Genomic DNA, 144179 nt, shown 5'->3' on the forward strand with positions numbered 1-144179 from the left:
CGACTTCCCAGCCTATGGCATGTTATCTGGTTGGAGCACGCATGGTCGATTAGCTTGCCCACATTGCATGGAGCATACAAAGTCATCCAATTGAGTTATGGTCAGAAAAGTAGTTAGTTTGACTGCCTTCGACGGTTCTAGGCCATTGATCACCCCTTTAGAAGAAACAAAAAGGCATTTCGCAAAGGGCAAGTTGAAATGGATATGCCCCACCGAAGTTGACTGGATCACACGTTTGGAGAAAAGTGAAAGACTTGCCAAAAGTCACTGAATATGGTCAGAATAGGATAGAAGGGTTTTGGGAAGTGGCATAATTGGACTAAAAGAAGCATATTTTGGGATCTTCTCTATTGGAAAGACAACTTGCTAAGACATAACCTCGATGTTATGCACATAGAAAAAAATTTCTTTGACAATGTCTTCAACATAGTTATTGGGAAGACAAAAAGATAATGACAAAGCAAGAAAAGATTTCCCTTTGTATTGTGGGCGAAAAGACTTAGAGTTGAAGGCGCAAGCTAACGGACTATTGTTCAAACCAAAAACAAATTACATCATGTCAAAAGACGAGGCAAGAATAGTTTGTGGATGGATCAATGAGCTTAGAATGCCAGATGGATATTCTTCTAACTTGTCCAGATGTGCCAATGTTCGGAACGTTACTATTCAAGGGTTGAAGAGTCATGATTGTCATGTATTCATGGAAACTTTTTTGCCAATGCACGTCTTAAATCCACTGATAGAAATCAGTAACTTCTTTAAAGATTTGTGCTGCAGGAAACTATAGGAAAATTCCCTAAGAAAGATGGAAGAAAATATTCCAATTATTCTCTGCAAATTAGAAAGAATATTCCCTCATGCATTATTTGATTCAATGGAGAATCTTCCAATTCATCTTGCATATGAAGCTTGGCTTGGGGGACCGGTGTAATACAAGTGGATGTATCCCTTTGAAAGGTTTATGGGAGAATCCAAATGTTTGGTTAAAAATAAAGCTAGAGTAGAAGGATCAATTTGTTCAGCTTACTTGCACAGAGAGACAATGTATTTTTGTTCACATTATTTCAAAAATTTCATGTTGTCCCCGACTAATGTCAGAAATGAAATGCAATGGCAAGCTGAACCATGTCAAGGTATATTGTCAATTTTTCGACAATCAGGCCGTCATGCAGGGAAAGAATTTACTCATTGGTTAATGTTAAGACTTCGGCAAGTATACCGAATCGTATCAAGTAATATAAAATGGTAAGACCAAGTATCGTATCCCAAAGGACTCACGGCCTAAACAGTTATGTGATTTCTAGATTAAATAAGACTTGAAAACAAACTATTTTGGGTTTAGAATGCAAATATTGAAAAGTAAATATGAATGCAATTTGATCAATTGGACAAAAGTGCAAAGATGAATGGATTCAATATTATGGAATGATTATGTTGTTGGGGTTAGATTTCACCTAGTTTACTCTCATGTATATACGAATTCTACTTCTTCATTAATGTCAACGTCACTCTCTAAAACACTTAAAACCCGATTCCGTGGTGAAGAAAGCATATCCTTAACTATTAATTCAGACGATTTCTAGCATTCCTAATAGTTAATACTGAACAACATAAGCTTAAGACAACCAGAACTCATACACCCATTCCTGAGCAATACTGCTTCTGGGAATAATTCTCTAGGTAATTCTCTAGAACATGATTTGTAAGATACCTTCTAGTACTCATGCAAATCATACATCATGCTAAAGAATGAGTTAAATGAAGCAAGCATTACAAAAAGAAAAATTACCCTAACAATTAATGAAAGAAGCATATATAATCAAGAATCAATTCAATACATGAGAGTTTACAAAGGTTACATCATCCCCAACAACAAATAGAGTTTACCATTGACATGGTGAAACTAGATGAACAATGGAAAAAGAATAAAAGATAAAACCCTATAATTTGAAGATAGGAGCTTCCGCATCCAAATCCGCCTTCAAGGGAGCAAGGAGTGTGTTTTTGAGCCTATTCCGTCCAAAGATACAAACCCTAGGGCATCTAAGTCCTTAAACAGAACATCAAAATAACAAAAAATGGGTCTAAGCCCATGAGATTGGCGCTCAAAGCCCCACTTATGGCACTCAGCGGTGTTCGGGTTAAAAGTTACGCTCAAGGTCAGCTCAAAGGGCAAGCAAGCGTGGTGCGACTCAACAAAGTTGTGCTTATTACCCTTGAAAAGGGCGCAAGCCAAAAGCATCCTACGTTGAGGGCTCTAAAAAAGGGCAGTCAAGCGTGAGATAGTGTACTTTGGCGCTGAGGGCCCCTAAAGTGGCGCTCAGCGTTGCTGCGATTTCCTTTCTTGATGCTTTTTCATCCCTTCTTGAGTTCCAACTCCTTACTACTTCAACTTTTCTTCCAAGTCTTCTCAATTCCTATTGAAAAACACTGAAATCTAGCACAAAGTCATTAAATTCACCTTCAACTCTCTTATTCATCAAAATTATGATTCCAAGCTAGTTTCTAAGTCAAAAAGGGTCTTTTTAGTACCAAAATTAAGTATCAAATAACGGTAAATTCAACCATTATAACTGATGCTGAATTCAACTCTGCTCATGTCCATGTCTTAATCAATTGTAGTGAAGTTAAGCCATACCTTGAGTATGTCATCATCCAACTCTTACCTTTGCAATGCTTAAATTGTTATACATTAATTCATTTCATTCGTACCAACTCATTTCTTGTGGTTGAGAAAGTCGTAGAAGGAAGTGCTTTTGCTAGAATACACTCAGAGTTTCCTCAATGGTTCAGAAATCAGGTCCGTACTTTTGCCTATGTTTTGAGCAAGGTTAATTTGACTCTTGCTTTAAAATTTTATTGGTATCTTTGTAGGTTTTTAATCAAGCATTAACTCCCACAAATGAAGAGTTAAGACATCTCTCCAATTGGCCAAGGAGATGTGTGAAAGAATGACACACTTACTTCACCAATGGTTACAAATTCCATACACATGAATGGTCTAAAGGAAAGAAAACAACAAATTGTGGTATGTACGTCAATGGCCTTATAGAGGGTTCTTATGATGATTTCTACGGCATCATTCATAAAATATATGAGCTAGAGTACAACAACACTACTTCTCCAAACAGAGTCGTACTTTTTTATTGTGAATGGTTTGATCCTTCTAGAGCTCGTACTAGAGTGGATCCTAGGTTTAACATTGTTGAACTCCACCTGAGATTAAGATATCGACCGTTTGATCCTTTCATTCTACCAACTAATGTCAAACTGGTTTATTATGTGCCATATCCACCATTCACCAATATTGACAAGCGTGGTTGGGCTGTTGCAACATAAACCAAGCCTAGAGGTCGCATTGACTCAAATGAGGTTGAGGAATATGTCGCCTACCAACTTAACCAAATGTCACAAGCACAAGAAAATATTGAAGTTGACCGTAAAACTACATTGCACGACCCTGATGGTGATGGAGATGAATTCGAAGCACCAATACAAGGAGGACAAGAAGAAGAAGAAGATGATGATGATGAAGAAGAAAATGATGATGATGATGAAGACGAAGAAGAAAATGATGATGATGATAATGAAGAAGAAGAAGAAGATGATGATGAAGATAATGATGATAATGTTTGAATGGTGGACATCTATTGTAGCAAATTTAAGTAGCAATTCAAAAACATTCAAAAGTTGTTTGCAATTATTTTACAATCACTTTATTTTCTACTGATCCTTCCTTATTCTTTTGTATTGTTTCACTTTATTTGTAACCATTTCAATGCAGTAATGACAGGACAAGGTTCAGAACATCCTGATAAAGGAAAGGGGGTAGCGAGGCCTAAAAAAAGGCAACGGTAGGCACCAAAGTATGTACTGCTACACTACCTACCACTACTGCCCCCAGTCCATCATCTGTGGGGCCTCCTCCTACCCCTACAGTACACCCTTCTCCTACCCCTGCAGTACACGCTCCTCCTACCCCTACAACAGACCTTGTTCCTCCTCCTATGATTATAACCCTCACTCCTCCCCCTGTGCTTATTACCCCCACTCCTCCCCCTGACCCTACTTTTATACCTTCCTCATCTTGTATACCGCCTTCAGAGACTGTCATACCATCTGTTGATCTAGATTCAGCTAGTGATGGTAAAGGTGTTGACCCGCCCCTGCATGATCGACCATGGATTGAGTCATTTTTAATCCCTTTTTTAACCATTTTGATGTTTAAAGATTGTCTTAATTCACATGACTTTTATTTCTTTATATGCAGGTTTATTCCATCTAGGGTTGCTTCCCAAGCCATCACACGATCAATTAAGCAACAATTTTTGTTATGTAGATTATTAGTTTTATTTTGTTATTGAACATAGTTGTTATAGAAACATTTGGATATTAGAACGTTTAGATGTTAGATCATTTGTATGTTAGATCAATTGGATGATTTGGATGTTAGAACATTATGTTAGATTGTTTTATGTTTCATTTATAAATACATGTTCTATTGATGATTGGATGATTCAGATGTTATATTGTTTTTCTGATCAATGATTGGATGATTGAGATGCACATTATGCAGGTCTGTATGTGGTTGAAAAATGTTATGCAGGTCTGTTTGTGCTGTCAACAATTTATGCAGGTTTGTTTGGTTGGATAAGAAATACGAATGTGTTTGAGATTTGTCTGGATCTTACCGAAGGCTTTACTAAAGGCTACTACCCTTCGGTAATTACTAAGGGCCTATGTCCTTCGGTAATTACCAAAGGCTTCTGGCCTTCGGTAATTACCGGCGGCCTCTTCTCCTTCGGTAATTACTGAAGGATTTTGGCTTTTTCCGAAGGATTATGGCCTTCGGTAATGCCCTATTTTTTTGTAGATCACTTCCTTTTGAGACATAAATGGATGAACAACATATCCTAGCCTCAACAAATGTGCACACCTACTTAGACACACTTAGTGGAAGCACTTCTTTCTACCAACACTAGGATTTACAAGATTAGAATTTAAAGCACAAAGGGTTTCTCCACAAAAGCACTAAACTTCTCAAAAAGAATAAGTAATTAAAAAATGTTCAAAGCAAAGGTATTTATAGGCTCAAGAGTACATCAAAAGCTGAAGAGTCTTTTCGTAACTGCCACTGATATTAATAGGCCTTTTCAAAAATTATTTTTCTTTAAGATAATCGATTATCCCAAGTGATAATTGATTATCAACGGGCCTTTTCCAAAATTATTTTTCCTACGATAATCGATTATCCAAGTGATAATCGATTATCAGCCAGCCTCATTGCTAATTTTAAATTTGATTGGGATAATCGATTATTCCAAGTGATAATCGATTATTCCAGTGCGTTTTTGAAACAATGCTTCTCTTTGATAGTCTCTCTAACCTGTTATGCATCTTTTTATGTAAGTCTAATATACAACTACAAAATTACTTATTACAAAAACTTTAATTTAATCAACAATTATTACAAAAACTTTAATTTAATCAACAAATTGAACAACAGATTCTTTTAATTCTTCAAACACAATGTTAGCTTAATCATCAAAACTTCCTTGACCTTAATTCTTACTTTTTTCCATTTATGTCGATGTTGGAGAACAATTGAGATACGAAAACATCTTAGTAATAACATTTAATTTATTTACATAAAATTTATTTATATTAAAGTGGTATTTATGGTAGTAATAACAATAAAAAAATAAAATTCCATATGTCTACCTGTTTGATTCTAATGAAAAAGAACATATCAAATGTGATATTTAATTAATTAAAGAAATTGTATACATGAACATATAATATAACATGTTTCAATCTTTCAGTGCATTATAAACTACTAACAATTAAATAAAAATTAAAGCATAATGCGGATCACAAATGTTATTATTATCTCATCTCACATGCAAATCTTATTATTATCTCAAGGCTTTAAAAAAAATTTAATTTAATGATTTATTCCATCATGCCTTCCCTTTGGTTTGATGGACTTGAAGCAATGTATCAAACAAGTTATACCAAAAAGAGAATAACTCTTTTAGCTTTTAAATCATTATAATAATCATAATTATAATATGATATATATATATATATATATATATATATATATATATATATATATATATATATATATATATATATATGTACCAAGTTGGTTATTACGAAAGCCAATACATGTCATAATAAAGAATTACTTTCTCAAGAATCCCTTATGGTGCCACGAAAGTTGAAATGTGTTAACCCACCCATCTCAATGACTTCTTCTCTATATGCATATATGCATCTTCATTACAACTCAATTTTCTTAAATATAATTCATTACCAATAACAAATTCGTTAAACAACAAATTACTTTTAGTAAAACTTATCAAAAACATGCTTTTAGAAAAGTATTTTTTTCTTATTTTTAATTCATGTCTAATGAGTGTAATGAGTTCAAATATAATCACTTCCAAAATCATATTAAAAAAAACTTAAACTAAATAACATAAGACCATAATTAAAATTGAAAAAAAAAGCCAAAGTGTTTAACATCAACAACTTACACAATGGAAAGAAAATTATAATCTTTAAGTTGCTACTCCACACTGATCTCACTCTCCATTCGTCTATTTTTACTATTCATTCATACATGTTTCATCAACTAGTCTTAAGCAACATACATAATTGTTTCATGTGAAAACTACAATCACAAACGAAAGGGTAAGCTAATATAACAAAAATTATAATCAAAGAATTATCAATATCATAAATATCACACCACATTATTTGGTAAATTATGGAACTTTGACTCTAGCTCTACTCACCTCAAAACATCATCTTAGACCTCTAGGACTACTCATGAATACATGTTCACACTCGTCTTGAAACATTCATGGAGAGATGTTCATTCACCTAATAGCATTCATGGAAACATTTCCAGACTCCTAGGAACAATCATAAAAACATACTCACACTTGTTACGCATTCACGAAGACATACTTAGATGTCTAAGAACACTCATGGAGATTTAGGAGTCAAGCTTAGACTAGACTAGCATGTGGAAGATCTAAGAGAAGAAGGGTTGTAGGGCAATGGAGGGAGGAGACAAGCATTGGGATTTTCGAAGAAGGACATGGTAGATGGAAGGGTGGGAGAGGTAAGGTATTATTACAAAGAGAGGCTTATTTGCGGGATCTGGTCTCGGCAGTGAAGAGCATGAATGGATGCAAAAGACATAGATATTGTTAAGGAAAGGGACAAAGGAAAGAATAACAAGGAGGAGGTGGGAGTTAGTAGAGAGGAATGTGTCATAAAACTACTGACAAAGGAGGTTGGAGTGGGAGCCAAAAAGGAACGTTGAAATAGTACCAGAGGAGTAGAGAAGCAAGAGGGTAATCAAATAGAATCAACAAGAGAGAAAAGATATCATGATAGGAGGAGGGAAGAATTGGAATGAACCTTAAACACTAACTCTCACTAAAAACTGACATATGGTCATTTTCCAAACAATATCAACACTAATATAACTAAAAGAATCAAGTAAAATCTTTTTAAACAAAGTAGAGATTGAATTGAAGACTAAAAAAAAGTAAAATACTAAATAAACCCACATATATTGGAAATAAAATACTAAATAAGCTAAATCTAATATATTGAAATTAGATTGGATCAAGTTAAATCATCAAACTAGATAATTAAGTCACAAATATTCTTACAAAAATATGCTTAAAAAAACAGACAGAAAAGTTAAATATACTTGAAGCTTGTAGTTTCTTTAATAATATTAAAATTTTCATCTCTAATATAAAAATAATATATAATAGTTATAATATTATATCATTGTTTTATATACAACTCAAGTGTCAGACTTCATTTAAAACGCACCCAAAACTCTCTGATTGGACGCTAGGTGTCAAGCAAAGAGGATTCAGAAAATCAGATAGTGGAATGTAGGTGTTGGCAGATGAGCGGACGTTCGTTTGAATTGGAAAGCAAAACTGAGTTTTGGAAAGTTTACGTCACACTCTCTGCATGCATCTTCTTCTCCAAAACTCTGAAATTCTCATTTCTCCTTCTTCTCTCTAAAAGCTCTCCCTTCTCTCTACCAAAACTCACCCTTTCTCTTCTCCGATCACCATTCAGGCACTGTAGAAGCACTTCCGACGTCCAGAGCTTCAGTTTGAACCGAACAATTTTGGATTCAAAACTAGTAAGTTTTTCTTCTTGTTATACGTTCGTTTTCTAGCACATGCAAACCAAGTTTTGGTTTCATGATTTCATCTTGTTTGAACCACTGTTGGTTATTTGGTTTGGTTTTTGAAGAATTGTTGAACGTAAGGGTAGAAGGAGTTGTAGTTAGGCGAACATCAATTCTGTTTCTAGGAATGTTCGTTCACTCTATAATGTAAGGGAAGCTTATTTAATTTAATTTGTATGTTTACTGTGCTGTATGAACGTTCGTTGGATTGACTGAATGAATATGATGTATGATGGATGATATGCTTGGATGGTATGAAGTATGAAAATTGATTATGATATGAATGTATAAAGTTGTGAAACTATATGTTAAGAAATGAGTTGGAATATAAATGATTCTAGTATTAAATTTCCCCTATGAAAAGGTACGTTCTTCACTGAACGGTCATTGACCGTTCGATATTTCTAGTAAACTTGGTTATAATTGGATTCTTTCATTTGGGAAGAATCCTAGTTGAGGACGAGCATCTTCGTTTCGAAATACTGTGCATGAGCGTTCGGCCAAGCATAGTGGATTATTGGCGATTGGTTATAAACTTAAGTATATATATATATATATATATATATATAATATATATATATATATATATATATATATATATATATGTATTTGTATATTTTAGTTATTCTTAAATACTACTCCCATAGTATCTAAGTATATGTATCAAACCTCTTCTCTATAAGTTTAGTAGCACTTGGTCTTATACTAAGCGCTCGTACTAAGCAAGTGTTTGGTCTTACATCAGACACTCGTTCTAGCTCCTTAAGCTAAACTTCATAATAAGAGCGGTCGTTCAAACTCAATAGGGTTCGCTCACTATAGTGTACAGTCTTTGACTGACATTCAGATGGTTATTGGTGTTTAGTTACTTCCAAGGCTAAGTACATTTATTAACGTTCGGTTTCATCATGTAAATTCTTATAAGTATTATTCTTTGAAGTGTCTATATTCATTGGTTTCGGCCTAGAGTTTTAGAAATTGACATCATCTTTGAAGTGTTCATTTTGATCTTCCAAGAGTCAGTTTATTTAATTGACTCACTTGTAAGTAACGCTCGTTCTAGTAGTTCTTGTCATATATGATCTTACTCGGTTTCTTTCTCAACCCGATGGTAACCCTCTTTGATCTTAATCCGTTCTGGAACTGGAGACCTCTCGGTCTCGCTCCAAGTGTTGGTCTCGTTCTGAGTTTAGCGGTTGAACGTTCGCTTTTTAGTACCCTTAGTGATCCTTGTACAACTGGTTAACTTGAGATGATTGATAATGAAAGATGAAGAGAATGTGATATGGATCAAATGTGTTGATTTATGGACGGGCGTTCCGGGGAGGAATGACTCATGAATGAATATTGGAATTGGTAAAGTATGAATGTGGGCATGCTAAGCTGGCGGTTCATCCTGATGCTCCGTGAGTACTCGTCCTCACGTAGAGGAGGGTAGGTCATGTGTTGGAACGACAGGAGGTCCTAGTCCTTAGGGTTACTTTGGACAGATAGGACTAACCTCGGGTGGCAGCTGTTGAGGGTATCCTAGTTACTACATCACCCGGGTGCACGAACGTCGTAGCTACACAGATTTCATACAGTCCGGACAGTCAGTCTAGTATTAGGCTTTGTATTAACTTATGATGATTTATCTTGTTTCTTTGATTTGTGTGAAATGTATGTTTGGACATGAATTAAATTACATAAGCTTACCCTGTGTTTCCTGTCTTGTCTTGTTTTCTACGTTCGTCTTTGTCATTGCAATGATCATCGGTGTGGATGTGAGTAGAAGGGGATGAGCTGCTGGAAGAGGCGCTAGAGGAAGAAAACCTAGTTGAGGTTGAAGTTAAGACCGAACAGTAGGACGTTCGGTCAGTAGTTTAGTTTTATAGTGAGGTAGTCGTTCGAGCACCTCCCCTTTTTGTTTGTGTGATCGTTCGGTAGTTTCTTTTGTAAACCGTTCGGTTAGAAGTGTACTTTTGTACAACTTTAGTTTCTCGTTTTTCTTTGTAAGGTCGTTCGGCCATAAGCGTACGTACACTTTAGTGTAAGACTGATCTGAATTATTATTAAATGTTAATATTCTATTATATAGTTTTAGACTGTATTTTTGGGATGTTACATTAAGTAATTTTTGCATATTTAGTACTTAGCCAATGTATTAAATTCTGATTTAATACTATAACTACTTTTGAAAATGACTTCAAAATATTATACCAGCTAGCTTATATTTTTAATTAAAATAATTAATTTAAATGATGATATAAATTTGTCAATAATTGCTATTATTGCTTTAAAATTGTCTTTATTAATTATCAATTTATCTTTTTTATTCAAATTTAATTATGCTTCTCTTTATGTTTAAAATATAAAAATAGACGAGTGTGACCCTTTTCCATAGAAACATAATAAAAAATGATGTCACTCTTCAATTCTTGTCTATATATTGTAGTGCCACTTTGGAGTTTTCCCTTCCTATGTTAAACAATGAACCCCTACTGCAGCAAAATGAGAACCAGTTCTTTTGTTCAGAAGAAAGAAAAACTGGGAAATAATGAAACACTAGTCTTCGATTTTGAGGGCACTCTGTTACAATCAACTTCCTTGTTCCCTTACTTCATGTTAGCTGCTTTTGAAGCTGGTGGGATACTAAGATCTGTTATCCTTTTTCTTTCATACCCCTTGGTCTGGCTGCTGGGTGAAGACCAACTTGGCTTAAACATCATGGTTTTCTTGTGCTTTTTTGGCATCAGAAAGGACACATTCAGAACAGGATCAGCTGTTCTGCCAAAGTTCTTCTTAGAAGACATTAGAGGGGAAGGCTTTGAAGCTCTAATGTGTTATGAGAGAAAAGTGGCAACTACTCAGTTGCCTAGGATCATGGTCGAAAATTTCCTGAAAGACTATTTCGGTGTTGAGGCAGTCATGGCAAAAGAGTTGAAGTCCTTGAGGGGTTTCTTTATGGGAGTGTATGAGAAGAAAAATCCAAATAAAGTCCCTTCATGTATAGTTAATGGAGGGACAACAGGGACAAACATCAACAACAGTGCTGGTATGGTAGACAGAAACCATGTTGAGTTTATTGACCAGGGGCAACTTAACCAAGAATCCAAGGTTTGTTATTTTTTAAACATATAAAACAGTCAAATCATTCATGTTATGTCTCTTTTTGAGGTAAATAAAACCGTTTGAAGTAAATGAAGACATGTGTAGTTTTTGTTTAATCAAATTGACTCATTTTTAACTATATTTATTTTCTGAACTTGTAATATATTTACAATCAAGATCACTTAATAATTCTTCATTATAAAAAAGTGTTCTCAATGGATTATATAGGAAAAAGAATTGTAATAATTTCTGATTTCTTATTCAGGAGGATTGCCTTGCTGATGAGAAGAGAAACTGTCATGTTCTTTCGAGAGAAAAGTATCCGAAGCCATTGATCTTCCATGATGGAAGATTGGCTTTCATGCCTACCCTTGCATCTTCTCTGGTGTTGTTCATTTGGTTACCCTTCGGACTATTTCTTTGCCTAGTCAGATTTACAATAGGCATAGCATTGCCCCTGAATTTGTCAGCTCCAATATTGGCCTTCACAGGAACAAGAACCACGTTTTCAAGACCCCAAAGCACAGGGTCTTTGGTCCACAGTGAAGAAAAGGAAAAGGGTATGCTCTATGTGTGCAATCACAGAACCCTGCTTGACCCACTTTACGTTTCAATTGTTCTAGGTAAACCACTTTCTACAGTCACATATAGCCTAAGTAGATTAAGTGAAACAGTATCTCCTATCAAAACTATAAGGCTAACAAGAGACAGAGAGAAAGACAGAGAAAAAATGGAAAAATTGCTGAGCCTAGGAAACCTTGTGGTGTGTCCTGAGGGAACAACTTGCAGGGAACCTTATCTGTTAAGGTTTAGCCCTTTGTTTGCTGAGATTACAGCTAACATCATTCCTGTGGCTATTGATGTTAAGGTTAGCATGTTTTATGGAACAACAGCAAGCGGGTATAAATGTTTAGACCCCTTTTTCCACTTCTTGAATCCAAGTCCTACATATACCATAAAATTTCTGGGGTTATTACCACAATCACAAACATGTCAAGGTGGTGGAAAATCAAAGATTGAAGTGGCCAATTTTGTGCAAAAGGAGATATGCAAAGCTTTGGGGTTTGCATGCACCAACCTGACCAGGAAAGACAAGTATTTGGTCTTGGCAGGTAACGAAGGCAATAGCGCACGCAATAATTGCCACCGCTAGCAAGATTCTAAATTTCAAATTCTTTATTGAGTTTTGAGTGCTGTTCATTTGCTCTATCTTTAAAATATATTAATTTTTTATATTAATAAAAGTTTAAATATGTTTTAAAATCTTAAAATCGGTATATTTTTGACGACACAAAAAAATTCAACTGAGAATTCCAATTCAAGATTATATCGTCTAAGAATAAAGATTCTCGTTCCTTTTCGGGAAGTCGTGTGCTGAGGAATTTTGAATGATAAATTTGTCTTTAAAAGCCAAATTTGTTACATTATGGTATGCAGCTTTCATTTGTACAATATTTTCGTTCGACTAATGAATAAACAATTTGTGTATAGCAATAATATAACTCATTATGTTATTGTCGATTGAAAATTCTGGCAATTAGTTTGAAAGTGTATTACGTAGAATTATTGTTTAATTTGGTTTGCTTCAATTTTTTTCGTTAATTAAAACGAAACTTTAAACATCGCTAATTTTATATAAAAAAACAAGTTTAGAAATATAAAAGTGAAAAAATTTAAAAGTTTAGGATAAATAATCAATTTAGTATAATAAGTATTGATGTATTTTTTATATAAACACATGTTAGACATTACTATCTATCGTGACATCTCAATTAAGATGAAAAATATAAATAAAAAAGAAAATAAGTATAAAAGAGATGGGAAGACCAAATGAAACTCATGTCCTTAAAAACAAAGGAAAAATTCCTATCAAAGAACTAAACAACTCTATGAGAAGTTGAAACCTATTAAGAAAGAAATCTAAAGTTGTCTTTGAATGCATAATATCGTACCATTTATACTAAATATTATTTTCTAATTCAAGGGAAACCAACTTAACCTCACAATTATTACCTTATTTGAAAATATGAGAATACTTAAACTAATTTCATTCAAAAATCTCCGTACATTTTCTTCATCTTCCTCTAAATCACCAATGGGCAATGTGTACAAAAGAAAAAGTTTTACATAATAGTATGAAATTATTTTCCAACCAATTATGTGTATATCCAACTAGTCGAGAATGTTCAATAGATAGAATAACACCCATGATTTCTGCATATAACGAATTATGAGCGTTAAAAAGGTACAGAAGTTCTCAATATATTCACCCCTGCTACCCTTAAACAAACCAGCACATGCATCTCCCACTTCTACTTACTACCAAAGCATTCGTAAAAATTGAAGCTCAGCGGTGCAAATCCGTTCGCTCAATGTCCTTGAACATCCATTTATCTTATCTTTGTCGTCAATGGACGTTGGTTTCACCCATGATTGACGTCTTCTATATCAGCTTTCCACTCTGACGTTAATTTGACATCTTCAACTAAAACGTCAAAGTTTGGAATGACTTTAAGGACCGAAAATAACAAACATCAAAACTCATTTTTTTAGTAGTGTTAATTCCCAACTATGTAAAGTTGAACCTAGTCAAACTCATTTTGTCACTATTTAATGCAAGTGGAGAAGGGTCTTTTAGGTCACAAGAAAGAGGTTTATTTTTGCAGTCCTTAGAAGAGAGAAAATTTGTTGTTGGCATATTCATCGAGCCATTTCATTACATGTGATTTTCACTACATTCATCGTTGGATCGAGATGAAATTTTGATAGAAGTTTACAACTTAAGATTCTTCATCTTGACTGTTGGGATTATCACTAATATAGCGAAGGGAAATGACAACGGTTGTTTTTGACAATAAGCTTCAGTTTTTGAATCGAGGTATATACGGGCAAGGTAAAAAGGTTGGGGACTTTTGGCCTCGGTTACAACCGAGGTAATATGTCGAAGGCTACTGCCTCAATTCTTGAGCAACCGAGGTAATAAGTTGGACCTATGGCAATGGTTCTAGCTTGAACCGCTGCCAAAGCGCTATTTTTATTTTTTTGAAAATAAATTATTGTGCACCCTATGGCATCGGTTGTTGTTGAACTATTATATAATGTATTTTAAATAGTTTATATTAACTATGAACTATTATATAATCTAACTAAATGTTTTGCAAATGCCTTCCTCAAGTATGTAAGTGGCTTCTCAAGAAGTGGAGAAGGAGTCCTCTGTATAAGACAATTGATATTAATTAGTGTATATGAATTCCAAATGTTGGAGAAAATCAAAATTCATTAAATTTAAATATTATCGTTTTCCAGCCTCTTGTGATATGGGCACGAATAATGTGGGACATCCAATACATTACATAGTATTTGCACTCATATGACCCACTCTATCCATTACACTACAATATATCATGACAGTTGTAAATAGTTAGTTATGACTTTAGCATATGTCAAACCTTGAGAGCAACCCATGCAAGCTTTCTACCACTAGCAGTTGATCTCCCAACCAACATCATACGTGCTACAATAGAATTATATAAAAAAGAGTTTTAGCATTCATTTATATGACACAGAAATTCCAAACATTGAGGTTCTTACCAATCAACTACTTGTCTGAGATGTTTGGGAAGAGACTTGTGCAATGAGCAGAACCACAAAGCATAGCTCTCCGGTACGGAAATAACAAGTAGCTGCCAATTGTGCCTGAAATTGATAACAACTTAATTGTTATATATTAAAATCACATATGGATCTTTATGAAGTTAACAAACTTCACTTACCCATATATATAAGGAATAAAATATATTTCCTTCCTACTTCCAAATCTACTAATGAGATATGTTGTGATGTCATCAAAATCATTTACTTCGTGAATGACTTGGGGATCAATGAACCCATAAACATCATTGTACCCCAAGTTGTTACTAACACCAAACATATACCTAAAATCAAAAATTACCTTTGATATAAGTATACTTGATATATAAATCAGTTTTATATAAATAATTGCTCATAGACTTACATCATCCATAGCTAAATTAATGTAATATTCAACTCTTCTCTTCTCGACGCAAGCTCCTTAACATCTTGGCTATGTAGGTATATTGGGACCTCAGAGTCTATCCCAAGTACATTAGCATCATATTCAACCTTCATAGGCTCATCTCTAATGATGTCACAAAGTTGTTGCAATGCACCAATAGGATCGTCCTCAGATAAACGAATCTTCTCTTGTCCATGCGTCTGTTGTTACATGGAAAAATAGGATAAGTTTTGACATCAATAACATGTAAAATTTAAAATTGACAAGTGTAAAGTAGAGGTCCATACCGGGGCGTCAGAAACCGAACCAACCAAGTGTTTAAGCCAAGCAATAAAAGACTAGAATGTGTGTGCCATAGTGAAAATCTCATCTGTGGGTAGAGGAACTTAGGCATCTGGTATGATAATGTCTTCTACTGAGACCTTCACCTCATCCTTTAATAGCTCCATACCATGAACAACAGTCACTGCCTTAAACACTATTCCACGAGCTACCCAGCAACATATTTCCTGCCCTTCATCATCGGCTGCTTGTGACGGCACCCAAAGAACCTTTGAGACCACGTCTTTGGCTATCAAAGGCAGAAGGACACAAAGGGAGAAGATGGAAATTGGGAATCAATTGCATAAATTGGGGTTTGAATTTGGGGATTTTGGATTTTGGATGTGCGAGGGTATCGTAGGTTAAATCGTGATGGTGACACGATTTGGGATTCTAGGGTTTTTGTTGGTCTTGATTTGGTTTTCTGCAGATTGAATTGCGAATAGAAGATGAGGACATACGGTAGCTTTGAGAATTGGTCTTGCGATTTGAGAGATTTTTAATGAAGGAGGAAATGGCTCTGAAGGATTCATAAGGTACTAATAGCCATGGGATCCTAAAACGAAATGACTTACTCCTTTGTGACATGGATGGTTGATAATATCTGATTCAACAGAAGGAAAATGGGTGATGTTCTTGAGGTGCTCTAACTTAGTGCAATGTTGCATGTTGCAATCATAGGATTCTTATATATACACAATTCAAGTGTTTATATACCTTGGACGTGTAATGGGGCTTTCGTTTGACTGATCTAGCAAATTCTTATTTCTTCGTACAGAGCATTTCATATTGATTCCCTTTAGAAGTTCTCCTTTGTAAAATTATATTAACTTTTCCTAATTTTTTTAATTTTAAAAAACAAATTTGATAGTGGGTGTTTGTGATTCGTGCTAACAGAGTTGGTGATTTATTATTTTTACTGGTTCTATTAGGTTGTAGAGGGAATAAAATTTTACTAGTTTCAGAAAACAAACAATGACACCTACATAAGGAAAAGGTCTCAGTAACCTGTTTGAACTCTTTACAAATACTTTTCCTTAGTTTTAATATGCACATAGATGAGTTCTTTCAATAATAGGCCTATTCACATTAATTTTACTAATAAACTTTACATAAGTCTTTGAAAATTTAATTTGTCAATTTATACATCAATCTAAAGTTAAAAAAAAGTGTGTTTGAATATAAAGCCAGGAACTAAAATATTTAATAACAGATAATTAGTTTAATTTAGAGAATTAAATCAAATAACTAAAGTTTTTAAAGATGTGTTTATGATGATGATGGTCTCGTCGATGAAGAAAATATTTTAGTCTTTTACAGTGGTTTGAGCAAGAAAAGAATTAATGAAAACCCTGGGCAATCAAGTTTAAGAATGTTTATGCATGATTGCTTTCACAACTTTTGATTTTGTATATCCTCTAAAGTTACTTTATACCTTTCTTTATCATCATATTTGGATCACACGTCTTATATTATGTTTCACGATCCAGGTCTTATATCATCATGATATTAGTCGAATGAGTTTATTTATTGTACCACCACAATTATAGATTGCATCTATAGACATTCATTTAATCTGAAATAGTTTGTCAACAACTGATGCACTAACAACGTGGTCCTATATCACCACTGTGGCAGCAACAACACATTGTGGTTATACAGTGTTCATCATGACTCCCTCAAAAATATGATCCTAATCTTCCATATTCATTGTTCTGGGAAATGCTAGTATTCCAAACACATTACTGAAAATTTAACTGTGAGATTATACAAAATATTATCCTCGTCTAAATACCGGATTACAACATTTAAATATAAGAGTTTCTCATTTATCATGTTCAAAAGCTTGCAGCAACATTTAATCAATTAAAAGACAATTAGACACAATTTTTGCAGAGGTTATAATGCAACATATAAAAGATCAAAGGGTAAAGAAATAAATGTTTTGTAAACAATGGCATGCAATAGAACAAGACCAGAACTCCTTCAAACCACCCGAATCCTCAAGCACCGATTCCAAAAGTAAGAAAGAAAGAAAGGTGTAGGGTAATTTGTGTAGTTCAACCACCACTCTCATCCCTCAATTTTCTTAACTTTGATTAAACTTTTTCTCCATCATAACTACGATTCAGTTCAAACTCATTTCAATTTCTGTTTCTCCAACAAAACCTTCTACTTCTTCGTCGTCTTTATTGTCATCTTCTCCCTTTGTCTCCTCCCGCCTTTGACAGTTAATGGCGTCGTGTCGACGGTTCTCTGGGTGTCGTCGTCCTAGGTCGTCGATGATGAAGGACAGGAAATATGTTGTTGGGTAGTGTCATCAATCTCCAATTTCTGAAATTGATTTCCAATTTGTATGAACCTACAAGAAGCAGAACAAAATTTTCTCAAACCCTAATTCAAACAAGTTGAATTCCAAGTTCATTCTCGATGTTTAATTCATTTTTCTGAATTTGTTTTTTTGAAAAATAAAATAAAATAGACACATCAAAATACACTAAAGAAGTCCACATCATTTAAAAACCAATGTCAATATGCCACATCAACTTAACACTAACGCGGTTAGACCTAATTTAACGGTAAGGGTCTAATTGTTGCAATTTTCACAAAATAAGAACTCAATTGAGACACCGAAAAAGAAGGGGACTTGATTAAGATTCTGGATTAAAATAGGGACCTACAAAGACATTAAACCTAAATAATAATGGTGCTCTTTTATGTTATAGGACTCCTTGGTTGAGTAGAGCTCCCAAGGTCAATTCACTCCATAGGGTCGCCAGGATATTCTTACCACTTCAATTGGACGACCTGAGCACCCTGGACGTGTGCGCACCGTTGGTATTGGAGTAGGCATTCGAGATTATTTTAGGAGTTCTTTGTATCAAGTAATATTAAATGGTAAGACCAAGTATCATTTTCCAAAGGACTCACGACCTAAACAGTTATGTGATTTGTTGATTAAATTAGACTTATGAACGAATTCTTTTAGATTTAGATGCAAATACTAAAAAGTAAATATGAATGCATGTATTGGTCAATTGAACAAAAGAAGCAAAGCGTGATTGAAATTTAATGGAATGATGAAGTTGTTAAGGGTTTTTAATTCATCCTATCTGATGTGGCTGTCGCGGCCCATCAAATTTGATGTGCATTAAAAATGCAGTATAGTGCTAGGAAGTGACTCCTAGGTCGTCCCTCAAGGACCAAATGTGGTTCAGGTAATAGGTCGAACATGTAGGGGGGGTTTTGAAAGTGTTTTTGTGATTGCAAATGAACTAAATTAAAACTGGAAATTAATTACAACCAAATATAATTGAAAACTTTTAAATAAATGAACAAAGCATGAAGACCGAACGGTCCTACAGATGACCGAACGGTTCTACGTTGAGACCGAACGGTCTCTAAAGCAAATGGGAAAATTGGAAATGCAGGAAGATAAAGAAGTCGAATAGAATAGACATCATTAAAGTGAATGGAAACAATAAACCAAACATAATAGACAACATAGTGAATGAAAACAGTAAATTGAACTGTCCTTAATCAAGATGTGTGAACTAATTAAAATACAGCAGATAATAAAGAAACACTTAGCATGTTATTCAATTGGAACACTTAAACTAAAGAAATGAAATGCTATTCATAACGAAAAACCTAAAAAAAACGCATGAACAGTATAATAAACTAAATGAAACTAAATGAGTAAGCTACTTTAACCTCAAATGCATTCCAATATATAATATAAAAGATTTTCGGTGCAAGACAAAGTAAGCAAAACTGAGATCCCTTTCCCTGGACGTAACATTGCTGGAATCAAAAACATTTAAAGATCTCTAAAAGCCAAATTAAAACAGTTTAAAAGGGTGGTTGGCAGTGTGTGCTCTTTCTTCCTGCAAAGATGAATGGCCGAACACTTCTTCCAGGATGTCCAGCGTGACTCCATGTGCACCGTTCCACTAAATGAATCACCGTATGTTCTCATTCTCCCATTATCGTGCACACACCTTTCTTATCCAATGCAAAAGAGTTAATTTTCTTCTTCCAAAATAAAGATCACCGTGCACCACTTTTCTCCAAGAAAGGAAAAAGTAATCAATCATCGCTTGAATCAAATCATGTGTTTCCTTCTTCCAACTCCACTCTCCCGTAATAGCATGCTACTCCTACCAAAAGTGAATGAATCCTCCACTCCTCCCACCTCTCGGTGGTGGCTACTACCTACTGAAATCAACATCCTCCTCTGGACTAGAAAACCCGAGAGCCCCCCGGTGGCTTGCTGTTGTGTGCTTCCTAATATCCAACAAAACCAGCCCCTAGATCCAGCCAAAAACCCTTTTTTTTTCTCTTTGATGCTACCCTCCGTTGCTGCTGGACTTTGTTGGACGCGTGTGCTTCCCTTAATCAACCAGCCCCTTGCGCGTGCTACTGTTGGGTGCATGAAGATAGCTGGATGTCACCTCAAGTTGCTGTTGCACCTCCTTGCTGCCAGCGTGTCCAGTAAAGGCTGGATGAAGAAATGAAGGCCTCTTTTCTGGACCGTGCCCGTGAAGCCTCCCCTTTGCTGGAAGATACTCTTTTTATTCCATTAAACATCTTCTCCTTTCTTGGACCGTGATGCTCTTGCTGCTGTCTTCCGTGTGCACCTCTTTCTCTCCAAGCACACACCTTAAGCCCATTATACTCTCCTCAACGTGGCTGTTGCTGGACATTGCCAAGTTTGCTGCCAATTGCTGAATGGGAGTTGCTGGACCGTGAAGGCTGCTGGACGCCATTTCACTTCTTGCTGGACACACCCCTGTTGGACCATTGTTGAAGCTAGAGCGTGACGTGCAGTCGTGGGCTTCACTTTCACTTGTGCACCTCCCTCTTTACTGAATGAAATCAGCCCTTTTCTCATTTCAGCCCATGAGTAAATTCAATTTCCACCTCCTCACCGTGCAACCTCTTCCAAGCACCTCCTAATTAATTGCCTCCCATTCACATGCTAGACCAGCTACACTCCAATTTAAATGCAGCCCGTGAGTGCTCGTGGACCATGATGCCTCCCATTGCTTTTCTTCCAACGTGCACACCCTTTAATTTGCTGAATGTCACTCCTTCTTTTGCACACTTCTTTGTGGAGAGTCTTGAATTAAGTGACTGTCCTCCAAATGTCCCAAAATATTATCCAATAATTTTCCTACAATTAGTACTGCAAATAATTAGGCTCAGATAATTCAAATTAATTAAAATAAGATTTTCTAATCAAATTAAGCACAATTAGCAAAAATGGGAAAATATTGGACATTTAAGAACAATTCCCTGATTAAATCTAGCAAAATAAGCTAAGTGAAGTCAAGAAAATATCGACTCATCACTATCCACTCTCATGTATTCAAGAATTCATCTTCTTCATTAATGTTAATGCCACTTTCTAATTTACCTTAAACCCAATGTCTTGGTGAAGAAAGCCTACTCCTAATCACTAGTTTACAATGTCTTGTCTCCCTTGCAATTATTCATGCATTACATTCACACAGAAGCTTAAGGGCAATCAATCCTCATATCCCTACGTTTAGGCAATATTACTATTGGGAGAATTTCTTCATGTCTAGATTTATCTATATGTGTCCATACAAATAAAATCAATGATCATGCAATTGAATGAATTAAACAAAGCATGCATAGAGTATAGAAGAAAAACCCTAACAATTAATGAAAGAAAGCATATGAGTTAAACACTACCAAAAAAAAGGGCATTACCGAAGGCCAAAATCCCTCGGAAACAGCCAAAAGCCGTCGGAAAACGACATTTACAGACGGCTTACCGACGACCAACAAGCCGTCGGTAAATCCCTTGTCGCAAACATTTACCGACGGCTTTTGCCCTTCGGTAATTACCGAGGGCCAGAAGCCTTCGGTAATTACCGAGGGCTACAAGCCTTCGGTAATTACCGAAGGGCAGTAGCCGTCGGTAATGACAGGAGATGGGTATTTACCGAGGGGCAGAAGCCTTCGGTAAGTGGCAGGAAAAAGTCACGACTTAGTCTATTTGTTATCAAACCAACCACACGTAAACAGACCTGCATAACAGTTTCAAGCACAAACAGACCTGGATAACAGTTTTCAATTATATACAGATCTGCATAATGTACATCTCAAATATGCAATCACTAATCAATATATCCATAGAACATCCATTAAGAAATAGAACATGCATTAATCCATATAACATGTAATTTATAGTTAAAACATAAAACAATGTAACATATTGATGTTCTAACATCCAAAGTCATCTAGTTGATCTAACATCGAAATGATCTAAATTCCAAATGTTTGTAATATCTAAATGTTTCTATAACAATTAAAAAGAAAATCAAACTAATAATGTACATAGTCTTCATCAGAATGATGTTCATCATCCTGCTCTTCTATTGATGGCTGGACTGGTATGGGTTGGACTGATGAGGGTTGGACTGATGTGGGCTGCTGAGGGGCAACGGGTGATGACGAGGAGGGTCGTGGCTGGGTCGGAGGGATATTTTGTACGTCCTGTGAGGTTTCAGGCAACACTCTCATGACCAGGGCCTTAAAGTTTGTAAACTCTGCTCGGAGATCAGTGAGCTCCTGGTCACGGTGCTCGAGTGCCTGCGTGAGGCGGATAACAACCTCGTCAGGAGCAGTGGTGGAAGAAGAAGGTTGGTGCTTCAGAGTACCTCCTCTCGATGCTGTGTAGTTTTGCAGCAAGTTGTCCTGCACCGTACAAGCGACCCTTTTTCTTGCCACCGACGATGTCGACCCAGCACTGCGTCCTACGGATGTCGTCTTCTGCATTACTCGCATAATCCGGTGTAGGAGCTGACTCATGTTCAGATCTAACCTGTGAAAGTCTCGTAGAAAATTCTTCCTATTCAAACATTAAAAGCAATGTTAGGGAATGTGATGGACAAATTTATGAACACCAAATTATGATGTCACAAACTTGTTTTCAATCGGCAAGTATGACCGAATCGTTCAAGTAATAAAACTTGGTAAGACCAAGTATCGTTCTTCCCAAAGGACTCACGGCCTAGTTTAGTTATGTGATTTCTTGATTAACTAAGACTTACAAACGAATTAATTGGGGTTTAAAATGCAAGACAGAAAATAAACATGTATGCATGAATTGTGATCAATGGCAAAAAGCAAAAGATAAACACTTTCAATGAAATTTATGTATGGATATGTTGTTGGGGTTCAATTTCATCTTATCCACTCTCATATATTTTAGGAATTCAACAATCAAATCATCATTGTTAATGCCACTCTCTAATGTACCTTTCCAGAAGGCTTCTCCCTAATCACGAGTTCATACAATTCCTAGCATTCCTAATGATCAGTTCATAAGTGCAGGAGCTTAACGACAACCAATATAAAATTGGGAGAAATTCCCCGGATCTAGACTTCCCCGTACGTGCCCGTATCGACAAAACCAATAATCATGCATCGAATGAGTTAAACCATGCAAGCATTAAGCAAAGAGGAAAAACCCTAACTAATGATGAAAGAAAGCATAAGTCTTAATTAAAAGATGTAAAAACAGATTCCATATATGAGAGTTTCACAAGATTACATTGATTCCCCAACAAACATAAAGAGTTTAGTTCACCATATTCATGGTGAACCTAGATGAATTACAATGAAAGAATGAAAGAATAAACCCTAAAAAGGTGAAGAGGAAGCCTCAGCATCCAAGATCCTCCTTCAAAGGGGTGGTAGAGAGAGTGTTTGCCTCGTTCCAGCCAGAGATACCTAACCCTAGGAAACCCTAAAGCTTATGTATCATTCGTAAATTACAAAAAGTCAAGTCCAAGCCCATTAAAATGCCGCTCAGCGGTAAACTACCGCTCAGCGGTGAGTGCGTGACTTGTTTTCTCCCCTCAGCGGCCATTTTGCCCCTCAGCGGATCTCCCGTGACTTCCAGAGTGCCGCTCAGCGGTAAACTACCGCTCAGCGGTGAGTGCGTGACTTGTTTGCTCCCCTCAGCGGCCATTTTGCCCCTCAGCGGACCTCCCGCAACTCCTGAGTGCCGCTCAGCGGTAAACTGCCGCTGAGCGGTGACTTCGGCTTCTCCTTTTGCACTTTTTATTGTCTTTTCTGATTTCATCTCTCTCCTTCTTCACTTCTTTCACCAAATTCACCTTAAAACCTGCACAAAAACACTGAAATCAAGCATAAACCTGTCCAGCTCTCTTATTTCTAAAAACATGAGGAAAAACATGATTTCAAGCTAGTTTCTAAGTGTAAAGGTTGCTTTTAGTGTCAATTTTAATCATGAAAATAACAGTTTTTCAACTGTTATCACAACCCCAAACTTAAAACTTTGCTTGTCCTAAAGCAAATAATATGTAACTCCATCTTTAAACCAGTTCATATGATGGTTCACTTCATTCAAAAATCTTCTTTTCAAGATAAGCAAAAACTTCACTCAAACTTATGACCAAGAGTTCAATCAAGATGTGCACATGCTTTAGTGTTCACAAAGTCATTTAAATTCCAACAAATGCTATTTTCATGAATGATCAATCAATTAAGCATAGATGTTCATGTGTTAATGGAATATCTCCTCACTAGGTAAAGTGTTTCACTCACACACAAGTGTATAAGAGGTAATCACTCATTCACTCTACTATTACAATGTCACATGAATTAACTTTGCCTTTCATTTTACCACAATCAAAAACATTCACAAGCATGCATCATCATAAGGACTTTTCAATGGCTTATAATGTGGCTGGGCTAACAAGAAAATTGGTTTTTCTGGATCACAAAATCCTTGAGTTAATAGAATCATAACAACACAATCATCTTATTCATTCCCAACTTTCTTTTGCCTTTGCATTGAGCTTTACTTCTTTTTCTTTTCTTTTTCTTTTTCTTTGCATATTCTTACTTTTTAGCTCTTAGCTCAATACTTTTCATGTTTTCCCAACAACCCCAAACTTGAACATTAAACAATACCACACAAGATCTTCTACTTAACTCAAGGTAAAGATTTTCAATCAAGGGTTTTCAGTGTATATTCAAGGCTAAGGGTTCAAAGGATAGAACACAAAGTGTTCTCTTTTAGTGGGCTAATTTTATGAATTTGGCCAACAAAAAGGTTTACAACAAATGGCCTTGATCACATGATGCAAAACAAGCAATTGATTCAATCATAGAAAACCTGGGCAAAATCATTCATGCTTTCAAAGTAATAGCATTCAACAATAACAACTCTGGAGCTCAAAACCTCACATATAAGCTCATTCACATTTGACATACACATCCTGCTTAATTTCACAATCACAATCATGATATCATGCATTTGTTCACAAAGCTTGTGAATCACCTGTATAAGCATTTTAATGTGCACATCATCTCAACATCAATCAATCATAAGCATCATTCAGAATTACTTATCACAACATCACAATTAATAGCAAACCATCACAAGAAACCAGATTTCAAATAGAGTACATCAAACCCTAATCTAAAAACAAAAACAAATAAGTTCAGAAAACTTAAACCACAAAGCATAAGCACATGATAGCATTCATCAGTAAATGCTATCTCAGCTCCTCATCAATCTGAGCTGTCCTCTGTATCTTTCTCTTCCTCCTCATCTTCATCATCTTCAAATGCATCATCCTCATCAGCTTCATCTTCTTCCATATCTCTAGCCGAAGCTTCAGCTGCTCCAGCTCCTCCTCCATGCACTGGTTCCTCTGGCCACGCTACCACATTATGGAATTCATCCATAGTCCACCTGTGGGCTGGAGGTGTATCATACATCCCCACAATCATCTCAGCAGTGGCCACCTGCCCTCTGTGAATGGACTGCAACTGAGCCCCTATAAGAGACATATACATGTCCCTCATCTGGAATGGCTCTGCTTCATGTGTCTCAGCAGATGTCTGGCTCTGTGCTGGCCCTTTCTCTCTACGAGCACAGCGTGGTGGAACTGGCTGAGCTTCATCATCACCTCCACAGTACTGTCTATAGTAGGCCTCATCAATAGCTTTTCTTGGCCTCTCAAAAGGTGGAGCAGAAGTGTCCACCCCAGCTATCTTGCAAAGGTGCGTGATCAAAGAAGGATGTCCTAGTGGTGCTTTGTTATTTGAAGTATTGGCGCACACACTAATCTCATCAGCTATCACCTGCCCAATATTAACATTCAAGTTTCTGATAGCACAGTAGATGAAAAATGCCCTGCTGAGAGTAATATCTGACACATGTGAACATGGCTGAATGTTGACATAAGAAAACGCCATCCAATACTTTGCAAGAGGGGTCAAGTGAAAGTGATTTTGGGGTATATAGACCCCAAAAGACCAAACTACTCTTCTAATGGGCTTGTCCTACAAAATGGCCTAAAATTGGGCCCAAAACTACACTCTAACACTGACGTGGCCACCCTTTTGAAGTCCTAGAATGTGCTTCCAACACTACTGTTGAGTTCCTCTGGTCACCTCATCTGACCAATCGGTCATGAAAGGCTCACACCGCTCGGTCAACAAAGCTCAACAGGCTCAGGAACTGGTGTGGTACACTCTTCACAAGGATAGTGATTTCTCTTGACACACTCTTTTGACTACTCTTGAAACCAAGTTTCATGGGTTTGATAACATAAAGGAATAGTATCAAGATGATAGTGATTTCTCTTCTTTATTTGAACAATGTAGTCATGGACCACACAAGGATTTTTTTTCCTTTCAAATGGCTTTCTTTTCAAGAATAAATGCCTTTGTGTGCCCCAGAGTTCATTGCGTCTTCTCTTAATTAAAGAAGCACATGAGGGAGGATTGATGGGGCATTTTGGGATTGCAAAAACATTAACTATTGTTTATGAGCATTTCTATTGGCCTTATATGCATAAACATGTAGCTAAGTTTTGTAACCAATGCATTCCATGTAAGCATGCTAAATCCACCACCCACCCTCATGGCTTATACACTCCTTTACCTGTGCCTAGTAGTCCTTGGGTTGACATCTCTATGGATTTTGTTTTGGGTTTACCTAGGACACAACGAGGGATGGCTTCTATAGTTGTGGTAGTGGACCATTTTTCAAAGATGGCACACTTTATTCCCTGCCACAAAGTAGATGCTTGTGTCCATATTGCTAATTTATTCTTTAGAGAGTTGATGCGTTTGCATGGTTTACCTAAGATAATAGTTTCTGATAGAGATTCCAAGTTCCTTAGTCATTTATGGCGATCTTTGTGGAACAAGTTGGGTACTAAACTTCTTTTCTCTACCACTTGTCATCCACAAACTGATGGTTAGACTAAGGTGACTAATAAAACTTTGGGTCAATTGTTGAGATGTTGTCTTGAGGGCAATCCACGCCAGTGGGAAGAGTTGCTACCCCATATTGAGTTCGCATATAATAAGGTTGTCAACTCTACCTCCACTCATTCTTCTTTTCACATTGTTTATGGTTTCAACCCCCTCACTCCATTGGATCTTCTTCCCCTTCTTGATTTTGAGTCCATGTGTTTAGATGGTGTGTCCAAAGCGCAGTTGATTAAGGATTTGCATAATAGAGTCAAGACGCACATTGAACACACCAATCAAAAGCATGCATCTAGTGTCAATAAGCATAGGAAAAAGGTCACTTTCTCTCCTAGTGATTGGGTTTGGATTCATTTGCGAAAGGATAGATTTCCTTCACAAAGGAAATCCAAACTCGATCCTAGAGGCGATGGTCCTTTTCAAGTCCTACGCAAAATAAATGATAATGCATGAGATTGATTTGCTTAACACTTATAATGTACATCCTACTTCTGTAATTAGCCAAGGATATATCCTTCGGTAAGGCCGTCAGTATATTCGTAGCAGTTTGCAGTATACATGTTCTTTATTAAACAACTCAAAACAGTAACCCAGATATTCCAACAACAACCAAACATTTACAAATAACTCAAAATACAATCCAACATTCATCCAACAGGGTCAACTCCAATCAATGCAACTCAAAACAATATAAAAAAAATCCAACCAAGCATATATATATATATATATATATATATATATATACATATATATAAGACTAGATATAAGACTTGTAATTGACTAAAGAAAACAAAACTTGTAATTGACTAAGCAAACCTAAGTTATATAAGACTAGATATAAAATTGTTCTAGGAAGGTGTAGAAGTAATAATAATGTAAGTAATGTTCATAGTCATAAAATCTAATAATCCATATAGTGATCATCTTCATGATTGTCTTCCTGTTCATTGTTTTGAGGCTCTGAAGTTGGCTGGACAGATGGGGGTTGGACTGATGGGGTCTGGACTGGTATGGACTGGACATGTGTGGGTTGAACTTCTCTAGGTTGGGCTGGTGTGGGCTGCGAATGAGAGGCCTGAGGCACTACAGACTCGGGAAGCAATCTCATGACCAGTTCTTTGAAAGTGGTAAGCTCTTGTCTCAATTCATTATATTCTCGGTCACGTGTTTCAAGCCGCTATGTCAGGACAACAACGGTCTCATCAGGACGCTGGGAGGAAGAAGGTTGGTGCTTTAGACCACCACGTCCTACACTGTAATTTGCAGTCAATTGCCCTGCCCCATAAATTCTTCCTCTTTTCTTGCCACCAACAACATCAATCCAACACTGTGACCTAATAAGGTCATCGTCATGATCTGGTTGTTGGGTTGACTGAGGACATGATAAATGTGAGGATCTAACCCGTGAAAAAAATGATGTTTAGCCACACAAAAGTGAGTTCACATTCATGTACAAAGTGTACTCTCCAATCAAATATCTTGCTGAATTGGTCAATCCTATTCAATAATGAAGGACTAAATTATTCTCTATTAATAATAGAGTGCAAAATTTGTTACCCATTGAACAGAGGAAACTCTTTCTACATTTCAGATTCATATAATATGGATCTGTTATACCTATAATCAAGTGTCAAACAACTATAACAGGTAAGGTATATAAAACTCATGGTTGAGTCATTTATGTTTGCCTTCAAACATAACTGGGTATTCTCTTAGATGATTTAAGCAACAACATGTTCACGCAGGTAATTTAAATAATAAACATGTTATATAAAGCAACAACATTATTGGACTATGAAATATAAAGCAACCAATATCAAATGAAGTAGAAGTTTGCATATGAATTTAGCATTAAACAAAAAATTTATAGATGTAGATATTCATTTGAACCTGAAATAGTTTCAGAGTATCATCCAACAGAGTATTTGAAAATATATTTTGAAATGGATAATTTGAGATGTAACTTATAAAAAGTAGAATTTATATTTTGTATTGTGTGGTTTTTAATTTGGAGCTATCTTTTTCAATACATAATTAAAAATATATTTTAAAAGATATATTCTGGAAAAGATATTTAGATTTATTAAATTTTTTTAAAGAAATAAAATAGAATTTATAGATTTTATGAGAGTGCAGGAAGAAAAAAAAAAACAAGAAGAGGTACAATAAGCAATTGCATAAGTGTTGTAACATGAGTTATGAAGCCTTTTGAGCCCAAGTACATTATCCAATTCATCTTTCAGAAAAACTTTTTATATATTAAATAACGTATATTTTTATGTAAAAAATATTTAAATTTTTTTTACAATCCCCTCTTGATTATTCCTCCATATCCCTTGTTAAATCAGTCCTACTAGATTTGTTCTTTAGAATGATGTTGTAATTTTCTTAGTTGGGCTCTTTGTCTTCTTTATAATCAATAAAAAAAATATAATTTCATGCTTCTAAAGTTACATTCAATGAGAATATCAATTCATAGTTTGTTGGACAAGAAATGTCCCTCAAACAAATCAATAAAATTTTGTAATGAAATTACGATCCCTTCATCTGACTCATTTATAAAAATAATTTTAGTTATATTCAAATTTAAATATAAGGCAGTTTAAACTTCTAAAGCTTTTTAGAAAAATTAAGGTGTATGAGCTGCTAATTCAAAAAAAGGCAAATCTGACAAGCATAATTAAGGTGTATGAGTTGCTAAATGGCAAGTGTTATGTTAATTAGCCTTGATATCAGAATGTTATCCCTTAGACTTCTTAATTAACATATGTTTTCATGAAAGAAAAAAACTCAACCATTCATGTGCAGAAAACTAATTTTGCTAATCAGTATATGAATTTAATCATCAATCAATGAAACGATCATATGTAGTAGTCAAAGAGATTAAGGCAATTTAAGAAATTAGCTTCTCATCCTCTTTTTGTACAAGATACTATTCATTCCACATGGTAAGTAGAATTTGCTATCAAAATGTGTATTATGTAAGAGTGTATATACCTCTCTTTCTAGTTCCTGTCTCTTTTGTCGCCCAGTAATTTTCTTTTTCTTCTACAAACAAGAACAAAACCGGGAAAACTGTTTTAGAACAACGTAGGCATATTTTTCTTACATGAAATTCTGAATGCAAACAAGTGCATTGCTTTATACAAAAGAATCATAACCAAAGTAGAGAGAGAGAAATACACATAAAACAAACCAATCACATATGTCTTCATCTTCAACACTTAGAGTCCATTCAATTTATGGATTCTTTGAATACATTTCTAACCTACTATTTTCCTAATAATCTCGAGGTTTCTCGTGTTCTGACATGGTAAGATATGACACTGACAACATTAGAGACCAAACATCTAATTGATCAACATGTAAATGGTAATCCAAGTAAAAACTTCTTAAAAGATACAATTGTGAGGCATCAATCAAATAACCATCCTCCACAAAATAGGATAAGACTTCATAATAGAGGTGGTTGGTGTAGTAGATCCATGCAAAAGCAAATCAATACATGAACAATTATCCTATGAGAAATGGGAATGATTATGTTTTTGAATTGGAAAGTATACATGCTCTAATGAACATTACTAAACCAGACAAAACAAACACACCCCAATTCATCTCTATTTCATATAGGACTTATTACTTACACTTGCACGCCAGCATACCATCTCATCCAATATACTTCACCAACGACCTCTACTAGCATCTGTGTTCTTTTGTTTTAATAAACAAAAAAAAATGCAAAAGCAGGATAACATGAAAGGAAACAAAACAACTTTGAACATAAAACATGTAATGCATGTCAATCTATATGTACATCTAACAAAGACACTCCCTAAGAAGACCATTAGAAAAACACCACAAAGAAGCCAAGTGAACTAGTTAGTCACAAAGGAACTCAAGAGAATATAAAAAAAAATGTGTAAAAATGTCTAGAATTTCTTTTTGACTATATACACCAAATAACCGCAATTTGATAACAATGCTAAAGCCTTAGAAAATCTCTATTGGTTTTGAGTCATCTAAAATTAACAGAGGTGCTTTCATGATCCAGGAGAAAACCCATCAACACCAAACAAGTTATTCCAGAGAAGGGAAACTGTTGACCAGTGCAAAAACAAATGAAAACCATTTTCAGACGCAATCACTAGGAGGCAACTTGAGAGGTTTTCTAAATTTGAAATATATCACTGATATTAATGATGTTTATAATAGCAATGCAAGGAAAAGATTTGACCTTGGAGGGAGCAACTGACTCCCAAATTGGCTTTACCCAAAAAGCCAGAATCAACATACACAGATTATGTGAAAAACTGAAAAGATTGGAAGATAATAAATAAGAGGCACAAAAAAATCAATAATAAAAAGCTTCTAACCTATTCATGCAACTGGAGAACACACAGACAGAGTATGGATGATGATCACATAATGCTCCTATGTTGAATGTCACATAATGCTACTTTTTTCTTGAGGTTTGAGACAGTAATCATAAATTCCACTCAGTTTATTCCAGAAATGGGGGAAAAAGACGAAGAAGGATGGGAACACTTACCACTAGCCGCAAACGAAGACCGACAAGGATGGGACTCTGATAACTCACATTCATTGAATGAAGAAGGGTTCTAAACGGTTGTAATTGCTTCCAAGGGTATAGGTTCTTTCACTCGAGGAGGGAATGTTTAATTTAATTTCTGACCCCTTTACCAGCGGCCCAAATCCTTCGATAATGACCGCTAACCATATCATTGCCTTTACTGACAGTCATAATCCTTCGCTAATGTTACAGCCAACGCTCCACCGGAAGATCCTTCGGTAAAACAACATTACCGGCGGAACAAAGTCCTTCGGTAAATATCCATCGAAAATTTCATTCTTTCTTGTAGTGTCTCTTAATCTTTAGATTGCTGCATTTTTTTCTATGCCCAGTTTATTGCTTTCTAGGTTCTGTTTTTCACTATTTGTCTTACGGTTTTCTTTCATTTTTTGGCTTCTAAAGTGTGTGCTGTCTTGGTTTGGTTCCTTTATTGTGTTGAGGTTGGATTGTACATTTTTCCACTTGCTTTAGCCTTGAATCAGTGCTCCAAAATTGTGACATGGGAGATACATTACTATTTTTGAAAGAAGGGTGTATGTGAGGGAGTGATCTTGCCTTGATTCCATACACACCCATGAGTTTTGAGACAATTTTTGCTGCAGTTTTGAGGGGACCATTACTGTTGTATTAACGTTCATTTTGCTGTTGTTCTAGCAATTTTTTTTTGAGTTTTACTGTTGTTTAATTTTTAAAAAAATGTCTACACGTTCAAGACATTCTTTTTCCAATGGGAGTAGTCACCAAGGAAGTGCTTCTAGTAAATTTGACTTAGTGAAGGCTTTTCAACAAATGCAACATCAACTTGACTTCATTAGCAAGCGCTTGAACCAGGATGCGAAAGCAAAAGGGAAGTGTTAGATGTTAAGTTGTGTGTTTATGTTAATTGGGCTGAGGCCATTCTGTATTTAGGGTTTAACCCTTATCTTACATTATAAATAAACTACCCTATGTGTATGCTAAACACATAAGGGAGATTTCTCCTAATCTTCTCTACTATTTCATATGGTATCTAGAGCTTAGGTTTTGTTCCAGCCAGTTCCACAGTCTCCGATACCCATCGCCGCCGCAGTCGTCGTCGTCGCCACCACCGAAGTTTGAGAATCGACCGATGACCATACCATCCGGATCTTCTCGGTCGGGCGACCACCGTGGTGCAAAGATCGCGGTGAACGAACCATCCACGCGCCACTGCAAAAGTCACCAGATCCGCCGCTTCCCGCCGCACGTGCTGACGCGTCGCCGACGAGATCCACCGCTGACCAGGACCGTCGTGATCGTCTCCTCGTCCTCTTTCTAGATCTGTTGTCGTTGCATCAATCGAAGCACTTTGGATTTTTAGATTTTCTTCCTCTCCATGGCTGCCCAACATGATGATCAGAGTCGGTCTTGCCAGCCAGGTAAAGGACGTCCAAAATGTGACCACTGTGGTAAGATAGGCCATAAAATTGATAGATGTTATGCGCTTCATGGACGTCCTCCTCGACCTATAGCAATGGCTAATTCTGATCCACCTCCCCGATCACCGTCTGCAGACTATCCTACTTCATCAAATACCATAAACAACCCTGCACTCTTTCAAGAATTTCTCAGATGGTATGAGAACAGGTAACAAGTCCTCCACTACATCTACTTTTGTTATACGCACAGGTACTCCTTTTGTTGGTCTAACTCACTCTCTCGGATCTTGGGTCCTTGACTCAGGCACCACCGATCATATCACTGTTAACAACTCCTTGTTTTCTTCCTTGTCATGTCTGAATGATTTACCCTCGGTAACAATGGCTGATGGGTCTAGAGTCTCATCTCATGGTATTGGTACTGTTCATATTTTTCCGTCCATATCCATTGATAATGTACTTTATGTCCCTGGGTCTCCTTTTAACTTATTTTCCGTAAGTCATCTAACTCGTTCCCTTAATTGTGTTATTTCATTTACCAAAGATTCTGTTTGGTTGCAGGACCAGAGTTCGAAACACATGATTGGCACAGGATGTGAGTCTGACCTGCCTATTGCCCTCCGTAAAGGTATACGCTCTACCCGTAACCCTTCCCCCCATTATACTGTTCTTAGTTACCACAAATTATCTCCATCCTTTTACACTTGTCTCTCATCCATTTCTTCTGTGTCAATTCCCAAGTCTGTGGGTGATGCCTTAACCCATCCTGGCTGGCGTCAAGCTATGCTGGATGAATTAAGTGCTTTACAGAAAAGTGGAACTTGGGAGCTTGTCCAATTACCATCTGGAAAGTCTGTTGTTGGTTGCAGGTGGGTGTATGCTATCAAGGTTGGCCCTGATGGCACAATTGATCGTCTGAAAGCTCGACTGGTTGCCAAAGGCTACACACATATTTTTGGTTTGAATTATGGTGATACTTTTTCTCCAGTGGCAAAAATGACCTCTGTTCGCCTATTCATTGCCATGGCCGCTCTTCGACAATGGCCTCTTTACCAACTTGATGTCAAAAATGTTTTCCTTAATGGTGATTTGCATGAAGAAATTTATATGGGGAAACCGCTTGGCTTTGTTGCTCATGGGGAGTCATCTAGATTGGTATGTCATCTTCACAAATCCTTATATGGCCTAAAACAGTCTCCTCGGGCCTGGTTTGGTAAATTCAGCTGTGTTGTTCAACAATTTGGTATGTCTCGTAGTGAAGCGGATTATTCAGTGTTCTATCGCCACTCAAGTGCTGGATGTATCTAGTTAATAGTGTATGTCGATGACATTGTTCTCACAGGAAGCGACTATCTTGGCATTTCTCAGATGAAACAACACCTTTGTCATCATTTTCAAACCAAAGATCTTGGCAAACTCCAGTACTTTTTGGGTATTGAAGTAGCACAATCCAATGCTGGTATTGTCATATCTTAGAGGAAGTATGCGTTAGACATCTTGGAGGAAACAGGGTTAATGAACTGTAAATCTGTTGAGACACCTATGGACCCTAACATCAAACTCCTACCAAATCAGGGGGAGCCTTTCTCAGATGCTGAACGGTACAGAAGATTAGGTGGTAAATTAAACAATCTTACTGTTACGCGTCCTGACATTTCCTTCGCAGTTAGTGTGGTGAGTCAATTTCTAAACTCCCCATGTGAAGACCATTGGGATGCAGTTGTTCACATATTGAAGTATATTAAAGGATCACTTGGAAAAGGTTTGTTATATGGTCCTAACAATGATACAAAAATCGTTTGCTATTCAGATGCTGATTGGGCTGGTTCCCTTCTGATAGGAGGTCTACTTCTGGATATTGTGTCTCTATTGGTGGCAACCTGATATCTTGGAAAAGTAAGAAGCAAAGTGTTATGGCAAGGTCCAGCGCAGATGCCGCAGAAGCAGAATATAGAGCTATGGCATCTGCTACTTGCGAGCTTGTGTGGCTTAAACAATTACTTAGTGAATTGAAATTTGGAGATGTCACTAACATGACACTTATATGTGATAATCAAGTTGCTCTTCATATTAACTCTAACTCTATCTTCCATGAGAGAACCAAGCACATTGAAGTTGATTGTCATTTTATTAGAGAAAAAATCATATCCGGAGATATCAAGACTGAGTTCGTTAACTCAAGCAACCAGTTGGCAGACATATTCACCAAGTCCTTACGAGGACCTAGAATTGACTATCTTTGTAACAAGCTTGGAACATATGATTTATATGCTCCAGCTTGCAGTGGAATGTTAGATGTTAAGTTGTGTGTTTATGTTAATTGGGCTCAGCGCATTCTGTATTTAGGGTTTAATCATTATCTTACATTATAAATAAACTACCCTATGTGTATGCTAAACACATAAGGGAGATTTCTCCTAATCTTCTCTACTATTTCATAAGAAGCAACCTCATGGTCATGATCATGGTTTCCACAAGAAGAAGCAAGAAGATCAAGCTATGGACCAAAGCCTTGCAATGCCAAAGATGAACTTGCCTACTTTCAAAGGAGAAGTCGAGCCTACTATTTTTTTAGATTGGATAGCTAAACTAGATCAGTTTTTTAATTTGTATAGTGTAGATGGACCTTTGCGTGTAAAGTTAGCTACTTTAGCATTAGAGGGATACGCCATGTAGTGGCTAATTAGGATGGACATTAACACTAGGGGCTCACACGCGAGCTCTTGTGGACATTTCTGGGACATGTTGTACCAACGCTTCGTACCTCCATACTACCATAGGGACCTCCTAATTAAGCTCCAACGGCTTACTCAGGGTAGACGAAGTGTGGAGGAGTATGCGCGCGAGCTCGAAGGCTCCTATATCATACTAACACGAATGACACTGACTACACAAAAATAGCACGATTTATTAGCGGTCTCAATAGAAGCATCGAAGATGTTGTGGAGCTCCATGATGATGAGAAATTGGATGTTGTGGTACATAGGGCTATGAATGTCGAAAGACAAATTTTAAGAAAAGAGTCCTATCGCAACAAGTTTTCAAGCTCTTCAAAGGAAAATTCTTACCAGAGCTCATCATCAAAGGACAAAGAAAAGGATGTTTATAGGGAAGTCACTCATAAATCTCGGCCATCATCTACTAACCCCACGCCTTCTTCTAAACCTAAGTCACCTTCGCATTCTAGTAAGATAAAATGTTTTAAGTGCTTAGGACATGGTCACATTGCATCTGCATGCCCAAACAAGCGGGCAATGTGCATTCGAGGAGAAGAGGTTGTCACTGATGACTCTCCTCCTTCTTCACCTTCACACACTTCTCACTCTTCTTCTTCCTCTAGTGAAGATGAATACAAGGTTCCATTTGATGGAGACCTACTAGTTATAACACGTCTATTGGGACAAGTCCACAAAGACTTTGACACAACTCAAAGAGAAAACATTTTTCATACTAGATGTCTTATAGCTAGCAAGGTTTGTTCCACTATCATAGATGGGGGAAATTGTACTAATGTGGCTAGCACTTGTGTAGTGGACAAACTCAAGTTGCCCACTATTGCGCATGCCAAGCCCTACAAGCTTCAATAATTAAGTGAGGAGGGTGAAATCTTGGTCAATAAACAAGTCCATATTTCCTTTTCCATTGGCAAATACCAAGATGAGGTTCTTTGTGATGTTATACCCATGGAACGAACTCACATTCTACTAGGAAGACCATGGCAATTTGATAGAAATGTTCAACATGATGGTCTTGTTAATAGAATGTATTTTACTTACCAAGGGCGCAAGGTCATCTTAAAACCTCTATCTCCAAAGGAAATACATGAGGACCACCTCATCATGAAGTCCAAGAGAGGCGAAGAAAAAGAGAAGGTCAAACATAATTGCCTCATCTCTCATAAAGAGGTATTTAAAGTTATTGAAAATAAAGAGCCTATCTTTTGTGTTTTTCCTTCCTAGTGTCTCACATCCACTCCTGTCCTTAGGTCTTCTAAGTTAGATAGTTTGCTAGAGGGGTTCCAAGATGTGTTTCAAGATCCTCCAAAAGGCTTACCACCTCTTAGAGGAATTGAACACCAAATTGATTTTATACCAGGAGCTTCTCTTCCAAACCGTCCCACTTATTGAACAAATCCCATGGCAACCCAAGAAATTCAAAGGCAAGTAGAGGGTTTGTTGTCTAAAGGGGGGTTAGAGATAGCATGAGTCTGTGTGCTATGCCAGTGCTCCTTGTTCCAAAGAAAGATTGTTCATGGCGTATGTGCACCGACTATAGGGCCATCAATAACATCACCATTAAGTATAGGCATCCCATTCCTAGGTTAGATGATTTATTAGATGAGCTTCATGGATCCACCATATTCTCCAAAATTGATCTTAAGAGCGGTTATAATCAAATTCGAATCAAAGAAGGGGATGGATGGGAAACTGCCTTTAAGACCAAATTTGGACTATATGAGTGGCTTGTCATGCCTTTTGGCTTGACTAATGCTCCTAGAGCTTTCATGCGTCTCATGCATCATGTTTTAAGAACTTTCATAGGCAAATATGTAGTGGTCTATTTTGATGACATTCTCATTTATAGTGTGTCTCTAGATGATCATTGCATGCATGTTAGGAGTGTTCTTCAAGCTTTAAGGGAGGCATCATTGTTTGCTAATTTAGAGAAGTGCATCTTTGGCATGGAGCAAGTAGTTTTTTAAGGCTTTGTTATTAGCTCCCAAGGAGTTAAAGTCGACTCCTCCAAAATTGATGCTATTAGGGAATGGCCTATTCCTCAAAACATCAAGGATGTGAGGAGTTTTCATGGCCTAGCTAGTTTTTACCGTCGCTTTGTGCCTAATTTCTCTTCTCTCGCCGCTCCTTTAAGTGACATAGTAAAGAAGGATGTTGGTTTTAAGTGGGGGGATGAACAACAAAAGAGTTTTCAAGTCCTTAAAGACAAGTTAACTCATGCTCCCATTTTAGCCTTACCCGACTTTCCAAAGAGTTTGTGATACATAGTGATCATGAAACTCTAAAACATTTGAAAAGCCAAGGCAAGCTCAATAAGAGACATGCTAAGTGGGTGGAATTCTTAGAACAATTTCCTTATGTAATCAAACACAAGAAGGGTTCTTCTAATGTAGTTGCGGACGCACTATCAAGAAGACATACTCTTTTGACTACTCTTGAAACCAAGTTTCTTGGGTTTGATCACATAAAGGAATTGTATCAAGATGATAGTGATTTCTCTTCTTTGTTTAACCAATGCACTCATGGACCACACAAGGATTTTTTCATTAGCAAATGGTTTTCTTTTCAAAAATAAATGCCTTTGTGTGCCCAAGAGCTCATTGCGACTTCTTTTAATTAAGGAAGCACACGAGGGAGGTTTGATGGGGCACTTTGGGATTGCAAAAACTTTAGCTATTCTTCATGAGCATTTCTATTGGCCACATATGCATAAACATGTCACTAAGTTTTGTAGTCAATGCATTCCATGTAAGCATGCTAAATCCACCACCCACCCTCATGGCTTGTATACTCCTTTACCCTGTGCCTAGTAGTCCTTGGGTTGACATTTCTATGGATTTTGTTTTGGGTTTACTTGGGACACAGCGAGGGATGGATTCTATCTTTGTGGTAGTGGACCGTTTTTCAAAGATGACACACTTTATTCCCTGCCACAAAGTAGATGATGTTGTCCATTGATAACGGTTGAAAAACTGTTATTTTTATACTTAATTTTGACATTGAAAACAACCTTTATAACTTAGAAACTAGCTTGAAATCATGTTTTTGCTTAAGATGAATTAGATGAAAGAAGTTGAAGTAGTAAGGAGTTGGACTCAGGAAACGAAGTAAAAGTGCACAAAAGAAGAGTCGCATTCACTGCTCAATGCCACTTTTACCGCTGAACGGCGTTCTGAAGTACCGCAGTCACCGCTAAGGGCTAAAACTACAGCTGAGTGCCATTTAGAAGAACCGCACTTACTGCTGACCGCCAAAAGTGCCACTGATCACCTTTTAATTTGGCTTCGGCCTATTTTTTATAATTCTTAATAAAGTATATAAGGGTTTAGTTGACCTAGGGTTAGTATCTTTGGACAGAAAGAGGCGAAATCACACTTTCTTCACCCCTTGGAGGCGGATTTTGGATGCGGAAGCTCCTTCCATCAAATTCTTGGGTTCTATCTTTCATTCTTTCATTGTTTTTCATCTAGTTTCATCATGTCTATGGTGAGCTAAACCTTCATTGTTGTTGGGGAACCGATGTAATCCTTTAAAACTCTCACTATTGAATTGGTTATATATTTTATTTGCTTTGCTTCATTAATTGTTAGGGTTTTTCTTCTATATTTTATGCATGCTTTGTTTAACTCACTCAATTGCAAGATCATTGCTGTTATCTATATGGACACATATAGGTAAATCTAGAACTAAAGAAATTCTCCCAAGAGCAATATTACCTAGACATAGGGATAGGAGGGTTGGTTGCCTTTAAGCTTCTGTGCGAATGTAATGCATGAATAATTGCTAGGGAGACAAAACATTGTAAACTAGTGATTAGGAGTAGGCTTTCTCCACCAAGACATCGGGTTTAAGGTAAATTAGAAAGTGGCATTAACATTAATGAAGAAAGATGAATTCTTGAATACATGAGAGTGGATAGGATAAATCGGAAACCCCAACAACATCATCATTCCATATTTTACATCAATCTCTTTTGCTTTTTTCAATTCAATTGATCAAACACTTGCATTCATGTTTATTTTCTACAATTCAAACAAAATGATTTTGTTTACAAGTCTAATTTAATCAACAAATGACATAACTGTCTAGGCCGTGAGTCCTTTGGAAAATGATACTTGGGCTTACCATTTTTATTATTACTTGATACGATTCGGTACACTTACCGAGTGATAACAAGTTTTTGGCACCGTTGTCGGGGACTCGTGGTTTAACTATTCTATTTGTGTGATTATTGATTAGCTTTGACTTGTTTTTTTTATCTTTTTATCTTTTTATATTTTTATCTTGTTATCCTTTTGTTTTTATCTTTTTATCTTTCTATCTTTTTGTTTTTATCTTTTTATCTTGTTATCCTTTTAGTTTATCTTTTCTATCTTTTTGTGCTAACAATTGTTTCTAGGGTTTTGTGTTCTTGTGTATGTAGGATACAATTCGGACTAGGAGCAAGAAAATTTCGGAACCTCTTCTTGAAGGATTGGATGAAAGTAGAAGGAGGAGGAGAGTTCAAACATCTAGAGAATTATTTCCTTCTCCAGAGACACTTCTACAACCGTCACCACAAAGATCTAACCAGAGCACTGAAGATATGGCTGGAGAGAACAATGGTAGACGTACTCTGGTGGATTACACCACTGTTGTTGGCCCTCATCATTTTAATAGCATTGCTAGGCCGAGGGTCAATGCTCCAAGCATGGAGGTGAAACCGGCGTTGATACAATTGGTGAAGAGCAACCAATTTAATGGGCTACCACATGAAATTCCATATGTGCATCTAACCACATTCAACGAGATTTGCAACACTGTGAAGATTAATAGTGTCCCGGATGATGCAATAAAGCCTAGTTTGTTTCCTTTCTCATTGTGAGGCAATGCTAAGTTATGGTTGAATTCTTTCCCGGAGGATAGCTTTACTGAATGGGATGGTTTCAAAGCAGTGGGAAGAGTTTCTACCCCATATTGAGTTCGCTTATAATAGGGTTGTCAACTCTACCCCCACTCATTCTTCTTTTCACATTGTTTATGGTTTCAACCCCCTCACTCCATTGGTTCTTCTTCCCCTTCATGATTTTGAGTCCATGTGTTTAGATGGTGTGTCCAAAGCGTAATTCATTAAGGATTTGCATAATAGAGTCAAGACGCGCATTGAGCACATCAATCAAAAACATGCATCTAGTGTCAATAAGCGTAGGAAAAATGTCACTTTCTCTCCTGGTGATTGGGTTATGATTCATTTGCGAAAGGATAGATTTTCTTCACAAAGGAAATCCAAACTCAATCCTAGAGGCGATGGTCCTTTTCAAGTCCTACGCAAAATAAATGATAATGCATATGAGATTGATTTGCCTAGCACTTATAATGGACATCCTACTTTTAATGTGGCTGATCTTTCTCCTTTTGCAGATTTTCCAGATTCGTGGTTGAATCCTTTCCAACCTGGGGGGATGATTTGATCATAGAGAGGGCAAGTAATGAAGAGAATAAAAGGATGACAAGAAGCATGGCTAAAGGAAATCATTTTACTTCTTGTCTTCTTTACACATTTGTAAAAAAAGTACAATAGGTTTCATGAGCTTGTATTTGCCTCCTTGTTTTCTTTTCGTTAATTCTAGTTGAATAAACACTTATAAACCCTTCTTTTCCTTTTAGCACAAGCAATATGGGACTTCCAATGGCTTGGTGTTAAAAGAAAAGAAGAGGAAGTTGATGTCGCAACCAGAATCGCAATGGGACGACGATCCAAAAAAGAAATGGGTTTTGGAAAGAGATTTGGAGTCGCCACCATAGTTTATTCTGGAAAACTACGAAAAAACCATAAAATGGTAAGGCATGGTCTACAAGAACCAGAGTCTAAGTTCGGGAGTCGGTTACGTGTAGCGAAGGTATTAGCACCCTACAATGCTTGCCCTAAGGCAGTACCTTTAACTAAATACGCGAATATGATGTGGTTTTCAAAATGGTTAATTATCCCCTAAAATAAAACTCTAAAAAAATAAAAAATAAAAAGGATTGACCTTGCTCCTACGTATTCTCATTCAGAATGAGAAATCAGGGTTACGTAGTTCTTTTGAAACTGTTTGAGAAGTTTGTTTGGAAATTATTTGAAAATTTGTTTTGAAATGATTTTGGATTATTTGGAAGGGAACCTGACAAGGACTAGTCTTGCTTCTACGTATCTCCACTTTTGATGGAGAATCAAGGATCACGTAGTTCTGACTGAAAGATTACTTGTTCAAAATGGATGTTTTTAGTTTTTGAAGGTTTTTTCATTTTTGGTATTTTTTATAAAAGAAAGAGAAAATGTTTTTAGCACAAGGACGATGCGAGTAATCACACGTGTGCTTAACCTTTAAAACATAATTTTTGTATTTTTTAAAACAAAGAGAAAAGGTGTTTAGTACAAGGACGATGCGAGCAATCACACATGTACTTGACCTTTAAAATATTTTTTATATTTTTATAAAAAAAGAGAAAAGGTATTTAGCACAAGGACAATCCGAGCGATCACACATCTGCTTAACCTTTAAAATATGTTTTTTTAGGATTGAAGATATTATGTACTAGCACGATGCGAACGATCGCACGAGTACTCATATCATTATTTAATTTTTAAATTTTTATTTGATATTTTTATTTTTTTATTTTGCAATTTTATACTATTAAAATAATATTTCCATGTTTAAAATAGAATAAAATTGCGAAAACAGTAACTATACAGTAAGTTTTAATGTAAAATAAAAAGTTATATTTATCTAAGTATTTAAAATAAAACAGTAACGTAATAATATTCACATAAAGAAAAATAAAATAGAAAATAGAAAATAAATTAAAACTATATTCAATTTAAAAGATATTAAGAGTTAGAAAAATCACTAAACTATTTTTTATATTTTTATAATTTATCCCTTTTTTATACTTTTTCATTTTTTTCTTTTGTTCGATAAACTTTTATTGAATATTTTTCATTACAAAAGTTAATGTATATTGAAGTGTCGTAACTAAAATTAAACATACAAACCCACTGAATAAAAATGAACATAAAATGCAAGCAGTAAAAGAAACCTAATAATCAAGCAAATACCAAAACAAAAGCATGAAAATAAATCAAGCACAAAAACAAACCAATAAGAGTAGGGGTGCAGGGATATAAACCAAGGGTGCGGAATAAAAATGAGGCTCTTTTGGTTCGGGCCCAAAGCCCTTTTTCTCTAGACTTAGAAACCATTAGGGTTTCTTTCTGGATTTTCTTTCTCGCCAAGACCAAGGGAGCAGCCCCAGGTTCCCTCGCCAAACATTCTCCACCACCGATAGCTACCAGCATCGACGTTGGTGACCTCCATAACGTCACCGACCTACACATCGCTCGGAACCTTCGACCAACCTTCATCGACGCTCCTGCTCACATATCATTCTTTCTCCTTCCAAAAGTGCAACCCATGAAGACCAGGGACTATCATCCCTAACTCCGGCGAACTCTACGTTACCGTCGTTACTGCGCCGTTGACGCCGGTGACTGTCTCTACTTCGGCGCCGTCAGCCATGGAGGCCGCCACCGATGCTACCCTCTCACCTTTCCCCTTCGAATGGGGTTCACACTTTCCCAGGTTCACCACCACGAATCGTGACTCCTCGCCGGTGCTGCCGCTCACCGCCGCGACACCGCTACACCACAACATCGTGACCGAGAATGCCTCTGTCTTTGCGTGGAAGTGGCCCTTGGGATTTTTGGGGTGGTTACGGGTGTGTGAATGATGATGGTGTTAGATCACGTGGTGGAGGCAAAGGCTTTTGGTCAGAGGTGAATGATGGATGCTGTTGGAGGTGAGGAATTGGGAGTGAAAGGGAAATGTGGTTGGAGGGTAAAGTGAAACAAGATGTTGAACTGAGTCGTGGTCATGAATGAGTCATGGTTTGATAATGGTAATGGAAGTTCTGTGTGTGAACCGTGTGTTTTTATGTTTTGGGTGTTGAGATGGGTTGGTGTGATGGTGATAGGAACGCGGTAGAGGTTAGGAAGTGAGTGAGTTCTTCTCTATTTTTCAGGTGTTGAAGAAGATGGAAGGGTAAATCCAAGATGAATTGATTATGAGGAGGGTGTTTCATTGTGTGAGCGAATAGAGGAATTGAGAGCAGTGTGAGAGGTGAATGAATGGATGATGAGAGTGAGGGGGTCAAGGTCTAGTGGAGAATCCAAGTGGTTGATGTGGCTTGCGAGGGAGACAAAGGTTGGAGTTTTTATTGCTACCGTGGGTCGAGGCTAGGAAAATGAATGAATGAGGATGTAGGTTCGGGAATGGTGGGTTTCTGTGATGTGCTTGATGGAGGAAATTGGTTTCTCAAAGGTCTCTCTATTGAGTGAGTAGAGAGTGAATCGAAGTTTTGTGAGAGGCGAATCATGGGTTCTGTGAGTTGATGTCCCTTTTTTGTGTACGAGAGAGAGGCTTTTGTTCTTGTGGTTGGGCATGATGAAGGAATGGGTTCTTAGCTTCTGAACCGAATCCTTTTTGAATCTTTCTTTTCCCTTTCACAGGCTAAAGTCAAAGGACTTGAATCTTTCTTTTCCCTTTCACAGGCTAAATATCTGTAACCACTCTACAATCCAGTCATCCTTCCCATGGCTAGAGAAGTTCTTTATATCTTGTGGTAATCCAGCTAGAGGTAGAGTGTGCAAGGATTTTTCATCCCATTAATGGGAGATAACGTAGAGGAAAGGAGTGATTTGAGATAACATAGAGGAAAGGAGTGATTTGAGAAAGCTGACTTTACCTAAATCTTGTTCCATTTTTTTTAAAAGATGGACAAGTAAATTAAAGTAAAGAAAGATTTTTTTTTTTTTAAACGTTGGACAAGTTAATTAAAGTAAAGAAAGATTTTTTTTTTTGTTTTTTAAATGTTGGACAAGTTAATTAAAGTAAAGAAAGATTTTTTTTTGTTTTTTAAACGTAGGACAAGTTAATTAAAGTAAAGAAAGATTAAAATAACAAAATAAAATAGCACTAAATAACAAAAATTAAAAAATAAAATAAAAATAAAATACAAAAGAATAAAAATCTAAAAGATAAAATAAAATATAATATAATATAATAGGTTTAATCCTTTTCGACATCCCTATTTGTGTAGGAATGTCTCATATAGGTCCTCGTTTTCTAAAGTGTGCCAAAATGGTCCTTAATTTTGAAAATTTAAATCAATTGAGACCTTCCCGTTAAGTTGGCTGGACGGCGTTAAAGAAATTGATGCGTGGGTTGCTGAGACGACCAAATGGTACTGACGTGGCACAGTACTGTTGTTGACCTGGCTTATTGGTGAGTTTTTATATTTAAAAAAGTAAAATTTTTAAATCAAAACTCAACGTTTTGATTTTGAACAGAATAATTGAACGTTACGTTAGTTTTATTTAATTTCAATGTTAGGGAATTTGGGATAATTGGGAGAATAGGGTTTTGTCGAGGGTTGGCTTTTGTGGTTCGAATTTGGGGGACAATAGGGTATATCGGTGTTATTTGGTATAGTTGGTGACTAAATAGGTATCGTTTCTAGATTTACGAGTGATCTATCGGTGCTATTTCAGTAGTAGCTGGAAGGTGTTGGCAGTGAAGCACGTGGAAGGCAGTGGCGAAAGTGTTCGAAGTGAACCACGTGTTCAGGTTAGTAAATGTGCTTTTGATTGAATTTTTTGATGATTTTGTCCTTTATGGTTGTCCTACACTGTTGCATGTTGTATAGTGTTTCGTTTTCGATTGCAATGTGGTCCCCCATTATTAAAGTGTTGTTTGATTGTCTTTTTCAGTGGGTTGCGGTTTGTATATATTGTTAATGCTTTTTGTTGTGGTCGGTTGCAATGTGGTCCCCCATTGTTAAAGTGTTTTCTTAATTTATAGGTTAAAATATAATTGTTGTGTTGTACGTAATGGAAGAAAATTTTGAAGTTGTTTTCCACCATGGTGGAAAGTTCATAAATGAAGGAAAACTTAAGTATGAGGGGGAGAGTACAAGTTTTTCCTTTGACCCAGACATGTGGAGCTATTTCCTTCTAGTCAGTGTAGTAAAAGGTCTAGGTTATGATGGGTTTAAGGAGTTGTTGTACTGCGTAGGTGGTGGTTCTGTGTTGGAAAATAGGTTGGAACCTTTGTTGGATGACATAGGAGCCATGCACATGATTACCTTAGCCAGGCTTAATGGTGAGGTTCATCTATTTGTTGTTCACAATGTCTCTGAACCTGAGGTGATACATATGTTAGAATATATTCCTCAAAATACACATGAAGTAGAAGTTGAACCTGTAGGTATGGTTAAGGGTGAAGGTGAAGAGCAAGGTAGGGGTATGGTTGAGGGTCAATGTGAAGAGCAAGGTGGGGGTATGACTGAAAGTGTTGTTGTTTTAGAAGAAAGAGTTGAGGTTGATGATGTTGTTGAAGGAGAATTTCAAACAGAGGTTGGTGGGGGGTGAATGTGAACAGGATAGTGAAAGACAATTTGAGGTGGCTATCAATGAAGGTGAGAGAGGTCAGTGTGATGGAATCACTGAAACTGTTGTTGTTTCAGAAGAAAGACTTGAGGCTGATGATGTTGTTGAAGGTCAAATTCAAACAGAGGTTGATGGGGGTGAATGTGAACAGGATAGTGAAAGACAATTTGAGGTGGCTGTCAATGAAGGTGAGAGAGGTCAGTGTGATGGAATCACTGAAACTGTTGTTGTTTCAGAAGAAAGACTTGAGGCTGATGATGTTGTTGAAGGTTAAATTCAAACAGAGGCTGGTGGGGGTGAATGTGAACAGGATACTGAAAGACAATTTGAGGTGGCTGTCAATGAAAGTGTTGTTGTTTCAAAAGAAAGACTTCAGGATGATGATGTTGTTGAAGGAGAAATTGAAACACACGTTGGTGTGGGTGAGGTTGAAGAGGATGCTTGTGATGTTCGTAGCTGGACCAGTAGTGGTCATGATGATGGCAATGATGAGGTGGATTATGACTGTATGGAAGAGGTCTGGTTGATGTTAATGTTGAGTGTGATTTAGAAGAGGAGGTAGGAGATAGAGTGGCAGATTGGTTTGGTAATGTCCAAGTTGATGTGCAATCTAATGATAGTGATGTGGATGATGGAATGAATAGTGATCATCATAGAGGTTTGTCCGATGATGAATGGAAATCTGATGAATTAGACAGTGGAGCAGAAAGTGAAGCACAAGATGATGAAGAGGAGGGTTATGGGAACTTTGTAACCTTCAGCATGCCTAAGAAAATGGTAGATTATAAATGGGATGTGGGAACTTATTTTGCTGAGAAGGAAGACTTTGTGGATTCCATCAAAACATATGCAATAGAAAATGGCAGAAATATTAAATATATTAAAAATGATAAGAAGAGAATGAGGCTAAAATGTATGGGTGCTAAAGGAGAGTGCCCCTGGATGGCATATTGTGCTTATATGGAAGCCATTCATACGTGCTAATTAAGGACTATTGTTGACAACCACAGATGTAGTAGAGAGCACAAAGTAAGATTACTTAATGCAAAATGGCTCAGTAAGAGGTTGGAAAAAACTGTTAGAGAAAATCCCCAAGTAAAGGGAAAGGAAATTCGTGAGAAGATAAATAGAAAATGGAATGTAGGTGTATCTAGATGTATGGCTTATAGGGCAAAGGCCATTGCTTCAGACCATGTTGATGGGTCTTTCAAAGACCAATATAGAAGGATTTATGATTATGCGAATGAGGTTTTAGCTCGTAATCCAGGATCCACAGTAAAAGTCAAAGTTGAAGAGAATGTGGATGGAGCCGTTTTTATGAGGTTTTATACATGTCTAAAGGCCTGCAAGGATAGTTTTGTGTCCTGCAGGCCAATTATTGGGTTGGATGGTGCTTTTCTGAAAGGGAAATATGGTGGTGAAATGTTAACTGCTGTTGGTAGAGAAGCAAATGATCAAATGCTACCTCTTGCGTATGCTGTGGTGGAAGTAGAGAACAAGGATACTTGGAGATGGTTCCTTGAACTTCTGGTTGAAGATCTCGGTGGGGAGGAAGTAAGTTCATCATTTACGTTCATGTCGGACCAGCAAAAGGTAATGCACATGGCTATTCCCTGATTATGTTAATTAACTTTCATATTGAAATCATATCTCTAACAACACTGTCATAATTTCTATGAACAGGGACTACTACAAGCTTTACAAGAATTGGTGCCTGGAGTTGATCAACGTTTCTGTGTTAGGCACTTATACGCTAATTTTAGAAAGAAATTCCTTGGAAAACAACTAAAGCGTTTGATGTGGAAGGCAGCTACAACAACCCATCCACAAGCATGGGAAGCAGAAATGAGAAATATTAAACAGCTTAACGATGACGCTTTCAAATACTTGTTAAAAATCCCTCCCAGGTTTGTATTTAAATTTCTATTGTTAAAAATGTGCCAACTTTTCACAGTAACATTGATGAACATATATATGTTTTAGGTACTGGTCAAGATCAAGATTTAGCAGCAAGCCTTAGTGTGATACTTTGGTTAACATGTCTGAGGCTTTCAATAGTGGAATGGTGCATACAAGGTCTAAGCCAATTGTAACCATGTTGGAGGAAATCCGCCTTTACTTGATGAAGAGATGGGCAACTAACAGGACAAAAAGTCAATCACTTTCTGGGAACATTTGTCCAAAAATCAAGACTAGACTAAAGAAAGAGTCTCAGTTAACTAAATATTGGATACCGTGGTAAGAATGAGGTTTGTTCACTTATGAATTGTTTTAAAATAAGTGGTTTATGATTATAATGTGTTTCTTGTTTTGATTTTACAGCTGGTCAGCCAACAAGATTTTTGAAGTTCGCCATGTGTCCCAAGCTGGTGACAAATTTGTAGTCAATTTAGATGAAAATTTGTGTACATGCAGAAAGTGGGAAATCACTGGCATACCATGTTGCCACTCCTTAGCTGCTATGACATTCCTAAATCTTGATGCAGAGGAATTCATTCCATGTTGCTTTAGGAAGTCAACATATGAAGAAACATACTCTTCAATTGTCTATCCAATAAATGGTAACAATTTGTGGGAGATTACCACTTATGATGATGTCCTCCCTCCACCAAAAAGAACATTGCCTAGGAGACCAAAGAAGAAGCGAAGGTTGGAGCAATGGGAGTTGGTGAAGGATGACAAAAGAATGAGGAAGGGTGGTTTAAAGAAAAGATGTGGCATTTGTAAGGAACTCGGCTACAACAGGACTTCTTGCACCAAAGCAAAACAAACAATTGATTTCAACTCTCAACAAACACAACAAAGTAACCCATCAACTCAACCAATCATGCCATCATCAAATGAGGAAGAAGCTGTAGTTTAAGGGGATAAATGAACAAATTCAATGTCTTTTTTATATCTTTTTGTAATGTCTGTCATTTGAATAACAATTTTGTAATCTTTTTGTATTAGACAGCAGTTTGGTCATCTTTTTCTATTAGACAACAGCTTGGTGATCTTTTTGTATTAGACAACAGTTTGGTAATCTGTTTGTATTAGACAGCAGCTTGGTGATCTTTTTGTATTACACAGCAGTTTGGTAATCATCAGACAATGTCATTCTGCTTTTATCAGTCTGTATTTTGATGTTTTATATTGGTTTCTTCACCTCTGCTTATCAATGAAATCAGTCTGTTTCTTCACCTCTGCATATCAATGAAATGACTCTATATTTTGATGTTTTATATTTGTTGTACACTTTTGTCTAGATATATCCCTTATTATTGGGTGATGCAAAATTCTTTAAAAAGTGACCCTGAGCAATGCAGATTTTTTTAGACTCATAAAAACACCTCATATGTGCATGACGCAGGTGTATGATAGCAATATATAGACTCATAAAAACATAACAACTTCAACATAATAACATTATTTACTCATCACATTCCAAAACAAAAATAGAAATTTTCACTAATAACAAGTCTGACTTTCATTGAAATGGAAGAAAGGTACAACACGGTTACAACCCATCAGCCCATTCTCATCAACATTGATACACAAATTGTGTTTACTACACATAAAAGAAAAACCAAAAATATCAACACCTTCATCCACTTTTCAACAACCAACAAAGATTTCTCAAACTTAACTAAAATTTTCCTATTACTATCCATTTCTTCACTGTGCACCGAACTTTCTTTGTTTCCTTCACACTTCAAGCATTTGCCCCTTTCCTCTTCCACAACATCATTGAACCATTTGAAGTAGTTGCAACCACCCTCTTCAGCACCACTCTGTATAAACAACAATCTCTTCTCAAAAACACTTCCACATAATACAAACGTCAAATAAATCATACCTTATACTTCGAGCATCCCCAAAATTGCTTGCCGCGATTCTTCAAAGTTTTAGCAATTCTCATCGCACATCTGAGTCCACAATGGCAAATCGGTGAACACACATTACGGTTCTCCTTCCATCACACATTGCATGTCGACAAACAACAAGAATGCTCCTTCGACATCGTCTCCGAACAACTACGTTCTTAAACCCACCCAACTGCGTCAAACCAAAATTCCCTTCTTGCAACGAGCTCAACAACCTCCAACACGAACCTCGCTCGTCGCTCTCGTCAACCAATTTGGGGATGTCTTCAATTTAGGGATTCCTTCATTTAAAACCTTCAATTATTCTGTTCAAAATCAAAACGTTGCGTTTTGATTTAAAAATTTTACTTTTTTAAATATAAAAACTCACCAATAAGCCAGGTCAACAACAACAGTACTGTGCCACGTCAGTACCATTTGGTTGTCTCAGCAACCCACGCATCAATTTCTTTAACGCCGTCCAGCCAACTTAACGGGAAGGTCTCAATTGATTTAAATTTTCAAAATTAAGGACCATTTTGACACAATTTAGAAAACGAGGACCTATATGAGACATTCCTGCACAAATAGGGATGTCGAAAAGGATTAAACCAATATAATAAATCAAAATAACAAAATAAAGAGACGTATAATAAAATAAAATAAAATTAGAATAAAAATAACATAAAATCAAATAAAATAAAAAAGATCAAATAAATTTAATCATTATTTACTTAATTAGTTACCTAGACGAAATTAGGTATCGACAATTGGCATCATAGCTTAAGGTCCAAGGAAGTGTAGCTAGTTTTCGTTTTTTGAACCTTAGCAGAGCTAGGTGATGCACAAATTTATGATCACCAAAATATGATGTCACAAACTTGTTTAACAATCGGCAAGTATGACCGAATCGTTTCAAGTAATAAACTCGGTAAGACCAAGTATCGTTCTCCCAAAGGACTCACGGCCTAGTTTAGTTATGTGATTTGTTGATTAGCTAAGACTTAAGAACAAAATAAGTGGAGTTTAATATGCAAAAGACGAAAATAAACATGTATGCATGAGGTTGATCAATGGCTAAAACAAAAGACAAGCACTTTCACTGAAATATATTGATGAATATGTTGTTGGAGGTCAATTTCATCTTATCCACTCTCATATATTTTAGGAATTCAACATTCAAGTCATCATTGTTAATGCCACTCTCTAAATTACCTTTCAAGAAGGCTTCTCCCTAATTAGGAGTTCATACAATTCTTAGCATTCCTAATAATTAGTTTTTTTAGCACAGGAGCTTAAGGCAACCAATATACTATTGGAAGAAATTCCCCGGATCTAGACTTCCCCGTACGTTCCCGTATCGACAAAATCAATAATCATGCATTGAATGAGTTAAACAAAGCAAGCATTGAGCAAAGAGGAAAAACCCTAACTAATGATGAAAGAAAGCATAAGTCTTAGATTAAGATGCAAGCACAAATTCCATATATGAGAGCTTCAAAAGATTACATTGATTCCCCAACAAATATACAAGGTTTAGTTCACCATATTCATGGTGAACCTAGATGAACAATAATGAAAGAATGAAGGATAAAACCCTAAAACGGTGAAGAGGTAGCCTGAGCATTGATAACAGTTGAAAAACTGTTATTTTCATGCTTAAAGTTGATACTAAAAGCAACCTTTAGACTTAGAAACTAGCTTGAAATCATGCCTTTTGTTTATATTTTCAGAAATAAGAGAGCTGGACAGGTTTATGCTTGATTTAAGTGTTTTTGTGCAGGTTTTGAGGTGAATTTGGTGAAAGAAGTGAAGAATAAGAGAGAGGACATTAGAAAAGACAAGAAAGAGTGCAAAAAGGAGAAGTCGAAGGCACCGCTCAGCGGCAAACTACCACTGAGTGGCACTCAAGAGGTGACGTTGGAACCGCTGAGGGGCAAAATGGCCGCTGAGGGGAAGAAAGAAGACGCGCAATCACCGCTGAGCGGTAAATACCGCTGAGCGGCACTTTTTGGGCTTGGACTTTTGTAATCTTTTGTAACTCTAGATTAGTATATAAGGGCTTGCACGTCCTATAGTTATTCATCTTTGGCAGAAACGAGGCAAACACTCTCTCTTTCACCCCTTTGAAGGAGGATCTTGGATGCTCAGGCTACCTCTTCACCTTTATTGGGTTTATTCTTTCATACTTTCATTGTAATTCATCTAGGTTCACCATGAATATGGTGAACTAAACCTTGTATGTTTGTTGGGGAGTCAAAGTAATCTCTTGAAGCTCTCATATATGGATTTGTTGAGTACATCTTTGAATTAAGACATATGCTTTCTTTCATCATTAGTTAGGGTTTTTCCTCTTTGCTCAATGCTTGCATTGTTTAACTCATTCTAATGCATGATTATTGGTTTTGTTGATACGGACACGTACGGGGAAATCTAGATCCGGGGAATTTCTCCCAATATTATACTGACAATATTATATTGGTTGCCTTTAAGCTCCTGCACTCATGAACTAATCATTAGGAATGCTAGGAATTGTATGAACTATTTGATTAGGGAGAAGCCATCTAGAATGGTACATTAGAGAGTGGCATTAACAATGATGATTTGAATGTTGAATTCCTAAAATATATGAGAGTGGATGAGATGAAATTGACCCCCAACAACATATTCATTCATATATTCCATTGAAAGTGTTTATCTTTTGTCTTTGCCATTGATCAATTCATGCATACATATTTAATTTTCGTCTTTGCATATTAAACTTCAATTATTGTGTTCTTAAGTCTTAGCTAATCAACAATTCACATAACTAAACTAGGCCGTGAGTCCTTTGGGAGAACGATACTTGGTCTTACCAAGTTTATTACTTGAAACGATTCGGTCATACTTGCCGATTGTGAAACAAGTTTGTGACATCATATTTTGGTGCTTACAAATTTGTCCATCAAGCATCCAAGATCCTCCTTCAAAGGGGTGGAAGAGAGAGTGTTTACTTCGTTTCTGCCAAAGATACAAACCCTAGGACGTCCTAAAGCTTATATACTATTCTAAAATTACAGAAAATCTAGGCCCAAGCCCATAAGTGTGTCGCTCAGCGGTAAAGTGCCGCTCAGCGGTAAGTGCGTGAGTAGTTTCTTCCCCTCAGCGGCTATTTTTCCCCTCAGCGGTTCCAACGTGAACTCCTGAGTGCCGCTCAGCGGTAAACTGCCGCTCAGCGGCAGTTGCGGCTTCTCCTTTTGCACTTTTTGATGTCTTTTCTGATTTCATCTCTCTCCTTCTTCACTTCTTTCACCAAATTCACCTTAAAACCTGCACAAAAACACTGAAATCAAGCATAAACCTTTCTAACTCTCTTATTTCTGAAAATATGAATAAAAGCATGATTTCAAGCTAGTTTCTAAGTGTTAAAGGTTGCTTTTAGTATCAATTTAAGCATGAAAATAACAGTTTTTCAACTGTTATCACTAGGTAGCTTATAAACTCTTTTGGAATGAGAGAATTAAGCAATGTGGGATTCCAAGCACCTAGGGGACGTGCTACAGCTGCATGGCCAGACCTTGGAGCCTTTCAAGTCCCACATCGCTTGAAACTCTTCACCAAACTCATTCCAAAAGCTACATAAGAGGCCTAGGGAGTTTCCTTTGTACTTACCTTGGAAATCATTGAAATTGAGTTGAATTGCAATCTTGCATTCTTCTTAGAGATAGTTTCGTGTCTCTTAGTCCATTTGGCAGACCTTATCTTGAGCAAATCAAGTTGCGGTCCTTCCTTGACACTTATCTTGGAGTCCTCTCTCAAGTGGCGTGTCTTCAAGTCATAAGTTTCCCTTTCTCTTTCTCTTATACGCTTTTATTTTCCATTTATGCTTTTCAATTGTCATTAGTATACTTCTTTTTAGGCATGCACGTCCCCATCAGTAGTGAGTTTTTCAGACCGTTCGGTCACAACTTCGTCAGACCGCTTGGTCAAGACATTTGTCAGACCGCTTTATCAAACAGCCTCTAGTGTCGGACCGTACGGCTCTGTGCAGTACGTGCAAACCTTTTGTCAACCTTTCAAACAATGACTGTTCTACAAATAGTAATTGAAATAATTAAGCCCAAATAATTCATATTAATGAAGATAAGTATTAGTCTTGAAATTAAGCCCAAATAGTGAAAATAAGACAATAATGGCGAATTAAGCACAATTCACTAATACAATTGGATGCGAAAAGCTAAGTGAATAGTAGAAAATAATGACTCAACACCTCTTCTTGAAGGATTGGACGAGAGTAGAAGGAGAAGGAGAATCGGAACGTCCAGAGAATTATTTCCTTCTTTAGAGACACTTTTACAACCTTCACCTCAAGGATCTGACCAGAGCACTGAAAAGATGGTTGTAGAGAATAGTGGCAGACGCACTCTAGCAGATTACACAACAGTTGTTGGCCCTCATCATTTTAATAGCATTGCAAAGCCGAGGGTCAATGCTACAAACATGGAGGTGAAACCAACGTTGATACAATTGGTAAAGAGCAACCAATTTAATGGACTGTCTCATGAAAGTCCATATGAGCATCTGACCACATTCAACAATATTTGCAATACTGTGTAGATCAATGGAGTGTTGCATGACGCTACAAAGCTTAGTTTGTTTTCTTTCTCATTGGGAGGCAATGCTAAGTTATGGATGAATTCTTTCCCGGAGGATAGCTTTGTCGGAACAATCGGTACCGTTATAGAGTCACATAATGGAATGAAATATAGATAGCGGAAAACGTGTTCGGTCAAACTAGTATTAAGATGGTCCGTTTTAGAAAATCAATTTTCTTAGAGAAAATTTATCAAACAGTTAATGAGCATAAAATGTAAAGAGTGTAGGGAGTAGAAAAATTCAACATAAAATTTTTATCCTGGTTCGATTCAAAAGAATCTACGTTCAGTTGTTAATCACTATAAAAAGTGATTAACATTTTTCACTAAAAATTAGTTTCACAGATTTACAATGGAGTGAATAAAATAGAAAGATAAAACCTTCCTTTGACGAACGAACCGGAAGGGAGCTTCCTTCGACCAACGAACCAAAAGTAGGAATCTATACTCTCCTTCGACCAACGAACCGGAACAATGCAAATAAAAATCTTTCTTCGACACACGAACCGGAAGATGACAACCTTACCAACTCGAAGAGAACTACTCCGACCTTTGACCCACAAAGCACGAGCTTCTCCTATTCACGAGACCAGGCAAAGTACTTGAACTAGCTTTTTGGAATTTCCTCAGACAAAGGAAAACAAGAAATCTCTTCTTTCAATAAGGGCATGGAGGAGACATTAGGTCAAGCGTGCGATGGATATGAAGGCTTGTTGAGAAAGACACCACACATGGCTTCGACGAAGCAACGGAAGTCATTCTTTTCCTTGGAGGTCTTGGCTCACAAACCAAATTGATGCTAGATGCCTTGGCTGAAGGTAATATCAAGTGCAAGACTCTAGAGGAAGCCTGTGAATTGATTGACAGCATGGCTACCAATGACAATGAGATGCATAGTGAAAAAGGAGTTTCACCTCAGCAGAAGGGAGTCCTACAGTTACAATTTCATGATGCTCTGCTTGCACAAAACAAAATTATTACTCAACAATTGGAGAATTTGACGAAGAAACTCTCTCAATTGCCAAAGGAGTTGTAGAACGTTTCACATGTTCAAGAGAAACTTTGTGAATTATGTGGTGGTGATCATATCAATGGTCAATGTGCGTTGCAAGTGGAGGCCCTAGAAGAAGTTAACTATATAGGCAATCAATTTTGCCAAGGTAATTTCAACCAAGGGTGGAAACCTCACCCAAGTATGAGTCAAGGTCAATTTCGGCAATCTGGGCAAGCAGGAGAATTCAATAGACCACTGCAACAACAATCACAATGGAAACAGATATCTGCATTATCTGACAGAACTTCAAAGCTTGAAGAAACCCTTCAACAGTTTATGCAGGTGACTATCTCTAACCATAAGAGCACTGAAGCTGTGATGACAAATTTATGAACACCGAAAAACGGCGCCACAAACTTGTTTAACAATCGGCAAGTGTGACCGAATCGTATCAAGTAATAAAACTAGGTAAGACCAAGTATCGTTTTCCCAAAGGACTCACGGCCTAGTTAGTTATATGATTTGTTGATTATTTAAGACTTGTGAACAATTTATTATAGGGTTTAAATGCAAAAGACAGTAATTAAACATGTATGCATGAATTTGATCAATGGACAAGAGGAAAACAAACACTTTAATGAATTAAATGGATGAGTATGTTGTTGGGGTTATCAATTTCATCTTGTTCACTCTCATATAATTTAGGAATTCATCATTCTTTTCATCAATTGCTAATCTAAATCACCTTGCAAGAAGGCCTATCCTTAATTATGAGTTCATACAATTCCTAGCATTCCTAGTAATTAGTTCTGAAGTGCAGGAGCTTAAAGGCAACCAATATGCTATTGGGAGAAATTCCCCGGATCTAGATTTCCCCGTATGTTCCCATATCGACAAAATCAATAATCATGGCAATGAATGAGTTAAACAAAGCAAGCATTAAGCAAAGAGGAAAATCCCTAACAAAAGATGAAAGAATGAAAGAGATAGAAAAACCCTAGAAAGAGAAGAGGAGAGCTGTCACCATCTCCCAATCTACCCCCAAGGGGTGAAAAGTGTGTTTCTGCTTCCTCCCAGCCAAAGATACAAACCCTAGGACGTCCTAAAGCTTATATACTATTCTAAAAATACAGAAAATTAGGCCCAAGCCCATAAAAACAAAAGAAAATCGGTCCAAGCCCACTTAGAATGGCGCTCAGCGGTATTTTACCGCTCAGCGGTAATAGCGCATGATCCATTTTTCCCCCAGCTGCTGTTTTTGCCCCTCAGCGGTGATTTTGGCACCTGAAAAGTGCTGTTTAGCGGTATTTTACCGCTCTGTGGAACTTTTTCTGTATTCTGGTTGACTTTTCAGCATTCTAGTTGACTAGTTGACTTTTCTGGTTGACTGGTTAACTTTTCTGGTTTCTAGTTGATTTTTCAGCATTCCAATCATTCGGTATTTCAATTCTTCTTTCAAATCATTCAATTAGCCTACAAAATCAAGGGAATCTTGCACAAAACCATTAAATTCACCTTTAACTCTCTTATTCACAAAACTAAAGCAAAAATATGAGTTCAAGCTAGTTTCTAAGTCTTAAAGGTTGCTTTTGGTATCAATTTTAAGCATAAAAATAACGGTTTTTTAACCGTTATCAAGCTGCTATAAGGAATTTGGAGATGTAGGTGGGCCAATTGGCCAAGAAGTTAGAGGATAAAGTTGAGAAGCAATTTGGGACTAATTCTGAGGTTAACTGATGACGGTTGAAAAACCGTTATTTTTATACTTAATTTTGATATTAAAAACACCCTTTATGACTTAGAAACTAGCTTGGAATCATGCTTTTGCTTAAGTTTTGAGAATAAGAGAGTTGAAGGTGGTATTATTGGTTTTATACTTGTTTTTCCTTGTTTTGACAGGAATTAAGATGAATTGGATGAAGAAGTTGAAGTAGCAAGGAGCTCGAGTCAAGAAAGGCTGGAAAAGTGGCACGTAGGAAAATCGCAGATAGCGTTGGCCGCCACCGCTGAGCGCCAATTTGGTTCTGCAACCACTGTTTCACGCTTGAGCGCCACCGCTGAGCGTCATTTAAGTGCCACAGCTATCGCTGAGCGCCCTTTTGTGGCGCTGAGCGCTGACGACGTTGGCTTCCACCTATTTTCTGTTTTTTTTTATAAACTAGTTAATGTTTTGGACCTCCTAGGGTTCATATCTTCTGACAGAAGGAGACGAAAATACACTCTTTTCATCCTCGAAGGCGGATTTTGGATGCGGAAGCTCCAATCTTCAACTTTTAGGGTTTTATCTTTCATTCTTTTCCATATTTTCATCTAGTTTCACCATGTCTATGGTGAACTAAACCTCCATTATTGTTGGGGAAACGATGTAATCCTTTGAAAATCTCATGTATTGAATTGATTTTTATTATGAATGCTTTTCCTCATTAATTGTTAGGGTTTTTCCTCTATGCTCTATGCATGCTTTGTTTAACTCATTCAATTGCATGATTATTGATTTTGTCATTATGGACACATATGGGAAAATCTAGAACTGGGAAATTCTCCCAAAAGCAATATTACCTTGACATAGGGATAGGAGGGTTGATTGCCTTTAAGCTTCTGTGCGAATGTAATGCATAATTAATTGCTAGGTGTACAAGACATTGTGATATAGTAATTAAGAGTAGGCTTTCTTCACCGAGACATCGGGTTTAAGGTAAATTAGAAAGTGACATTAACATTAATGAAGAAGATGAATTCATAAGTACATGAGAGTGGATAGGATAAGTCGGAAACCTCAACCACATAATCATTCCATATTTTATATCAATCACCTATGCACTCTTCAAGTCAATTGATCAAAACTTGCATTCATATTTATTTTCTACCCTATAAACACTGTGATTTTGTTCACAAGTCTTAATTAATCAAGAAACCACATGAATGTCTAGGCTGTGAGTCTCTAGGGAAACGATACTTGGTCTTTCCATTGATTATTACTTGATAAGATTCGGTACACTTGCTGGAGTGTTAACAAGTTTTTGGCACCGTTGTCGGTACACTTGCTGGACTCGTGGTTTAACTATTCTATTCGTGTGATTATTGATTAGTTTTGACTTGATTTTTTTTATTTTTGTTTTGTTTTGTTTTAAAAGTGCTTTTTAGGGTTTTGTCTTTTGTTGGATGCAAGGTATAATTCGAAATAGAAGCAAGAAAAAGTCGGAACCTCTTCTTAAAGGATTGGACGAGAGTAGACGAAGAAGGAGAAAATCAACAAAGGGAAGCAAGAAATTTCTTCTTTCAAACAAGGTATGGAGGAGACGTTAGGTCAAGCATGGGATAGATTCAAATGCTTGTTGAGAAAGACACCCACGCATGGCTTTGATGAAGCAACAATAGTCATTCTTTTCCTTGGAGGTCTTGGTTCACAAACCAAATTGAAGCTAGATGCCTCAGCTGGAGGTAATATCAAGTGTAAAATTCCAGAGGAATCTTTTGAATTGATTGACAACATGGCTACTAATGATAACGAGATGCATAGTGAAAGAGGAGCTCCACCTCAACAGAAGGGAGTTCTACAATTACAATCTCAAGATGCCTTGCTTGCACAAAATAAAATTATAACTCAACAGTTGGAGAATTTGACAAAGACACTCACTCAGTTGCCAAAGGAGTTGAAGAACGTTTCACATGTTCAACAACAACTCTGTGAATTATGTGGTGGTGATGATATCAATGCTCAATGTGCTTTTCCAGTGGAGGCCCAAGAAGATGTCAATTATATGGGCAATTAATTCCAATACCGCCAAGGAAACTTTAACCAAGGGTGGAAACCTCACCCAAGCATGCATCAAGGTCAAAATGGACAAGCTGGATAAGCAGGACAATTTAATAGACCATAGCAGCAACCATTACTATGGCAACAAGTATCTGCATTAAATGAGAGATCAAGAAAGCTAGAAGACACTCTTCAACAATTTATGCAGGTGACTATCTCCAATCACAAGAGCACTGAAGCTGCTATAAGAAATTTGGAGATGTAGGTTGGCCAACTGGCCAAGAAGATGGAAGATAAAGCGAAAAAGAAATTTGGGGCTAACACTGAGGTTAACCCTAAGTAAGAGTGTAAAGCTATTGTGAGCATAGATGATGAGAGGGTGGAAGAGAGCAAAGAAAGAGTTGAGTTAGAAAAGAGAGAAGAAAGAGAAGAGAGAATATGTGAGGTTGAGACGCTAGAAAAAGAAAAGAAGGGGGGAGAGAAAAATTGTGAGAAAATTGAAAAATTTCTTCCTTATCCTAAGGGGCGTAAAAAAATAGATAAATAGAGACAATATAAGCGTTTTAAGGAGATCTTCAGGCAATTGGAGATTACTATACCTTTGACCGAAGCACTGCAGCAAATTCCTGCTTATGCTAAGCACATGAAGAAATTCCTCACAGAAAAGAGATATTTAGATGAGGAGACTATGGAGGAACAGGGAGAATGCAATGTTATTTTGGGGAAACCACTTCCTCCAAAAGTGAAAGATCCAGGAAGTTTTACTTTTCCTTGCGTCATTGGGAAGGTGAATATAAGGAAGGCCTTAATTATTTAGGGTCAACCATTAATTTGATGCCCTTATCTATGCTTGAAAGGATTGGTGATCTTGAAGTCAAGCCAACAAAGGTGACTTTTCTCATGGCGGATGGGTCTTCCAAGAAATCGTATGGTGTAGCGCAAGATGTTGTGGTCTTTATAGAGAAACTTAAATTCCTGGTGGATTTTGTGGTGATGGAGATGGGGGAAGATGAGAATATCCTAATTATTCTTGGAAGACCGTTTATGAAAACGACAAAGGTGATAACGGTTGACAAACCGTTATTTTTGTACTTAATGTTGATAATCAATCAACCCTTTTTGACTTAGAAACTTGTTTTAATCATGTTTTTTCTTATGTTTTTGAAATAAGAGAGTTGGATGGGTTTTATGCTTGGTTTCTCTTGTTTTTGCATGTTTTAAGATGAATTGAATGGAAGAAGTAAAGTAGCCATAAGTTATAGTCAGAAAAGGAAGAAAAAGTGCATAAAACAAGAGCCGCAAGTACCGCTCAGCAGAAATAACCGTTGAGCGGCACTCTGAAGTTCTGTAGGCACCGCTAAGGGGCAAAACTGCAACTGAGCGTCAAATAGAAGAATCGCACTTACCGCTGAGCGGTAATTACCACTGCGCGCCATTTTTATGGGCCTTGGGCCACTTTTCTGTAATCTTTAAGAGTCTATATAAGGTTTTAGTCGACCTAGGGTTAGTATCTTTTGGAAGAACGAAGCAAAATCACACTTTCTTCACCCCTTGGAGGAGGATTTTGGATGCTCAAGCTCCACTCTTCAAATTCTAGGGTTCTATCTTTCATTCTTTTTCATCTAGTTTCACCATGATTATGGTGAACTGTACCTTCATTGTTGTTGGGGAATCCATGTAATCCTTTGAAACTCTCATGTATTGAATTGGTTCTTTAATCCATATGCTTTCTTTCATTAATTGTTAGGGTTTTTCTTCTATACACTATGCATGCTTTGTTTAACTCATTCAATTGCATGATCATTTATTTTATTTGTATGGACACATATAGATAAATCTAGACATGAAGAAATTCTCCCAATAGTAATATTGCCTAGACATAGGGATAGGAGGATTGGTTGCCTTTAAGCTTCTGTGCGAATATAATGCATGAATAATTGCTAGGGAGACAAGACATTGTAAACTAGTGATTAGGAATAGGCTTTCTTCACCAAGACATTGGGTTTAAGGTAAATTAGAAAGTGGCATTAACATTAATGAAGAAGATGAATTCTTGAATACATGAGAGTGGATAGGATTAATTGAAAACCCCAAGAACATCATCATTCCATAATTTCAATCACTTTTGCTTCTTTTGATCCAATTGATCAATACATGCATTCATATTTAATTTTTAGTATTTGCATTTAAACCTACAAGAATTCGTTCAGAAGTCTAATCTAATCAACAAATCACATGATTGTTTAGGCCGTGAGTCCTTTGCGAAACGATACTTGGTCTTACCATTTATTATTACTTGATACGATTCGGTTACACTTGTAGAGGGTTAACAAAAGGTAATCATCAATGTGGATGATAGGATGATAATGCTTCAAGAACGAGAGGAAAAGGTAATCTTTAATGTCTTCAAAGCTGAGCAGCAGATTCAAGAGAAGAAGACTAATCATAAAGCTGCATGTAAGGATGCACTAGTGATTGGCCCAAAAGTTGTCAAGCCGGTCATCAAAGGTAAAAATTATTTCTTATCACAGGTTAGGGAAGAAGAAAAAAATGACAAAGGAAGGATGGTTCTTGATGACTTGGTGGATGCACAATTCAAACTTGGCACACCTGTAAGATTCAAGACCAAGTTATGGGTTGTGAAAGATTTTAAAGAGAATGGAGTGATAGAGATTGAAGCTCCATATTCAAGCCGAGTCAAGAAGGCAAACCGAAAGCAATTGATGAGTTGGTGTGATGAACGGAAGGAGAACACCAACATTAAAGATGGAACTTGAGGTTTATTGGGTCAAGCTAATGACGTTAAAAGAACGCTTACTAGGAGGCACCCCAGTGATTTAAAAACATTAATTTCTTTGAGTTTGTTTATTTATGTGATGTAATTTGAAACTTTGGAACATTGTTTTATTTTGTTATGAGACTTCTATGTCATAGCATCTACTGATGGATGCTAGGTGATAGAGTATCTATTGAAGGATATTATGCTTATACAACCTATTGATGGGTGTTGGTGAGAAAAGATATGCATCTACTGAAGGATGTTGGAGGATTCATGGGTCAGGCTCGTGACGTTAAACAAGCGCTACCTGGGAGGCAACCCAGTTGTTTGAATTTATCTTTGTTTTAGTTGCATTGTAGGTTCTTAATTGTTGAATGTTTGAGTGGTGTGAGAGATTAAATGCATTGATTGAGTGAGAGTATGTGAAGTGAGTGGAAAATACATGAAATTCAAAAAATTGAGAGTTGAATTTGAGTGAATATTGGTTAAGCACGCTTAGGGCAAGCAAGAAAAGAGGAGATAATGTGTTGCGCTCACCGCTCAATGCCAGTTTGGGGCGCTGAGCACGACTTTTGTAGATTTGAGTTTTAGGTTAAAATTGGGCTCAACTTAAGTTGGCCCATTAGATGCTTTCCTTACCCTAGGTCTCGCCTTAGCCACCCCATTCACTCTGTACTTTTTCTAGCCACTTCAAAACACTCTCCAAAGGTTTTCTCTCCAGTTTCTCCTTCATCCTCCTCCACAAAACCCTTTCTCCACCCATTTTGCATCACTTTTCAATCCAAGTTTGGGGTTTGTTGTGAGCACTATTGTTAGGGTTTTTTCTCCCCAATTTCACTTGGCATTCTTCACACATTGAGCATCTCCAACCAAGTAAGTACATGCATTTTACATTCTAGGGCATTTGAAAGTATGATTTTGAATGAATGTTGTGGTCCAAGCATGATTCTTGATGAATTTTGATATCTATGCATGATTTGTTGAAATATTCATTGTTTGGACCGATTAAAATGCTTGATTGATAATTATGAAGATGGTGATGAAGAAGAGGAAGATGACGATGAGGAGGAGGACTCAAATTGATAGTAGAGGATGATAACATTTACTGATGAATGTTATTTGTAGTAGAACAGGATGTTTCTTATCTTTGTCTTGTGAACTTTATGATTGCATATGTTTTTAGAATAGGTGTTGATGTACTCAGTTGAGACCTATATTTGATGTGATGGTTTGATATTGATTTGTGTGATGAGTATTGCTTGATGACTCTTTGAGATTGATTGATGTTGCACAGGATGCTGATATACAGGTGGTTGTTCACAAACTGTGTGAATAGATGCATGATGTTATGATTATGATTATGATGCTAAGCAGGATGTGTATTTGGTCTATGGGGAACATTGAATTAGCTTGTGTGAGGTTTTGGACTCCAGAGTATTTGTTGTGAATGATTGTTATTCTTTTAAAAGCATGAATGATATTGGCCAGGTTTCTATGATTGAACTACTTACTTGCTTGTGTCATATGATCAAGGCCATTATTGATTACCCTTTTTTCTTAGCCAATGCATGATTTTAGCCCAAATGAAAGAGAGCACGAAGTGTTCTACCCTTTTTGAACCTCAAGCCTTAAACATATCTTTTGTGAAAATCTTTACCTTGAGTTAAGTTGAGAGTCATGGTGTGGTATTGATAAAGGTTCAAGTTTGGGGTTGATTGGGAGAATTGAAAAAAAAAGTAATGAAAAGCATTGAGCTAAGTGTTAAGCAAGTATGAAAAAGAGAAAAGAAAATAAAATGCAAAGAAAGAAAAGCTCAATGCAAAAAGGGGAAAGTTGGGAATGAGTGAGATTGGTTTGTCTAAAGAGAGACTGAACTTGAATGATAAATTTTTGAATGACTTTCTTAACTCAAGGATTTTGCGATCTTGAAAACCAATTTTTCTTCTTAGCCCAGTCACGTTACAAGCCATGGAAAGTCCTTGTGATGATGCTTGTCTGTGAGCATGTTTGATTGTGGTAAATGAAAGGCAATTTTGTTCTATGTGACATTGGGATAAGTAGAGTGAAGGAGTGACTTCTTTATACACCTGTGTGATTGAGTGAAACACTTTGTCTGGTGAGGAATAGTTCCATGAATACATGCTTACATCTATGCTTAGTTAATTGATCATTCATGAGAATAACATCTGTTGGATAATATGTGATTATGTGAACACCATGATGAGTGATTTTAATTAAGGCATGTGTACATCTTGACTAAATTTTGTTGATGAGCTGATTTGAGTAATTACTTGTCTTGGAAGAAAAAGTTTTTGAATGTGTTGAACCATTATATTGAGTGGTGGAAGACTGAGTTACATCTTGTTTGCTTGAGGACAAGCAAAGTTCTAAGTTTGGGGTTGTGATAACGGTTGAAAAACCGTTATTTTTATACTTAGTTTTGATAGTAAAAACACCCTTTATAACTTAGAAACTAGCTTGGAATCATGCTTTTGCTTAAGTTGTGAAAATAAGAGAGTTGAAGGTGGTATTATGGTTTTATGGTTTTTTTTCCTTGTTTTGACAGGAATTAAGATGAATTGGATGAAGAAGTTGAAGTAGCAAGGAGCTGGAATCAGGAAAGGCTGGAAAAGGGGCACATAAAAGAATCGCAGATAGCGCTAGGCGCCACCACTAAGCGTCAATCTGGAAGTGCAACCAGTTTTTCACGCCTAGGCGCCACCGCTGAGCGTCATTTGAGTGTCGCAGCTATCGCTGAGCACCCTTTTGGGGCGCTGAGCGCTGACGACCTGGGCTTGGACCTGTTTTCTATTATTTTTATAAACTATTTAAGGTTTTTGAAGTCCTACGGTTCATATCTTTTGACAGAAGGAGGCGAAAATACACTCTTTTCATCCTTCGGAGGCGGATTTCCGATGTGGAAGCTCCGATCTTCAACTTTTAGGGTTTTATCTTTCATTCTTTTCCATATTTTCATCTAGTTTCACCATGTCTATGGTGAACTAAACCTTCATTGTTGTTGGGGAAACGATGTAATCCTTTGAAACTCTCATGTATTGAATTGATTTTTATTATAAATGCTTTACTTCATTAATTGTTTAACTCTTTCAATTGCATGATTATTGATTTTGTCAATTGATAACAGTTGAAAAACTGTTATTTTCATGCTTAAAATTGATACTAAAAGCAACCTTTAACACTTAGAAACTAGCTTGAAATCATGTTTTTGGGTATATTTTTAGAAATAAGAGAGTTGGACAGGTTTATGCTTGATTTCAGTGTTTTATGCAGGTTTTAAGGTGAATTTGGTGAAAGAAGTGAAGAAGGATAGAGATGGAATCAGAAAAGACATAAAAAAAGTGCAAAAGGAGAAGCCGCAACTGCCGCTCAGCGGCAGTTTACCGCTGAGCGGCACTCAGGCAATCACGGTGGATCCGCTGAGGGGTGAAAAGGCCGCTGAGGGGAGGAAAACAACTCACGCACTTACCGCTAAGCGGTAGTTTACCGCTGAGCGGCACTATTTTGGGCTTGGGTCTAATTTTCTGTATATTTTAGAATAGTATATAAGCTTTAGGTCGTCCTAGGGTTTGTATCTTTGGCAGAGACGAAGCAAACACTCTCTTTTCCACCCCTTGAAGGAAGATCTTGGATGCTCAGGCTACCTTCTCCTCTTTCTAGGGTTCTATCTTTCTTTCATTCATTATTGTTCATCTAGTTTCACCATGAATATGGTGAACTAAACCTTGTATTGTTGTTGGGGAATCACTGTAGTCTTGTGAAACTCTGATATATGGAATTTGTGTTTTAACATCTTATATCAAGATACATGCTTTCTTTCATCTTTAGTTAGGGATTTTCCTCTTTGCTTAATGCTTGCTTTGTTTAACTCATTCATTGCCATGATTATTGATTTTGTCGATATGGGAACGTACGGGGAAATCTATATCCGGGGAATTTCTCCCAATAGCATATTGGTTGCCTTTAAGCTCCTGCACTTCAGAACTAATTGCTAGGAATGCTAGGAATTGTATGAACTCGTAATTAAGGATAGGCCTTCTTGCAAGGTGATTTAGAGAGTGGCATTAGCAATTGATGAAAAGAATGATGAAGTCCTAAAGTATATGAGAGTGAACAAGATGAAATTGATAACCCCAACAACATACTCATCCATTTAATTCATTAAAGTGTTTGTTTTCCTCTTTTCCATCGATCAACATTCATGCATACATGTTTAATTACTGTCTTTTGCATTTAAACCTACAATCAACTGTTTACAAGTCTTAAATAATCAACAAATCATATAGCTAACTAGGCCGTGAGTCCTTTGGGAAAACGATACTTGGTCTTACCGAGTTTTATTACTTGATACGATTCGGTCACACTTGCCGATTGTTAAACAAGTTTTTGGCGCCGTTTTTCGGTGTTCATAAATTTGTCATCATCAATATGGAGACATATGGGAAAATCTAGAAATGGGGAAATTCTCCCAAAAGCAATATTACCTAGACATAGGGATAGGAGGGTTGGTTGCCTTTAAGCTTATGTGCGAATGTAATGCATAATTAATTGCTAGGGGTACAAGACATTGTGATCTAGTAATTAAGAGTAGGCTTTCTTCACCGAGACATCGGGTTTAAGGTAAATTAGAAAGTGGCATTAACATTAATGAAGAAGATGAATTCATAAGTACATGAAAGTGGATACGATAAGTCGGAAACCCCAACAACATAATCATTCCATATTTTATATCAATCACCTGTGCATTCTTCAAGTCAATTGATTAAAACTTGCATTCATATTTATTTTCTGCATTATAAACACTATGATTTTGTTCACAAGTCTTAACTAATCAAGAAAACACATGAATGTCTAGGCCGTGAGTCTCTAGGGAAGCGATACTTCGTCTTACCATTTATTATTACTTGATATGATTCGGTACACTCCCTGGAGTGTTAACATTAACCGTAAGGAAGAGTGTAAAGCTATTGTGAGCATAAGTGATGAGAGAGTAGGGGAGAGAGAAGAAAGAGTTGAGTTAGAAGAAGAAAAAGAAGAGAGAATAGGTGAGGTTGATAGAAAAAAGAAAGAAAAGAAGAGGGCAAAGAAAAAAATTGGGAAAAAAATTGAAAAGATTATTTCTTACCCTAAGGAGAGTAGTAGAGGAGAAAAAGAGAAGCAATTAGGGTGTTTTAAAGAAATCTTCAAGAAATTGGAGATTAAAATTCCTTTGACTTAAACATTGCAACAGATTCCTGTGTATGCATAATTTCTGAAGAGATTACTCAAAAAGAAGAGATATCTAGATGAGGAAACCATTAATGTATAGGGAAATTGCAGTGTTATTTTGCATAAGGCAATTCCTCCAAAAGTTAAAGATCCAATAAGCTTTACTATTCCTTGCATCATTGAGAACGTTAATATAGGGAAAACCCTAATTGATTTAGGGTCAAGCATTAATTTGATGCCCTTATCTGTGCTTGAGAGCATTGATGGTCTTGATGTGAAGCCTACAAAGGTTACTTAACAACTGACGGATGGATCTACTAAGAAGCCCTATGGTGTGGCAGAAGATGTTGTGGTTCACATAGATAAACTTTGATTCCTGGTTGATTTTGTAGTGATGGAGATGAAGGAAGATGTGAAGATCCCTATTATTCTTGGAAGGCCATTCATGAAAACGGCCAAGGTAATCATCAATGTGGATGATGGGACGATAGCACTTAAAGACCAAGAAGAGGAGGTGATATTTAATGTCTTCAATACTGAGCAGCAGAATCAAGTGAGGAGGATCAGTCATAAAGTTGCATATGAAGATGCACTTGTGACTAGCCCTAAAGTTGCTAAGCCGATCATCAAAGGTAAAAATTGTTTCTCTTCATAGGTTAAGGAAGGAGAAGAAAAATATGGCGAAGGAAAGATGGTTCATCATAACTTGGTGGATGAACAACTCAAACTTGGCACACCAGTGAGATTCAAGAAAGAGTTGTGGGTTGTTAAAGAGCTTAAAGAGAATGGAGTTATAGAGATTGAAGCTTCGTATTCAAGAAGAGTGAAGAAGGTGAACAAGAAGATGTTGATAAGTTGGTGTGAGGAAAAAGAGAAGAACACCAACATGAAAGAAGTTACTTGAGCTTTAATGTGTCAAGCTAGTGACAATAAAAGAGCGCTTGCAGGGAGGCAGCCCAGTGATTTTAAAACTTTAATTTTTGTTATTTAGTGATGTAATTTAAAACTTTTGTTATTGTGTTTTGTTTTGGTATTGACCCTGCTATGGCACAACATCTACTACTGGATGCTAGGTGATTGAGTATCTACTAAAGGATACTATGCTACCAGACACTTACTGATGGGTGCTGGAAGAGCTTATTGGGTCTGGCACGTGACGTTAAACAAGCGCTTACTGGGAGGCAACCCAACTTTTTAAACTTACTTCTTTTGATTATGCAATTTTGCTTCTGTTATTAGTATAGGATTTGCTGTACTTGGCTTAAAACATAATCTATGATGCAATGGTTTGATGATGATATGATGTTTGTGATGAGTGTTGCTTTATGATGTTGATTATATTGATTGAGGTTGAGATGATGCATGATGCTGAGATACAGGTGGTTGCTCATAATATTGTGAAACAGATGCATGAGGTAAACTTGTGATTGTGATATTGAGTAGGATGTTTATTTAAATGGTGGAACTTGAATTAGCCTGTGTGAGGATTGAACTCCAGAGCTTTTGTGAATGATTGCTATTACTTTGAAAACATGAATGATTTTGCCCAGGTTTCTATGATTGAATCACTTGCTTGCATATGTCATATGATCAAGGCTATCTGTTTTTATCCCTTTTTAGCCAATGCATGATTTTAGCCCAATAAAAGAGAGCACAATGTGTTCTATCCTTTGAACCTTTAGCATTAAACATGATATGAGAACCCTTTTTGAAAATCTTTACCTTGAGTTCAGTTGAGAATATTTGTGTGGTATTGATAAAGGTTCAAGTTTGGGGTTGTTGGGAAATCGAAAAAGGGAAAATAAAAACAATAAGCATTGAGCTAAGTGTTGAGCAAATGAAAAGCAAAAGAAAAAGAAAAGAAAAGAAAGAAAAGAAAAGCTCAATGCAAGGGAAAGTTGGGGGAATAAATGAGAATGGTCTTGAAAAAGAGAGATTGTGTTTAAATGATGAAATTATGAATGACTCTCTTAACTTAAGGATTTTTTGATCCGGAAAAACCAATTTTCTTCTTAGCCCAGCCACATTACAAGCCACAGAAAAGATCTTGCGATGATACTTGCTTGTGAGTATGTTTGGTTGTGGTTAACTAAAAGGCAAAATTGATTTATGTGACACTGTGATAGTAGAGTGAATGAGTCACCTCTATATACACTTGTGTGTTTGAGAGAAACAATTTTTCCTTGGTGAGGAGTAGTTCCATGTATGCATGATTACATCTTTGCTTGGTTGATTGATCATGAGGATAGCATCTGTTGAATATTCTGTGATTAGATGAGCACCACAACGAGTTAATTGAATCAAGGCATTTATTCATCTTGACTGATATTCTTTATAATAAGCTTATATGAGCAATTACTTGTCTTGAAAGAAAATGGTTTTGAAATGTGTTGAAACCATTGTATTCATTGTTTGAAAGCTAAGTTACATTTTGTTTGCTTGAGGACAAGCAAAGTTCTAAGTTTGGGGTTGTGATAACGGTTGAATTTACCATTATTTGATACTTAAGAGAATTGAAGGTGAATTTAATGATTCTATGCTAGATTTCCTTGTTTTCAACAACAATTGAGATGATTTGGAAGAAGAGTTGAAGTAGTAAGGAGTTGGAACTCAGGAAGAGCTGGAAAAGCATCAGAAAGGAGGAACGCAGCAACGCTGAGCGCCATTTCAGGGGCCCTCAGCGCCGAATTACACTATCTCACACTTGGCTGCCCTTTTTCTGGAGCCCTCAGCGCAGGATGTCCCTGTCTCGTGCCTGGGCGTCCTCTTTGGGATGCTGAGCGCCACTTCCTTGAGTCGCACCACGCCTGCTTGCCTTCTGAGCTGACCCTGAGCGTCATATGAGTCGGCACGTCGCCTAGACGCCCTAAGTCGGGCGTTGAGCGCTAGTTTCGTGGGCTTGGACCTGTTTTTTGTTATTTTTATGTTCTATTTAAGGACTTGGACGTCCTAGGGATTGTATCTTTGGACGGAAGAGGCATAGAAACACACTCTTTGACCCCTTAGAGGCGAATTTGGATGCAAAAGCTCTTATCTTCAACTTCTAGGGTTTTATATTTCATTCTTTTCCATTATTCATCTAGTTTCACCAATAGAATGGTGAACTAAACTCTATTTGTTGTTGGGGAATGATGTAAACCTTTGTGAACTCTCATGTATTGAATTGATTCTTAATTATATATGCTTCTTTCGTTGATTGTTAGGATAATTCTTCTTCTCTCATTGCTTGCTTTGTTTACCTCATTCATTAGCATGATGTATGATTTGCATGAGTACCGGAAGGTATCTTACAATTCAGGTTCTGGAGAATTATTCCCAGAAGCAGTATTGCTCAAGAATGGGGGTATGAGTTCTAGTTGTCTTAAGCTTCTATAAGTATGTAATGCAGAATTAATTATTAGGGATTCAAGAGAATTGTGACCTAGTAATTAAGGATAGGCTTTCTTCACCGAGGAATCGGGTTTTAAGTAATTTAGATAGTGACATTGGCATTAATGAAGAAGTAGAATTCGTATATACATGAGAGCAAACTAAGTGAAATCTAACCCCAACAACATATTCATCTCTGCACTTTTGTCCAATTGATCAAGTTGCATGCATATTTACTTTTCTGTATTTAAATTTTAAACAAAAAGATTGTGTTTTCAAGTCTTATTTAATCAAGAAATCACATAATTGTTTAGGCCGTGAGTCTCTAGGGAAACGATACTTGGTCTTACCATGTTTATTACTTGATACAATTCGATACACTTGTCGGAGTCTTAACACCTATTTTCCTTTTGATTCCACTCAGAAATTTTTTTCAAAACAAGTTTTTCATCAACTAGTTTAGTGGGTTCAAAAGGACCATTTAAAATAGCATCCCATACACCTCTATCTACAGACTCAAGAAAGATTCTCATTCTGATTTTCCAAAAAGGATAATCTTCACTAGCAAAGAGCGGAGGTCTGTTTGTAGATGCATTGTTAAGATGTCGGCAAGTGTACCGAATCGTATCAAGTAATATAAAATGGTAAGACAAACTATTGTATCCTAGAAGACTCACGATACTAAACAGTCATGTAATCACTTAACTAATTAAGACTTAAGAACAAGTTTTGGAGTTTTTAAATGCAATAAAAATAAACATAAATGTAATTTGATCAATTGAGGATAAACACTAGAATGGATGGAAGAAGTTGATAATATGAGATAAAAATTTTGTTGAGGTTTAGATTTCACCTAATCACTTTCATGCATATAAAAATTCATCTTCTTCATTAAATTGTTAACGTCACTCTCTAAATTACTTAAAACCCGATCCCTCGGCGAAGAAAGCCTATCCTTAATTACTAGACCACAATCCTTTGCATCCCTAATAATTAATTCTGCATTACGATTAGGAGCTTAAGACAACCAAAACTCATATCACCGTCCCTGAGCAATACTGCTTTTGGGAGAAATTCTCTAGATCGTGATTAGTAAGATATCTCCTGATACTCAAACAAATTATAAAATATAACAATTTAGCAAAGGAGAAAATCCCTAACAATTAATGAAAAAAGCATATAATAATTCAAAACAAATTCAAATACATGAGAGTTTAGAGGTTACATTTTCCCCAACAACAAATAAGATTATTTCTCCATCATCATGAAGAAACTAGATGAACAATGGAATGAAAGAGACAGAAAAACCCTAGAAACTGAAGAGGAGAGCTCCCACATCCCAAATCTGCCTCTAACGGGTGAAAAGTGTGTTTATGTGCTCAAGACATATAGAGATACCAACCGTAAGTCGTGCAAGTCCTTAAATAGGGCTCAATTGGATCATGGGCCAACGTCGCTGGCGCTCAACGCCATAAGTGGGGGCAACCGAGCGAAATTGTGAGAAAATTGGCGCTCAGCGCCCCTTAGAGGGCACCTAGGAAGTGTGCGGGAGAAAGCTAGCGCTCAGCGCCCAACACCACACAAACTGGCGCTCAACACCCTTAATGGGGCGCCCAAGTGCCCTACACCACAAAAAATGGTGCTCAGCGCCCTTAATGGGGCGCCCAGGTGCCCTTAATGGGGTGCCAGATGCCCTGCGTGACCTCCTGTGCTCCTTTTCTTATACTTTAACTGTCCCTCTTGAATTCCAACTCCTTGATACTTTTTCTCTTCTTCCAAATCCTACTAATAACCTACAAAGTCAAGGGAAATTAGTGAAAAAATCATCAAATATACCCTTTACTCACTTATTCACAAAACTAAACTAAAAACATGAGTTCAAGGAAGCTTCTAAGTCTAAAAAGGGTTGATTTAATATCAAAACTGAATCAGAGATAACGGTATTTTCAACCGTTATGACAACCCCAAACTTGAAACTTTGCTTGTCCTCAAGCAAAATATAACTTGGCTCAAACAAAATAATCATACTACAATGGTCCAACACCCCAAAAAGCATTTTACTCTAGGATAAGTAAATCACTCATGTCTACTCATTATAGAAAGATTAGTCAAGATATAATGATGCTTTAACCAATCAAGCTTCAACTGTGGTGCTCACATAATCAAGACATACACAACAAATTCAAACCTCATGAATAATCAACAACCAAGCAAGAATGTTATCATACAGTGCATGAAACAATTCCTCACCAAAGACAGTGTTTCACTCAAGCACTCAAAAGTGTTTCAGTCAAACTCAAACGTGTATAGTGAGGTGACGCTCTTACACTCTACCATCACAATGTCACATGAATCAACTTTGCCTTTCATTTAACCACATATCAAACACACTCACAAGCAAGTTATCATCACAAGGACTGTTTTTGTGGCTTGTGTTGAGGTCGGGCTAAGAAGAAAATTGGTTTTTCTAGACAACAAAATCCTTGAGTTAAGAGAGTGCACAATTCATTTATTCACATTAACAATAAACTATCTTTCTTCTTTTATGTGAGAAACCAATCTTGAACTTATTCCCAACTTTCCTTTCATTGAGCATAACCTTTTCTTCTCTTCTGTTTTGCTTTTTGCTTTTGCTTAATCCTTTTTTTTAATGAATTTAACAAAGTTCTTTCCGGTTTCTCACAACCCCAAACTTGAACCATTCTCCATTACCAGATAAACATACTCTACTTAACTCAAGGTAAGGATTTCAAAAAGGGTTTTTCAACTTTCAACTTTAGGCTCAAGGTTCAAAGGGTAAAGATAAACATTGTTCTTTGTTGGATTCACATATTGGCATTCGCTCTAAGGGAGAAGAAAACATGGCCTTGATCATGTATAACAAGCAAGCAAGTGGTTCAATCACAGAAAAATTAGGCAAAATTATGAAAAGATATTTTGTTGGTTTATTAAATGGAAATGCAACAAAAGTAAATATGAATGCAAATTTATCAATTGAAGCTAAACACTAGAATGAATGGATGAAGTTGATAATATAAGATGATAATGTTGTTGGGGTTTAGATTTCACTTAATCACTCTCATGCATATAAGAATTCTTCTTCTTTATTAAATGTCAATGTCACTTTCAAATTTACTTAGAACCCGATGTCTCGGCGAAAGAAGCATATCCTCAATTACTAGACCACAATATCTTGTATCCCTAATAATTAATTCTGCATTACGAACGGAAGCTTAAGACAACCAAGCATTCTATCCCTATGTCTACGCAATAGTTCCCTTGGGAGAAATTCTCCAGATTATGAATTGTAAGATATCTGTCGATACTCAAACAAATCAAATATCATGTCGTGAAAGAGTTAAACATAACAAGCATTGAGCAAAGAAGAATAACCCTAACAATTAATGAAAGAAACATATATAAATAAGAATCAATTCAAGTACATGAGAGTATAGAGGTTACATCTTCCCCAACAACAAATAAGGTTTAGTTCTCCATTACCATGGAGAAACTAGATGAACAATGGAATGAAAGAGATAAAAAAACCCTAGAAACTGAATAGGAGAGCTCCCACATCCCCAAATCTACCTCCGAGGAGCGAAAAGTTTTTTTTTTGTGCTCAAGCCATCAAGAGATACCAACCCTAGGTCGTGGATGTCCTTAAATAGATCAAAAATAAAGTCCAAGCCCAATAGTACTAGCGCTCAGTTCCCTACTTAGGGAAACCAGGCGAAATTGCGAGAAAACTGGCACTCAGTGCCCCTGGAAGGGCGCCCACAACATCTTCTACTACACCATAAGGATGCTTGATGGATCTATCTGCCATTTGCAAGATCATTCTCGTAGGTTTGACCTCAAGACCAGCAATCTTCTTGAGCATAGATAGGGGTATTAGATTTATGCTAGCCCCTAAATCAACCAGAGCCTTTCCAATGTCATGATTCCCAATGGTGCAAGGGATATTGAAACTTTCCGGATCTTTGAATTTTGGAGGGAGAGTCTTCTGCATGATGGAACTGCAATTACCCTACACTTCAATTATTTCTTCATCTACATATTTCTTCTTTTTAGTGAGAAACTGCTTCAAGTGTTTTGCATAAGCAGGAATTTGTTGCAATGCTTCAGTCAAGGGTATAGTAATCTCCAATTGTTTGAAGATCTCCATGAACCGCCCATATTGTTTCATGAGCTAATCCATTTAATTGGTTGCTCTTCATCAATTGAATAAGAGTAGGCTTCATCTCCATGCTTGCGACATTAGCCCTTGGCCTTCCAATGCTATTTCACCACTATTTGGGATTAAATTTTTATAATAAATGAACCCATTTTGACTTAGAAACTTGCTACTTCTCTTGTTTTTAGCTTATTTTGGTGAATACGAGAGTTAAGGTTATACTTGAATATTTTATCACTAAATTCCCTTGATTTTGTTTGGAAACTGGGATGAATTGGAAGAGGAGTTAAATTGTCAAGAAGTTGGAACTCAGAAAGGCCAGAAAGAGCACCAGAAGAGAAGGATGCAGAAGGTCGCAGAACGCTTGGGCGCCCTTTTCTGGGCCCTAGGCGTAGATTCTCTTGCAATCATGCTTGGGCACCCTTTTTTGGACCCTCAGCGTTGGACTTCAATGTTTCATGCCTGAGCACCGATAACAGTTGAAAAACTGTTATTTTCCTGCTTAAAATTGATACTAAAAGCAACCTTTAACACTTAGAAACTAGCTTGAAATCATGCTTTTGGTTATATTTTTAGAAATAAGAGAGCTGGACAGGTTTATGCTTGATTTCAGTGTTTTATGCAAGTTTTAAGGTGAATTGGTGAAAGAAGTGAAAAAGGATAGAGAGGGAATCACAAAAGACATAAAAAAAGTGCAAAAGGAGAAGCCGCAACTGCGGCTCAGCGACCGCTGAGCCGGCACTCAGGAAATCACGGTGGATCCGCTGAGGGGTGAAAAGGCCGCTGAGGGGAGGAAAACAACTCATGCACTTACCGCTGAGCGGTAGTTTACCGCTGAGCGGCACTATTTTGGGCTTGGGCCCGATTTTCTGTATGTTTTAGAATAGTATATAAGCTTTAGGTCGTCCTAGGGTTTGTATCTTTGGCAGAGACGAAGCAAACACTCTCTTTTCCACCCCTTGAAGGAAGATCTTGGATGCTCAGGCTACCTTCTCCTCTTTCTAGGGTTCTATCTTTCTTTCATTCATTATTGTTCATCTAGTTTCACCATGAATATGGTGAACTAAACCTTGTATTGTTGTTGGGGAATCAATGTAGTCTTGTGAAACTCTCATATATGGAATTTGTGTTTTAACATCTTAGATCAAGATACATGCTTTCTTTCATCTTTAGTTAGGGATTTTCCTCTTTGCTTAATGCTTGCTTTGTTTAACTCATTCATTGCCATGATTATTGATTTTGTCGATATAGGAACGTATGGGGAAATCTAGATCCGGGGAATTTCTCCCAATAGCATATTGGTTGCCTTTATGCTCCTGCACTTCAGAACTAATTACTAGGAATGCTAGGAATTGTATGAACTCGTAATTAAGGATAGGCCTTCTTGCAAGGTGATTTAGAGAGTGGCATTATCAATTGATGAAAAGAATGATGAATTCCTAAAGTATATGAGAGTGAACAAGATGAAATTGATAACCCCAACAACATACTCATCCATTTAATTCATTAAAGTGTTTGTTTTCCTCTTTTCCATTGATCAAAATTCATGCATATATGTTTAATTACTGTCTTTTGCATTTAAACCTACAATCAATTGTTTACAAGTCTCAAATAATCAACAAATCATATAGCTAACTAGGCCGTGAGTCCTTTGGGAAAACGATACTTGGTCTTACCTAGTTTTATTACTTGATACGATTCGGTCACACTTGCCGATTGTTAAAAAAGTTTGTGGCACCGTTTTTCGGTGTTCATAAATTTGTCATCAAGCGCCCTTCCTAGGGTGTTGAGCGACAATCTTCATGTAAAGTTTCACACCTGAGTGCCCTTCTTAGGGTGCTGAGCGCCACTCCTCTCGCAAGCTCGCCTAGGCGCTCTAAGTAAGGGCGTTGAGCGGTGTCAACGTTGGCCCATGATTCGATTCAGTTGTATATAAGGACTTGGATGTCCTAGAAGGAGTATCTTTTGACAGGATTGACACGAATTTAGACTTTTCCAACTCTCTTGAGGCAGAAGTGGATGCGGATGCTCTCCTCTTCAGTTTTTAGGGTTTATCTTTCATTCTCATTTCATTATTCATCTGGTTTCTCCATGACAAGGGGGAACTAAATTCAATTTGTTGTTGGAGGATGTGTAACCTTGTGAACTCTCATGTATTCGAATTAGTTTTAATTGATATATGCTTCTTTCATCAATTGTTAGGGATTTTCTCCTTTGCTTTATGCTTGTTATGTTTTGATCATTCATGGCATGATTTTATGGTCTTCTTTATTATTGGGAAATACCTAGAAACCACGATCTGGAGAATTTCTCCCAAAAGTAGTATTGCTTAGGGATGGGGATATGAGTTTTTGTCATCTTAAACTTTTAATCGTAATGCAGAATTAATTATTAGGGATGCAAGGGATTATGGTCTAGTAATTAAGGATAGGCTGTCTTCGCCGACGGATCGGGTTTTAAGTAATTTAGAAAGTGATGTTAAGAATTAAATGAAGAAGATGAATTCTTATATGCATGAGAGTAAACTAGGTGAAGTCTAAACCCCAACAACATACTCATCTCATAATTACAACATCATTCACTCCCCTTTGTGTATTTCTTCAATTGATCAAAAGTGCATTCATATTTACTTTATTGTTTTTGCATTCAAAACCCTAAATTGTTCTTAAAAGTCTTAATTAGTTAAGTAATTACATGACTATTTAGTGTCGTAAGTCTCTTGGGAAACGATACTTGGTCTTACCAATTATTATTACTTGATACGATTCGGTACACTTGTCGAGGTATTAACATGCATACACTAAAGAACACCACACTAGAGCACCAAATTAGCCCAAACAAATAAAAATAAAAATAAAAATAATAAAATAAAAAACTTGTTAATATAAGAATCACCAAAAATTCTAAACAAATTAAGAATCACCCAAAAGTATAGTATGACCACGAGTCCCCGGCAACGGCGCCAAAAACTTGTTAACTCAATAGCAAGTGTACCAAATTGTATCAAGTAATACAAAATGGTAAGATCAAGTATTGTTTCCCAAGAGACTCGTGTTTACTTAACATTTGTGTAATACCTTAATTAATTAAGACTTAAAAGTTATTTTGTTGATGTTTAAATGCAAATGCAAAAAAAGTAAATATGAATGCAAATTGATCAATTGCGGCTTAACACAAGAATGAATGGTTGAAGTTGATAATATGAGATTATGTTGTTGTTGGGGTTAGATTTCACCTACTTCACTTTCATGCATATTAGATTTCATCTTCCGCATGCCCAATCTCCCTCCAAAGGGTCGAAAGTAGTGCTTCCTTGCTTCAACCGTCCAAAGATGTGAACCCTAGTATGTAGAAGCCTTTAAATAGATCAAAATTGGATCACGAGCCAACGTCGCTAGCGCTCAACGCCCCAACTAAGGGCAACCAGGCGTGACTACAAAGAGACTGGCCCTCAATGCCCTGGCTGAGGGCAACCAGGCGTCCTGCGTGACAACCAACGGGTGCTCAGCGCCCTTGGAGAGGGCGCCCAGGCGTGCTTACGAGGTGAGTGGTGCTCAACACCCCGAATGGGGGCAACCATGAGCCCTTGCGAGACTTCTGACGCTAAGGGCCCCTAAAGACAACAATCAAGCGTGGCTACGTGACAACCAGCGCCCAGGGCCTTAGAAAAGGGCAACCAGATGCCTTATGGGCTTTCTTTAGCCTTCTTTCATGCTTCTTTCCTAGTGCTTTTGTTGTCCCTCCTGGGTTCCAACTCCTCGATACTTTTTCTCCTATTCCAATCATACCAATAACCTACAAAATTGAGGGAATTAGTGATCAAAATCATAAAGTATAACCTCTCTTCACTTATTTATCAAATTCAACTAAAACAAGAGTTTAAGCAAGTTTCAAAGTCAAAAAAGGTTATTTTAGTATCAAAATAATATCATAAATAAAGGTAAATTCAACCGTTATCACTGTATGCTTCTTGTATTCTATTAAGTCTGTTAAGTTATTGAAAACTCTTAAATGCTTGTCACAACTAACATAAGGGTCATATTTTTAAATAAGTTGACCAAGCATTTATTATGAGTCGATTGTATTAAATGTGCATTCAATTAAATGTTGTGATTTTTTGTTAGTCTTTTACAACTACAATATGTAATACTATGAATTGACGCTGATTTGAATTTTGTAAGAACTTTTGAGAGAATTAACATTTTCATATCTTTCAAAGAATGTTGTGTGACTTACAGAGAAAAAGAAAAGTTCCAACAACCAGAGATTGACCGTGGTGATTAAGGCTTAAAGGTTTCTTGAGAAGCTAGATTTGCTGGGTTTGACCGTTGGATCTATCTGCACAGAAAGGTGTAATCTGTGTGATCAGGAATTTGCAATCTGTGAAGATTGGCTTGGATTCCCTATGGTGCTTGCAGGAAGAAGAACTGTGTTCTTGACTTTGAGGGTGGCTCAAAGGGTTTGACAGCAGAAGAGGGTGTTCTTGCTGCATATTTGTATTGTTTACTGCCTATATTAGATTAGAGGGTTAGAGAGGTGTTTTACATTTTTGACGTGAGGTTTTTATAGTGCATTTGCTTCTTATGGTTGGAAAGACACTAGATGTAGGCTTGGCCGAACCAGTATAAAAACCAGCATTTGAATTCTCTGATCGCTACATTTTTTCATTATAGCCGATTAAACTGTTTGTTTATTCGATTAAGTGAATTCCTGCATTACATATCATTTTACTTGTGATTCAAGAAAAGTGTAAAGGCATCTGATTTTGCGAAAAAAAATTTAAAAGCTTATATCTATATGCATCACCAATTCAAACCCCCCCCCCCTCTCTTGGTGTGTGAACTTAAGTCCTTCTTTTTTAACAATTGGCACTAGAGCTAGTTTTCATAAAATATTTGAAAAATAAATCGATTAATATTTTTTCTTAATTGATTCGATCCTGAAAAATGGCTTTTACTTCTCAAACTTTTGGTGAAGGTGCATCAACAAATAGACCACATCTATTTGGTAATGAGAATTATGCATTTTGGAAAATTAGGATGCAAGTTTTTCTTGAATCTTTGGATAAAGGCATACGGGATGCAACAATCAACGGTCCATATGAGCCCACTCAAATTATAAATGGAAAAATTATTTTGAAAAACTTTTCAGATTGGACTCAGGATGAGAACCGCAAAGCACAATATGATGTTAAAGGAAGAAATGTATTTGCCTATGCACTAACTATGGATGAGTCTTTTAGGGTTTCCCAATGCAAGACTGCAAAAGAGATGTGGGAAGTTCTTGAAGTGACACATGAAGGCACTGAAGAAGTAAAGCGTGCTAGGAAGAACTCCCTTGTGCAAGAATTCGAGTTATTCAGGATGAAATGCTAGAGAGACTATATATAAGGTGCAGAAAAGATTTACACACATTGTAAATCACTTGATGGCTCTTGGCAAAGTGTTTGATAAAGAAGATATCAACATCAAAATCCTGAAGAGTCTTAACAGAACTTGGCAGCCAAAGGAAACTGCTATCTCATAATCTAAAGATTCATCTAACATGAATATGGCAACCTTTTTGGCAAGCTTAGGGAGCATGAGTTAGAACTTGGAAGGCTGAGAGAGGAAGAAAAAATTGAAGAAAAGAAATCAATTTCCCTCAAAGCCTCAAAGAAGACTGAATCTGAAGGTGAATCAGATGCAGAAGTATCAAAAAAAGAGATCATCAACATGGTGGTAAGAAAATTTAATAAGTTCATGAAAAATAGAAATTTTGATATTGATATTGTAGGTGCTTCAAGAGGAAGGAAGAGTTCAAAAATCAACATGGTGTAATGCTATGAATGTGGATAGGAAGGCCACATAAAGCCTGACTATCTAGACTTGAAAAATAGTCAGAAAGCAACCACCAAGGACCCTTAGGACAAAAACAGTGATGGTACCGGAGGGGGTATTTTTCGAAGAGTATAGCGCAGCGGAATTAACAACTCAGAGAGCGGAATGCGTGTTCGATCACAATTAAAAATAATTTGGTCCTTTTAGTAAAAATAATTTTCTTTCAGAAAATTAATCAAACAGTTGATATACGTAAAATAATATGAGTGTAGAGAATAGAAAAATCACACAGATATTTTTATCCTGGTTCGATTCAACAGAATCTACGTCCAGTTGTTAATCACTATAAATAGTGATTAACAGTTCCACTAAAAAAGGTTTAACAGATTACAATCAAATGAACAGGAATAAAATGAAAAGAACCACTCTACCAACTTGAAGAGAACCGCTCCAGCAATCGACCAACGATTCACAAGCTTCTCCTTTCACAAGACCAGGCAGAGCACCTTGCTAACTTGAAGAGAGTCTGCTCCGACTATCGACACACACGATACGCGAGCCTCTCCTTTCACAAGACCAAGCAAGGGAACGATGAACAAAAAGCTCTCTAAGAACGTTCCTCTGACACACAGTGTTCTAAGCTTTCTCAGTTCAAAAACCGTTGCTTTCTAATTTCTCCAAAACAAAATATATAGCCAAGTACACTGAGTGCCAAAGGTCAGCTCCCAACTGCCATGAATAATCGATTATTATAAGTGATAATCGATTATTCAAGTCTGTTATAGGTTTTCAAAAATGTGATAATCGATTATATGAAGTGATAATCGATTATTCAAGTATGACTTGTGATAATCGATTATTGCTTAATCATAATCGATTATTGTAGTTAAAAATGCAAGTTTACAAGGTTTACAAGAATTTCCTACTACATTTAATTTCTACAAATTGCTTTTAACTAATTCTAATATCTTCTGCAACTAAAACTTCTTGTAGCATCATCAAAACAAATTTCTTCAAGATTTACCAATACTCCTTATTGGTAACAAACAGAAAGCAAAGAAAAGCATATATAGCTTGGTGAAACAGTGATGGTGATGATGATTGTAGTGTTGAACAGGAATCAAATTTATGTTTCATGGCAGGCTTTGCAGATTCTGATGATGACAACGATGATGATTTTTTTTAGGTTTAATAGGTTCGGAGGTCCCTATATTTGTGGGTTCGTTTCAATTGGGTCCTCCAATTTTGAAAGTGATCAATTTGGTCCCTAATTTAACAAAATTGAGTCAATAATACCCTTTCCGTTAAATGCAATGGACGACATTAACGTTTTAAACATGTGGTATGTTGAAGCATCCTTCAAATAAAACTGTGCAACCTGCAAATAAAAGGATGCCTCAACATGCTACATGTTTAAAAAGTTAACGTCGTCCATTACATTTAACGGAAAGGGTATTATTGACTCAATTTTGTTAAATCAGGGACCAAATTGATCACTTTCAAAATTGGAGGACCCAATTGAAACGAACCCACAAATATAAGGACCTCCGAACCTATTAAACCTTTTTTTTATTACTCTTAGTAAACTTGTTACAAATGTTTGCTTCTATTGCAATACAATTGGTCACAATGTTAGAAATTGTTACTATAGAAAGGTTGGAGTTCCGAAAGGAAAATATAAATGGATTCCTAAGGAACAACCTCATGCAACTAACAAGAAAGAACCCAAGTTTGTGTGGGTACCTGCATCAAAACCATTAAGTTGTTTTGTAGGGAAGTAGTTGTTATTGTAGCAGAAACAAAGCTCAAGGATGAACTACAATTGCAACAAATCTTAAGTTCTTGAGTATCTACAATGTGGTAACTGTATCAATCTATTTTCCATACATTCATGTATGATAAATGTTAGTATGAATAATTGTCAAATGCATGATTGATGAATGTTTGTGTGATTGATTTGTTTGAGTGAAAATCCATTAACACGATTTTTAATCGATTGTATTATGAATAGAGTCGATTATGTTATGTGTATGTGTATCTCTATTTTTGGAAATACTCTGTAAAACACAGTTGATTATGAAATTAACAAAATCGATTATTTCTTTATTATGGGCTTTGTATGCTCTTGAAAAATTAAAAGGGCCAATACTAAAATTTTGTTTCACGCCTTTATAAACATTTGATTTGATAAATTTGTGTGCTACGTGATTGCCTTAAAATTGTGAAACACCAAACCCTTTTCTAAGCCAAGAAGTCTCTATAATTCTTCGAGATTTGTCATGGTCGCTTCATCTTCTCGACCTAGAAGGTGCCATGCCCCTTTGGTCAGAGAAGCAAATCCATTCAGCTGGTTTAGCGACGATGAACAACAAATTGACTTCATATGCTAGAGGGGGGCTTCAAGGAAGTAATCAGGCACAAATGCCTAAGCATCGACTTCTTTCGTATTGAAGGATTTATGTTTCAAGAATGGCTAGTCCACCATTAGTACAAAAATCGCGTACAACGTCGAATATTTTGAGCTTTTAACAACGAATTCACGAACGACGTCATATCAAGAGACGTTAAATTCATGTCGAATTTAAAAAATTCGACATTAAATTAACGTCGAATTTTTTCAATATACGACATTAACTTAACGTCGAATTTTATCAATATACGACATTAATCAATTTTTTTTTGTTTTTTTAATTAATTGTGATCCTTTTTTACAACTCTACGAGACCTGAAAAGCAGAAAAACAACAAATTTCAGTCTTTTATATTTTATAAAGCATGAACTATGAACGTGTACTGTAGTATCAACAACAAACAACAATAACCAACAACAAACAAGTTCAACAAAAAAGAACAAACAAGTTCAACAAATAAGTTCTTAAAAATGAAAACGGAAACTAACTTTCAAAAGGTGTGTTCGTCGGAATAAAGTATCATCACCAGTGAGAGAGAAAGCAGAATGCGCCTATAAAGGACAAGAGCACGAAAATAATCGGTCAAAACAAACGAAAATCATACCTAAAGTGGTTAATTAACATGCATTTGTATAAAATGAAAGAAAGGTTACATGTGATGGTCGTCAAACTTCGTTCGAGAAAAGTTTGACAAGAGAATAGGGTCTCACGCGCTAAGATAAAGTGAATGAATTTTCAATCTCCCGCTCAAATTTTTATTGAATTCACTAACCTTTTGACGTCAAAGGCTTGGGCATTCGATGTTTTATATTTTTTTATGTTGAATTACAATTCTAAACGACGTTTAATAATTGCATTTATTTACAAAAATGCCACCGATCATTTTTAATGTTGGTTATTCAGTGATTGGATGTTGAACGCGTGATGTTATACGTTGTTTTCGCACTAGTGCACTATGGACTAACAAAGTTTGTTGAACTCGAAGGAGACTATTATCCAAATCTGGTGAAAGTGTTTGATGCACACTTAAAGAAAGAAATAAATTGTCTTCTATCCAAGGTAAAGGGTGTAACTATTTGCATTGATGAAGTAGTATGGAGGTTTGTTGTTGAATTTCAATCAGGAGGATATAAATCATATCATGGCATATCGGGTCTCAACAAGACTGATATCTACAACAACTACTTAAGGAATCCATACATTGTAAGAAATTATGATTCTTTTAGTATTGATCATCTAAGCAAGGAGAACAAGATGTGTGCATCTGTGATCACTTGGATTTTTCTTCCAAGGAGTGAAAATCAAACTACACTAACTGTAGAGGATGTGTATCTATTACATGAACTAAGAACCAAGATTCAGACAAATTGAACTTTTGTAATCAGTTATCGCATGAATAGGGCAGCCAGGCAGAAATAATACTATCTACCATATGTCGTATTCATAAGCAGGATTGTAAGGTTTCATGATGTGGACATCACAAATGAAGTGACCATTTGCTGCAACAAGAAGAATGAAATTGAAAAATTGTTTCTAGATCATATGGGTCTTAGAAAAAGTGAAGAAGGCTGGATATTCAAGGATAAATACTATCCGGGTACTGATGGTGTTACCTCTATCAACATTGACGCATCAAAATATAAATTCAAACCTCAAACATGATTTGAGAAGTTTGTGGTTGAAAGGTTTAGAAGACTTGATGATAAAATATCAATGCTTCAAAGATCCTTATGTGAACTACATTGAAAAATGGATTATGCACTGAGGATAAATGCTTTTGGTGGCACCTCTGAAGATGATTCTCAAAGTGAAAAGAACAGTGCAGATAAGAAGATTGTAGAGTCATCTGAATCAGAATAAGGGTCTTAAGGTCATAGTTTTGAGTCATGATTTTGTTTCTGTTTCGTTGTTATTTTTGTTTTATTGGCTTGTTTTATAGTGATTAGCACTAATTGCCAGATATTTAGGTGTGTTTTGTTTCCATATCATTATAATCACTTCTTATTATATGAATGAAATGGAAGTTAATTTCAGTTTAAATCAATCTGCGTTTGATAATTACATCTGTGATTGATTGTATGAAAATAATGTACAAAATCGATTAACCTGTGTGTATGTATGCAATTTGATCATTTTAAGGTTACATTCACATTATTGCATATTCATAACAGTGTTAATTATTGTACTGCATTAATGCTAAAAAGCTTGATTTGGAAAAGCCTGAAAGGTTATGTAGGAACAATACTTGCTGTCAGAGATCAAATGGAAAATCAACATTATTGTACAATAAAGGAATTCGATTATGATGATATTCAAATCGATTGAGTTTCTTCATTGGGCTCGAAGTTTCCAAACTTATGATATCTTATAGCTTTAAACGTTATTTGACTATCTGTTGAATGTGTATTCATCTTATATCTCTGTCTTTATCCGCTGTGTATATGATTAATGAGATCATAAGAGATTAAATTGTTTTGATAATTCATCATGTATCAATCTGATCAAACATGAAGTGAAAAAATTTGATCTGATAGATTGCTTGAATATGCTTTTATATGCTCTAATACTTACTCTGATATGTCTGCATTATGTATTTGTGTTTTGAAGAATAATACATGCATAATGACAGGGGGATCATTGCATATTGAAGTTCACATGTTTTCATTAAGGGGGAGAAAACATAAATGTCATGTGATTGTCATTGATAGGGGGAGCTTTTAGATCATTTTGTTACTATAACTTATGCATCTTTATTTGATTGATTATCAATGTTTCAATTACTAATTGTATATCTTTTTTTATAATGCCCAAAGGGGGAGAATTTGATGTAATTGGAAAATTTGATATAATCTATGATTGTGAATGTGTGTACGAACATGGTTTTATTAAGGCTTAATACCATTATTGGTCCCAATTTTTGTTGGCTATGTTCGAAATGGTCCTAATTTTTTTTTATGTTCAATGTAGTCCTAAAGATTGTAATTTGTGTTCAATTCCTTTTTGCAAATGCCATTTAAATCATTAACGGCCAAATGTCCAACACTGCAATTAGAGAGCGAAATGGTCATGTATTGGCTGATGTGGAATCCTTAAGGCATCGGTGGATTTATGATATGGAGAACACAGTCAAAGCTTTGAAAACACAATTTTAGAAACAAGAACAAAGCTTCTAAAAGGAATTCCCAAACTAGAAATCCCAATTTCAAGATCAAAAAACCTAAATTCCCAATTCGCAATTTCAGAAACCCTAACTATTGCCACCACCTACAGGGGAAGACAAGAGAAAACCCAATTCAAAAGGGCGATGTCGTCACAGCCCTCGCCATCTTCATGAACTCAGAATCGCAAGATCTTCACACAGAAACTGAAACCCCCAATATCAGAATAAAAAACAAGAACAGAAAACCCCAAAACCAAAAAAAACGAAACAAAGAACAACGCCTCCCTTTCCCGCAAGACGAACCAGAAAAGAAGAAGAGGAAGGAAGCCTTCATCCTTGCGCCACGAACGAAAACAGAGAGAAGGAGAGTTTTCTTAAATCGTCGAACTAGAATAGGGGGAAGAGGGAGAAAAAAAGGGTCTCCTTGCGCGACAAAGGAGCCTACCCAGATTGCACCTTCACAGTGTTGTTGCCTCCTTCGAACAAACGGGGTCACGAGTTCTTCATTAAGGGCCTAAAGCCACACTGCGAGTTACAAGTCCAGATTCTTGCCACTACAAAGACACGAACAACGAAAGCTCTCACCCCCAATCTGAGTTTTGATTTGAGAAGAGTAATTTCAATATTTAGTGTTTGTTAGATTAGTCTGAGCTAAGGATTCATAACTTAACAAAAGGAGAAGGAAAATAACTAGGATTTAGGAAACTAAATTTTAGGGCTTAATCCTAATATATTAATTAGGATTTCGAATTTAATAAATAGTTAAAAATTTTAAAAAGTGTTATTTACTAAAAGAAACCCTATGCCATGTTAGATGAATCCACCTCACTATGCCTGAAAGAGTCCACGTCAGCGAAACACATGACATCTCATACACTAATTACAGTGCTGGACATTTGGTTGTTAACGATTTAAATGACGTTTGCAAAAAGGACTAAATTGAACACAAATTACGATCTTTAGGACTACATTGAACAGAAAAAAAAATTGGGACCATTTCAAACATGGCCAACCAAAATTGGGACCAATAATGGTATTAAGCCTTTTATTAATCATGGTTGTGCATAATTAAAAAAGGGGAGATTGTTGAGATTGTTGATAAGGGGAGCACAGGTTTAGCTAAACCCACACAATCTCAGTCATAACTGTGTTTTTGATGATGACAACACATAATTAATAATAACACGTGTATACTGTGTTACACATGTTATATGCTTTTGCTTACTGTGTTATATATGTACAAGCATATGTGTGAACATTATTGTGTTGTTTAAAGCATACCACTATGTTTAATATGTGATTTTATATGTTTATGCATAACATAAGTGTTCGAAAATGAAAAACCACAAGCACTTTGATTGAACTTTAATGTGTGGCAAAACAACAGTTTTAAGTCGATTACATTGTGGGATGAATCGATTAAAACTCGTGGGTTTGCACAAACTCTTTTCAAGTCTGCTATGAAATATTTTGAAGAGAAAAGTTTTCAAAAATTATTCTAAATGTTTTTACTTAATCGACTGTATCCTTTTTGTATTCGATTAAGTCTGTTAAGTTTTTGAAAACTGCTAAATGTTTGTCATAATTGACATAACGGTCATATTTTTAAATATGTTGACCAAGCATTTATTATGAGTCGATTGTATTAAATGTCCATTCAATTAAATGTTGTGATTGTTGTTAGTCTGTTATAACTCCAAAGTGTATTCAACTAGATTAATAACTAAATAGATTAAAATGCATATGATGTGTGTAATACTATAAATTGATGCTGATTTGAATTTTTGTAAGAACTTTTGAGAGAATTAACATTTTCATATCTTTCAGAGAACGTTGTGTGTCTTATAGAGAAAAAGAAAAGCTCCAAGAACCAGAGATTGATTGTGGTGATCAAGGCTTAAAGGTTTCTTGAGAAGCAAGATTTCCTAGGTTTGAACGTCTAATCTATCTGCACAGAAAGGTGTAATCTGCGTGATCAGGAATTTGCAATCTATGAAGATTGGCTTGGATCCCTTGCGTGCTTGTAGGAAGAAGAATTGTGTTCTTGACTTTAAGGGTGTGCTCAAAGGGTTTGACAGCAGAAGAGGGTGTTCTTGTTGCGTGTTTGTATTGTTTACTGCCTATATTAGATTAGAGGGTTAGAGAGGTGTTTTAAATTTTTGGCGTGAGGTTGTTGTAAAAACCTTGATCTTTATTGTGCATTTTCTTCCTATGGTTGGAAGGACACTAGATGTAGGCTTGGCCAAACTAGTATAAAAACCAGTGTTTGAATTCTCTGATCCCTACACTTTTTCATTATAGTTGATTAAATTGTTTGTGTATTCGATTAAGTGAATTGCTGCATTACATATCATTTTACTTGGGATTCAAGAGAAGCATAAAAACATCTTACTTTGCTAAAAAGTTTTTTAAAGTTTATATCTTTGCACATTACTAATTCACCCTCCCTCTTGGTGTGAGAACTTAAGCCATTCTTTTTTAACACTTGCACATATTCCTTGGCTTGACTCTTGTTGATAATTCTTGATTGATATACATGCTTGGAAGTGATAAAGGAAATTTTGTTCTTGAGCCTCTCTAGCCAAATAAGCCTACCTTGTTTCATTAGTACAAAACCAACATTTTACGTCGTTCACTTTTGGCTTTTAATGACGAATTCGAGACCGACGTCATAACGGGTGATGTAAATTTTATGTCGAGTATTACTGGGCGACGTAACTAGGACAATTTGACGTCGAGTGGATTGAGAATTGACGTAATCCTAACGTCGATTTTGTGCAACGACGTGAGGTTACGTCCTTTCGTAAAGAGAATGACGTCCAATTTTTGAATAAATATTTATATTTATAGTAAGATTTGTCGTCTAATGTACGAGGGAAGTGACGTAAAGTTAACGTTGTTACTAAAGGTAACAGATGTAAAGTTAACGTTGTTACTAAAGGTAACAGATGTAATGTTCACGTCGAAGTTCAACGAGGACGTCAATTTTTGAGTAATATTTGAATAAATATTTATATTTAAAGGAATATTTGACGTCAAGGATAAGGTGAAGGACGTAAGGTTAACGTCGAACTTGTCGATATGTGACGTTACTGTCGCTGTATGAACATCGAAAGTGTATACTTCGACGTTACCTTTAGTGTTTTTTTTTTAAATTTGATTCGGTTTAGCTCATTTAACCAAACCTGAAATACAGAAACTAGTTTTCCAATTCATATATATTCACAGAATTAATTAATTTAAATCATGCTATCATCAATTTATCAATTCCAATTAAATAGTAAAACTAAAAGCGCTAATTGTAAGGTCCTGAAAATTATGGGCTAGGAGGTCCTATTTTCTAAGGCAGCCAGGCCCAAAGGGCTAAAGGCACCAAGACCTTAGGAGGGGTTTCCTCTTTTTCCCAACTCTGAACCTATTTCCAATTTCCCTTTCTCCCTCTAAAACTCAGTTCCACTTCTCTTCTCCTTGCTCTGACTTCTCTCTACTTTTCCACCACTTTCCACCGTTTAAATTTCAAATAGGTGGTGTCCTTTCACTCACGGAGTTGAGAGCTTCCATCCTATCAGATTAGATTTTCATTTGGACGGGTAAGTCAAATTCTCAACTTTCTGGATATTAGGGCATGCAACTTTACTGGTTGCATGGAGCTCATTTTGATTCTCTGTTTATTCGAGCTCTAAGAGCTATGTTCTATCACCAATTTGGTGATCTGTAGGTTCTGTCAAGTTCTGCGCTGTGTGGAGGATACTGTTAGGGCATTTTATTGAGCTGTACTATTTGACTTTCAGGTAAGGGGAGCTAGTTACAATTTTAGATGATGTATGATATGCTTGTCTAATTTATTTTGTTTTTTTTTTACTGTTATGTTGTTTTGGTGATGAACATGTTTAAATTGTGTTGGTTGAAAATGAAGAAATTGTGTGATCATGCTGTACGGATGTTGATTTTACCTGGATATATTTGTTGGTGGTACTGACTGTTGTTGGAGAGAACTGGAGTATGAAATGTTGGTATTGGGGTTAATAAATAGGTGTGCAGGTACTGTGTCAGCTTACGGTAAAGGGAAGTGAGATAAAGGAAATTGGGCAGTGGGGCTGGCTCGTATGAGTCTATTAGAACTGGCTAAGGTCATAAAATTGAGGAAAGCCATTAGCAACATGGTAGGATTGAAATTGGGTCCTGAGTTAATAAAAAATTGGGTTTGGGGTCCTCTAGTTATTGAGTTAGATGTTTTGGAGTAGAAATTGAGTTGGTTTAGTACATCTAATTCTTATCCAAATGACCAATGCAATGCTTTACTTTCATATATAAACATGTTTCATATCAATATTAGAGTTACAGATTTTTATTTGTTCATTTGGATATGTCTAAGATGCACCGAAACCAGAAAAATCACGTTGCTGTCAAAAACTGAAAAGCATAATCGATTATCTCACTTGATAATCGATTATCTCACTTGATAATCGATTATTTCTAGTCAGAAAGTTGTATCTTCTTCAAAGCTCTCGCAAATAATCGATTATCACTTATGATAATCGATTATTGTTGTCGGAAAATCATTCAGGACAGTTTTTGGTAGTTTTTGGGGTTTCGAATATCATTTTTGGACGTTCTCTAGGTCGTTTTAGGGGTTTTGGACCTTTCCGGAACTGTTGGTGATGGTTTCAAAGTTGTTTTCCTTGTCTAAGTATGAGTTTAAGGGGTTTTGTGTTGTTTAGTGGTTCTTCTTGGACTGTTATTGCCTATTAATGTACATGGAATGGTTTCATGTGATTTTGATGACTTATTAAGTTGTTTGTGGTCTTTTGAAGTATAATTAGTATTATATCTACGTTTGTATGCAATGTAAAAGTGAAAGTATGTGGTTTTTGAAAAGTATGATGGATGGACGTAATTCCATGATCCTCAAGGAGAGGATACATGGTGGTGTTTTGGGGTTGTATAGAATGATTACATGGTAGCTCAGTTTTGGGGGTCATCCTGAAACTCCAATGGTCTTTCTTCTCATGTAGAGAGGATTGAACATGTGGTGAGGAGTAGCAGGAGGTCCTAGTCTTGGATGCTTCCATATGATCCAAGGTGAGTGATAACGGATTAACCTCGTGACTGTGGCCGGGCGGTAGTGCCCAAAGTTCCACCGGGCGGTAGTGCCCAAGTTTCACAAGGCGGTAGTGTCAGGGCGGTAGTGCCCAAGTTTCATAAAGCCACAACGAGTGCATGACCCGCCATAGCTCGGTAATCATTCTAGTCCGGACGAGTCGGTCTATAAAGTAACAGGTCGGGGTATAAAGTAACAAGTTTTGTAATGCCAATTTACCATGATTGATGAACTTTTACATGTCGTGTGAGTGTGTGAACTATGGTTTAATGAGTATGCCTTAATTGTTCTTTTATATGAATCTATGTATGATAACATGAATTAACTGTGCTATCTGTATAACATGTTTTTTTTTATTTCTAGCTCACCCTTGCTTGCTTGTGTTTGTGCATGTTGTATGTGTTTTCTTTTGCAATGATCATCCAATTGGATGTGAGCAGATGAAGAAGAGGTATGTGTGGAGCAAGCACTGGAAGACAGTGATGTTGCAGCTTAGTATGCTTAGGCTTTTGATTTGTAGAACTACTCTGGAGAAAATTTTCAGTGGTCCTCTGTGTTTAAGAGACCAACTCTGATTTTATTTTGGATGACTGTAACTCATATAGTCTGCCTTATGTCTCTAACTGCTTTCCAATATTATAACTGAATGACATCTTTATTATATATACATGTCGTATATTTTGGGGATGTCACACTTATGGTATCAGAGCAGTTTGTCCTTAGGATGACCTGTGAGTTGTGGGTTTGTCGTGTCTTCTCTATGAAGAATTGAGTCTAAATGGTATAATTTACCATTTCCTCCAAGTCTAGATAGTAGATTATTGTTTCTAACTAGAGGTTTTGAGGACAGAAAACATCTTGATAGGAGTGATGAGGGTGCACACTCATGACTTTTACCAGAGATGATTTTCCTTTCTTAATTCTGAAGGTTTAGGGAAAGATAGAGTTGTGGTTCCATTGTGGTTGTCTTTAGAAATCTTTGTCTTGTTCTTGCCTTTGTGGTAGTGTACTGTGCTCTATAGTGGTAGAGGGATGCAGATTCAAGGACAACCTGATATATATATACCTTCATTAGAATTGGTTAGAGCCTTTAAGGCAAATTCTTGCCTCGAAGATAAGGAGATAGAAGACCAGAGTTTAGGTTTCAAAGGATGGGTGAAGATGTTGGAGTTTATAAGTAATGTTTGTGGGGTGAAGAAGTTTTCAAGAATAGAGTCAAAAGGTCAGATACCGTGTATTCCACAAGAAGAGTTGGGTTTGAAGGTTAGAATAAGATGAGCTTTGGGTAAGCATGGGTGTGACAAAGTTTGAGAGATCAGTTTAGTTCAGTGTATCAGTAACGTCAGAGGTTAGAAGAAAGGGAAGTGTTGGTGAGCGACGGAGTAGCATTGGGTGAGATTTGTAATATGGACCAATGTATCGGCGGTGATTGGAATCTGAATAAGAGAAGAGATAGATGGTTTGAAGCTTAAGTTAAGAAAGAAATAAGTGGACCACGGGAAATCGTTATTTTGATAGGAAGTAGAAGAAGAAGGGTTTGAGGAGCAGTGTGTAAAACATAGAACGGATTTAAGGAGGGTGTAATAGAAGTCGGATCTCTAAGTTGAGGGAACATGAAGTGTGTGAGGAGAATTGAAGTATTTTAGGACTGTGAGTTAAATAACCAAATGGAGTGGTTAAGCATTAACCGCAATTGGATAATGCATAGTCAAGTTTAGAAGAATGTTTCAAGATTAGTGGTTCGTATAGAATAAAGGTTTGATCATTGGCTGAGATGAGAGATTTCAAATGTCGAAGGAAGGAGTACACCAAAATGTCAGTTTGGTAAGAAAGTATAAGGTCAGATAATTAAGAGCACAGTGGATGAAGAAAGGAGAAGAAGGGTTTTAGAACAGATGATAAAGGGTGGTTGTAGTATAAGTTGCTAAAGAAGGTATCGAGAATGATCAGAGAAGTTTGGGTTGGTTGAGATGTTCAGAGTTATGAAGTTGCAGGTTGTGATAAAGTTAATTTTCTTTGGGTGTGGTTTTATAGTGATGTTCAGTGTTCGGCTGAGTTTGATCAAGAGAGAAGTGGATGTTGAATGATGGATTGCAGAAGGCAGTGAGTTGGTAAGTTCAGATAAGGTCAGAGGATTGGTGTTGTTGGTTAAGAGTATCTTGAGGTTTAGAGGATTAAAGATAGGGTTTGCATTTTGACGATTCCGAGTTGAAGAGGGCAATTCTTGAAGAAGAAGGTTTTAAGTTAATCTGGCCGGGATGAGTGCAAGAAGAATTATGAGTGATGTGACGTTTGTGGAGCTAATATAAGGGCTTAAGTTTGAAGTTTATATGGAGTGGTTTCTTGACAGGGAAGGAGAACGAAGGTGGTGCATCAAGTATAGTTGAGCGAAAGATGGAAGCAAGTGTTATGAGAATTCAAGATGTCTATAAATTGTAAATGAAGAAGAGATGATGTTGTTCCTTCGTAAGTTTGAGGTGTGATTCAAGGGAGGTTTGTTGTTTCAAACTAGTTCTCTAGTGCTTTATAGTCTTTAATAGAAGCTTCGTATTTCAAGAAGAAAAGTCAACGGTTATATATCAATTTTGGATCAAATTGGAAAGTGAAGAAAAAGGGGTGTGAGAATCAAAAGAGGTTAGCATGGATATGTGAAAAAGAGAAGATAAATCTTTATGGTGTAAGGGTTTTGGTTGGTGTTCGGCAACAAGTATGGGATTTTATAACTTGGAGAAGTGGAATTCACTTTGGAGTGGGGTCTTAGGCAACACCAGTGTCCGAAATTTTTGGGTGGTTCCTGTTTAAGTCGTGTAGTGCAAGAGGAAGATGGAGGTTGAGTTAGAGCAATAATATTTGGACTCAGTATAATCATAGGGAGAACTACAAGGTTAAAGAATTGCAGAAGAGAAATAGAGGACATGTTGGCACAGTATAGTATAAGTCTTAACAATCAGGAGTGATTTCGGGCATGGTCGTTTTGTGGAGTAGAAAACAGTGTTGAGGAAATGGAATGACAAGGCTATTATGCAAGGGAAGAGTTTTCAGGGTTTTGTAAGGTCATAGAAGTTCCGAGAAAGGTTCTTCGAGGGTGATCATTTTCTGGTTACAGTTGTCATGAAGGAAGTGTTCTTTTCAGTAAATTGGTGAGTAAGGAAGTATAAGGATCAGAGTAGTGCAGCGGATGATGGTGAGCATGTTATTGTTAGTAATAGGTATGCATGAAGAGCTTTCAAAATTGTGGATTGGTGGTTTGTGAGGGACGAGTTCTTTGAAACAGTATTGGTGTTGTTATATGAGCATGAGTTGGGAGTGTTTGGTAATCTTCAAGAGTCAGAAGTGAGTTTAGGTGTGAAAGAAACATGTATCAGGCAGGGAAGATAAGTGAGCCTTCGGTTGCAAGCTACAGGGTCAACTTTAAAGTGAGAAAGTATTAATGGCTTTGGAATGGGAAGAGTGGGTCAATGGACGAAGGAGACTATTTGAGCTGTGGTTTTGAGTTATAGTGGCAATCTAGAGGTAAGGTTATGTTAACAGATGGTTTGAACAAAGAGAGATTCAGGTTCTTGGTTTGATAAGGATTGAGTAAGAGTTGGTTGAAGAATATGAAGATTGGGGTCTCTAGTGAAGCTGTAAAGTGATTTCGTTAGTATAGTTGAAATACTATAATTAGTGGGTTTCTCAAAATGGTTGAGAAAGAGCAGGTTGGACCATCCTAGTTTGAGATGTATCATGAGTTGGCCTGATACTGATCAAGCTAGTGATCTCAAGTTGAAGAGGTTACAGATCTAAGTATGAGTGCAGGATAGTGGATCAAGATTTACATATGGTTCAAGTTAGTGAGATAACGAAGTGAAGATAGAGTGCTCAAATTGGTTTTGTCGCTGCAACGGAGTAAAGATTTAACTTGGTAATGGGGTAGTATAGTTGGAAACTATGCTACTCAAGAGTGGATATCAGTAAAGCAATGTGAAGTCCTCAGAATTGATGTGGTTAAAGGTGATCAAGAGCATAACAGACGGTAGTTAAATCAGAAGTGGTAGTGATCAAGTCATTAGTATGGTGATTCTTAAAAGAAACAAGAGGAGATAAAAGGGTATCAGTCAAGGGTTGATCTGAAGTGAAGGCTAGCAGAACTTTAGAAGAGAATTTTTGGAAGTAGTGAAGGATTGATAAATGGTTATCGATGTGGCAGAGACAATAGGGTTGGTTGTGCGAAAGAAAGATTCTTAATAGCTGAAGTTTAGGAGTTCATAATTGTCTTGAAAGTAATGGCTAAATCAATCCACATTATTGAGCATTAGAGCATTTTAGTACAGAGGCAATGTTTTCATGTTAGTCAAGTTGGGGGGAGTAGTATTTTGTCAAAATAAGTGGTGGTTCTAGAGTCTATGATGAAGATGGATTATTCCTTTTAGTTGATACGTCTAATTTTCGAGGTCGAAAATTTTTGAAGTGTGGGAGAATGTAAGGTCCTGAAAATTATGGGCTAGGAGGTCCTATTTTCTAAGGCAGCCAGGCCCAAAGGGCTAAAGGCACCAAGACCTTAGGAGGGGTTTCCTCTTTTTCCCAACTCTGAACCTATTTCCAGTTTCCCTTTCTCCCTCTAAAACTCAGTTCCACTTCTCTTCTCCTTGCTCTGACTTCTCTCTACTTTTCCACCACTTTCCACCGTTTAAATTTCAAATAGGTGGTGTCCTTTCACTCACGGAGTTGAGAGCTTCCATCCTATCAGATTAGATTTTCATTTGGACGGGTAAGTCAAATTCTCAACTTTCTGGATATTAGGGCATGCAACTTTACTGGTTGCATGGAGCTCATTTTGATTCTCTGTTTATTCGAGCTCTAAGAGCTATGTTCTATCACCAATTTGGTGATCTGTAGGTTCTGTCAAGTTCTGCGCTGTGTGGAGGATACTGTTAGGGCATTTTATTGAGCTGTACTATTTGACTTTCAGGTAAGGGGAGCTAGTTACAATTTTAGATGATGTATGATATGCTTGTCTAATTTATTTTGTTTTTTTTTACTGTTATGTTGTTTTGGTGATGAACATGTTTAAATTGTGTTGGTTGAAAATGAAGAAATTGTGTGATCATGCTGTACGGATGTTGATTTTACCTGGATATATTTGTTGGTGGTACTGACTGTTGTTGGAGAGAACTGGAGTATGAAATGTTGGTATTGGGGTTAATAAATAGGTGTGCAGGTACTGTGTCAGCTTACGGTAAAGGGAAGTGAGATAAAGGAAATTGGGCAGTGGGGCTGGCTCGTATGAGTCTATTAGAACTGGCTAAGGTCATAAAATTGAGGAAAGCCATTAGCAACATGGTAGGATTGAAATTGGGTCCTGAGTTAATAAAAAATTGGGTTTGGGGTCCTCTAGTTATTGAGTTAGATGTTTTGGAGTAGAAATTGAGTTGGTTTAGTACATCTAATTCTTATCCAAATGACCAATGCAATGCTTTACTTTCATATATAAACATGTTTCATATCAATATTAGAGTTACAGATTTTTATTTGTTCATTTGGATATGTCTAAGATGCACCGAAACCAGAAAAATCACGTTGCTGTCAAAAACTGAAAAGCATAATCGATTATCTCACTTGATAATCGATTATCTCACTTGATAATCGATTATTTCTAGTCAGAAAGTTGTATCTTCTTCAAAGCTCTCGCAAATAATCGATTATCACTTATGATAATCGATTATTGTTGTCGGAAAATCATTCAGGACAGTTTTTGGTAGTTTTTGGGGTTTCGGATATCATTTTTGGACGTTCTCTAGGTCGTTTTAGGGGTTTTGGACCTTTCCGGAACTGTTGGTGATGGTTTCAAAGTTGTTTTCTTTGTCTAAGTATGAGTTTAAGGGGTTTTGTGTTGTTTAGTGGTTCTTCTTGGACTGTTATTGCCTATTAATGTACATGGAATGGTTTCATGTGATTTTGATGACTTATTAAGTTGTTTGTGGTCTTTTGAAGTATAATTAGTATTATATCTACGTTTGTATGCAATGTAAAAGTGAAAGTATGTGGTTTTTGAAAAGTATGATGGATGGACGTAATTCCATGATCCTCAAGGAGAGGATACATGGTGGTGTTTTGGGGTTGTATAGAATGATTACATGGTAGCTCAGTTTTGGGGGTCATCCTGAAACTCCAATGGTCTTTCTTCTCATGTAGAGAGGATTGAACATGTGGTGAGGAGTAGCAGGAGGTCCTAGTCTTGGATGCTTCCATATGATCCAAGGTGAGTGATAACGGATTAACCTCGTGACTGTGGCCGGGCGGTAGTGCCCAAAGTTCCACCGGGCGGTAGTGCCCAAGTTTCACAAGGCGGTAGTGTCAGGGCGGTAGTGCCCAAGTTTCATAAAGCCACAACGAGTGCATGACCCGCCATAGCTCGGTAATCATTCTAGTCCGGACGAGTCGGTCTATAAAGTAACAGGTCGGGGTATAAAGTAACAAGTTTTGTAATGCCAATTTACCATGATTGATGAACTTTTACATGTCGTGTGAGTGTGTGAACTATGGTTTAATGAGTATGCCTTAATTGTTCTTTTATATGAATCTATGTATGATAACATGAATTAACTGTGCTATCTGTATAACATGTTTTTTTTTATTTCTAGCTCACCCTTGCTTGCTTGTGTTTGTGCATGTTGTATGTGTTTTCTTTTGCAATGATCATCCAATTGGATGTGAGCAGATGAAGAAGAGGTATGTGTGGAGCAAGCACTGGAAGACAGTGATGTTGCAGCTTAGTATGCTTAGGCTTTTGATTTGTAGAACTACTCTGGAGAAAATTTTCAGTGGTCCTCTGTGTTTAAGAGACCAACTCTGATTTTATTTTGGATGACTGTAACTCATATAGTCTGCCTTATGTCTCTAACTGCTTTCCAATATTATAACTGAATGACATCTTTATTATATATACATGTCGTATATTTTGGGGATGTCACACTTATGGTATCAGAGCAGTTTGTCCTTAGGATGACCTGTGAGTTGTGGGTTTGTCGTGTCTTCTCTATGAAGAATTGAGTCTAAATGGTATAATTTACCATTTCCTCCAAGTCTAGATAGTAGATTATTGTTTCTAACTAGAGGTTTTGAGGACAGAAAACATCTTGATAGGAGTGATGAGGGTGCACACTCATGACTTTTACCAGAGATGATTTTCCTTTCTTAATTCTGAAGGTTTAGGGAAAGATAGAGTTGTGGTTCCATTGTGGTTGTCTTTAGAAATCTTTGTCTTGTTCTTGCCTTTGTGGTAGTGTACTGTGCTCTATAGTGGTAGAGGGATGCAGATTCAAGGACAACCTGATATATATATACCTTCATTAGAATTGGTTAGAGCCTTTAAGGCAAATTCTTGCCTCGAAGATAAGGAGATAGAAGACCAGAGTTTAGGTTTCAAAGGATGGGTGAAGATGTTGGAGTTTATAAGTAATGTTTGTGGGGTGAAGAAGTTTTCAAGAATAGAGTCAAAAGGTCAGATACCGTGTATTCCACAAGAAGAGTTGGGTTTGAAGGTTAGAATAAGATGAGCTTTGGGTAAGCATGGGTGTGACAAAGTTTGAGAGATCAGTTTAGTTCAGTGTATCAGTAACGTCAGAGGTTAGAAGAAAGGGAAGTGTTGGTGAGCGACGGAGTAGCATTGGGTGAGATTTGTAATATGGACCAATGTATCGGCGGTGATTGGAATCTGAATAAGAGAAGAGATAGATGGTTTGAAGCTTAAGTTAAGAAAGAAATAAGTGGACCACGGGAAATCGTTATTTTGATAGGAAGTAGAAGAAGAAGGGTTTGAGGAGCAGTGTGTAAAACATAGAACGGATTTAAGGAGGGTGTAATAGAAGTCGGATCTCTAAGTTGAGGGAACATGAAGTGTGTGAGGAGAATTGAAGTATTTTAGGACTGTGAGTTAAATAACCAAATGGAGTGGTTAAGCATTAACCGCAATTGGATAATGCATAGTCAAGTTTAGAAGAATGTTTCAAGATTAGTGGTTCGTATAGAATAAAGGTTTGATCATTGGCTGAGATGAGAGATTTCAAATGTCGAAGGAAGGAGTACACCAAAATGTCAGTTTGGTAAGAAAGTATAAGGTCAGATAATTAAGAGCACAGTGGATGAAGAAAGGAGAAGAAGGGTTTTAGAACAGATGATAAAGGGTGGTTGTAGTATAAGTTGCTAAAGAAGGTATCGAGAATGATCAGAGAAGTTTGGGTTGGTTGAGATGTTCAGAGTTATGAAGTTGCAGGTTGTGATAAAGTTAATTTTCTTTGGGTGTGGTTTTATAGTGATGTTCAGTGTTCGGCTGAGTTTGATCAAGAGAGAAGTGGATGTTGAATGATGGATTGCAGAAGGCAGTGAGTTGGTAAGTTCAGATAAGGTCAGAGGATTGGTGTTGTTGGTTAAGAGTATCTTGAGGTTTAGAGGATTAAAGATAGGGTTTGCATTTTGACGATTCCGAGTTGAAGAGGGCAATTCTTGAAGAAGAAGGTTTTAAGTTAATCTGGCCGGGATGAGTGCAAGAAGAATTATGAGTGATGTGACGTTTGTGGAGCTAATATAAGGGCTTAAGTTTGAAGTTTATATGGAGTGGTTTCTTGACAGGGAAGGAGAACGAAGGTGGTGCATCAAGTATAGTTGAGCGAAAGATGGAAGCAAGTGTTATGAGAATTCAAGATGTCTATAAATTGTAAATGAAGAAGAGATGATGTTGTTCCTTCGTAAGTTTGAGGTGTGATTCAAGGGAGGTTTGTTGTTTCAAACTAGTTCTCTAGTGCTTTATAGTCTTTAATAGAAGCTTCGTATTTCAAGAAGAAAAGTCAACGGTTATATATCAATTTTGGATCAAATTGGAAAGTGAAGAAAAAGGGGTGTGAGAATCAAAAGAGGTTAGCATGGATATGTGAAAAAGAGAAGATAAATCTTTATGGTGTAAGGGTTTTGGTTGGTGTTCGGCAACAAGTATGGGATTTTATAACTTGGAGAAGTGGAATTCACTTTGGAGTGGGGTCTTAGGCAACACCAGTGTCCGAAATTTTTGGGTGGTTCCTGTTTAAGTCGTGTAGTGCAAGAGGAAGATGGAGGTTGAGTTAGAGCAATAATATTTGGACTCAGTATAATCATAGGGAGAACTACAAGGTTAAAGAATTGCAGAAGAGAAATAGAGGACATGTTGGCACAGTATAGTATAAGTCTTAACAATCAGGAGTGATTTCGGGCATGGTCGTTTTGTGGAGTAGAAAACAGTGTTGAGGAAATGGAATGACAAGGCTATTATGCAAGGGAAGAGTTTTCAGGGTTTTGTAAGGTCATAGAAGTTCCGAGAAAGGTTCTTCGAGGGTGATCATTTTCTGGTTACAGTTGTCATGAAGGAAGTGTTCTTTTCAGTAAATTGGTGAGTAAGGAAGTATAAGGATCAGAGTAGTGCAGCGGATGATGGTGAGCATGTTATTGTTAGTAATAGGTATGCATGAAGAGCTTTCAAAATTGTGGATTGGTGGTTTGTGAGGGACGAGTTCTTTGAAACAGTATTGGTGTTGTTATATGAGCATGAGTTGGGAGTGTTTGGTAATCTTCAAGAGTCAGAAGTGAGTTTAGGTGTGAAAGAAACATGTATCAGGCAGGGAAGATAAGTGAGCCTTCGGTTGCAAGCTACAGGGTCAACTTTAAAGTGAGAAAGTATTAATGGCTTTGGAATGGGAAGAGTGGGTCAATGGACGAAGGAGACTATTTGAGCTGTGGTTTTGAGTTATAGTGGCAATCTAGAGGTAAGGTTATGTTAACAGATGGTTTGAACAAAGAGAGATTCAGGTTCTTGGTTTGATAAGGATTGAGTAAGAGTTGGTTGAAGAATATGAAGATTGGGGTCTCTAGTGAAGCTGTAAAGTGATTTCGTTAGTATAGTTGAAATACTATAATTAGTGGGTTTCTCAAAATGGTTGAGAAAGAGCAGGTTGGACCATCCTAGTTTGAGATGTATCATGAGTTGGCCTGATACTGATCAAGCTAGTGATCTCAAGTTGAAGAGGTTACAGATCTAAGTATGAGTGCAGGATAGTGGATCAAGATTTACATATGGTTCAAGTTAGTGAGATAACGAAGTGAAGATAGAGTGCTCAAATTGGTTTTGTCGCTGCAACGGAGTAAAGATTTAACTTGGTAATGGGGTAGTATAGTTGGAAACTATGCTACTCAAGAGTGGATATCAGTAAAGCAATGTGAAGTCCTCAGAATTGATGTGGTTAAAGGTGATCAAGAGCATAACAGACGGTAGTTAAATCAGAAGTGGTAGTGATCAAGTCATTAGTATGGTGATTCTTAAAAGAAACAAGAGGAGATAAAAGGGTATCAGTCAAGGGTTGATCTGAAGTGAAGGCTAGCAGAACTTTAGAAGAGAATTTTTGGAAGTAGTGAAGGATTGATAAATGGTTATCGATGTGGCAGAGACAATAGGGTTGGTTGTGCGAAAGAAAGATTCTTAATAGCTGAAGTTTAGGAGTTCATAATTGTCTTGAAAGTAATGGCTAAATCAATCCACACTATTGAGCATTAGAGCATTTTAGTACAGAGGCAATGTTTTCATGTTAGTCAAGTTGGGGGGAGTAGTATTTTGTCAAAATAAGTGGTGGTTCTAGAGTCTATGATGAAGATGGATTATTCCTGAGACGAGGGCGGGGAGTGACGCCGGTGCAAGAAGCATGGTGCAGGGGGCACAGACAAGGAGCGGCTCCTGGCAGCTTCGGGTGGAAGGGGTACATGGATGAATCGAACATACATCGGAATGAGAGGGATTTGGAGACTGTATAGGTATGGGACTATACAGTTGAAGGATAGCTTAAAGGAATTGATTTGACTACTCATATCACCAAAATGCATTTACTTTTCGGTAGCCTGACTCATAAGAACTCCATGGTTAAGCGTGCTTAGCCTGGAGTAATTCTGGGATGGGTGACCTTCTGGGAAGTTTTCCCAGAAAGTGTGCGAGTGAGGACAAAGCACACTGGAAAGCCTGGTGGTGGTCTGTGGGGGCAGTCAACGGTCCCTGTGAGTTGCCGGGACGTTACAGATGGTATCAGAGCCTAGCCTCTCCCAGTACGGTGTGGAATGAGAGGGATTTGGAGACTGTATAGGTATGGGACTATACAGTTGAAGGATAGCTTAAAGGAATTGATTTGACTACTCATATCACCAAAATGCATTTACTTTTCGGTAGCCTGACTCATAAGAACTCCATGGTTAAGCAGTATTCATCTATTCATAGTATTCATCTATTCACAATAATCTATTAACAGTTTAAAGCTGCACAAGTAAGCAAACGCTACTATCATGAAAGGAAAAACCTAAAGCTATAGCTATTTAAAATGTTTATTCAAATATCATGCCCAATCCTCTCTTATCGTCTTTATTACTGAAGTGGACAATGAAGAGGTAGTGTTGAACCGTTGCATAATCAAGGAAACTTTACTATTATATTCATTTTAATGTTTTAAAAGTTTATTGATATTTGTAAGATTTTCAAATGTAAATGTCTACCTCAGTCCATTCCCCTCTGATTTCTGCTCGGATGTTGCCTTCATCCATGACATGATGTAGTAGCCACATGCCCAAGAATCATTTTGCCTATTACACTAAACATGTGAAAGAACTTAGTCAAATGTAATGGTTTAAATTTGACTACGAAAATTAAAGGTTAAAGATCAACGAATTCCAACCTTAGGATATATAATTTCAAGTTGTTGTCCTCTGGTCCCAGTCACAACTCTAAACAAATTTGAAACATTAGAAACATAAGTTAATATATTAATATCATAATGAATTGATAAGAATGAATGTAATACTTACGTTTGTATCAAGGACTTCAACTCCACTTTAATCTTCCTATGAAGAGAACAAAACTATACAACTTGTGCTTTTTTTGGAATGATCACCATGAGTTGCCAATGGCCCCTGTCATGTACCAAATACTAGTGAGTTAGTTTATTGATTAAAATTTGATAAAAGTTGACAATATTGGGAAACACATACGCATCAATGTATGGAGCGATATATATCTCTCTGTTAGACTCAGTCATTCATGTTTCAATATATGATTTTTTGAAATCTAATGTGTTTCCAGATGGTTGAATGGTCCGAGGTTCAAGAAAGCCATAAACTGATGCCTGACCTGATTCAACAACGATGGTGTTGATAACAATTAAAAAACTGTTATTTTCATGCTTAAAATTGATATTAAAAGCAACCTTTATACTTAGAAACTAGCTTGAAATCAAGCTTTTCTTCATATTTTCAGAAATAAGAGAGCTGGACAGGTTTATGCTTGATTTCAGTGTTTTTGTGCAGGTTTTAAGGTGAATTTAGTGAAAGAAGTGAAGAAGGAGAGAGATGGAATCAGAAAAGACATCAAAAAGTGCAAAAGAAGAAGTCGCAAGTACCGCTCAGCGGCAGTTTACCGCTGAGCGGCACTCAGGAGCTCACGGGAGGACCGCTGAGGGGCAAAATGGCCGCTGAGGGGAAGAAACTACTCATGCATTTATCGCTGAGCGGCACTTTACCACTGAGCGGCACACTTATGGGCTTGGACCTAGATTTTTTGTAATTTTAGAATAGTATATAAGCTTTAGGACGTCCTAGGGTTTGTATCTTTGGCAGAAACGAAGCAAACACTCTCTCTTCCACCCCTTTGAAGGAGGATCTTGGATGCTCAGGCTACCTCTTCACATTTCTAGGGTTTTATCTTTCATTCTTTCATTATTGTTCATCTAGGTTCACCATGAATATGGTGAACTAAACCTTGTATGTTTGTTAGGGAATCAATGTAATCTTTTGAAGCTCTCACATATGGAATTTGTGCTTGCATCTTAATCTAAGATTTATGCTGTCTTTCATCATTAGTTAGGGTTTTTCCTCTTTGCTTAATGCTTGCTTTGTTTAACTCATTCAATGCATGATTATTGATTTTGTCGATACGGGAATGTACGGGGAAGTCTAGATCCGGGGAATTTCTCCTAATAGTATATTGGTTGCCTTAAGCTCCTGTGCTAAAAAAACTAATTATTAGGAATGCTAGGAATTGTATGAACTCGTAATTAGGGAGAAGCCTTCTTGAAAGGTAATTTAGAGAGTGGCATTAACAATGATGACTTGAATGTTGAATTCCTAAAATATATGAGAGTGGATAAGATGAAATTGACCCCCAACAACATATTCATCAATATATTTCATTGAAAGTGCTTGTCTTTTGCTTTTGCCATTGATCAAAACCTCATGCATACATGTTTATTTTCTGTTTTGCATATTAAACTTCAAATATTTCGTTCTTAAGTCTTAGCTAATCAACGAACCACACAACTAAACTAGGCCGTGAGTCCTTTGGGAGAACGATACTTGGTCTTACCGAGTTTATTACTTGAAACGATTCGGTCATACTTGCCGATTGTTCAACAAGTTTGTGACATCATATTTTGGTGATCATAAATTTGTCCATCAAGTTTTTGGCGCCGTTGCCGGGGACTGTGGTTTAATTGGTTAATTTGTGTGATTATTGATTATCTTTGACTTTAATTTTGAATTTCTGTTTTTATTTTCTGTTTTTATTTTTTCGGTTTTTATTTGATTTGGTTTTATTTTATTTGATTTTATTTTATTTGATTTTATTTTATTTTATTTTATTTTATTTTATTTTATCTTATTTGATTTGATTTTATTTTATTTTATTTTATTTTATTAGATTAGATTTTATTTGATTTGATTAGATTAGATTTTATTTTATTTTATTTTATTTGATTAGATTAGATTTTATTCGATTTGATTAGATTAGATTTTATTTTATTTTATTTTATTTGATTAGATTAGATTTTATTTTATTTTATTTTATTTGATTAGATTAGATTTTATTCGATTTGATTAGATTAGATTTTATTTTATTTTATTTGATTTGATTAGATTAGATTTTATTTTATTTTATTTTATTTTATATTATTTTATCTTATCCCCTGAATCTTTTATCTTCTGAATCTATATCTTCTCCTATATCTTTTTGTGCTAACAAATCTTTTCTAGGGTTTTGTTTTCTTGTGCATGCAGGAAGCAATTAGAACAAGGAGCAAGAAAACAACAGAACCTCTGCTTGAAGGTCTAGACGAGAGTAGACGGAGGAGAAGAATCCGAACATCTAGAGAACTTTTCCCTTCTCCAGAAACTCTCTTACAATCATCACCACAAGGTTCTGTTCATAGCACAGAAAATATGGAGAACAACAATGTTAGAAGAACACTTGCTGACTACACTAATATAGCTAGACCTCAGCACTTTAACAGTATAGCTAGACCTAGAGTCAATGCAGCTAATATGGAGGTCAAACCAGCATTGATTCAACTGGTGAAAAGCAACCAATTTAATGGGTTATCTCATGAAAGCCCATATGAGCACCTCACTACCTTCAATGAGATTTGCAACACAGTCAAAATTAATGGGGTGCCAGACGAAGCTATCAAACTTAGCTTGTTTCCTTTCTCATTGGGAGGCAATGCTAAGCTTTGGTTGAATTCTTTCCCAGAAGAAAGTTTCACAGAGTGGGAAGCAGTGGTCACAAAATTTTTAAACAAGTACTTCCCACAATCTAAGGTGACAAAAGGCAAGCAAGAGATTTCTTCATTTAAGCAGGGTATGGAAGAATCACTGGGGCATGCATGGGACAGATACAAAAGCTTGCTAAGAAAAACACCCACACATGGCTTTGAAGATCAGGAAGTAGTCTTAACTTTCCTTGCAGGGCTTGGTTCACAAACCAAGATGATGTTGGACGCCTCAGCAGGAGGCAATATTAAATGGAAAACTCCAGAGGAAGCAACAGAGATTATAGAAAACATGGCTACTAGTGATAATGAGCTACATAGTGAGAAAGGAGCTCCTATGCAAAAAGGAGTCCTCCAATTACAGACACATGATGCCCTGCTAGCTCAAAACAAAATTCTAACTCAACAGCTGGAGACTCTGACTAAAACTCTTGCACAATTACCCAAAGAGTTGAAAACTGCTGCACAGGTACAAACCCAGTTGTGCGAAGTGTGTGGAGGCGACCATATAAATGGTCAATGCGCCTTTCCAGTGGAAGCTTTAGAGGATGTTAATTTCATGACCAATCAATTTCCATACCGTCAAGGGAACTACAATCAAGGGTGGAAACCACACCCAAGTATTGGTCAAGGAAAAACTGGGCAAGCTAGTCAATATAATAAGCAGCAGCAGCAACCCACCTTATGGCAACAGTTATCTATGCTTAATGAAAGATCAACAAGGTTGGAAGAAACTCTTCAGCAATTCATACAGAAAACTGAATCTTCTCAAAAGAGCACTGAAGCCGCTATTAAGAACTTGGAGATTCAAATGGGTCAGATTACCAAGCAATTGGAAGAAAGGCCAAATAGAAATTTTGGGGCTAATACTGAGGTTAACCCTAGAGAAGAGTGCAAGGTGGTAAAGAGTGTTGATGATGAGAAAGTTGAGTTAGATACAGAAGAGAGAAGAGAAATAGAGAGCAAAAGTACTGTTCCTTTTCCAATCCATCAAGGGAAACAACTGGACTTCACAGAATTATTCAGAATGGTGGATAATGATGCACCTTGGGAGCAGATTCTACAGCAAATCACAGTTTACACAAAATCTGATGAAAACATCTCTACAAAGAAAAGACGTAGAGATGATGAAGCAAAGGAGTGTATAACTGTTAAAAAAGAGTCATTCCCTCCTAAAGCAACAGATCCAGGCAGTTTTTCTATCCCTTGTACCATAGGGAAGAAAAAGCTCTTCTTGATTTAGGTTCAAGTGTTAACTTGATACCTCACTCTTTACTGGAGCAAATCGGCAATGTTAATGTGAAACCTGTAAAGGTTAATCTAGTAATGGCCGATGGATCTTCAAAGGAGCCATGTGGGATTGCAGAGGTCATTATAGTTTGTGTTGGCAAACTTCAGTTCTTGGCAGACTTTGTGGTGATGAAGATGGAGACAGAGAAGATACCTATCATACTTGGAAGACCGTTTATGAAAACGGCTAGAGCTATCATTGATGTAAATGAAGGTATAGTGGTGCTCCAGGACAGGGAGGAGAGAGTGGTTATAGACGTCTTTAAAGATGAGACGCAAACACAGGAGGAAGAAGCTAGTTATAAAGCTGCATTTCAAGATGCACCCATGACTAGCCGTAAAGATGAAAATCTCAAGGTTGCAGGTAACCATTGTTTGTTGTTTCAGGTACACAAGGAAGAAAAGATTGGAAGAGGAGGAGAAATTCCTGGTGACTGGAAGAAAAGAAGACTCCAACTTGGCACACCTGTAAGAATCAAGAACAGGTTGTGGGTTGTGAAGGGCTTTAAAGAGAAGGAGATGATAGAGATAGAGTCTCCACATTCTAGAAGGACCAAAACAGTTCACAGGAAACAGCTGAGGAGTTGGTGGAATGACAACATCAACTATAAAGAAGGAACTTGAGCTTTACTGGGTCAAGCTAATGACGTTAAAAGAGCGCTTGCTGGGAGGCAACCCAGTGATTTCAGAACTTTTAAATTTTACTTTGGTTTGTAATCTTTAAATCTGTTGAACATTATATTGCTGAACATAGCATCTACTGAAGGATGCTAAGTGGTAACACCTACTGATGGGTGTTGATGGATTTTGGGTCAGGCTCGTGACGTTAAACAAGCGCTACCTGGGAGGCAACCCAGTTGATTGATTGTTTTTGTTTATTTTAGTTAGGGTTTGCATAAGCATTTTAAACATTGAATTGCAGGGAACCAGTGAGGGGCATGTATGGGAGGCACGTAGGTTAAGAAAAGAAGGAGAAGAGCACATCACGAAAGTGCCGCTGAGCGGTACTCTTGCAGATGGGCTTTAGTTCCCCTTAGCGGGACCCGAGCCCATTAGGGTATTTTTAAACCCTAAGCTGCGCAATTTCTCATACTTTCAGGCTCTTCTCTGCACAAACACTCCCACATACCTTCTCTAAGGTTTTCCACATCTTTTCACTCTTCCCTCTTAAGAAAATTTCTCTTCCACTCACTTTTTCACTAGTGTGCTATCAAAGTTTGGGGTTGGAAGAGTATCTCCACCCAAGTAAGTAAAATGCATTTCGTTCATTCTAGGGTTCTTGAATTTGAATGTGATTGTCAAAGCATGAATATTTAGGGGTTTTGATTTCTATGCATGATTTGATGATATATTTGATGTTTGAACCGATTAAACTGCATGATTATGAACTGGAAAACTGAAAATTGCATTTGGGTGGAGTTAGGACAGCTTTAAAACAAGATTTTCAAAAATCTGCAGAGTTACCGCTAAGGGGTAAACTGCCGCTGAGCGGCACTCTGCCATATTTGGTTTTTCTGGTTTTTGTGATCTGGACTATGGCACTGGTGGCGCTGAGGGGAAATTCTGGCCCTCAGCGGTGGTTTAGCTTTTCAAGGAGTTGTGTTCTATGTTTTACTAATGATTAACATCATGTTCTGTGGTTTTGTATTTGTGTTTGAATGCAGGAATGGCATCCTCTTCAGGAAAGAGATTGAAAACCATGGCAACCAAGAGAAAGGAAAAGGAACCAGAGCAACCCCACTCTAGCAGGTTCCTCTCTAGGAAACATGAGAAGCACTTTAGGGTGGTTCAGGACAGGAGACTTCTGATGGAAAGAAAAGTTGGAATGATACCTAACTTTGCTCCTCAATTTGGAGAGCAAGTGTTAGGGAATGACTGGGGAAAGCTAGCCACCTATCCTGCACCGGCTAACATAGCTGTGGTGAAGGAATTCTACACCAATGCAAAGAAGATTGGTGATTATCCAGCTGAAAATTATTTGGGCTATGTTAGAGGCCATGCTATCAGGTATGATCCTGATTCTATCAATAACTTCCTGGATACTGTGTGGGCTGGTGAGCAGTGCCAGTTTGCTCTTTGCATGGAGGAAGGTGCTGATTATGAGGATGTGGAGAGAATACTATGCATACCTAGAGGACACTTCCAAAGGAATAGATCTGGCTCAGTGGTTAACATTAGGAGGACGAATTTGACTCCTCTTGCAAAGTATTGGATGGCATTTTCTCATGCCAACATTCAGCCATGTTCACATGTGTCAGATATTACTCTCAGCAGGGCACTATTCATCTACTGTGCTATCAGAAACTTAAATGTTAATATTGGGCAGGTGATAGCTGATGAGATTAGTGTGTGTGCCAATACCTCAAACAACAAAGCACCACTAGGACATCCCTCCTTGATTACTCACCTTTGCAAGATAGCTGGGGTGGACACTTCTGCTCCACCATTTGAGAGGCCAAGAAAAGCTATTGATGAGGCTTATTACAGACAGTGCTGTGGAGGTGAGGAAGCAGCTCAGCCAGTTCCACCATGTCGTGCTTGTAGAGAGAGAGGGCCAGCACAGAGCCAGACATCTGCTGAGACACATGAAGCAGAACCATTCCAGATGAGGGACATGTATATGTCTCTTATAGGTGCTCAGTTGCAGTCCATTCACAGAGGGCAGGTGGCTACTGCTGAGATGATTGTGGGGATGTATGATACACCTCCAGCCCACAGGTGGACTATGGATGAATTCCATAATGTGGTAGCTTGGCCAGAGGAACCAGTGCATGGAGGAGGAGCTGAAGCAGCTGAAGCTTCAGTTAGAGAGATGGAAGAAGATGAAGCTGATGATGATGATGCATTTGAAGATGATGAAGATGAGGAGGAAGAGGAAGATACAGAGGACAGCTCAGATTGATGAGGAGCTGAGATAGCATTTACTGATGAATGTTATCATATGCTTATGCGTTTGTTGGTTTAAGTTTTCTGAACTTATTTGTTTTTGTTTTTAGATTAGGGTTTGATGTACTCTATTGAACACCTGGTTTGTTATGATGGTTTGCTAATAACTGTGATTGTTTGATAAGTAATGCTTGATGATGCTTATTGATTGATTGATGTTGAGATGATGTGCACATTAAAATGCTTATACAGGTGATTCACAAGCTTTGTGAACAAATGCATGATATTAAGATTGTGATTGTGAAATTAAGCAGGATGTGTATGTCAAATGTGAATGAGCTTATATGTGAGGTTTTGAGCTCCAGAGTTGTTATTGTTAAATGCTATTACTTAGAAAGCATGAATGACTTTGCCCAGGTTTTCTATGATTGAATGAATTGCTTGTTTTGCATCATATGATCAAGGCCGTTTGTTGGAACCTTTTTTATTGGCCAGATTCATAAAGTTAGCCCACTAAAAGAGAACACTTTGTGTTCTATCCTTTGAACCCTTAGCCTTGAACATACACTAAAACCCTTGATTGAAAATCTTTACCTTGAGTTAAGTAGAAGATCTTGTGTGGTATTGTTAAATGTTCAAGTTTGGGGTTATTGGGAAAACATGAGAAAGGAAAAGCATTGAGCTAATAGCTAAAAAGTAAGAATATGCAAAGAAAAAGAAAAGAAAAGAAAAAAAGAAGCAAAGCTCAATGCAAATGCAAAAGGCAAGTTGCGAAAAATAAGAATAATTGTGTTGATTATGATTCTCTTAACTCAAGGATTTTGTGATCCAGAAAAACCAATTTTCTTGTTAGCCCAACCACATTATAAGCCATTGAAAAGTCCTTGTGATGATGCATGCTTGTGAATGTTTTTGATTGTGGTAAAATGAAAGGCAAAGTTGATTCATGTAACATTGTGATAGTGGAGTGAATGAGTGAAACACTTTACCTCTTATACACTTGTGTGTTGAGTGAAACACTTTACCTAGTGAGGAAATATTCCATAAGCACATGAACATCCATGCTTAATTGATTAATCATTCATGAAAAATAGCATTTGTTGGAATTTAAATGACTTTGTGAACACCAAAGCATGTGCACATCTTGATTGAACTCTTGGTCATAAGTTTGAGTGAAGTTGTTACTTATCTTGAAAAAGAGAATTTTTGAATGAGTGAACCATCATATGAATTGGTTGAAGATTGAGCTACATCTTGTTTGCTTGAGGACAAGCAAAGTTCTAAGTTTGGGGTTGTGATAACAGTTAAAAAACTGTTATTTTCATGCTTAAAATTGATATTAAAAGCAACCTTTATACTTAGAAACTAGCTTGAAATCAAGCTTTTCTTCATATTTTCATAAATAAGAGAGCTGGACAGGTTTATGCTTGATTTCAGTGTTTTTGTGCAGGTTTTAAGGTGAATTTAGTGAAAGAAGTGAAGAAGGAGAGAGATGGAATCAGAAAAGACATCAAAAAGTGCAAAAGGAGAAGTCGCAAGTACTGCTCAGCGGCAGTTTACCGCTGAGCGGCACTCAGGAGCACAGGGAGGACCGCTGAGGGGCAAAATGGCCGCTGAGGGGAAGAAACTACTCACGCACTTACCGCTGAGCGGCACTTTACCGCTGAGCGGCACACTTATGGGCTTGGACCTAGATTTTTTGTAATTTTAGAATAGTATATAAGCTTTAGGACGTCCTAGGGTTTGTATCTTTGGCAGAAACGAAGCAAACACTCTCTCTTCCACCCCTTTGAAGGAGGATCTTGGATGCTCAGGCTACCTCTTCACCATTCTAGGGTTTTATCTTTCATTCTTTCATTATTGTTCATCTAGGTTCATGATGGAAGCAACTCCAAGCTTCAAGAATGGAGCAGCTCCTTGGACAGAATGACGCAGCGGACTGGTTGGATGAATGGCAAACGGAGGTGCACACCAGGTGTTCGATGAAACGTTTGGTGCGGTTTTGGAGGTGTGTTTGCAGTGTTTCTAGCTCAGACGACCTTCCAAGAGGGAAGGAAGCTAGAGATAAGTGTGCTAAGAAGGCACAAATCAATGAACTTGAAGAAGAAGTGGCTGGAACCAATTCAACAGCATTTCTTTATTCAATTCAAGTTAATCTTTTACAATGAATTAAGCTCTCTTTTATAGGAAGAGAAGCTTAAGAATGTGGAATGTATTCTGCATATTTACAATGTGCATAAGCTAAATGAAAATGTGCAGAATGTTGTTGGCCGTGTGTTGCACATGGAAAATGTGCTCATGTGAAGAAGCTTGATGGTTTGGCTTGTGTTCCACGTGAGAAACATGTAAAATGTGGCTGGTTGCATGTTTCACATGGACAATCTTGGTGGCTGCATAATGGACATGGAAAATGTTGAATTTACTCTTTCAAAGGTGCTACACGGTTGGTTGCACAATACTTTCTTCTTGGCCTCTTTGCTTGGCAACTTTCCTAGGCACCTTCCAACCTTATTAATGTCCTACAAAACAATGTAAATGGAATTTAGTTAAAGAGAATCTATCTAAGACTTAGATGAGGAAATAGCTTTAGTAATCTTTATTCTACTTCCCTTTCTTTAGTCTTAGTGTTAGTTGATACTTCTTTGGATGGGTAGACCCTAAAGGGGTTACCATCATTCCCTCCCTCTTGAAAAACGATTTGTCCTCAAATCGGGAAGAAAGAAAGAAGCACAACTTTGGTTTGTGATTTCCTCCTGGATCAAAAATATATCTACAAAAGATAGCAAAAATGAGTATGATGAAGAAGATGAAAACAAAGATATGAAGACAAAAGAAAAGTCTTGTATTTTTGAAAAAGATTTTCTGAAAATAAGTCTTGGAAAAATGGAGAATGCCATATTTCCAACTTATTGGATTTTTATCTTGGGTTATTTGTTTACACAAGGGTAACATTAACTCAAGTTTTGAATTGCCACATTTTGAAAAGGATTGCACAGAATATGGGATGGCAATTGAGTTAAAAGAAAAATGAATAATGGAAGAGTGCACAATAAATGGAAAAGAAGTAAAGAATGAGAACCCTTCCCTTTTAGGTTCCATGGTGATGGTAAGAGTAGGAGTTGTCATTATTAGCAAGACCTCCTTCTCTATATTTTCCGCTTCTCGCATCTTTTCTTCTTCTCGTTTCTTTTCCTCTTCCCTTCTCTCTCTTTCTTGTCTCTCTTTTTCCTTTCTCTTTTCTTCTTCTCTCTTTCTTTCTTGTCTCTCTTCTTCCTGTTTCTCTTCTTCTCTCTCTCTTTCTTGTCTCTCAACATCTCTTTGTAGTTTTAATTCTATTTGCTTAGCTTGCAGCTCCTTAAGGTTAATCTTAAATTCTAGTTCTCTAATAAGGAAACCATTGTCATTTAAGCTTTTAAGAAATGTTTTTCCATTTTCAATGTAAGCTCTTAGCAATTGTAGGTTTCTCTTAATAGTTGAAGGCACAAACTCTTTTCTCATGCAAGATTTTAATTCAGACCAATTATGGATGGGAGATTTTCTACCTATCCTAACATGATATTGTCTCTCATCCCACCACTCTCTTGCATGCTTTTCAAATCTAGATGTGTAGAGACTAAGGACATAAGATTCACTATTGCTAGAATGGAAATAGGATTCAGGTTTACTTTTTCTAGCAATAAATGGATGTATGTCATTAATGTCCTTTTCCCAAGCTAGGTATATTAAAGCACCAATATCCACACCAAAGTATGGAATTTTTGCCCTAGCTTGTTTATACAATTCATCCTCCATCCGATCAAATTCATGATAGGAACAAGTCCTTCTTCTAGCTTCATCAAGTTTTCTTTTAATTTCTTTGAAAGTAATGGATTGATCAAAACTAGAAGACCGAGAGGACCTATATGAAGAAGAAGACCTATAGGAATCATAACAAGACATCAAAACTCTTTAAATTTTTGTGAAGGATTTCTAGAAAGGTTCTAGAGGTAAAATTAACCAAATAGCTCCCAGGAAGGAGAGGTGAGTCTCAATGGACAAGCTTAAGAACCTTGTCCTTCCTAGCCAGAGTGTCTTTGGTTGTTTCTTACCTTAGTTTCTAGGTAGAAATCTTTCAAAAGCTTTTTAAATGCAAGATGAAATGCACCTAGAAACCAAATGAAGGTTTATCTATATGAAACGCGCCCCTAAGTACCACGGAGACTTAAAACATAAAAGTCAACAAGCAAAGTAAAGTAAAGCAAATGGAAATGAATGAGACACGGTCTTAAGTGAAAGTGCAAATGACACTTGGAGCCACTTGACACACTTTCACACTAAGAAGTGGAAACTAAACTATTACAATGTTGTATGGTGCACTTGGAATTGCTTGAAAAGCATTTTTCCAAGTTACTTTAAATTGAAAATGAACACAAAATGGAAACAAATTACAAAGGTTCCGTGATATCAAGCCAAAATTACAAGTAAGATTTTTACAAAAGTAGCAAAGCCAAGTGTGGCTGCTGTTTCTGGGTTGTGCAGAGCCAAAAAGGTAAGCAAATGTGTTGTGTTGGCTGTAACAATGCTGCTGGACCAGCAGTGAAATTTTGCACTTCAAGTTGCAAGCTTGTAGCCCTTTTAACACCTCATCCACTTCCTAAGATGCTACTCCCTTGGAGCAAGGAATCTGAGGTAGAGAAGCTGCACCAATACTTCACACAACCAGACACCAGCAACAAACAATTAGCACCAGAAAACTTGCACTGCTCCAGATTTTTGAAATGAAAAACCAACTTGACAGCACAATAGAAAGCCAATAAAGAGGAATTCTAATCAGTTTGGGGCTGGAAAAAGAGGTGGTACGCAAAAGGAACCTAATAAAGGGTCTAGAAAAGATTATAAAAGCAATAAAACTCAAAAACAGTGATTGCATTGAGTGTTCCGAAACTGTTTGATGAAACTGCAAAAGTGTTTGATGAAATGCCACAAAGAGATACTGAAATGTGGGTTTTTCTGGTTTTGACCTTTCCAAGCTGGATTGCAGGGATTAATTGCTTTTTTCTGATTGTGTTTCACTTGTTTATGCATTGGAAATTAATTGGAAAACAAAATCCCCAGCTTTTGCCAATCCAAATTGCAAATTGAGAATTGTGAAATGTGGAAATCAGCCAAGAAAAGCAAACTGCACCAAAAATGTGGCTGGAAAAATGGAACAGCAGTATCCAAAATGACTTTCAGTGATGCTAATGAGCAAGTGACACTTCAAAGAAGTTTGTATCATCAAATGGAATATGTGCAAACACTTAGACAACCAAAACAAGGTCCATAGCAGATTTCCAATGATTGACTTCCAATTTTAACAAAATTTGATGCTTGGAATGGTAATTGTGCATATGGACTGAAAAATGACCAAATGAACAGTAACTACAAGTTTTAAATGACAAAACTCACTTGTACAAATGTTCAAAATAGCCAGAAACAGCCAGAATCATTAAATCACCTCTGCTGTAATAAAAAATGCAGGAAAATTGGATGGTTTAAAGAAGAAATCTGCATAGAGGCTTCTTAATGACCATTTGAACAGTACAAACAATTTTCAAATGACACAATACACATGTGCAATTGTTCATAATGCATAGAAACAGGCAGTGGCTTCATATGACAGTAGCAGTTGCTTAAAATGCAGAAAAATGCATTGAAAACTGCATCAGATTTGAGAAAACAGTGGAGTCAAAGCTGGATGGCTCAATCAAAGACTCAAAGAATTCTAATGCACTAGATCTAGCTTCAGAATTTTAGCTAGGAGATTTTTAAAGCCTAAAACCAAGCTAGGACAGTAAGCACGGTGCAAAATCTTATCAAAAACTGTGACAGCATTGTTTAGTGAATTTTGAATCAACTCAACTACTCATTTTGCAAATCTGTGATTGATTGGAGTTACTATCACTTGAGACATGCTTAATATCACATAATAAGCTTGTCCCAAGTTTTAGATACAAGAAAACTGGCAGAAACAGTAAGCACCAAATTAATCTAGAAGTGAATTTTGATGCAGAATTTGAAACCAGATTTTGACTAAATCAACCACTGACTTTGCTATTCTGTGATGAATATGAGGTGCAATCAATTTAGACACCTTTAAAATCATTAACCAGATTTGCACAAGGCTGTAAACAGAATTCAAGTGGACTAAATCAGCTGACACATGATTAAACCAGAAAACTATTTGATGCAGATTTGAAACTGGAAAACAAATGTTGCACTGCCTTTAGCTCAAATGATCAAAGCTAGACTTACTGTCATTGCTCTATAGATCAACATATAGCTAGCAAGTGCACTGGATTCAATGACAAACAAAAGAAATCAAAGCTGCAACTGAGTTAAACATTGTGACAGAGGTAAAACTGCAAAAACATTTGCACACGACTTGACAGAAACTGAAATTGATTTATAAAGCTGAATTTGACTCAAACAAACAAAGTGCACCGATTAAAATGATGAAGAAACACTAAGGAACAACTGAATGAACACAAACAGCAAGCTCAAGTACTAATTAAGCCAAACAGAAATGAAAAAAAATTTAAAAACAGCATGACAGCAGAACAGCACATGACAGAAGTTGAGAAAATGAAGATGAGAGTGGCTTAGCTCTTGGAGCGTGAGTGGAAACGGCTGGCTCTTGATGCCAAATGATGGAAGCAACTCCAAGCTTCAAGAATGGAGCAGCTCCTTGGACAGAATGACGCAGCGGACTGGTTGGATGAATGGCAAACGGAGGTGCACACCAGGTGTTCGATGAAACGTTTGGTGCGGTTTTGGAGGTGTGTTTGCAGTGTTTCTAGCTCAGACGGCCTTCCAAGAGGGAAGGAAGCTAGAGATAAGTGTGCTAAGAAGGCACAAGTCAATGAACTTGAAGAAGAAGTGGCTGGAACCAATTCAACAGCATTTCTTTATTCAATTCAAGTTAATCTTTTACAATGAATTAAGCTCTCTTTTATAGGAAGAGAAGCTTAAGAATGTGGAATGTATTCTGCATATTTACAATGTGCATAAGCTAAATGAAAATGTGCAGAATGTTGTTGGCCGTGTGTTGCACATGGAAAATGTGCTCATGTGAAGAAGCTTGATGGTTTGGCTTGTGTTCCACGTGAGAAACATGTAAAATGTGGCTGGTTGCATGTTTCACATGGACAATCTTGGTGGCTGCATAATGGACATGGAAAATGTTGAATTTACTCTTTCAAAGGTGCTACACGGTTGGTTGCACAATACTTTCTTCTTGGCCTCTTTGCTTGGCAACTTTCCTAGGCACCTTCCAACCTTATTAATGTCCTACAAAACAATGTAAATGGAATTTAGTTAAAGAGAATCTATCTAAGACTTAGATAAGGAAATAGCTTTAGTAATCTTTATTCTACTTCCCTTTCTTTAGTCTTAGTGTTAGTTGATACTTCTTTGGATGGGTAGACCCTAAAGGGGATACCATCAGTTCACCATGAATATGGTGAACTAAACCTTGTATGTTTGTTGGGGAATCAATGTAATCTTTTGAAGCTCTCATATATGGAATTTGTGCTTGCATCTTAATCTAAGATTTATGCTGTCTTTCATCATTAGTTAGGGTTTTTCCTCTTTGCTTAATGCTTGCTTTGTTTAACTCATTCAATGCATGATTATTGATTTTGTCGATACGGGAACGTACGGGGAAGTCTAGATCCGGGGAATTTCTCCCAATAGTATATTTGTTGCCTTAAGCTCTTGTGCTAAAAAAACTAATTATTAGGAATGCTAGGAATTGTATGAACTCGTAATTAGGGAGAAGCCTTCTTGAAAGGTAATTTAGAGAGTGGCATTAACAATGATGACTTGAATGTTGAATTCCTAAAATATATGAGAGTGGATAAGATGAAATTGACCCCTAACAACATATTCATCAATATATTTCATTGAAAGTGCTTGTCTTTTGCTTTTGCCATTGATCAAAACCTCATGCATACATGTTTATTTTCTGTTTTGCATATTAAACTTCAAATATTTCATTCTTAAGTCTTAGCTAATCAACGAACCACACAACTAAACTAGGCCGTGAGTCCTTTGGGAGAACGATACTTGGTCTTACCGAGTTTATTACTTGAAACGATTCGGTCATACTTGCCGATTGTTCAACAAGTTTGTGACATCATATTTTGGTGATCATAAATTTGTCCATCAAGTGTCCATGTACCTGTAAGAATAAAGTTAGGTATATTTATTGAAAAGTAATAATACTAATATACAAATTGGAAAATAACAAATAAAAAACTTACATGCACCATAGTTGTATGCATGCAATGTTGAGCATTTTTTCTCCACCAATAATCTCATATGCATCATCGAAATTAATATAAAATGGAACATGGCACTCGAGGCGAAATGTTCTTAACTCCCACAACATCTCTACCGGTCCTTTTCTCAACTTATTTAATCTGGAGGTTAATATGGATATAGCATCATGGTCTTCTACTTCCTCACGAGCCTCATTCACTGGTTGAGCAATTGGATGTTTCTGAGGACGGTAGACCTGCAACTCACATTTACAAAAGTTAGGAATCGTTTAATTATAACTTGAAGATTTAAGATAATAAAAAGAAGAATATAATACCGTTGGTGGGCCAAAATATGGCATTATCATAGCCTTAGGCCAAGCTATAAATGTGCCTAAGGCCTCCCCCACGAATTGGATTTCAGATGTAGGCACTGGCACTCGAGCTTGGGGTCTCTTGGATCATCAATCATTACCCGCGCGTGAGTGGGCAATAAAGGAGCACCATGAATGGTTTGGCCTCTTGGAATCTGTTGTCCCACGGCCACTACGCACGGAGGATTTTCATCAACCAAAAACTCATACTGAATATTGTAATCAGTACGATCTGTAGTAGAGCATGAGCCTTTGGTACTCACACGAGGTGCAGTAGGATCATCTGAAGGGGTGTCCTCCTACTGTGACTGTTGTTGTTGCTCTTGTTTTTCTTCTTCTTATTGTTGTTGTTGCTTTTGTTGGGTGATCATCGCAAGTTTTTCTTCGAGCATTCTGAAGCGTTCACCCATGCTTTCCTCTAATTCGACTTGCACCTGTTGTCTGATGCTACTAACCATTTCCTAAGTCATGGCTTCTGTGCTTCTTGGTTTAGGGCCAAAGTAGTGCCTCAATCCAATAGCTCCTCCAACAGCATGCACACGACCTGGATGGTCTAGCCTTCCACAATTCATGTCTGGCTGGTGGAGGTGCTAGATCAGATGACTCAAGACCTAACTCCTCAGCGCGATGTTTTCTCATCTTTATCTCTAATAACGCATAACCACCACGTGATAGTACGTGTAGTGTATCATTAAGCTTCTGCCTCTACTGGCCGGCTATCCTTTTCACATATGAAAAAATGAAAATCATTAAGCATAAATCACAAATTAACATCTTGTGTGACTAGAAAAAATATTAAAAAACATACATGCCACTCAGGAGTAAGTCTAGATTCTTTAAACTGCACCCACTCCTCCTCAGTTATTTTATATTTTGTACAACGAGTGTTGTTCTGTTTAAAGCCAAAGTGATGTGTCATTCTCGTCTTGAAGTCCCTCCACCGGACTGCAATGTGGGATAAAATCTTCTTCCTTATCCTCTCATCATTAAGGATATCCCAATTTTCATGTAAAAAACAAAATTAATGTTAAAGCATGATTAACAAAAATAAGTCAATGATGAAAGTAAAACATCTTAAACATACCAAAATGTCCTGCCATAGTAGATTTTTGTAAACTTGTGGGACATCATCCCAACAGGTAGCGACAATAGGGATATGTGCTTTTGCCATCAAACCGAAGTAACTTTTGAACGATGTTACATGTGCCCCAATAGGCAAAAATGTTCGGGGATCAAACTCCACCATCACTGGTTTCTCATTAACCCGACTGGATGTGACATCAAGCATCCGAGTCACAAATCTACCCCCTCCTCCCATCCGACCTCATTTATGGTGCAAAACAACATTGCACACAAACAAAAATTTTCTTCTGAATATGAATCGAAGACCTCGACGCCCTCTTCCTACAACATTTTTAAATCGTCAATTAACGGTTTTAGATAAACATCAATGTCATTTCCAGGTTATCTAGGACAGATATCATCATAGACAACATCATGTATTTTCTCTTCATGAACAACATAGGAGATAGATTGTAAATCATCAAAGTAACTAGCCATGAACTATGTTTGCTACTTAAGTTTCCATAAGGAATCATATCATCGGTAGCAAGTGAAAGTCTTAAGTTTCTCGACTCTGCACTAAATTCGGGAAATGTGCCATCAATGTTCTTCCATTATGGGGAATCAGTTGGGTGTCGAAGAAGATTATCACTTTTTCTTCCATCAACGTGCCACATAAGATTCTTCGCATCTTCTTTAGCAGAAAACAATCGTTTCAACCTAGGTACTATAGGTAAATACCACATGACCTTAGCCGGTGGACCTCCATTGTGTTCATTGTTATTTCCATCAAGTTTTTTCTTAAATCGTGACGAACCACACGTCGGACACACCTTCATTGAAGCATATTGATCTCTATACAATACACATTCATTGGGACATGCATGTATCTTTTGGTATTCCAAACCCATTGGACATAGAATTTTCTTCACGACGTAATTACAGATAGGTAACGTGTTATTTTCTGGTAGTATGTCCTTCAGCAACTCCAACAATTCCATGAAACTTTTATCAGTCCATCCGTTTCTTGCTTTCAAACAAAAAATTTCAAAGTAGCTAATAACCTTGTAAAATTGATGCATCCTGGATACAACTCTTGCTCTGAATTGTTCTTAAGATTATCGTATAAATGAGCTCTTCCAAAATTTTATTCGCGAACGTCACGTACCATTTCGTTTAAATGATCACTCATCCATTCGTCGACGTTATTCGAACCTCTTAAAGTTGTTGGCTTATATAATACTTCCCCATGCCAAGTCCAAACTGTATAACTTCTCATTATTCCATAGATGAACAGATGATCACAGATGTTGTCCAAGTCTTCATATACTTGATTGAGACAACGAACACAAGGGCAAAAATATGCCTCGTTCACTGGTCTTACGTGTTCTTTAACATATTGTATGAACTCAGAAACCCCTCGCTCATACTCTTCACTAATACGATTCTGATGAATCCAGCTTCAATCCATACTACTACACTAAACGAAAAGAATCCACGGAAAAAAAAAAAACTAACTTACGTCGAAGGCTGCCGGGCTCGGACGTGAAGGGAATTGAAGTACTTGGGAGCATTAACTGTGTGCTTAATAGAACCTCGTATTCGATGGGGCTTCGACGTTTTTTTCTTCTGCCAATAGCAAAATGTGGCGCTCTTCTGAATCTTTTTTCTTTAAAATCAGACATGAATTTTTTTCTTTTTCCTTCTTCCTTAATCGATTCAAGTTAGCAGTGTACTGAAATTTGTACTTTTAAACAAGTGATCAGTTTTTTATCAATATCAGAACTGCATAATCTTCTCTTCTCAACTATATTGAGGGTTAATCCACATACAATGCAATCAACATTCACAATTCACATATCGTTTACTAAAATAAATCTTCATTTAATTTTTCAAAACAAACCGAAGCAGTAGATAAAACCAAAGGTGACTTAATGCCATGATTACAAAATATAAACTAAATCCACATAGAAAAGTAGTCCCTATTCTTACGAAGAAGATTCCATTCAATCTTCATCAGTTGACTCATCATCAGAATCTTCAGTTTCAAAGCCAATGCCATTCTTTTTTCCCTTCTTCTCCCATCTGAAAAGAGTATCTTCAACTCTCTCATCCCTTTCATGCTTCTTCCTAAATTGATCAACAACATATTTCTCAAAATCAGTTTGTGGAATGAAGGCAGTATGATCTGCAGTAGGAGTAGGTAAGCTTCCCTCAGGTTTGTGTAGAAAACCTCTACCAAATCTGGATAGCAATCTCCTTTCATCTGGACAAAATCAGTAAGCCCTTGATATGTAATCCATTCTTGAAAAAGGAACCCTTCTTTCTTGAACAATTGCAGGTCCAGATACTTGTGAGGAACTTTTTATAACTCTCCAGAATAAAAAATTTCCTTGGATCCCTTCATCACTTATCCATCCAGATGGGTTTGCGTTTCTTCTAACCCTAGCAACCTTCTATTTTCTTTTAAATGATGATAATGAAGAAGCCGTGTCTGGATAGAATTCTTGGAAAGTCTTTCACAATCTAGTAGTTTTTAACTTCTCAACTTCGAAGCTTAAAATATACAATGATTACGTCGAATTTTACTAGGCTTTGACGTACTAATTGTCAGCCAAAAGACAAAGAGTTTGACAAAGACAAAGGATACATCGTATTTTGCAGATATACGATGTTTTCTTCTTCATCCTCACGCCTCTTTCTTCCTTTTTAAAACCTCTCATAACCTCCCAATACCATTATATTTTAATATAAGATTTACATTTTAAGATAACCTCCCATTAGAAATGCCACGTTACGGATATTCGAGGTTTTCTTCTTCAGCCTCCCGCCCTTTTTTGTGCTTTTTTCCTTTATAAACCTCCCATAACCCACCATTACCTTTATATTTTAAAATAAGATTTACAATTTTTTTTATTTTTATATTATATAAATTTGTTTAAATTTATCTTGTAATATTTACATATTATAAAATAAAAGAACGATTTGTCGGTGAAATTTAAAGAGAATAAAATTTTGTTTCTTTAAAGTATTAATTTTATTTCATATGTAAAATAATAATAATAATATTTTATGAGAATTGTGTTTTAGTTATAGATCACAATAATTAAAATCATAATAAACATTTTTATATTATTAAAAGTAATTTGAAATGAATATTTTAGGCTAAAGAAAGGTATGATTATACTAAATGACTTTGATTGATTTTTTAATTATAATACTTTAAGTTTGAGAAAAAATTAAGTAGACTGATATACTAAAGGTTAAGATAGAATATTGTGGACAAAAATTGAGATAGCTCAGTTAGAAAAAAAAATATTTAGACACGTTAACAACAGAGATGCATCACACCAAGTCAAAGATCGAGAAGAGACAGCGTGTATGGAGAATAGTCAGATAGATCTAGACCAAAAATTAAGACAAAATGGGTTGGGTCGAAGATTAAGGCAGGTTAAGTTTGACGGTGGAGACTGGTTGACCCAAAATGAATGTTCGGAGATTAAGACTTAAGGTCCAGACAAACTAACATAAGTTGAAGGTCGAAACGGGTTGGCCCGAGCCAAAGGTAGGGATGGGCTGACCCGAGGCAAAGGTAGGATAGAGGACTATCTCCTGAATAATAATTAGTATAGAAAATAAAATAAATTGTATTTTTCTTATCAAAGATTAACATCTTTGTGGAAAATATTTCTTTTAGGGTTTCTTAGGTGCCTTAAACATTTATACCTATATATAGGAACACCAAATACATATGTAGACATTTTGGAAGTGATAAATATGCATTTGCAACATTGAGAGAGGATTCTTTTGGTTCTTGATTTACAACTCTGATTCTTATCAAAGATTAACATCTTTGTGGCAAATATTTCTTTCAGGGTTTCTTAGGTTGCCTTAAACATTTATACCTATATTGTGGTGTTTCCATCCTTGTCTTATGAACCTCCAGAAAAAATTTAAAAAAGTCAAGACGGACGGGCCAGGACATGAAAGAGATGGATCTGTATATTTAAAACGGACCAATCACGACTACCACATAAGCGTTTATGAAAAACTCGAATTTAAAAAGTCGACGACGATCAAAGATAAAATGAACTCTTAGAAAGTGATTATGAATAACTAGAAACAATGTTATTTGTTATGCCATTTTTTGCTAATGCCCAAAGGGGGAGAGTAACTGGAAAACATGTTTCTTGTTTGTCATCATAAAAAAAAGGGGGAGATTGTTGATAAGGGGAGCTTTAATCTCCTTATATATTTTTGTTTTTTATGATGAACAAGAAAATAGTTTAATGGTTTCTTGCATAACAAATGGCATAACAATTGCTTTATCTATATCCTGTTTGTGCTTGATATGTGAATTCATTATTATTGAATGAATCATGTGTAAAACATATGAATAATATATTTTTTTGTTGAATTAATCGATTAAACATGGTATAAAATCTGTTAGATTTAACCAAATCACTTAGTAACCTTAACAGGGGCAAATTATTCCATAGTAATCGATTATACATGGTATATAACCGATTAAAACAGAAAGCAAGCCATAATTTGTATCATAAGTGATATAATCTGTTTAATAAAAATTGGATAGACAATTTGCTTAAGTGTTGTAATAATCGATTACATATGTTTTCTAATCGATTAAATCAATTTACATAGTCTAATCCATTTCATTTAAAGCCTGATTTGTTATAACTATTAATTGAATTAATAATTGGCTTATGTGATTAAATAATTGAATACATTATTAGGATAATATGGTAAAACAAAAGCAAAAGCTTAACAGATTACATAAATATCTTAATCGATTATAATGCGATAGGATTCAAAAAATCCTATATATACATACATATATATATATATATGTGTGTGTGTGTGTGTGTGTGTGTGTGTGTGTGTGTGTGTGTGTGTGTGTGTGTGTGTGTGTGTGTGTGTGTGTGTATGTGCGTCTTGGAGAATCAAGAAGTAATCTTGGAGAATCAAGGTTCAATTGGTTGATTACCCATCAAGATTTTTTCAAGAAAGTGTGCTAAAGTTGTTCTGATTTGATCTGCACTAGAGGAATGTGTCTTGCATATCAGATCCATCATAAACAATCAGTGATTGTGTACCTGTGTGGGTTTCCCAAGGGTTGAGAGTTGTGATTGTTCTCAGTTGTTGTAATAGAGTGAGATTATTCATCTTTTGTATTGCTATACTGATTTTGAGTGGTGAGAAGAGTGCATTGAGAGGGGTATCTCTGTATTTTTGTAAACTCAACCAATTATAGTGGATTCTCTTTAACTAAGGTTTGTTGAAGGAGGACTAGATGTAGGCTTGCGATTAGCCGAACCCGTATAAATTGTTTGTGTTGATCTTTCTGTACTATTTCTCTCTAGTTGTTGATTCATCACTTTTTGTTTATTAATTTCAAGAAAGTCAAAGAACTCATAAAGATTTTGAAAAGATCATTTAAAAAGGGTCAATCCAATTCACCTCCTATTGGCTTGAGATATAAGACATTTCTTTTCTTACAGTTTAATTATGATAATATAACAAAAACCATTTTGGTTCTATGTATTAATATAATTAATAAACAAGATTATTTGGTTATATCCAAGGAATATAACGGCGAATTTTGAGCTCATAAAGTTTGACACATTGTAAGCGTAGCTATCCCCATTTATAGCCTTTAATCTTGAATCTGTAATTGGCTTTTGTGCTTTAAAAGATTCTTTTATTTAGGATTTGTTATAATTGGGTTTCTTGAACATAAGATACAAAAACATGTTAAACGTAGCTTTTTATTTGCATAAATGTTGTTCAAATATTTTGAAGTATTTTAGTACAACTATAACTAAGTCAAACACATGTAAGTGTGAAAATAAATTGATTAAAATGGCATGACACCTTAAAAATAAAGTCAATAATCATGATGGTAACATTAAGTACTGTGTTAAGGTTTTGTTTTTTCTTCATTTCCATAAGGAGAAATAACAAAAGTGGTGTCTAAGACATTTTGCATTTGTAAGATTACATACCGCGATTCATTTCACCATCCGCATCATTTCCAATGGATTTTTTCATCATAAATTGGATTATAGATTTATTAAAGATTAATATATAATTATGCTAAGGCACAATTATTATTATGTTAGAAATTTTCTTCATACATACCTTATATAGATATCTGAACCATTCTACCTATAGATATATGCTACCTACTAATAGTTAGTAAATTTTATTTGAGTATTTTTTTAAAAAAATCAAGTGATAAAAATATAATTATTTATAAAAAAATATTAATCATCCAAAAATTATTTAAAATTTCACTTCGTATATTTTTATATTTTTAATTTTTTTTATTTGGAAATGCGAAATTGAAGTTATTTTATTAAAGATTAACTTTTTAAATTTATATTTGGATGTACCTCATTTAAATTTAAAAAAGATTATGTAATATTTTATTAAATAATTTGATTTGAATTGTACTTAAAAATTAATGTTTTGCATATAAATTTATATTTTAAAGATTTATTTTTAAATAATTTTATTTAGATTTTAAAATAATAAAATATAAAAGTATTTATTGATATTCATATATACCACGAGTAAAAAAATGTGAATATATACCTAATAAATAACGGAAGAGATATTTTTAACAGATGAGTAACTCGACCTCATGATTCTTTTTGCATTATTTTAGCCATCAAATATATACATACCCTTAAGAAATTTAATCCTCTTTATTTTTTTCATTGTTAAGATGATTCGATTGAGTTTGTCTTATTTTTTCTAATTATTGTATTTCAAAGAAATGAGGGAATCAAAAGATTGTGACGAAAGCTTTTCAAACTATGTATGATAATTAAGCCTAATCTCCATTCCAAGCAAATTAACCCAACATAAATGACTTGTTCTAAATATAAACCTAATCTCCTACTTAGCCGCTCCCTCCCTTTTGACCCAACTCAAAAGCATTGAAGTAATGTATACCTCATGTTTTATTTTTATTTTTTTGCAGAATGTTTTTCAATAGGATTTTCATTTTCCTTTCCTTGCAGTTCTCCATTCACCAATCCTATTCAGAAATTTGGAGTAGGAACAAATGTAAAAATTTGGAGAGTAGAAGCAAATATAAATTGATCTTCCCAAGCAGTATATAAACTTAGATGAATAAAAATCTTATTGTCCGCTTCAATTTGTTTGTCAGAAACCACTGGCCCTGTTAACTTTCAATGCAATTGCAACTTTATTGAGAATTGCCAAATTTACATAATTGGTTGCTCTTAAGACCAATGACCTGTAAACATGTGACGATCCAACATTTCCTTCGTATCACAACTTTTAACTTCAAAGACATGGAAGATCTGAATGATACGGATATTTTCCATTTTCCAATTAGCGGAGTGGAGTGTTGGGTTCACATTGAAAAGAACTAAACTTGAAAAACAAACATGCAGTGTATTTGTGTCAAAGCAAACTAAGGTTCACTACCACCAGGGAGTCGACCTTTGTATTTAGACAAATACACAATTTATGTCAAAACAACATGCACATAGTCTATATAGAAGAGTACAGAAGAATAAAACTCTCTTAACCAATGACAATAAAAACAGGACACATAGGCTTGCTGCATAACTTCCACAACAATCGTTGTAGCAGCATAATTTCCGCAATCTTTATCATGCATACCTTATAAATGCATACAACAGTAGGTCTATTTGAACATAGCAGCAATTAGACCCCAAAAGTTCAGGAATAGAGAACCCTCTATATACAGTATTGCAAAAAATTTAAATGCATAAGTTGGCATTGCCCTTTATTTCCACAGTCAAACGCTTAAATGCGGATCGTGGTGTACATCTGATGGGTCAGTATGAGTTGCATTCCTCAACAAATAGCACCTAAAAGTTACTATAGACAGGGAGAGAGCACGAAAAAATAAGAATCAATTTTTTCTACGGACCTATTAGCCTACATCGTGTACCTTTCAATAAAGAGGTATCAACTAGAAACAGTTAACATATTGTATAGATTACCTTAATGCTACTTTGTATAACAGGGATCAGTTACTATGAATACAGGAGTAATATTGACAAAAATTTTATAGAACACACTAGCAGTTCAAACCCCAATCATAAGGCTGATAAATCACCTTCAACTCAGAAGTGGCAAGTAGGTCCAACAATAATTCTGAGTCGGCAGGACGTAAGTAGGTTGACACATGCTTCAGGACCTCTACCTCATTTCTACCAAAATCTACACTAAACCTGAGTATCAAAATGAAGAAATATTAGAATCCTAAAAGTCAAATCAATTACACTTCTACTTATTAGTTATCAACCATTTCAAGTCAATCAGAATAGGGAATAGTGTATGTTTACATATATTCGAAGTTTTACGTAAGTATATAAATGTATATATATAGTTCACGGATACTGCTCGTCTTAAATACTTTGAACCAGGTCAAGTATAGAACTTGAGCTGTGAGCATTAATCATATTTCTTGGTCTTAAATTAACCTAAAGCACATAAATCATATTCCGAGTCTCTTAAAGAACCTACCACTTAAGGATCTTACTGGCATATGCAACCTTTGCAGTAAAATCTATTGAAAGGCCTCCATTTCTTAAGAAATTACGTGCTGCATCCGCTAATTCTCTGTCAATGTCTCCGGGACAATAGCACCGAAGCGAGGGTCCAGATCGAGTACCATATACCAAAGCAAAATGAATAAGGGGCTCCGGGAAAGGGAGGGCCACCTAACAAAAAAGGAGTGAAAAGTGAGCATCAAATCAGTAGCTATGCTTGTGGCAACTTCGTAGAGAAAGTATGTAAACCAAACACCAAAAAGTAAAGCATTACATACTCAGACCTACAAATATGACCTAGGAAAAGCTTTCATGCTTACACCCACTTGAAGCCATGGTTAATCAAATATACAGAAAATAAAACAAGATAAAAACATCAAGTGTTGAAGTAGATGGTAATAAGGCTTTAAAGCAATATAAATTTAAAAAGAGAATTAAGATAGGTAGAAGAAAATGATACAAAAACATAGGGGTTCTAGGTTAGGTTAGGAATCTCTTAAATCTAAAATTATATTAAGATGACTAGAAGATGTTGAATAGAAGTTGTTAGAATAACCTGCAGCTTATCTATCACATATTAAATGAGGTCATACATCACATGTTAAATATCTTTAGTTTTTCATAGGCAATAATTAATAGGAAGTGTAAGTAGTCTTACAAGGTCAAAGTATCGTATATAAACAAGTGTAAACTTTTCCTAATAAGTTGGTTTTATGGAATTGAATTAGATTTAAATCTACTTTCTAATTGTGTGATCATATCTCAGAAAATATGCTTTAAACATTTTAGAAGAAACAAGAATGATTAATGTTTATAATGTGGACACACCAATGGTACCCAATGTCAAACTTGTACATGACCAAAGAGAATTGTATTATGATCCTGGGAGATAGGATATAATAAGATAGGTTTTAATGGGTAATAGGGGCAGGACAGAGAGAACAGTTTTAGGAATTAATTGTTGTTGGGTAGTTAGAAGTGGGTTGTCTTTATAAGAAGGCAAGGGGGGTCTGGTAGAGGGCAGTTTTTGGATTTGTGAATTGTTAGACTGGAACTTTGTCCAATGGAGGGAGGAGGGCTCCCTTGGGGATGATTCTTTGTATTCTGATTCACTCATACATCAGTAATACATTCTATTCAGTTATGTTTTGTGTGTTCTTGAGAGAAGGAGAGATTTGACTGGTTTCTTGACTAAAGAAGCCTAACAAGGTTGGTCCGACCTGCCAGATATCCTTAGGAAAGGAGTGCCGGATCAAGAAGGGATCAAGCAGTGATCAAGAAAGGGTGGAAGCATGGAAGGAAGAAACAATAACTTAGAGAGGAGAGCCAGCGAATAGAAAATGGGGATGGCAGAATAGAGGAGATATCCAAGAAATAAAAGAAATGTTGTACGAAATCAAGATTCACATACAGGGCTCAGAAAGAAGTGAGAAAGCTATCATGAAAGGAAAGAAAGATGGGTCAGAGGAAGAGCTGGAGGAAGACAGGGGCAAAGGGCAGCGAAAGTGGAGGAAGCAAGAGGTAGAATTGCCTACTTTTGAGGGGATTGATCCAGAGGGATGGATATCCATAGCACAGAAATTTTGAGATCCAAAACGTGGCAGCAAAGGAAAAATTAAGATTGGCCTACACTAGCATGGGGGAGGCACAATCTATTGGCTCGGGGTCTGGAAAAATAAAACCAAGAACCCTTCTTGGAAAGAGTTGACAGAGGCCTTGATAAGGAGGTTCCGAAAAAGTGGTAGAGGCTCTATTTTTGAGAAGTTAGCCCAAACTGCAGAAGTCACAGAAGCTGCTGCTGAGAAAGTTGTTAGTGTTGTTGCCCAAGGAGTGGCAAAAGCTGATGTTTCTGGGAAGGAAAGAGAAAGACATATCAGTGCAGAAGACAAAAACTGTGAGCGAGACATTGTTCGTGTTGTTGCCCAGGAAGTGGCAAAAGCTGTTTTTTCTAGGGGAGATAGTGGGGGAGGTTGTGATGTGTATGTCACAACAGTGAGAAGGGTGAACACAGAGGAAAGAAAGCAGAATATGGTGGGAACAGGGTGACCATTATGGTTGGAAATAAAGTAGAAGATGCAGCTGTTTGGAGTCGGGAAAAGATATGGTTGTCACAAACATATAAAACACCACAAGACCAATGGTAGGGATATTTCTTTGCAGGGCTGCAATTTAACATTCAAAGGAAACAGTTAGCTCAACATGATGATGATGAAGAAATTGAATGGTCAGATCAATAAGTTCTTTCCTTTTTAACTTCTAGGATGAGCAAATCTGGGCAAGGAGAGGGCTTAGCCAATGCTGCTGCTATAAAAATACAAAAAAGGTTTTGGGGTTGGAAGAAGAGAAAAGAATTCTTGATCATTCATCAAAAAATAGTTAAAATCCAGGCCCATGTAAGTGGTCACCAAGGCAGTATAGAACAATCATATGGTCCATGGAAATTCTGGAAAAGAAGCAACTCTTAAAGGAGTCAACAATTCTTTCATATAGATCACCACCCAAGCCTCTAGACTTGATTTGGAGGGCAGCAGCCAGTGGGTTCCCTTCCTATGATGAAGATGAGCCATGGGAACAAGCATTACTGTACCAACCTTGAGGACAAGGTTGTTTTGCAAAAGGGTGTAATGATAGGATATAATAAGATAGGTTTTAATGGGTAATATGGCCAGGACAGAGAAAACAGTTTTAGGAATTAATTGTTGTTGGGTAGTTAGAAGTGGGTTGCCTTTATAAGAAGGCAAGGGGGGTCTGGTAGAGGGGCAGTTTTTGGATTTGTGAATTGTTAGACTGGAACATTGTCCAGTGGAGGGAGGAAGGATCCCTTGGGGGTGATTCTTTGTATTCTGATTCACTCATACATCAATAATACATTCTATTCAATTTTGTTTTGTGTGTTCTTGAGAGAAGGAGAGATTTGATTGGCTTCTTGACTAAAGAAGCCTAACAATATCTCAGAAAATATGCTTTAAACATTTTAGAAGAAACAAGAATGATTAATGTTTATAATGTGGACACACCAATGGTACCCAGTGTCAAACTTGTACATGACCAAAGAGAATTGTATTATGATCCTGGGAGATATAGACAAAAAGTTCATAAGCTAAGTTAGCTCATTGTAATTTATCCTAACAAGGTCTTTGTAGTGATCGTAATAAGTCAATCATAAAACTCTCCTTGACAAGACCATTGGGTAGTAGTCGTACGGATGCTAAAGTAAGAATGCTTCAGGCAAAGGCTTTATTTACGATGTTCAGGGAAATACTCAAATTGTTGGAAATTCTAACAATAGTTGGGCACGGTCACCAGACAATAGACCTTTTACTTTCGGGTATTCTGTTTTCATTAGAGGTAATTTATTATCATGAAAAAATAAGAAACAATATGTTGTGACAAGATCAAGTATAAAAGTAGAATACAAGACTATGACATTAATCACTTGTGACTCGTGGCTAAAGAAACTCCTCAGAGTTAAAATTTCACGAAATTCTCAAATAAACCTTATGTTGGCAACCAAACAACATTTGCATTGCCTCTAATACTATCTTTACGAGAGGACCAAACATATTTAGTCAAATTGTCATTTCACGAGTGAAAAGTTGGAGTACAGAGACCTCACCACTAGTTTGTCAACTTTAGTGAATAATTGAAAGACATATTAACCAAGTCTTTAAGATGATCAAAGATCAATCATATTACAGCAAGCTGAGAACATGACTTAGATGCTCAAATCTTTTATAATAAAAAAATATCTTTTACAATCTTTTAGAATCAAGAATATCTAGAAAATAAATGTTTTACTTTTTCCTATCTTATCTTTTCACTTAGAGGATGTAAAGCTAAATCATGAATGAACACCTTCACTTTAAAGGTTGAACGAATATAAAATAGAACAAGGATATCTTACCCTTAAACGTTTATCTTTTGCACCGAATGGCTTCATAAGGGTATATGGTTGTCGCTGGTTCGCCCTCAAAATTCCATTTTGAATGGCTGAAAGAGAGTAGGTGAATCCACCAATAACATATTGGAAGTCTTCAAATATTTTCCTTCTTTCGAGTGCTCCAGAAGGGTGACCCCATACTAAGGTTGCATGGATGGTCATCATATTATATAGATTAATAAAAAAAGCAAGCTTCTCTTCTCTAGACAAATCCCATACTTCCCCTCTTTGTAGCTCTTCTATTATTCTTAGATATCTAAACAAAAAAACAGTTGTATAAATAACAGAGTTAATTCTATGTATAACATCGTTAAATCGCACTTCTGAGTAAGTAAGCCAAAAGGCATTAGAAAAACCTTGCAAACTCCTCACTTCCATGCATACTTCGGTAGTCAACATGACGTCCATCTTCAGAGGCATAGGCTTCAAACATTGCATAGGACAAAAGCCTCAGCCTCGATGCAACTTCTGTCATAGGCTTAGGTTTCACAGTAATTATCCCCCTCGGAATGTTGTAACAAAAAGATGCCACAGTTGGATCGTCATCCAAAAACCGATATAGGTGATTACCATCCTCAAATAGATTCTCACTAAAGCAAAACAAAACAATTGAACATGTCAGAATTTTCATTTCTTTTGTTTAAAATAAAACAGAAAGTATAAACACCAAATGGAGTAGTACTTGGACTCACTCAAAAACATGCTGAAAGAAGAGTTTGCTGGCAAGTTTTCGTGCAAACTCAACAGCCTATACCATCAGACAAGAATAAGGAAGATAGAAAAGGCATTCTGAAGATAGAAAAGGCATTCTGAAATGGTATTAAATGAGCTTGATAAACAACGGATATGCTCGACCATGTGATCGTTAATAAAGGAAGACTAAAATTCAAAACAGACAGTTGCTCCAGAAAAGCTTTTGAACAGGATACATGTCACCAATATTAAAAGGTGAATTGGTTAATTGTTTTCACCAAAAACTCATAATGCATTTGCATGCATCTCTAACTTCCATATTATATAGACACACGTCAAACAAATGGCAACTTCTATGAAGACATTACATCAATTCCAATGGTCAGTTTGTGCTTATTTGAAAATGTGTGTGTGTGTGTCTAATCTGCTCATTTTAAAATTAAGCTATCTTTTCTGCTTTTTTAAGAAGCAAATCCAATCTTAAATAAATGATTTTTTCCATTACTTGTTTTAGAAACGGTTATTTTAAATTTAAACAAACTGACCCAATGTTATTTGATTTTAGAATCTCAATACACTAAATAGGTTGCTCAATTCTAAGTAAATATTAATTTAGATAAACATGCTTTATAAATGCAAACGGAGATTAAGTGCCTCACTTAATTTTCACAAAAAATCAGCAGCAGCACAGCGCAGACTCAAAGTACAAATTACCTTGGCTTTTTACCTTAAAAATTATTCCCATTCCATCAGAACATGGAATGAAGGAAAAATATAAAAGCACGCCTCCAAAAGAAATGAGTTAAGTTCAAGAAAATAAATTCATTTTAAGGTTTATTTTCTTCTATTTTGAATAGATGTGGATCACAAGTAAATTCAAAGTAAGGATAAGCTAAAAAAACACAAATGACAGAAGGAGAATCAATTATTAAAATCCATTGCTGCAACCTGAAAGACAAAGCATCAAGAAGGAACAAGCTATAAGAAAATAGAACCAACATGTACGATGAGGTAGTTCCTTCGATGGAAGTAAAGACCATGAAAAACTAATGAATTAAAATCATCAAACTATACATCTTATAACCTTAAGGAATAAAGATAAACCATGGATGAGGAAGTATATTATAGATGTTACGTATCCGGGTAGGAGACGTAACTAACCACGAACACGGTAGGTAGAAAGATAACTCTCAACTCTCACAGTAAATCGAAAGAACGGTTACTGAATGAATTTCTTTTATTGATGGTAATGGAATAAACAAAAGTAACAAAGATAGTTGGGAGCATAACCTCCCTCACAGGACTACAGTTGTCTGTCAACAAACTCAATAATCAAAAGCATGCCTTTCACCATAGCGTTAGGCTTTATTTATATTAAATATTTCCCTAGGATATAATTCTATTTACTATAATTAACTTATATTGAATAATAGAATATAATGCTATTTACTATTATGAGAAATAGAGAAGATTGGGAGAAAATATCCCTTGTGTTTAGCATACACATAGGGTAGTTTATTTATATTGTAAGATATGGGCCAATGCCCTTAATACAGAACAGACTAAGCCCAAATAACAGAAACACACATCTTAACATCTAACAACTATAATTAACTTATACAGAATATCTCCTTAGGATATATTACTGTAATTAACTTATACTGAATATTTCCCTAGGATATAGCTCTAATTACTGTAATTACTACTAAATATTTCCCGCCTATCCTAACTGCTGTCCCAGTTAGGATAGTCACTCTTCAACCGATCAGCTCATGGTCTTCGTTGCTCCCCCTCACTTCGCTCGAGCTCTCCCCGCCTTCCTTCCTCCAACGTTCGGCCTTCTCCTTCTCTCCTAAACCTTTTTCTCTCATACACCTTCCAACACCTAACAATAGATTTGGAATAGTTTACAAAAGGAGGGAAAAGAGGGATAATTGAATATGACAGTTATAACCTCTGCAGTTGTATTTCTTTTGTAACTATCTTCTAACTGACTATTATAAATAGTCAAGGGTTGGGAGCAAAAAGGGTTGTTGATCGTTTTCTAGGAATTAAGGTGGTATAGGAGAGTGAAGATCTCTTGAAGTCCCTCAATTGTATTATGGTACACTACTTTCTACCATATTGGCAGAAACAGTGTTGTCTCGATAAAATCTATCAAGAACTGTTTAGGTTTGTTCTATTCTACCAGTTGTTCCTATCAATTGGTATTCAGAGCTTCTTTCTTGGTCCTATGGTAGCTGTGTGGGGCATGGTGAATGATTATATCATTATCCATTGAAGATTGGTCCCATATTAAAATCCCAATAAGTTGTGAATAACATTGATATACCTGAGGAGGGGTTGGAGAAACATTTTATGGCATAGCCATCCAGTAGGGATGAAGAAAGATTGATTGTGGTAGAAAAGTGACTACATATGTCATCATTAAAAGAAAGAGACAATAGACACAATTCATATGCAGATCAAGAGAGAAACATTGATATTGTTTTAAAAAACGATAATATCCCAAGAAGACACTTGAATAATAGAGGAGAAAATTCAACCATGTGTGAAGTTGTTAACAAAAAGTGTGGTACCAAATAAAAAGCCACTTCATTTTAGACTCTTCATGAAAAAAAAAAAAACTCCTGATAGATTCTGATGGCATACCCCCTAACCATGGCCAAGCATACTCAAGAAGAGTTGGATCAGCTGGGGAAGGTGGGCCCAAGCTCTTATCATCATGGGCCATTAGTGACTTCTTCATAGATTAAGTTTATTTTAGGCCTTGTATAATAGGCCAAGTAGTCTAATGTTTCTTTTGGGCCTTGTATTTGGACCTTAGGTTGTAGTGTAGGGGCCTAAAGGAGATGAGCAGTAAAAAGACACATGGATCTAGGGTAAAAACCTAGCTTGGAGAGCAAACCTTCTAGAAGCTTGTGGGCCCTTGGCAAAAGTGGTCTCCAAGTTTCTCTCTGATGAGTGCATATTTATGCCCTCATTTGACCTTTAATATTAGATTCTTAATTGGTTTTTGTACTTTAATAGAATATTTTAATTAGGATTTGTTATAATTGGGTTAATTTAGCATGAGATACAAAAACATGTCAAAAATAGCTTTTTAGTTGCATAAATGTTCTTTGGATATTTTAAGGTGTGTTATTTCAGCTGCAACTAAGTTGAGCTCATTGAGGTGTAGAAATAAATTGGTTTAAGTTTCATGACACCTTAAAGATAAATCTAAGAATAACAAATAATCAAGACTACAAGAAGTCAATCCAAGCCTAGCATAAAAAAGTGAAGAAATTTCGCTAAGCCAAGAAGAGGGAACAAGCAATAAAATTTGAATCTTGCAGTTTTTTCTAGTTTTTCTACTAAAAGGGCTTTGATAATGATAAATGTTTATGATTAAAGATAATTTGGGAAAAATATATCCTAAAATATTTTATTTGGTATTGTTAAGTAATTTCCTTATTTAACCATATCAATAAATATCAAAAGATAATATTTGTCAAATCCTTTTTAATCTAGCAAATATCTTCTCAAATATTTTTATATCTCCACAACAATAAAATATATCTTGAAGATATTGGATTATTTAGAATATAATTGGAAGAGATTACATTATCATAAAGAAGATTACAATAACAGAAAAGCCTGAAACAAAGCCCAATCTAATTTCTATATAAAGAGACTTAGCGAAACACATTAGGGGAGCTTAGGAACCCTTTAGGGATTCAAATTTCGTCCTCTCTCTTCTCTCGTGTTCTCAACCCTCTCATTTATTTTCATGTTATTTCTACATTCCATGGAGTGTTAATCCTATTGGGTTGATTCTGCTGTAATTTCTTATTTTGATTCTGAAGTTAGATGAATAAATTTTTTTGTTCTTTTTTATTCTTGTTGTGATTTACTTTTATCTATGCCTTTTGGTTCTTAAATCTACATAACATATAATCATATGAGTTCAAGGGTTTTTACTTTTAATTCAAAATTTACTTTGATTAAAGTTAGAAACTTTGATATGATTGAATGGATTTTTGCCAATAATTGAGAATGTACTTTGATTAATGGTAAAAACTTTAACAATAACTAATCAAGAATGTACTTTGATTAATTAGTTTTTTACCTGATATAAGAGGAAAAAGAATAGACATGATTAGGCATAGTAATATTTAATTCAGAATATACTTTGATTAAATTTAGGCTTAATACCCTATTTTGTTCCCAGTTTCGCTCGACAATGTCAAATTAGTCCATCCTTTAAAACGTGCGTCAATTACGTCCTTACTTAATAAAATTTATATTAATGAAATCCCTTTCGTTAAATCCGTACAAACGACGTTAATAGAAGAGAGAGAAAAATAATTAACGCCGTTTGTACGGATTTAACGGAAGGGATTTCATTGATATAAATTTTATTAAGTAAGGACGTAATTGACGCACGTTTTAAAGGATGGACTAATTTGACATTGTCGAGCGAAACTGGGGACAAAATAGGATATTAAGCCTTAAACTTACTATGAATAATCTACAAAGTTCTTGCTTTTAATTTAGAATGTGCTTCGGTTAAGAGTGAGAACGCCAACAAATTAATTGAGAATGTACTTTAAGTTAATGTTGTCTCCTAGGTTACAATTAACTCAAAGTGAACAAAAACATTCTTTGGAAGTAGGCCTAGAAAAGTCTCAAGGAATTTCTTTCAAAATTAACATAAGACTGTGTTCTAATTGTTAGGATATTTATCCTATTTTATCATCATTATATTGTGTCAAGGGTTACCCTATTTATCATGATTATATTGTGTCAAGGGTTACCTATTTATCATGATTATATTGTGTCTAGGATTACCCTATTTATCATGATTATATTGTGTCTAGAGTTACCCTATTTATCATGTAATTTTGTATCAATTTATTCTTATAAATAGAAGATTGTGAGAGGGATCAATCAAGCCCTCTAGAATTATTTTACAAGTTAATTCTCAAGTCTAATTTTTCATTTATATATATATAGTATGTAGTACAAAGATTTATTGAATTTTTGTTTGATGACTACTACAAATAGATCTTTGATCCTAGAGGAATAATAGACAAGTTGAACAATAATAAGAAAAGGGTGTTGTCATGAATAAACATGAAGATTTGAGGACAAATCCTTTTAAAGAGAGAATGGATGATGGCATACCCCCTAGCAATGACCAAGCATACTCAAGAAGAGTTCGAGTCATATGGGGAAGGTAGGCTCAAACTCTTATCATCATGGGTCATCAGTGAGTTTTTAGTAAATTAGGTTTATTTTGGGCCTTATATTTGGGCCTCGGATTATAGTGTAGGGTTTTGGGCCTAAAGGAGATGAGCCCTAAAGAGACACATGGATCTTAGGGTAAAAACCTAACTTGAAGAGCAAACCTTCTAGAAGCTTAAGGCCCCTTTGGCAAGAGTCGTCACCAAGTTTCTCTCTCTTGTGAAACACATGCTCTTGCCATGTGACATGCTCCTAATGGAGAGGATTTCTCTTTAGTAGTGGCCATGTGTCATGCTCCTAATGGAGAGAATTTCTCCTTAGTAGTGGCCATGTGTCATCCTCCTAATGGAATGAATTTTACCTTGGTGTCCAAGTTAAAATATTCGAGTGTTGCTTCTACAATTTGGAGACACCTTTAGGGTTACCTAAGTTGTTACGTATCCGAGTTAGAGACGTAATTAAACACGATCACAATAGGTAGAAAAGACAATGAACGAATGATAATGGATGAATGAATCTCTTTTATTGATGGTAATATCTGAATAAACAAAAGTAAACAACAATTAGGAGCACAACCTCCATCAATGATTTGAGAGCATAACCTCCCTCACAAGTCAATAATGTCTGTTACAAAACTCAATAATCAAAAGCATACCCTTAAACCTGGACTCTAGCTTTATTTATACTAATTATTTCCCGCCCCATCTCTTACTAAATATTTCCCTAGAATATATCTGCATTTAATATAAATATCTCTATATTTAATATAAATATCCCCCCATATATTATCCTAGCATATATCCTGCATTTAATATAAATATCTTATATTGAATATTTCACTATGATATATATTTATTTACTCTAATTAACTTATACTGAATATTCTCTCCTATTATGGCTCCTTTTACTTTAATTAGCTCTCGCCCCCCCCCCCCCCCCCCCAACCGCTACGCAGTTAAGATGGTGATTCTTCAACCGTTCGGCTCAGGTCTTTCCGTACTTCCCACCGTTTGGCCTGGTCGCTCCATGCCTCTCACCGTTCGGCCTGGTCGCTCCTTGCCTCCCACCGTTCAGCCTGGTTGCTCCCCGTTGTCCACTGTTTGACCTGGTCGCTCTCCTTTGTCCACCGTTCGGTCTGACCGTTCCCTCTTGTTCACCGTTCGGCCTTACCTCTCCATGCCTTCCACCGTTCGGCCTCACTTCCCTCCTACCTTTCTTCTCCTTCGCATTACCTCCCACCTTATACGCTAACATAAGCTTATAAATAGAAATGTCTCCTCTTATGTAAATTCACCTTTGAATTGTGTTAGGTTCCTAGGTTTGGAACCTAACAAGAACACACTCAAAAGATAGGAACAGTAATGGAAGAATGGGTTTTGCTATTATTCACCGTAAGAGAATCTCTTTACAAGGACTAGGTTTGGGAGCATAACCTCCCTCTAGAGAGCCTAACCTCCCCCCTCAGGATGACAAACCCTGTTAGAGCTATAATCCAAACAATCGACCCCCCACTACAATTGTTTATTTACTATTTATACAACCTATAACCCCGCTCTTCCTAACTGCTAAGGTAGTTAAGGCAGTTAGGCATTTAATGCTTTATTCCTTCTCTCGTAAACTCTCCATCCCTAACAAATTGAGTATTGTTATGCTGTCAAATTTGTGTCATACTACTCAACTTAGGTCACCAAAGCTAGAGCCCCTTTCTAGGTTTCCTCTAGTCACCCTTCCTCTTGAGTTGGTCCAACCTCTCTTGAGAGCACCTAAACACCATCATAGCCTCTCCTCTTGTTTACGTCATATAGCTTGGAGGAGGACCCACCATCTCACCACACCAAACCCACCACCATCAAGCTTTGCAACCACCAACCTATTTGGAAGTCTCCCCCTTGTTTGAATCATATAGCTTGGAGGTGCTTATTCGTTCAGATTCATATACGAAAGATTATTTATAAATTACCCCTACCACTTATTATATACTTTTTCACACAAGGAACAAAACAATTGATGATATGCCAAGGGTGCGAACGAAAATGTGGAATTTTTTTTATGTAGAGAACAAAATGAAGTCTATAACTTTCACATAGGGACTAAATGACAAATGATGTCAAACAATGAGACCAAATCTAATATCGTTACAACTTAGCAAATAGCAGGAATCATTTTTTCATATAGAAATTAAAATTTATAGTTTTTTCATATGGGAATCAAAAAGAAAAACAATACCAAATGTAAACACCAACTTTTTAATTTAATCTAAATAATATCTTCAAACAAAAGCTACCAGATACAAGCTACACGTACAAACTAAGCTAAACCATAGTCTTCACATTTTTTGATTAAAAAGAAATCAAAAGCAATTAGGTTCCCATTTCTCAAACATTGATTCCATTTAACTTAATACTAAAGCTTTAAGGGATACCACACAAAAACGACAAACTTTCTACAGCACGAATTGCATCACTATTCTTGTTTGGGGCAACCAAATTTTATAGATGCATCAAACGATTACACTTGGGAGAATATACAATGTTGTTAAAACACACTAGAATGTGATCGAAACTTGAGATCAAGCTTACCTCCTTCCTTTCCAAATATTGATCTTCTGATAAGAAGTTCACAGCATCATAAGCAATGAAGCAGTTAGTAAACCTCCGCATTTTGCAAAATCGGTCCTTCACAACAATGCATTCTTTCATTTTGCGGACAATTAGAGCCATTTCATCAAGCGCCCCTCTACTGGACACATCATCCTCTCCAGAAAGTGGAGGAACTGGGCATTCAAATGATGGTACTTCATTAATAAGGTAGTCAATCTTCTCATTAAGTTTGCCAGACTCATTTAAGGACTTTAGTGTACTCAAGCCTCCAATAAGTATTCCATTGAAAAAAACCTTGGGAATAGAAGTAGATCCTGAATTCTTCTCCAGCTCCATCTTTCTACTAGGAAAGACATCAATGTTGATTTCAACATATCTAAGCCTTTTCATATACAAAAATTTCCTAACCTCTTTACATTCTGGGCACCCTAGTCTCGTGTACACTGTAATCCTTCCTTTCATGGGTATGGGTAGTGGTGGACCTTCATTTATAGGTTCCTCCCTTAAGACAGTTCTATTTTCAGCATCAACAGATGACGTTTTAATATAATTTAAGGGATTCCAAGTTGTTTTCTCCCCTGTCTTCTCAGGAACCTCTTTCGTATCACTTTCTCTTGATAAATCTGAAGGGTCCTTACCCATGTCATCAGATTTAGCCACAGTATATTCGTCTCTTTTTACAGAAAGGCGGCGAAGCACCATGGAGACTGCTATTATACTTTTCTCCTTAACAAAGTCTCTAAGAGATTTTGTCTTCTCAACCCCACATGGAACCTCCGGATTGGTGTCCAAAGTATCCATAGATGTGCTGCAGCCAGCTTCAGTTCCAGGAACCACAGCTCCACCAACATCAGGCTCCAAATTATTGCCCTCTGAAGTGTTCTCTGTTTTTTTATTCATTTGTGCAGATTCCACGCTTCTGCTGTCATCCTTCTCTATGAACAAACCTTGCTTCACAAAATTATCTAGACTTACTTCTTGTCTTTTAGGCTCAAAATCTCCACTGTCTCCATTAACACCTGAACACTCTTGTCCAACAATGCCAACTTCAATTCCAGATTCCATGGAATCACTATCATGATCCTTTTGAAACAAGTCATCTGGAACGGTACCGGTCTCCAAGTTTTCTTGTTGAGATCCACACAGCAAATCCCAACTATCCCCCAACCTCTGAACCAACTGAGATTCTCCTGCTACATTGTCTTTTCTTTCCTCATGGGTTTTCAACTCTACACCTATCGCCTCATCCACCCTGTCTGGCATACTATGCTGCTCATCATCAAACTTGAGGGCATCATGACCAATATGCTGATCATTCCCAAACTCAGAGCTATCACAATCTACATTTTGTGTTTCTGGTCGCACTGAGTGTTTTTCCCTATCTTCTTCACTCGAAACCACTTCTATCTTTCCAACAGCCCGAGGACTTGGCTGATCTGTCTCCTCTAACTCTTTCTTTTCCATGGTAATGCAACCAAGAATCACATTTTCCACACGCTACAAAATTAGGCGCCACAACAAACTCAACACCACATATGTTAACAACACTGCTTCTGACTTGTCTCCTAATGAAACCAACGACGAGTGTGTAACACACAATAATCAAAAGCAAAACCTGAAAGTTACATGAAATTAAGGAGCCAGAAAGTGGGAAACAGTAGCATCAGTAAGTTAACAATGAAACAAAATCACTGCAGGAGTAACAAAAATTCCAATTTATTACCAAACCAACACAAGGCCATCTAAATTTAGTTTACCTTTCCTAATTAAGACCCTGGTGCCTTTCGCCTGTGAAAACTACAAGGGGCTAGGAATTGCAACTCATTCCAAACGTAATTTGCAAACCCTGCAAAATAACAGCCTGATTAAATTGATAAGGTTCGTTACACATTAGAACTCGAAACACATGTTTGGTTTCAGCCAAACTAAACAAAGGGTTTTATGGGAAAATATTATAACAAACTATGCGGAAAAACAACACGAGAAAATTGGTGAATGAAAAAAGAGAAAATGAAAAGGAGGGGGAAGTTACCGATCCGATGAGAATTGAATTGGGGGCAGAAAAAGAAGACAAGAGGAGGGGTTAGGTTTGTGTTGCGTTGCCTTGGAGGTTTGAGTAGAAAGTCGAAGGTTGAAAGGGAAGGATGATTCAGACAGCAGGAGGAGCGAGAGAAGCGGGAAGTGCATGGGCCAAAACTTAAATTCCTTCTAAAATACAATTTTAATTTATATATCATCATATTTAATTTATGTGAGTAACACAATATACTTTTTTATCAGGGACACCGTATATTATTAATGCAAAATTAATATATATTCAATTAGAAATTATTTAAATTAATTACTATTCAAATTTATAGTCCCTCGGAACTTTGAAAGCACAACAATGATAGTTATAATTCATAGTGAAATAACATAAATGTGCAGTAAATAAGAAAAAGGTGATGCTGATAACAATTAAATATTTAAGTGGTTATATAAGATATTAAATTTAGTAAGTAATCATTATAATATTATGTATACAGGGGAAATAAATATTAGAAGTGTAGCATAAAAAAAAAATCTACAGTTAATAAAAACCGAATAAAAAAACAACTAACATCCCTTAAACTCACACTATTAACGTAATCATTATAATAAAAAGACAAAACACACAAATAAAGAACACAAAAGTAACGATAAACTAATATTGAAAGAAACAAACGCAAAATTTCAGAATTCATCATACATACAGTTCATACCAAATTAGACAAACATCTTAGGCATACCATGAACCCACACTTGACCATCCGAATAAGGTATGAATGTCGAGCTATGGCGATTCATGCACTTGTGGTGCCCTCTAATGCTCTCCAGAGCCATTACCAATGGGTTTCACCCTAGCTATCACACTCACAAGGTTAGTCTCTACTACATCTTAGGTCATACTAGAAACACCTATACTAAGACCTCCTATTACTCTCACGACATGTATCACTCATCTCTAATTAAGAATGAATGCTCATTAAAGTGTCAGGATAATCCCCAAGACTAAGCTCCCCACATTCATACCAACAACGTTGTAATACAAGCATTAAGACTTCTCCTTAGAACTCTTACAAACCTCTCATCCATCCAATCATATGTTCTACACCGTACCACAGATCATATATTGACCATCATACCAAATTATGCACATAAGAGAAAGGATGTTAAAACACCCAATAAGACTCGGACTCACTCACCCAACGCTAAAAACAG

General features: G+C 36.5%; 3 protein-coding genes and 1 pseudogene across 3 annotated transcripts; 2 read left to right on the forward strand and 2 right to left on the reverse strand.

Moving 5' to 3' along the window:
- The first annotated feature begins 10677 nt into the window (after nucleotides 1–10677).
- On the forward strand, nucleotides 10678–12810 carry LOC124829582 (putative glycerol-3-phosphate acyltransferase 2). Its single transcript, XM_047303120.2, has 2 exons — nucleotides 10678–11332; nucleotides 11592–12810. The coding sequence occupies exons 1-2, from the start codon at nucleotides 10706–10708 to the stop codon at nucleotides 12477–12479; spliced, it is 1515 nt and encodes a 504-aa protein (XP_047159076.2). The 5' UTR covers nucleotides 10678–10705; the 3' UTR covers nucleotides 12480–12810.
- A 1639-nt stretch (nucleotides 12811–14449) lies between these two features.
- Nucleotides 14450–103508, reverse strand: LOC148205248 (uncharacterized). Its single transcript, XM_088104098.1, has 3 exons — nucleotides 103462–103508; nucleotides 14929–15022; nucleotides 14450–14539 (listed from the first exon to the last, which is right to left on the reverse strand). Exons 1-3 carry the CDS (start codon nucleotides 103506–103508, stop codon nucleotides 14450–14452), a joined length of 231 nt encoding a protein of 76 aa, XP_087960224.1.
- On the forward strand, nucleotides 35652–37665 carry LOC148205249 (uncharacterized; annotated as a pseudogene).
- A 23981-nt stretch (nucleotides 103509–127489) lies between the features above and the next one.
- Nucleotides 127490–143120, reverse strand: LOC124820927 (uncharacterized). Its single transcript, XM_088102909.1, has 8 exons — nucleotides 142972–143120; nucleotides 142697–142785; nucleotides 140919–142554; nucleotides 133110–133165; nucleotides 132774–133007; nucleotides 132382–132673; nucleotides 128452–128648; nucleotides 127490–128156 (listed from the first exon to the last, which is right to left on the reverse strand). The coding sequence occupies exons 3-8, from the start codon at nucleotides 142401–142403 to the stop codon at nucleotides 128003–128005; spliced, it is 2418 nt and encodes an 805-aa protein (XP_087959035.1). The 5' UTR covers nucleotides 142404–142554; nucleotides 142697–142785; nucleotides 142972–143120; the 3' UTR covers nucleotides 127490–128002.
- Nucleotides 143121–144179: the final 1059 nt, after the last annotated feature.

The sequence above is a fragment of the Vigna umbellata genome, chromosome 1 (assembly GCF_029865625.1).
Source record: "Vigna umbellata cultivar VRB3 chromosome 1, Vumbellata_1.0, whole genome shotgun sequence".
NCBI classification, from domain to species: Eukaryota; Viridiplantae; Streptophyta; class Magnoliopsida; order Fabales; family Fabaceae; genus Vigna; species Vigna umbellata.

Bases quoted from the DNA above. Each gene is read 5' to 3' on its own strand.
- LOC124820927 (XM_088102909.1), bottom strand. From the start codon at position 142,403: ATGGAAAAGAAAGAGTTAGAGGAGACAGATCAGCCAAGTCCTCGGGCT. The intron at 133,008-133,109 runs GTGAGTCCAAGT...GTTTTGCTTTAG, and splicing joins TTCTTTCAGCATGTTTTTGA to TGAGAATCTATTTGAGGATG. The intron at 132,674-132,773 runs GTTTTTCTAATG...TTTTTTGTTTAG, and splicing joins GGAAGTGAGGAGTTTGCAAG to ATATCTAAGAATAATAGAAG.
- LOC124829582 (XM_047303120.2), top strand. From the start codon at position 10,706: ATGAACCCCTACTGCAGCAAAATGAGAACCAGTTCTTTTGTTCAGAAG. The intron at 11,333-11,591 runs GTTTGTTATTTT...TTTCTTATTCAG, and splicing joins AACTTAACCAAGAATCCAAG to GAGGATTGCCTTGCTGATGA.
- LOC148205248 (XM_088104098.1), bottom strand. From the start codon at position 103,508: ATGACTGAGTCTAACAGAGAGATATATATCGCTCCATACATTGATGC. The intron at 15,023-103,461 runs GTATGTGTTTCC...TATCAATTTCAG, and splicing joins ATCGCTCCATACATTGATGC to GCACAATTGGCAGCTACTTG. The intron at 14,540-14,928 runs GTAGTTGATTGG...TGTCTTATACAG, and splicing joins TTCCCAAACATCTCAGACAA to AGGACTCCTTCTCCACTTCT.